General features: G+C 54.0%; 6 protein-coding genes across 9 annotated transcripts; 2 read left to right on the top strand and 4 right to left on the bottom strand.

Annotated features, from left to right (window-relative positions):
• Positions 1-10,339: 10,339 nt before the first annotated feature.
• On the bottom strand, positions 10,340-37,392 carry CNGB1 (cyclic nucleotide gated channel subunit beta 1). Its single transcript, XM_050311644.1, has 34 exons — positions 37,108-37,392; positions 36,753-36,838; positions 36,589-36,646; positions 36,332-36,473; positions 36,074-36,113; positions 35,826-35,895; positions 35,657-35,738; positions 35,214-35,253; positions 34,706-34,856; positions 34,526-34,601; positions 33,950-33,986; positions 30,618-30,795; positions 30,024-30,081; positions 29,269-29,450; positions 27,551-27,674; positions 27,062-27,199; positions 25,909-26,143; positions 24,457-24,583; positions 22,132-22,227; positions 20,864-21,021; positions 20,523-20,702; positions 19,597-19,805; positions 18,703-18,753; positions 18,497-18,583; positions 18,072-18,136; positions 17,546-17,668; positions 16,881-17,022; positions 16,499-16,658; positions 15,905-16,002; positions 15,734-15,817; positions 15,280-15,398; positions 14,521-14,667; positions 13,875-14,070; positions 10,340-12,597 (listed from the first exon to the last, which is right to left on the bottom strand). Exons 1-34 carry the CDS (start codon positions 37,203-37,205, stop codon positions 12,391-12,393), a joined length of 4,044 nt encoding a protein of 1,347 aa, XP_050167601.1. The 5' UTR covers positions 37,206-37,392; the 3' UTR covers positions 10,340-12,390.
• A 2,732-nt stretch (positions 37,393-40,124) lies between these two features.
• Positions 40,125-49,078, bottom strand: ZNF319 (zinc finger protein 319). 2 transcript variants are annotated; one of them, XM_050311316.1, is made up of 2 exons: positions 48,857-49,078; positions 40,125-47,400 (listed from the first exon to the last, which is right to left on the bottom strand). In XM_050311316.1, the coding sequence occupies exon 2, from the start codon at positions 47,031-47,033 to the stop codon at positions 45,375-45,377; it is 1,659 nt and encodes a 552-aa protein (XP_050167273.1). In that variant the 5' UTR covers positions 47,034-47,400; positions 48,857-49,078; the 3' UTR covers positions 40,125-45,374. The 2 variants fall into 2 exon arrangements, with proteins under 2 accessions (XP_050167273.1, XP_050167274.1); XM_050311317.1 differs by having other exon boundaries at positions 48,867-49,078.
• Positions 49,079-49,557: 479 nt separating this feature from the next.
• Positions 49,558-53,788, top strand: USB1 (U6 snRNA biogenesis phosphodiesterase 1). Its single transcript, XM_050311336.1, has 7 exons — positions 49,558-49,679; positions 49,791-49,942; positions 50,032-50,215; positions 50,731-50,784; positions 51,973-52,078; positions 52,354-52,437; positions 52,734-53,788. Exons 1-7 carry the CDS (start codon positions 49,582-49,584, stop codon positions 52,836-52,838), a joined length of 783 nt encoding a protein of 260 aa, XP_050167293.1. The 5' UTR covers positions 49,558-49,581; the 3' UTR covers positions 52,839-53,788.
• A 1,048-nt stretch (positions 53,789-54,836) lies between these two features.
• Positions 54,837-60,038, top strand: MMP15 (matrix metallopeptidase 15). Its single transcript, XM_050311315.1, has 10 exons — positions 54,837-54,991; positions 56,124-56,272; positions 56,528-56,650; positions 56,777-57,084; positions 57,322-57,483; positions 57,596-57,819; positions 57,962-58,100; positions 58,348-58,498; positions 58,607-58,722; positions 58,950-60,038. The coding sequence occupies exons 2-10, from the start codon at positions 56,169-56,171 to the stop codon at positions 59,396-59,398; spliced, it is 1,776 nt and encodes a 591-aa protein (XP_050167272.1). The 5' UTR covers positions 54,837-54,991; positions 56,124-56,168; the 3' UTR covers positions 59,399-60,038.
• Positions 60,039-66,490: 6,452 nt separating this feature from the next.
• Positions 66,491-76,115, bottom strand: CFAP20 (cilia and flagella associated protein 20). Of its 2 annotated transcripts, XM_050311338.1 has the most exons (6): positions 75,950-76,115; positions 70,579-70,658; positions 69,379-69,490; positions 68,846-69,034; positions 67,676-67,786; positions 66,491-66,792 (listed from the first exon to the last, which is right to left on the bottom strand). In XM_050311338.1, exons 1-6 carry the CDS (start codon positions 76,031-76,033, stop codon positions 66,787-66,789), a joined length of 582 nt encoding a protein of 193 aa, XP_050167295.1. In that variant the 5' UTR covers positions 76,034-76,115; the 3' UTR covers positions 66,491-66,786. The 2 variants fall into 2 exon arrangements, with proteins under 2 accessions (XP_050167295.1, XP_050167294.1); XM_050311337.1 differs by lacking the exon at positions 66,491-66,792 and having other exon boundaries at positions 67,667-67,786.
• A 4,255-nt stretch (positions 76,116-80,370) lies between these two features.
• Positions 80,371-107,461, bottom strand: CSNK2A2 (casein kinase 2 alpha 2). Of its 2 annotated transcripts, XM_050311330.1 has the most exons (12): positions 107,098-107,273; positions 106,753-106,864; positions 95,867-95,968; positions 95,076-95,126; positions 89,224-89,283; positions 87,022-87,105; positions 86,015-86,125; positions 85,704-85,805; positions 85,285-85,385; positions 84,520-84,668; positions 84,231-84,324; positions 80,371-80,816 (listed from the first exon to the last, which is right to left on the bottom strand). In XM_050311330.1, the coding sequence occupies exons 1-11, from the start codon at positions 107,199-107,201 to the stop codon at positions 84,248-84,250; spliced, it is 1,053 nt and encodes a 350-aa protein (XP_050167287.1). In that variant the 5' UTR covers positions 107,202-107,273; the 3' UTR covers positions 80,371-80,816; positions 84,231-84,247. The 2 variants fall into 2 exon arrangements, with proteins under 2 accessions (XP_050167287.1, XP_050167286.1); XM_050311329.1 differs by lacking the exon at positions 80,371-80,816 and having other exon boundaries at positions 82,808-84,324; positions 107,098-107,461.
• Between the last annotated feature and the right edge of the window lie 330 nt (positions 107,462-107,791).

Here is a 107,791-nt window from a genome sequence, read left to right as displayed (position 1 = left end):
AGCCCCGTGCCCGCCCTCCCGGGCACTTCGGTAACGGCGGCGCCGAGCTCCGCCCCGCTCTCGTTGCCGTGGAAACCCGTGAAACCCCCCGGCGGGCGGCGGGGCCGGGGCTGCACCACCCTGCACCCGGGGCTGCACCATCCCGCACCCGGGGCTCCGGAGCGGCGGCCCCGCCCGGGCTGCGGGAACTCCCGGGGCGCCCTCGGGATACCGCCCGTCCCTCTCGCCAGAGCCCGGGGAGCTCAGCGGAGCGCCGGTGTCCCCCCATGCCCTTCCCAGGGCAGCCCAGTTTCCCTCCCGGGATTCCCTGACTCTCCCTTGTCAGAGCCCTGGGGTGGCTCCCGCTGTGTCCCGGGTACTCGCGGTGCGTCCCTGCCTTTCCCGCCCTAATCCCGGTGCTCTTCGGGGAGTTTCAGTGTAACCACGTCCCACCTGTGCAGCAACCCTGGCACGGTTCATCAGGGTGAGCCTGGGGGACCGTGGGAACGGTGGTGGTGGTGACCTACACACCGAGGACCAGAGGTGACAAACCTCACCCTGTCATGTCCCCACTGCTCCCAAACACCAGTGCATTCGCTGGCAGTGATGCCAACCAGCACCCCAGGCTCACCGGGCCTGGGGCCACAAGATTTCAAATGAAAAATAACCTGTTTTTAGCCCACAGGCCTGGAGAAAACAGCCTGACATGCCAAGACCTCTCCAGAGGCCCTGGTGTCAGAAAGGCAACAGAAAATCCTGCTTTAAATATAATTTATACGCATTTTTAGGGTGTGAGTTGCATCTACGTGCCTGTAATGCACACACAACCCTCGTGGTAATGGCTGGTTCGGGTGACACAGGTCACTCATAACTTGTTCATGCTAATGGACTGGCAGTACCGGATGCTTCCCACAACAAAGCTGAACTTGGCATCCACAGTGATGGTGGCGGGTGCCCCGTGCATTGGCTCACATCTGCCTGATTCCCAGCATGAAGCCCTTGGCAGGGATGGATATAGGCATGTGTGCCTATCGACACATCCATATGTACATACATGCACCCAGAGAGGCCCTAAGCAGTTGCTGATTTGCATAAGCACCCCATTATTTGTGCAGCTCCTTCAGCTGGTTTGGGGATGATATTGACACACGTAAAGTTACTTTTCCCTTTCTGATAGCGACTGTAAAGGCATATCACCACTGACTTCACTTACGAGCTGTAAGGGTAAAATAAATGTCTATGTAAATGACTTTAACTGGTAAGTAATTTCCTGGCTTTTGAATGCTTCAGGTTTTTAATGGTATTGCAATTATGCAAAGCACGTAAGTTGTATCAATTACATCAAGTAAGTCTACATTAGGCAGGCACATGTGTGAATTCCTCAGTTTAGAAGAATAACTTAATGAATAAGCATGGAGCAAAATCTGAGATGCAAGGAAGGGTTCTGTGCCAACAGCCCTATTCAAACAGTCACCTGTGAGCATTACAAAACCCACTCCTCCCAGCTGCAGGGCTGTTTTTTTGGCAAGGACAGCGTGGCTCTGTGACAACCCCAGCACAACAGGAACAGGATCTCCAGGGATCCAGAAGTGGTGTTCCTCTGGATGCACGCTGGTGACCAGCTCCCTTTCCCTGTGTGCTGCAATGCTGTTCAGCTCCAGGGAGCACTGTGGATCCCAGGGGACACCCACTTGCTGCTGGATGTGCTGGGGGCCTGGCAGGCAGTGAGGATGCATGGGAGCCTGTGCAGGCAGCAGGTACCCTCCTCACACCCCCTTCTCTGCAGGGGTTCACCTACACTGGCTGGAATAATCTCAGCCTGGTCCCCCAGAGATGTTCCCGTCCTCCTTCTCTTGGCTGTCATGTCTCCGTGACCTGAGCGAGCACCGGCTGACGACATCGCTGGAGGTATTTTTAGAAATGCTGCTTTGCAGGCAGGCAGAGAAAAGGCAGTGAGCAGCAGCACTCACCCTCCTGGCAGCACCCAGCAGGTAGTGGAAAGGCTCGATATATCGATGACCATCAGTGCTAAAACAGCTGCCCCCCATGCACGGCACCAGCCGTGCCAGCCTGCCACGGGGCACGCTGCAGGGGGACAGTGACCCTGGTGTGGGTTTGGCTCTGCTTTTAGCCCAGCCTGTGCTGTATCTGAAAAGCATCGCTGCTGTGGTGGCTGTGAAGTCAGGCAGGTTAATTTGCCTTTTACTTGGGTGAGGGGAAGCGATCGAAACACATCACTGAGCGGGGCCCTTTGCATTGGACGTTTGTTCTGCCCTGAGCAAATATTTAACCTACATCTGTAAGACAGCTAAAAAATACCCCAAATGCCAGAAAAAAATGTGACTCTCCCTCCCCTCCCTTCGAGCAACATGATAACCTGGTCCAGGAATGCAGGTGGGAGCACACCTGATACCTGAAGTCTATTGTATACTGGGATGTTCCGTGTAGAAAATTCCCACCAGAAGCACCAGACATCGTGAGAATGTGTCCCCAGAGCACAATTAATTATAAACCATCTCATTATTCTAATTTTGCTCCTCCTTGAGGAGGGAGGTGAGGGGATTTCTCAGCATTGCTGAGGCATGGCTTGCCAAGCCAACATGAAACACTTCCCAAAGCAGGAACAAACCCCAGCATTCCTACATTCCTACATTGCCATTTCACACAATGACAGGAGTTTTAATTAAGTCTTAGCATGCTCCTGAGAAATTTAATACTCATTTTAAAGTTCACTAGCTGAATTAATGCAACCCTGAGGCTCTGATCCTCGAGATAGGGTTGTGTGGAACTGGGTGGAGAGCAGGAGCTGGGGAGGGGTGTTGTGAGGATTGCTGCCAGAATCCAACACATTGGGATGCTGCTTTGGGTGGTAGTGGGGGCTCTGCAGATCAGCCCCCCTCAGCCAAGTCCTGTGAGCTGGCTAGGCTGGGTTTTTGGACAGCCCAGGGCAGCAGAGAGGCAGTCCACAAACAAGGAGCCAGCAGCTCTGGCTGGGAGCTGCTGCACGCCATGGCTCAGCTCTCCCCATGTCCCCCCGTCCAAATCTCCTCTATACCAAGCAAATGACAAAAGCAACATCTTTTTCAACCTGCTGTGTTCAGGTAGAGAAAACCTCTGCTGTGCAGGCAGCCAGGGCAGTGCCATGTGAGATGAAGCAGCCATCAGGTGGGCGACTCTTTCACCCCTCCGAATTTCCTATCCCAGACTGCGATGCACAGCCATCCAACCAAACCTCAGCCTCTGCCTCCCTTTTACCTACCTTTTATCTTTGTCATGTTTTTCGGCTGGCCTCAGGTACAACTTGGGTTTGGCTTTAATGCCCGTGCCTCCCCTATGCAAAGCGCTGCTGGGCTCATCCTGTGCCTCTCCGGCTGCTGGGGAGCAGGGAGATGCTCTGGGGGAGGGCTGCAGCTCACCTCCTAAGTCATTAATGTTTCATGGCATTAATCAACACGGGCTCCTGCTTATAAAGCACTTCTTAGAAACAAGGCTAAGAATAAGCAGGAGGTGTCGTGGCCGAAGCTAAACCCTCTCTGCTGATGGGGAGATGCCCATGCTGGTTGGAGCAGACCCAGCAAGGGGACACTTGGATACCAAGTAAATGCCATCCAGGCCATTTTATCCAACAAACAAAAATTTGGGCTGCACTGGAAAGATGGCTGCATCCCAAGAGGAGATCCTGGAGCTCCTGGTCTGTCAGGAGCCCACCAGTGGTGCCCCAGCCAGTGGTTACAGGGTGTCCTTTGGACCCTCTCCATGGGACCTTGGGTGCTTTATGCAATTCTTTTTAAATAAAGAAATGTCTGAAGGTAGAAGCTGCAGGTGGGTAATTGGGATTTTTTCAGAATTTTACTACTTCACCAGTGTCAAGGTATGCAAAGACAGGCTTAGGTTTTCCTCTGCACAGGTAGAAGGGAAGGGAGCCCTCTCCTTTAAGAAATGGATTTAGTGCTCAGCAAACCCATTTATTTTTAGTGCCCTCTAAAGTGTGCTTGACTTTGGAGGAGAAAAGAAGCAAGAGCAGTAATTTTGAATAATTTAAGGAATAGAGTTTTAGGGCTGAAGTGGCTCTGCCTTTCTGGGGCAGGAGCTGGAAGAATTCTGGGCTTACTAACAACATCCAGCTGGTTTAGGCATGGGCAGAGGTAAATCAGGGAGAGCTTCTACAGGGGAAGAGGGAAATATCCCTGTGGTCATAAAGCAAATGCAGCCACGTGAGGGAAAATATTGTGATGGTGGATAGAGCATGCAATGGGCTCAGCTGCATCCTGACTGCAACCGGAGAGCTGCACCCGACAAAGACATGAATATGCAAACGAGGCAGGATATTCACCGATGGAATTAAACAGCTTTACCGCTAACTGGCTTTGACTGCTCGATATCAAGCTGTCTGCAAAGTCCTGCTGTGACTCCCTCCTGGCACACCAGGCTCGCTCCGTGCCGCCTTTGGATTTTAAGGTGCCCTAGGAATGCTCAGCAGGCACAGTCCAGCCACTCCACTTTGTGTCTCACCGCTGGAGTGTACAGGATGCCCTACCACCCCTGCCCTGCAGCTTTGGGCACCAGGAGTCCTCCAGCGGGCTGGGAACATTGTCTTCCGTGCTCAGGTGCCCATTTGCATCCAAGCCCCATTTCCCTGGCACCGTGGGGATGCTCCCACCACCTCCATGCCCTGCTGGGTGATCTCTTCCCCTCTATTATCTACACCGAGCATTCCAGCCCACCCCATCCTATCACAGCTTCCCACTCACCAAGGAAAAAGCCTGAGGTCTTTACAGCTTAACTGACAGGAGCATATTTCATGGTGACTTAGTTATTATGAACCTAACTGGGACCAAATTATCCTTTTTTTTTTTCCTTCTGAGGTGCAGTTGAGATGGTGGACAAAACTGCACTCTACTAAGAGTCATCAAAGAGATCCATGAATCTATCTGCCAGAATTTTACAGGAAAACCTGTTTTTTCTTGTTAACACAAAAATAGATGCACAGCTACCACAGAAATTCATCCTGTTTCAAAAAAAAAAAAAAAAAAAAGCCCAAAATTTCTTGTTCCTGTGTTGGTGCTTCAAAGATTCCCTTGTAGCAGACTACAGGCTTACAAACTGCAAATAGGATGGCAGGATCTGTCCTCAGAGCATGTTTTACACCCAAACAAAGGGTCTCCAGCTTCCTGGCTGAGCCAGGGGAAGTTGTGGAGAAAGGCTGAATTCCAGCCTCCCGCTGAGGCTCAGGGAAAACGGAGCAGCACGGCGCTGAGCAAGGCTATTTTAGAACTGAAAAGTTTTCCATCTACACCCAATGAATATTAAACAGCCCCACGCTTCAGCTCTGCTGCCTGCACCCGGCGCCGCGTGAGCAGATTTAATTTCTCTTTATGAAGAGGAGCAGACCCACACCCGTATTTTCATGCATGTGCCTTAGAGGTGAAAGGGATGTGAAGGGTGAACCCGAGTCCTCTCTGCCAGGAGATCCCTTCAGCAATCACTCACAACTGGAAAAACAAGGAGACATTAAGGAAAAGCTGGCAGCACAGGCAGGAGGAACAGTCATAAGGGTTTGCGCAGAATAAACTGCCAGCTTGCTGGGAACTTCATGTAAACCTTCATGGGCTTTACTTTCACATCTATTTGCAGAGCCAAGAGAGGTGTCAGGTGCAACAATAAAGATGAGATGGAGAAGGAAATGGTACCCAAGGTGGGACCAAGGTATGGCTGGGGTGCTCAACATCCCAGGCAAGATGGAACTGAGGCATGGCCAGCGTGCTCAGTGTCCCAGGTGAGGTGGGACTGGGGCTCAAACATCTGTTCAGTTATCTTCACCTTCAGCCCACCAGACAAAAAGTGCTGCTGAATTAACCCCTTGGGAAACAACAGCAAAATAACTACAGAGCCCGTGTGCAAAATTTTGCTGGTTTTCATCCCCAGCCTTTGCTGCTGGAACAGATCATGCCCTGCTCACTCCCAGCCCCTGCCACTGCTCTCACCTGCGGGCCCATCCAGGCCACCCCTGGTCCTGGGTGTGTTTTTCGGAAGCCTCCTCCTGCACAGGCCAGTCTCCACACCATGCCCACGGGTCGGCAGAAACACCCCTGGAGGCTGCGTCGCTTGCCGTCCTCACCGCGGGCAGGGATGCTCTCCACGAGCCTGCACCCCGCTCCTCTTGCTGCTCCCCTTGCTCCAGCCCTGCACTGACAGCCCTGCCAGCACCCACAGCGTGTGCATGGCTCGGGGAAGGGATGCTGAGCTCCAGAGAGGGTCTGTGGGAGCTCCCCCCTCAAGCCTCCTTAGGGCGCTGGGAGCCGGCCGGGGTGGTGCAGCTGTGCTGGCAGCAGCAGCTCCCTGGGGTGGGAGGCTTCACCACACTTTTCCACTCTTGGTGCCACACTCCTGGCACGCTGGCACTGGAAAACCATTGCCTTTTCGTCAAGGGGCTTTGTGACTCTGTCCCAGCCTCAGGGGTCCCTGAGTGAAGGCCCTGCAGTTCTCCTCTTCCCTTATTAAGGGCCAGTAAATGCTGTTGTAAAGGTGATGTCTGTGATGGTGCCTGGTACCAGAAGGGTCTCAGTGGTAAAGCAGAGCCAGAGTCACAGGACCCCCCAGGGATGCTTCCCTCACTGCCAGCCTTCCCAGCGAGCAAACAGAGGGGCTCCCTGTGCCCAGCGTCTCCTTCACTGCCGAATTTCTCAGTCCATGTAAACCTCTCGTGGTTCTGTCCCATCCGTGACCAGAGAGAGAGAAAGCACCGTCCCCTCCACTCCCATCTGCCAGTGCATTAGGAAAATGAGAGCTGATTAACGTCCATCCCCTCCTGAGCACCATTGGTCCCCAGCAAATTGCTGACACCACCGATTTAGGGGCAGTGGCAGACAGGTGGACTTCCCTCTCTCTGCAGACATCCAGGCTTAGATGGGTTGCTCGGGTTCTGAGCATTTGCTATAGTCAAAAGAAGTGCTTTAATTGCACAGGATGAGCCTGTTAATCAGATATTTTATTCTATCACCTGTTAAAAGGTTGGTTCAGGCAGTGCCTTTGCTTGCAGACCTGCTCCTCCACGGCAACACCAGGCGAGATGGGATGGGAAGGAGCTCATGTGCCCACACCAACCCACAGAGGCTGGAAGGGCCCTGTAGCACCAAAAACTCTTCTGTTTCTCAAGGCAGGCCAGCTGGAAAGCCCCATTTCCCTCCCATTAATCTCCACCTGCCAGCACTTTCTAGAAGGCAGTTAAGAGCAGTGAAACTGGGGAGATTTGCAAAATAAACAGCGATCAAACGCAAAGCCCTGGGTTCCTGCTCCGAGGGTGTCTGCCAAGACACACAGATCGTATCGGGCTAATTTACAAAAGGAAAACCGCTCTAATTAGTGTTCAGGAAAGCACTTTAATGAGAAAAGCATTAGTGCAAAAAAGCGAGAGTGCCAAGAGGTCAAGCTGTTCCTAAATGCCAGAAAACCAGGAAACAGGGCAGAGCCCACCCAGGATGCTGCACCGTTTTCTCACTTTTTAAATAATACCTCAGGTTATTAGTGAGGAATTCATAAAACCCAGAGCCAAATGCCCAGTGGCAGGGCAGAGCCTGTATGCAACAAGCTCTGAGCATCGCGATGCCGGGGGTAGGCAGGGCTGGGAAGCCCCTGCAGCCGTCTCCCCTCCTTCTTGGGGCAGAGTGTGGGTTTTATGGCTGGAGTTCTCCGCTGTGAAGGGGAGATCAGAAGCCCTGCCAATGCTTGGAGTCCCGTCTCGCTGGCGGCTCTGACGGCGGCCAGTAACCATGGCAGCGCAGGGGTTTTTCACGTGATGTTGGTATTTCTGCAGCACAAAAGAGCCTCTTATCTAGAATGAGTAACTAGTCTGGCTGGTCCTCATTCCTTCGGTTCTTGCTAAGACAGAGCGGCACGGGGCGGCTCATGTGATGCCCACCCTGGGGCCAATTCGGAGCATCCACGTGATGCTCGTCCTGGGGTGAATCCGGACCATCCACGAGGAGGAGGGATGGGAGGCTCCAGAAGGCCCGCAGATGCTCCCAGGGCAGCAGTCCCGCTGTGAGGAGGCAGAGCCCTCCTCCCCACCTCTTCTGACAGACAGAGCTGGGAAGGGAGCAGTGGCTGCCCCGGCAAGCTCAAGTTTTCAAAGTGAGCACCTGCAAACCCCGTGAAGCTCTTTAGGGCAATGCTGGTCATCCCCAGGGTGTGACAGCCCAGAGCTGGCAGGAGTGTTCCCTGGCCACCCCATAACATCACTCCCCACGACCTGATTTATCTCACTTCTCCAGTTGTTGACGTTTCTTCTCAAATTCCTTCCGATTTGTCCAAGAAAGAAGTTTTGAGACTTTAACCGTTTGACTTCCAGCTCTTCTCATGTATCAAGTGGCTTCTAAAGGCAAGAAAAACTACACGAAATAAGGTAGCTTTCTAGGCTTCTCTTCTTCAGATGAACTCACACCCAACTCACTGATACTGTGCAGGTCTCCCTAAGAACATTCACCCTTTGGCATGAACCAAAGTGGGTGAGTTTCATCCCAAAATAAGAATGGGTAAATGAGGAAAGAATGAGAAAAGGAAAAAGGTCATCAAGCCTGAGCTCAGCCTAAACTGCTGTTAATAAACGCTGGCATGGGCATCTGTGGGCTTGTGAACCTCTGTGTGGCCCCTTCCCAAATGGTGGTCTGGCTGTTTTTCAGGGTGTTGGCTCCAGTGGGACCATTTCTGCACTTAAAAGGAGCTGCTTGCTCGGGACAATAAAAAACAGAGTTGTGTTAGCTCCATTTTAGAGGCAGGTAAAAGGGATTTGGGGAGAGTTATATGCAACCACGACTCAAAGCAGAGCTACACAAAGGAAAAAAAGTATATATAGGCAGAAAAGGTGGGTTACAGACTGTTCCCTGAACTAGGACTGTGTCCTGCTGGTTAAGGTCTGCAGGCTTCAAGGTTAAAGTGCTTAATTTTATTTCAGGCTTTCTAATTGAACACCATTTAACTGGGCTTTCCATTTATCCTGAAATTTCTTTCTGGACCTGAGTCTAATCCTCAAACCTGCTTATTTGCTTTTACTTTCATTACAACCTTATCAGTGATTAAGCTGCAGTTGCACTTAATCTTTTTAAAAGATTGCTCTGGCTATAAATACAGAGAAGCTACCTGCCCTGTTTCTATCGAGAGGAAAGCAACCTCCTCCACCATCACATGCCTGTGTGGGTTATACTATTCCTTCTGTAAGCTGGTTTTTTTAATGGGAGACATTTGTCTTCTTTAACTTCATACAGAGCATCAGATCAGTGTTCTCTGAAGGACATAACAGCACAGGTCATAGGGAACATGAATATAAAAAGTATATATGTATTTATATTGATACTTTCATATATGTAAACAGTATATATAAAGCCTCCAGTAAAGATGCTATTTGTGATAGTGAGGCAAAACCCATCACATTCCTTCAGCTCCAACAGCAAGCTCTGCTTCCTCCTCCAGCAGCCCTCTATTCCACTTATTTCACTAAAAAGCAGCAACAGCTAAAATATCACTGCAAGAAAACCTGGTTTCTATGGCAATAAGCAGCTGCCTGGCAAGATCCCTCAAGTACTGCATTCATATTCTTAGAGGATCTCATATCAGATAGACCCAAGACTTGAGGACATCAAGTGGAAGGAGCAAAAGCTAATAAGAAATGCAGTAAAGGTACATGGAGCGTTACCAAATCCATCAGGAGCGTTCCAAGGGCAGTTGTAGGGAACAGGAAGTGATAAGTGCCCACTGCAAGATACTTATTGGAACAAATGCAGAGAATCCCGTTGCAAATACAGCAAAACTGGTAAATGAATGGAGTTACAAAATTCAGCAGAAAGCCAGCTCGTGGCAACCCCCAAACCAAGGGGCACTGAAGTCTCCTCAGCCTCCCTGTCACCTCTAAATAGTCCTGCACAGCAAACAGACCTGAGCTCAACTCCCCAGCCCAGCCCATAAGCCCAGCCCTACCTTGACCTTAATTATTACCTGGAGAATAATCCCTCCAAAGAACTAAAGCCGTAAACAGACCGCAGAGCAGGATAATTTCAGATGTCCCCATGGTTCCAGAATTACCAGTTGTGTATCCATCGCCATCTCATGCTGCATTTTGAAAACTAAGGTCTTCAAGCAATATTTGCCATTTAAGAAGGATTTTTCCCCTCCTACTGGTGATTAAAATAAAAAGTACAATTCTCCTACCAGTATTGTGTGACCTGTAAATTATTTATGGGAAAATCTGTGAACTGCATGTTCAGGACTTTCTGGCTCTGTTGGTGCATCAGTGAGCAAAAAGTGGGAAAACAACTGGAGTGTTGAAATAAATCCACAGCAAATGAACGGTAATCTACATGGTGTTTATTGTAGATACAGTGAATTATGAAAGCCATTACACTCCACTATTTATTTAAATGCTTCTTCTAAACTGTATCAAACCACAGCAGCAAATCAGAGCCCCAGTTTGACTTTTGCATGTTTCCTGGTTTGATTATATAAATGTTTATGGAGTGAGAAGAAAATACTTTGCACTCTGCACGGAAACCTTCTACCCAGCAGGAAACCACTTGCAAATGACTGAGGACGAGAAATATTCAGGGAGGTTTGGGTGAGTGCAGCCTCTCCCCTGCAATGTGAAGGGTAGTGGTGGCTTCAGATCCTCCTGCAGTACAGTGGGGCTCATTAAATTTGTTTTAAAGAAAGCAAGGCATTGTTAATTAATGCTAACGTCTATTCTGGCTTTTTCTGCCACAGAAACCCATCTATTTTGCAAGAGAGGGGGGTAAAAAAGAATGAAAGAAGATCCTAAAGGAGGTGAAGATCAGCCCCAGGCTGCTGATGGGAAGAGGGATCACCCAGGGGGGTGATGCCAGAGCTGACACCCTTCACAAACAGCCCGGCTGTCTCACAGCCAGACCTGTGGAACCTGCAGCACTGCTCACAGGATTTGCTGAACACCTGAGAAGCCCCTTGGCTGTGGAGATGGGGCTGCTCCCTGCAGCAAAACCTGCCCCAGCTTTTCCTCCAGAGGATGGAAACTGGCTGCTCTCGGTGGGGCCAGCTGTGCTGGGGGGATGTGGTGAGCAAGAACCTTGGGGAGGATCTGCAGAGCCTCATGTGGTACCATCCCACCCACCGCCTCTCACCACCTCTCAGCTCACCAGCAGCTGGCTCTGGGTGGTGCTGGGCATGAGGAAGATGAGGACCTGGTGGTGCTGGGAGAAGATCAGACACCTTGGGCCATCAGCTGGGTGTGCTGGCTGCTAATCAGATGTTCACCTTCCCTTCCAGTGCCCAGTCACAGCATGGGGAGAGTGCCTTCACAAGTGCCCTGTTGCAGTGATGAGCAATACCAGAGTGGCTTCTGCATGGGAAATGTGGCCAAGAGCGAGTCAAGTGACTGAAGGGCTGGAAATCAGCTGCTGGAAAAGTGGATGCCACCGAGGCCCAGCAATTACTGCAGGGGAGCACCTGCACGCTTGTGCAGAGTTGCTTGTGTGACTCTGAGCTGACTCTGAAACACTGTCCGGGAGAGGAGAGCACTCACTGCACTTCTCTTTCCCCTCCCAGCTGGGAACCAGCTCAGCTTCTCCCTTCCTGCTCTCTGTTTATCTCTCCCAGCACCAGCACCCATGGAAACCCAGGGTTAGAAAGGAACTGCAGGAACATCCAGGATTGTGCTTCTCCATCCCTGAAAGATGCTCATCAAACCTCTCCACAAGAGCCTGCAGCGATGGAGACCCCACCACCTTCCCAGGATTGGTGGATTGCTGGCAGGAACTCTTCCCAGTGGCAAACCCAAGGTGGCCTTGGCACCACGCAGGGGCCCTCAAGTACCTTGCAGACTATGCACTCGGGGACAGACCTTGGCATTCTTGTGACAGTGTGATTTGCTCCATGCTCGGCTTGTGAGCATAGTCCACATCCTTTTTGGATGAATCACCCTCCACTGCTGCTGTCAACCTTGAGCCCAGCAGAGAAACCTTGTTATTTTTTCCCCCCTGGTTGTTTCTGGCCAGGCGGTGACTCAGCTGTCAGAGGTGAATAACTCTTCACGCTTTATCCCAACACTCATTAACCATCCAGAGCCATAAAAAGCAATTTCTTCCAGAGCTCTCCCTCCGTAAAGCTGGATTTCAAAGCAAGAGGGTTGGCTGGCCCGAGATTTAGTGGGAAATTCATAAAGGTGCTCAATAAAAATTGATCTGCAGAGCGTGGAAGCTTTGTATGGTTCTGGGTCAAATGGCAGAGGGTTTTATCAGCAGTGAGTGAGGGTCTGGACAGAAGAGGGAGGCAGATCCTACCCGCAGCACATTGCAAAGCCTACAGCCACTGCAGGGAAATCATTAACGACAAAAATCTGCTACCCCAGGCATTTGCCTGACTCCTACGCCTGCCCCAGGACGTGCTGCTGTTTCATTTCTCTCCTTCTTCTTTGTCTTCTTTCTCTGAAATCTCAGCAGCCAAGATTTCCTCATCTTCCTGTGCCGTGGGAATCACACGAACGGTGACTAAATGATCAGAGGATTCTGAGGATATTTCTTCCAGGCGGGTTTTTTCTTTGCGGGAGGTGACAGGCGATCTCTGGTGCACGGGTGATTTTGGACAGAAACTGGAACCCTGCTATAAAAACAAATAAAAAAGGCAAAATCAACCTTAGCAGACGCTTGCCCAGCACCCCCAACACTGTGTCTGCACTGTGCAAAGCCAGGCAGCTGTTCTGGGGTTCCACCACAAGCATTGGGATGTCAGTTTGTTGCCAGAGTTGCCCCCTGCGAGAGGGGCAGCTGGATTATATCCTGCATGTCTTGAAAACACAGAGAGGACTTCAACAGAGCTTTCTCACACCTCCTGCTCTAGCTCTTGTTTTGCTCCTGAAGCATCTGGAGGGGCTGATCTGGGCTAAACATGGCAGAAGTGGTGCTGTGAGGGAGCAGCCCTAAACTGCCCTGTCCTCCTTTAGAGAGGAGCCTTGGAAACTCGTCCTCAGGATGTGCTACAGCGAGGGATGTCTTCCCAGCAGTGGGGTCCTGCTAACCCATTAGTGGGGTTAGTTCCCAAAACGTGCACCCTTCAGTGACGGGTCTTGCTGCCACTACCCCATGGAGCCCTCAGTGCCTCTGTTCACCACTGCCATGAACTGGTTATGAATCAGTGTTCAGCACCACTGATGTGTGTGAAGCCTCCTCTGTTGTGCTTCTGTGAGGGCCTGCAGAAATGCAGCTACGCCTGGCATCTCCCTGGGTGTTTACCCAGCCTCAAGGCCACCCCTCCCTATCAGCTACTCTTCCACCTCCCTCTACGTGTGCAGATGTGATAGCCCTGCATGGTTCCGTGCTGGGAAGAGCAACAACGAGACGAAACTTTGTTTTCAAGTTTAGCTGAGACAGCTGGAAGAAAAAAAAAAAAAAAAAAGCAGGGGGTTTCATGCAGATCTAGCAGGACAGCAGTGCCTGCTGTGGGGGCCTCTGTCCCAGCTGCACCACAAAGCTTTGATATATTGACTGGGCTGTGGGTGCTCGGTGCCAGCACTGCCCTCTGTCCTGCCAGCACAGCGATCAATTACGAGAAGCTCTGTCTTTGCAGGATGGAAGAGACATTTGTCTCATCCGTGGCTATAGCCCAGCTAGAAATTACACTCAGGCTTAGCAGAGCTAGGCAAAAAGTCAGTGTACTACCCTTTTGTGTTGCAAAACAAACCCCTGTGGGACACTGGCGTTCTCCCAAGGCCCCGTTGGAGATGTTGGGTCACCCCTTTCCCATCTGCCCATGCTATGTCAGACCCTGATGGCCTGAGCTCAATTCTTCAAGGCACCTTAACGAGTCTGAAGCCCGTGGAGGGAAGCAGAGACTCAGCATCTAACGAAGCAAAGCTAAACTTCCATCCTTCCCACGCTGACCTGGGCTGCCTGCATCGCCTTCAGCTCCTTCAGCCTCCAGCGCAGCTGTGCCAGTGGCCCTTTGCCCCCCGTCCTCCCCGTGGCAGCCAGGGCAGCCTTGAAGAGCTTTGGGGTCTCAGGTTTTGGGGGAATGATCAGCGAATCTCCAGGGCCTCCTCTCTCCTCTTTGGGCTTGTTGTTGTTCTTCAGCATCTTCCTGCAGCAAGGAAGAGGAGAGATGATGTCAGTCCGGGGACGTGTTCTATTAGCTGGATTTTATAGCGAGGAAAAAAACGGGCTTTAGAAGGGCAGGGATTTGTTATGCCTTAGGAAGGACGGAATAACAATTCTAAGTAATGCTGAAAACTAAATACTTCAGTAGATTTTGAAGCGAAGGCACCCTGGCCACGTTCGTTCCCCAGCTCCACCCACTTTTTAGAGGCGAAGGTTGACGGCAGGGCTGGGGCAGCCCCATCCTCCCCAACCCAGCGACGAGGGACGGGTGCCCTCTGCCGAGGCACAGCAGATCCAGCCCGGAGCAGGAGCCGCCTCTGGGAGTGAGAACCCAGCATCTGCAGCATGAGCTTTCCCGGGGCTTCGCACAGAGGGAAATCTCCCCTGAGATTCTGATGCCCCGGCTCTGCTATTTTTAAAAAAACCCACGCACTTGGCCTTCTTACGCAGCAGCTTCTGGGACTCCGGATAGTGCACCAAAATCTCGTTCAAGTCCTTCTTCTCCAAAATGAAAAGGTTGGCGAATCCGTGAGCTATGACGTTCGCTGTTCGGCGATTTCCCCCTCCTGCCGCCAGCAAGCTGAGAGAGACACAGCAAGACATCAGTGCTTCTGTTCACAGGCTCAGCACAACTTCAGGTCTCCTATTTTACATGTCTCCATCTCTCTCTCTCAGAGGACTCGGAGCTTAATTTTCACCCCCCATGGAATTTTCCATATCTAATTTTTGAAGAAAATTTGCATGCAGCACTATACATAATAAATTATTTGGGGGTTTGAAGGGTTAAATATTGCAGTTTACACCAGTCTAGTGGCTGCTGGGCTGTAGGGAGGCAGCAGTATCCCTGTGTTACAGACTGGTCCAGGACATTACATGCCCATGAAATGGGCGGATTAATGGTTGTGGGGCTGTTTTTGTGAAACATCTTCTCTTATTCATATTTTCACCCCTCCATCCATACACCTCTGCTTACCATCACCAGCTCCCCAGGCTGAAAACAACATGATGGCAAAACCAGCAGAAAAGCTCCAAGAAAAAAAACCCCTGTAATCTGTGTCTCAGCCGCTGCCCAGAGTTCACGGCTCTCACTCACAAAGAAAATTGGGTTGCTGCTGATCCTTCCACTTCCTACCTTCCTCTCCCAGAGCCCACAAACTGTATTTCCCTGGTCCCCTGAAAATGCTTCACTCACCTTATTTCTCCAAACACGGATCCAGCTTTCAGAGTCACCAGCACGGATTTGCCGTCGGGTCCCCCCAGCACCTGCACTTGTCCCGCCTGGATGATGTACATCTCGCGGCCTATTTCTCCCTGCAGGGAAGAGGGACCCTCCCATGACCTTACTGCCCCTCTCCAAGCTCCCAAAGTTCTTTGTCTGGATGGTGTTTAGTCCTAAGCACCACCTAAGCACCCCAAGATCTCCTGCAGCTCGACAGGCTCTTCCCTGGTCTCCTGCTGTTCGTGGCTGCGGCAGAAGAGGTCGGTCTTTGTACGAGACCAGCTGCAACCAAGGATGTTTTTGCTCCAGATTCCCTCCCTGTGAAGTGGCTGGTGATGGGCCAGGCCTGGCTTTCCCCTAGTGGCCTGCACAGCCTGGCCATAACACCGGGGATGGGAGGGCACCCAGGCATCACATCTCACATTACCTTCTTGCACACGTAGTCATTAGGCAGGTAGACCACCGATCTGAGCCGCTTCAGCATGTCAAAGATCATCTGTCTGTCACAACCCTGAGCCAAAATAGAGCCAGCAGTGGTGTAAGTGTGTGTCAGGCAGTGGCAGGCTCTGCCAGACAGCACCTGTGCTGCAGAGGATACCTGGAAAAGGGCCACTTTGCTCACGATGTTGTAGTTCACATCGATGGCGATGTCCAGCCTCATCTTGTCTGGCAGCTGCACCAGCAGCTCTGACTCATCTGTGAGACAAAGCAGAAAACTGGCTGTTTCCAGCTCTTGATATGAGAGCGTGTCCTTGACGTGGCAGTAGGGAAGCAACTCACATGCCGGTGGCAGAGGGCAGGAGCCAGCTCTCCCAGAAGGGTCTCCTCCAGCCTCTGCCCACCCAGCAGCCTGCAGGTCTAAATCCAAGGGGTGACAGAGAACCACCCTTCAAGTTATCACTGCCCTGATGGCTCTCAGAGACACACCACTGAGCCCAAGCCATCATCTTGCTTGCTCAGGAGGGTGATCACAGAGGTCCTGGTCCTGCCTGGTACAGTGAGCTGCTGGCTTTGCTGCTGGACACACTCTGGCCAGCGATTGCCAGGTCACCAAAGTGCTGTGACCCAATAGTGAAGAGTAAAATAAGTCACCCTACACCCCAAAACTTCAGTGCTGTTTTGACACTAACATTTCAATCTCTGCAAAACAACCACAAGCTAAAACAGAGCCCTTGGAATGGCTGGATCTCACCTAGCATGCCCTGCGAGTGCCACGTGTACTCATACCACATTTTCACCCGGTTCTGAACAGTTTTGGGGATTTTGTAGAAGTTCATGTATTTAATGGTACTGTCCATGCAGCTCCGGTAGTAGGTTTGCCCTGCAGTAGCGGCGCCAACCACGTCTCTCATCTGAACAGAAGAGGTGGAAGAAAAGGTTTAGTTGCTGCCACTTATCCATCACTCAAGCAGTCTAGAGCGTGTAAACCGAGCCCTAACAGCATCTGGCAAGTACTTTTTGTCTTGCACTAGTGCCAAGCGGGGAAAACAAACCTGAGGATGCAAATCTGTGGATCAACCACTCTGCAACCATCCCCGCCTGAGGCTGGGAACACCCCCACGACTCCCACTCACCTGCCCTATCATGACAGAGAAAGCAAAGACGCCTGTGAAGTAGTTCAGCAGCTGGAAGACAATCTCAAACAGTGTCTTGGGGTCTGGCAGGCCCCCGATGGTGATGAGGGTCTTGACTGCCCAGTAGTAGCAGCGGATGTAGCTGGGAGGAAAAGAGGAGGCAGCTCTGAAGGTGTTTCTGGCATGAAGGCCTTGTTTCACCACTCTGCACTGAGCTCACATCCTCTGGCCATGCCAAGCCAGAGCCTGCTGAGAGTAATTATGGGTGACCAAGGAAAAACTGAAGAGCTCCAGACTCCCCCCACACCTGCAGGTGCTTCTGGAGGTGCTGCAGGAGCAGTGGGACCAATGGATCCTCCAAAAACCTCCATGTGGGAGGCTCAGCTGCTCTGGCTGCTCCCATTTTCTGCTCCTTACAGCTCCACTGCCATAAACCATAAACCAGCAATGTGTTTTCAGCAACATTTACACTTTCAGGAATCATCAGGGGATAACAAGGGTTTGTGAACTGAATAGTTAGCCAAGGATGCTCTGCATCCTCTCCTGGCACTCCCAACCCTTTGCTTTAGGGTTTTCATGAATCCAACTGCACCCCAACACCTCCCTTATTACTTCAGCTCTTCACAGCAGGCTGTGCTATGTAAGATCCAAGCCCTGGCTTGTACCTGTTTCCTTCCCCATCATAGACCCAGGTGGTAGAGCCCAGTCCTTCGTAGGCTGAGGCCCAGTAATAGAGGCAGGAGTTCACATGCAAGCTGTACAGTAAGTAGGCAGTGGTCCGAATCACTCTGCAAAAAGAACCAGGAGAGAGCAGGAAGGAAGATGATACAGTGTCTCCTGGGAGAAATATGTCCCTACCACCCCCCAGCATCACAAGGAGCCTCAAAACGATGAGCAAGAGGCTCCTGCCGTTGCAGGAATCACAGAGCACCCAAACATGCACCCTACTGCTCCCTCCTGCAGCCCTGCAGCTCCAGAAGTGCCAGAAAAAGCCATGGGAGAGGTGATCCTACCCACATGGGCTCTGGGAGCTCAACATCCTGCTGCATCAGCCAACATTCACGTCAGCCAGCCCGGGGACAGTGAAAAATAAACCAGGAGCCCGGAACGGGTGCCCACCAAAGTGAACCTTCCTCCCCAGTGGCAAACAGCAACTCCACATTCACTCCTTCCCTCAATCCCCCCCCTCACCTGTAGATGTATGCCTTGGTCAGGATGGCCTCCAGGCGGTTGTTGAACTCGAAGAAGGCCATGTACTGGGAGGAGAAGGAAAGCAGCTCCAGCTTCCTGCGGCCCCCACCGCGACAGTCACCTCCCCATGAAGCCCCACTGCCCCTCTGTTTCCCTCCTGCAGCCCCCCTGCAGCATGGGCTGCCACAGACAGGTTTGGGGCCATCTATAAGTGCCCTTCTATTCAAATGTGAGCGGGGCTTAGACTGAAATGAAGATTTGACAAACAGCACTGCGAAGCCTTTGGGATAAGACTTCCCTTACGTTTTACAATCCTCTTGTCATCATTAACAAGTTTAGCAGGCCATAGTTCATCCCAGCAGCACAGAACTCCTCCAAATCCACTGCAGCTGCTGTTCTGCCTGATTTCGTAAACTCCAACTCACCTTTAGGCAGCGAGGAAAGCGCAGGAGTGGGTTGACACCAATTTTGAAGTAGAAGAAATCCAGGGGCAGAAGGCACAGCACATCCATCTGAAATCCACACAAAGAGAGAAAGAAGCCTCTGTGGGGACCTGCAGGTACACTGGGAAGGGGCTGCAAACCACGGGGCAGATTACAGATTCAGATAAATAAATAAAATTATGGCAAACCTTAAAACGTTGCGATCGCAGGTAGTTCTCTTTCATGGCCTTTTTATCAGTCTGGATGGGAACAGGAAGGAGAGAGAGAGGGAAAGAGAGAGAGGAAGATTGATCATTGCTTACAGACAGCAAAATCACAGCCAACATGCTCATGCCTGGTTTTACTTTTCTGCACCATTAAATGGAAGATTTTCCCTTCATTTCCAGGAATGGGAGCAGAGCAAGACAAGCAGAAGACCTGGCCACATGCCATCTTCCCATCCTAGCTTGGGACATCCTGTGCTTGCTTTGCATCCCAGAGAAAGCACATCACAGTGCCAACCTCACAAGAATCAGAGTTTACAGGAGAAACCTGCCTGTCTGAGCATCTGCATGGCCATGGGAAGGCTGTACCCTCAAGGTTTGATTTTTCACAGCTTATTTAATTGAACATAGAAACAAAAATCAAAGGGCTTTCACTTTTCTCAGGCGCCTGATCTGTGTGTTCAGATTGCAGTTGCCCATGCATTCTGCCCAGCCTGCTCCTGAAAATCAAACTCAGGAGTTTTTCACACCCATGCCCATGGTCAGCAGGGCACAACTACACCAGGGCTGGTCAGTGAGCACCTCACACCATGGGCAGAACAACCCCACAGAGCAGCACCCTTCCCAGGAATGGGGCTGCCGTGGACCCAGGGTGGGTTGGTATTGACTTTAGGGGATGAACAGTGTATTTGGCAGACAAAAAGACTGCCAGGAGAGATGCCTGCAGTCTCCAAGAGTGGACACAGCCCTGATGTCCATGGCCGTGGTGGGAGAGCTGGGAGAGCTCAGCTCAGAGGTCTGGGGCCAGCACCACCCCTGTTGTTTGGGGTGATGGGGATGGGTCCCCGCAGTGGTGGGATGCAGCGTGCTGCCACTCACTATGATGTCTCCGCCCTGGACGAACTGCAGCCGGGTCTGGAACACCAGGATGTCCAGCAGGTAGATGAGGTCGCAGAGGTAGTCCACCAGCAGCCAGCAGTGGATGTTTGCCGGCGTCTGGTAAGGGAAAGCCCAGCGTACGGGGATCAACCAGCAGTTCCAGTTCCAGGCCATGACAACGAAGAACAGCCACAGCACGTACATCAGATCTGCACACAGGGAACAGCACCACGGTCAGCTGGGCAGGCATCCCACGGTTTTCATGCCCTGACCTGCCCTGAGCACAACGTGGAACCCTGCAGGAGGTCTCTTGGTGACAGCATTTAGTTGCAGGTGAGCTGGGCCCCAGCGCAGAGCGAACAGCACCAGTCACAGAGCACACCGTGTTTTATTGGGAAGCTTCCAACTTTGCTCATTCAACTTGTTTTGCTTTGCCCCCACAACACAGATTTTCCCTGTTTTGCTTTTCCCCCTGCAGCCATGCTGAAATGATGGCCTGAGCCCAGGGGCTTCCAAAGGGATGGGAAATAGCAGAGACTAAGGAAAGAGCTGGGCTCCTGTGGAGTGACCACCAGGCAGTGGATATTTCTTTTGTGACTTTTATTTTTATTTGGAGTATCCACACCACAGGGACAGCGTTTTCTTACTAAAAAGCCTGAGGGCAGCTGTCCCTTCCCTGTCCAGCTGTGCTCCTGACATACACAGCTATCGGGAAATATTTAGGAAAGTTTATGCCTTGCAGGGAAATTTAAAACTCTAGGCTTTAGTGAAAGCTAAGTCGCTTCTTTCTTAGTTCTCCTCTCCTCTCTATGAGGTCTCCTCTCTATAAGGTCTCCTCTCCTGCACCTCCTCCCTTGCTCGCCCCCTTTCCCCGGTCCCACCAGCTTGCCCCCAGCCCAGGCATGAGGCCGTGCTCCATCACTCACTGGTGAGTGGGTCGATGCTTCTGGGGAACTGGTAGCTTTTCAGGCGGTGCGTCCAGGGCCGGTACTTGAAGGTGCAGCACAGCATCTCACAGTAGTGGTCGTCCCCTGAGGGCTTGTCCCCTTCCACCTCCCCTCCCGGGGGAGGCACCGGTGCTGCCGCAGGTGCCGGCTTAGCGGGCGCTGGGAGAGGCCACACAGTTAGTTTTAAAGTGCACAAAAATCTTCTTACTGCAATTTGTTCTAAGGTCTTTAAACTGCAAATGAAACATCTGTCTCCCACAAAACATGGTGGGTGTGTGGGGACCCACCAGCGAAACGCCCCCAGCCCCGCTGGAACTCACATGCCACGGGGCTCTCATCATCCGAGGTGACATCGGGGTCAATCAGCTTCTCTTTCACCTTCTCCGTCCTCTCTTTGAAGAGCTTCACCAGCTCCTGGAGCCGGGTGTTGATGATGGCACTGCTCAGGCTCGTGGCCGAGCCGATGCGCTCGGGCAGGCTGTGGGCAAACCAGCGGGCATTTCATGCAGGTAGGAAAGCACCAGGGCAGGGCTCACAGAATCACGGAATCCTGGAATGGTTTGGCTTGGAAGTGACCTTAAAGCTCATCTCATTCCAACCCCTCTGCCACGGGCAGGGACACCTTCCACTAGACCAGGTTTCTCCAAGCCCTGTTCGTCCTGGCCTTGAACCATAATCATGACCCATTCTTTAACCCCCAGAATCTGAATTAGGATTTACCCGTATTTGTTTGGGTGTTGTGTAATGAGAAGGACACAAGCCAAGGTGGTTTCAGTCAAAGATCATCAAGCTTTGAGCCTCATCTGCTCCCTGGGATGTGAGATGCTGTCAGAAGGCTTGGGAAGCACCAAGATCCCAGGCTGGATTGCATGTGCTTGGGATACTATGATTTTGGAAGAACTATGGGGTGAAAATGTGCATCAAGCCCCAGAACTTACGAACTATATCTTCTCTTTTCAGCCTCTTGATTATAACCAGGTTGGATTTAGACCAGGATGCTTCACTTAGCATGACTGAGAAGCATCAGTAGGAGGGAGGACAGAAACAACCTCGTTTGCTGTAGCCCTGGCTGTTTTGTTGTGATGATTGGAAGAAGGCAAACCTGTGCTCCATGTGGAGTTGCAGACCCTCCCTGTGAGTGTTTCTCCCAGGGAGGGCAGCTCCCTCCAAGGCTGTGGGAAAGCCAGGGCCTGGGGTGTGTGTGATGCACAGCTTGTGCTCACTTCCTACATGGAAAAAAAAGGTCATTTCTCCACAACCAGTAAAAACAAGGTGTCCTCACAGTGCTATGGCATATGTAGATCAAAGGTGCATTTTCTTTGCAGTTACACCCAGTCTTAAAAAGAATATTTCTACATGTACACAGGAAAAACAAGAAAGCAGTTTCTTCTCCAGTGAGCGTCCTGATCATTATTTTTGGAGAGGGGTTGCTTTCCTTGTTAAGCACCACCAGACCCACTGTGGGCACGGTTCCCTCTCCCTTTGGCATCCCAGCACTTGTAGGATCTTTGTTATTTTCCCCCAAGTCCCAGGATCCAAACCCCTGGGAGCTTGGCTGATCCGGAGCCCCCCGGGTCCCACCACACACCTTTCCCTCTGCTCCTCGTCCCAGCCCAGCGCTCGGGTGGGGGAGTGGCTCAGCAGTCCCTCCTCCAGACCATCCTCTGGGACCAGTCGCTTCCTCCTGCAGGCACAAACACAGCGACCGAGGGTCGGCTTGTCTCCCATCCTCAGCCAGCTCTTCTCCCTCCTCCTCCTCCTCCTCCTCCCAGGGCTCATCTGCTTTCCACTTCCCCTCCTCCTACGAGGGTCAGTTTTCCCCTAACTTTTGGCATCGCCTGGAGCAAACCACCCTGTTCCTTTGCTGCTAAAGCCCTGTTTCTTCCTGGGCTCCACAGGTACTGCAGCCACCCAGCCCACTTTGTAACCACTTTTGGACACAAGATGCATGGAGGGCAGGCACTACTCTGTGCTTGTCCCCAGTGCTGCGCTGTCACATCACTGCACTCCGAGAGGCAGGCAAGGAAAGTGCAGTACCAGGAACACCTGGAAGATGTGTCCTAACACAGCTGGCGGCTCCCCTTGGCACAGATGGGTTTCTGAGACAACTTCCTTACACGTGGGCAAGCAGAGTGGCAGAAGGAGAGCTGAATACAAAGATGGCAATCACAACAAAATCTGGACTGGTTTGCAAACCTTCACCAAGCCCAGAATTTCAGCTGCAACAAATAAGTGGTCTCCTGCCCCCACAGCTGCTGATCCCACTGGCCCTGGTAGAACATGGCTCAGTGCTGCATGGGGAGCAGGAGCAAGCAGGACACTTGCAGGGAGGTTGTCTTGCCATCACAAGTCTCTTGAAGAATGCCAGATGCTGTGAACCCACCACCTCCAGCCTCACTGGCTCTCAGGTGTGTCCAGCTGGGAGGGGGAGAAAGTAAACAAGCCAGCTGGGACAGAATGCCCCGTCACAGCCTCAGCATCACTGTTTCTGTGGCCCTTGGAATGCTGCAGCCAGAGGCCACCAGCATCCAGCTGTCCTGAGCCTGCCTGGACATGTGGGACATGCGGGGTCCCTGCCCATATGGGACTGGAATATCCTGGTATTTTTTGCCTGATAGAGCCTGTTTTGAGGCTCCAGTTACACAACGTGTGGCCCGTTAGCAGTGAGTCTTTTATGACCACATTCACTCTAATCCTTCACAGAGCCCTGCAGGAAATAACTCGAGACTGTGGCCAATAGAATGGACTTAGGGATAACGTGGTGACTGCTCAATGAAGAACTGATGTCCTCTTACTCTGGAAACACCAGCAGGAGAGGAGCATTTTCTTCAGGTTCAGAACGATTCAATTTTTTTTTTTTTTTGTGTAGGAGAACAGGAGTTGCTTGCCTTTAAGAATCTCCAGCTCTATCAAGGGACCTCCAGTGTTGTTTTGAGACAGTCCCTGGAGGCACAGCAGAAAGGTTTATATGCTCACATGTGTAACTGCAAATATTCTCAATGCTGTCAGTATTTGCACTGCAGGGATTTTACATGAAGCCATGGGCTCCTCTTTCTCAGTTTTAAAAGCTGTTCAGCAGGTTGGATTATGGACATTTTCACCATTTTATTTGGTTCTCCAGGACCTTGTTTCTTAAAAGATCCAAACTATTAAGTGAGAATGACTATAGCACCTGGTTTTCAGCACAGAAAAAAACACTTTGGTTTTGATTTTTAATCCTCTGCAAGAATGGACTTCAAAAAAACCCCACCTCAACAACAGACAAAAAAATGAGCTCCCTCCAGCCTAAATTTTAAAGCTCAGTTTTAATCCCTCTGGGCACAGAATCACCAAATGGTTTGGGTTGGAAGGGACCTTAAAAGTCCAACCCCTTGCAACAGGCAGGGACACCTTCCACTAGACCAGGTTGTTCAGAGCCCTATCCAACCTGGCCTTGAACACTTCAAGGAACGGGGCATCTACTATCCATCTGGAAGCACAAACCCGGGGGGAGATGCTGCAAACCCTTTCAGCAAAAATACAAGAAAATTGTTGGGTTTATGATGAATGCCCAGATCCAGTACACAGGCTCCCCACGCTCTGAATTTGGGAGCACAGACAAGTGGGACAAGAGATAAATGGAATCCAACCACGGCCTGGGGATCGAGCCCATCTCCAGGAGGACACACAGACAGGGCTGTCCCTGGCCCCCAAAAGCTTTAAACAAAATTCAACCATTTAATTAAAAAACGCAAACAACAGGCAAAAAGCCTTTGCCATCTCCTCTGCCGTGCACAGGGGTGGCTCCCACCCCACGCACATCACCCTGCCTCACTGTCCAAACCTGCTGAAAATGGGCTGCTCCATATGGTTACAGAACTTTTCCTGTGCTGGCACCATCAAGGGGTTTCCCCTGGGGAAAGCAGAGCCGTACCTGGGGGATGCTGCGCCGGGCACCGCCAGCCTGTTGGGAGCGCCGGCAGCGGGCACCGGTAAGTGGGTACCATCGTTCTCTGCAGCATCGCTGTCCACATCCTTGATCTCCACGGTGGGGTAATTACCTGCTCCGTGGGGAAGGACAATAATTGCAGGTGAGGGGGGTGCAGGGCCCCGCCTGGAGCCAGGATGGCTCCCCAAGCCCCATCGCTGCCACAATGTTGCTCCCAGACCTTGCAGCGTGCTGGGAGGACTCTCCTTCTCCCTCCATTCTCTTCTCGCCTGGCACTCCTTTCTCCTAACTCTTTGAGGCATTTCTTTCTCTTTTTTTTCCCCCACCAGTTTTTAACACCAAGAGCAGCCACCTGCTTCCCTTCTGCATGCCCAGATTGCAGTGATTTCATTTACTCCATCTGATTGTTGGGTTCCCGTGGTTCAGAAAACAATAGAGATTAGGATTCCCAGCTGCAGGCGTTATGCAGGGACCCAGGATTTCCAGGTGCAAACTTCCCTCCCAGGGTCTAGAAATTCTCTTGGGTCTTCTGAACATAAACATATGGATCATGACAGCTCCAAATCGCACAGCACTTGCTTTTCATGCAGAATAAGGCACTATTTAAATAAACATTTATGGCTTCTCTCTTTTGCAGAGGTAATAACTGCTTCCTGCCACAGGCAGGAGGGTTGGATGTTTATAGTGGGTAAAGAAAGATGCCAGCTGTCTAAAGGAGAAATGGTGCTAGGGTTGCCTTGGCCATGCCCCACAGCTGGCTTGGTTGTGAAGTGTCATCTCTTTTCTTAGCTATTTAACAAAATACAATCAGTTCCTGGTGGCTTTCTTCCTTGGGAGGTTTTCACACATCTGAGAGACCCTATGCACCCCCTCCTGTTTCCTGCAGGTGTGGAACTAGTGGATCAGAGCGTGGCTTGATTAAATCCCCAAGAAAAGGCCTGTTGGGGCTGCAAAGTTAAAATCCTGTTGCACGTAGGGAAAAGCAGCAAAATTTGGCTCGCTGGCTAAAAACAAAGCAAAGCAAAGCTGCAGAAAAGGCAGAAAACCATGAACAGCAAGCCTCCACCTTCCTGTCCTCGTAGTATGAGCGGGTTGCATGAATGCTAGAGAGAAAACTGTGTGTGTGGTGATATTGCACCCTCTGCCTGCAGGTCCTTCGGGAGAGCTTTTGACTGAGCTGGTCAAAACACACAGCATTTGCAAACGCTCCATAGAATTAGCTAATAAGGCACATAGTGATGAAGCAGAAGCAGAAAACACGTGGATTTTGCTCCCCAGCCTCTGTGCTGCAACATGAAGCGTGCTTTTATTTTTATTTAATTTTTTTTTTCCCCTCTGAAAGCGACAACAAAAAGCGCGACTACTCCAGGAGTCACCCCCCCATCCCCTGCCCGCCTCTACGCAAGCCCAGCCATCAAAGCCAACATTCTCTAATACCTAGAGGGGATTGCTCCTCATTGCAAAAACTGGGGTTGACAACTCCAGCCTTTGTCCTGCTGGCGGCGGGGACGGGGGCGCGGGGGGCAGCGGTGGCTCGGTAGCTGGGGACATTGGGCAGCTGCTCTAGGGCCCCGCGGCTGGCAGGGCAGGGCTCCCCGCCACCGAGCGGCCTGTCATGCACCAGCCGGTCTAGCTCGACGTCCCGGGCCCGCCTGGCCATGCTGCTGCGAGCCTAGGTGCTTCAAGCAAAGGACAAGGCATCTGAAGCTGCAACAGAACACAGAGTGGTTTGAGCGGTTTGTGCGTCACGGCAGAAACGCGGGGCTGCCGCGGGTGTCGGCAGCACAGGACTGCAGTGGTGGCCGTTCTACGACGCCCTTTTCGCAGAATCACAGAAGGTTAAGGGTTGGAAGGGACCTTGAAGGTCATCTAGTCCCACCCTCCCATGCTATGGGCAGCGACACCTCCCGCTAGACCAGGCTGCTCAAAGCCTTACCCAACCTGGCCTTGAACGCTGCCATCCATGACCTCTGTGTTCCATTATCTCATCGCCCTCACAGTAAAGAATTTCTTCCTTTGATCTAACCTAAATTTCCCCTCCTTCAATTTTTACCCTTCACTCCTTGTCCTATCACTGTAGTTCCTGATGAACTTGCATTTTCTAGCATTGCTGCAAAATCGAGGTACCCTGCATGGGCTGCATCAGCCTGCACCAAGACTCAGGGCAAGCCATTCCTTGTGCAACCCCCAACATCAGTGCAGTTATGCCAGGACTTGCCTTTGCTCACTCAGGCTGTGATGGGAGTTCACCACCTGATTTTCATTAGCAACCCACTGCTTCCTAAAAGGCTCCATTAAAACGCGCTTTATGCCACCTGTTATTTTCCAAATCGAGCAAAGTGGCAGAGAAAATCCTTTTTATCCCTGTTATGTTCTTCAGCTGAAGGAGAAACTCTTAATTTCACATCAGGGATTGCTTAATCTACAGGACTCAGCATTGCACAAGCACCAGCCGTTCAGAGCTGGCTCCAGCCGATGCCAGTGTTGCCACCATGGGATGCTGTGCCCACGGGATGCTTTACCCCAGTGAAAAGCCCCAGCTGCCCATGCAGGCCCATGCTGCAGAGCTCTCAGCTGCCTGCTCCCCAACAGTGGAGAAGGAGAAGTTGGATTCTCCTCCCATCAGGCACCACATCGCCTGCTTTGATTCATCCCCATTTGTTGTTGTACTGCTACATGTTATACCTTCAGCATTGGTTTCAGCAGCTTCAGCTGTCTTCTCTTCCACCTTCAAAATGAAAAAAGCCGTTTTAAGTAGAAAAAGCCCTACTCTGCGAGTAAAAGAGCAGATTTTGCAGCTTGACTGGATTCCCCGTATCGCCCCGCTTTGCCAGACTCTCAGCTCCTTGTTCAGCGCCAACTTTGTAGGGTGAAAGAGCCCTCCCTCCATCCACAGCTACTGCTGCTGGCTCAGCTTCGAGGGTGGGGACATCTCGGTGGGAAACACGTCCAGTGCCCCCCCCAGTTCCTGCTCCTCCCAGGGCACTGCATATCTCTGGACCAGCTCCGAGCCCCTGGTACTCACTGGGCAGCAAGAGCTCATTGCAGACCTGAGCCCAAGCAGGGAGCGATGCCATACCTGTACAAGAGCACCTTCGAGATTACTTATCTCAGCTACTTCGTGCTGCTCAAACCTGAGGGCCTCCTCGCCAAAGTGGGCTTCATCCCCAGCCTTGTCCACTGTGAGAGAAGAGAGCAGGGATCTGGGAGGGAGAGAGAAAATACTGTGTAGGAGAACCAGGTGAGAGGTGCATAAATAAAGCAGGGCACTGCATAATTGCAGAGGCAGAAAGATACAAGCAGCATGTTTCTCCTCCTGTGCATAATCGTTTCTCATATAATTAAAATTTGCTAAATAAAAAGCCCAGAGCCTAATTTCCAGGCAGGGCTTTCCCAAAAGCACCATCCAAATCCCACGTTTGCCTGCGCAAGGCACTACCAGGACACATAATTCTCATTTTCTTTCAGCAGCAAGTGCAGACCTCAGCTCCACCATTCTGAAAAAAAGGGGCTTGCAGGATTGAATTTACTGTTCTAATATAACTTTAAAACTGAAAATAAGCACTTCACATGTTGCTCTTTGCACGTATCTCCTGATTTGCTCTTTCCTGGAAAGAAATGCAAAGCAGGGATTGGTGATAATGAGAAAAATTTTAAGACAGCTAAATGCATGAAAATCAAGAGACCATCTTTCTGTATCCTTGGCAGGTGCAACGTCAGAAGAGGTATGGCACAAACAGTGCTTGCTCTTTTTCTTTTACCTTCATGCCTTCAAACCCTGTTATTTTTCCAAGGTATTTTTAAAAATATTTTTAATAATTCCCCCTTTTTTTTTATTTTAGTTATGCTCCCTTCAAACATGATTGTAAGTCCTTCCATCCTAATCTAGAAAACCTGTTGGTCTCTCTCTCGTTTCCCAGTAAACAAACACACTGAAAGATGAAGCATCATCTCATTCACCCCACCACTGAAGCTCAAGTTTCTGTAGTGAAGCTCCAGGAACAGATTTTGATGCAATACAAACATATGGGTTTGATAGTTAATAATCGTGCATTTTCAGCTTCTTCCTGAAAATCTAGCTATTTTAGAGGAATTAACAGAGAATAATATTGTAGAACCAGCTGATAAATCCCTAAATGTTTTATCTCATGTGAAATCCAAGCAAACTACTGAACTAAGCAGAAAGATGTCTCTCAACACCATCTAGACCAAAGTCACTGCCTGGCACAGCTGACAAGAACTCGGATATTTTCTACAACAGGAAAAAAAAAATGCAAAATTGTACCTACTTGTATTAAGCGGTATTTCCAGGCAGAACACATAATCCTCTCTTTACATTCAGCTCTGTAGCACTCATAATAATTCCGACTGCCCTGAATTAATGGATGTGCTTTTAAATAGCAGGGACCGTCTCCCGGAGCTGGGCGCTCCCGCTCAGCCGAGCCGCCGGACCCGCGGGGGGATGGCCGGGGGCCGCGGTTGCTACGGGCGGCCGCGGTGGAGATGGAGCCCATGTCACCAGGAGACTCTCGCCCGTCACCAGGTGCCGCGTCAGCAGCGAGCCCTGGGATGAACCGGTTTGCAAAAGCATCCCTCCCTCCTAACCATCCCTCCCTCCTAACCATCCCTCCCCAGCACGCCACAGCTGCCTGCCAGGCTGGGAGCTCCGCTCTGCCAGGAGGAGCTCGCTCGTCCATGGGTGTTTTCAGCCTCTCTGGCTTTGTGAACGCAGTTGTAACAACAGCTGCGTTCACGTTCGTTTCCGACAAAGCCACAAAGGCAACGGGAGACACTCACTCTGCACTCTCCTCCTCCGTCGTCGTCTTCTCCTCCTCTTTCCTCTTTTCCTCTTTCCTCTTCTCCTCTTTCCTGTTCTCCCCCTCTTTCTTTTTTTTCTTCTCCTTCTTCTTCTTCTTGTCCTCCTTCTTCCCCTCCTTCTTCTTTTCCTCCTCCTTCTTCTCCTCCTCCACTTTCTCCTCCTCCTTCTCTTCCTCCACCTTCTTCTCCTCCTTCTCCACCTTCTTCTCCTCCTCCACCTTCTCTTCCTCCACCTTCTTCTCCTCCTTCTCCACCTTCTTCTCCTCCTCCACCTTCTCTTCCTCCTTCTTCTCTTCCTCCACCTTCTTCTCCTCCTTCTTCTCTTCCTCCTCATTCTTCTCTTCCTCCTCATTCTTTTCTTCTTCCACCTTCTTCTCCTCCTCCACCTTCTTCTCCTCCTCCACCTTGTTCTTCCCTTTGTCCTCCTTCTTTTCTTCCTCCTTATTCTCTTCCTCCACTTTCTTCTCCTCCTCCTCCACCTTCTTCTCCTCCTCCTTCTTCTGGTCCTCTTCCTCCACCTTCTTCTCCTCTTCCTCCCTCTTCTCTTCCTCCACTTTCTCCTCCCTCTTCTCTTCATCCTCCTCCTTCTTCCCTTCCTCCTGCTCCTTCTCTTCCTTCTCCCATTTCTTCTTTTCTTCCTCCTCCTTTTCTTCCTCCACCTTCTTCTCCTCCTCCCTCTTCTCTTCCTCTTGCTCCTTCTCTTCCTCCTCCCATTTCTTCTTCTCTTCCTCCTCCTCCTTCTTTTCCTCCCCCTCTTCCTCCTTGGCAGTGCTTAGGGAGCTCAAACACGGTCTGGGAAGGAGAAACTCATTAAGTAAAATCCACAAAGTATGTCTGAACCTCACACGGGGAGCCCTGCCAGTCTCCCCAACCCTCTTGGCCAGATCCCGGGGCTGGGGCATGCTGGGGATACGCTGTTTCACATCCCATTAGTGTCTACAGCTCCAAGGAGGTGGGAGGGAGAGTGGGAAAAAGTTTGGAAACCCAAAACCAGAGTCCTTGAGCTTTCAGATTCCCCTTGCTGTGTGGGAAGAGGATGTGCTCAGCTGTCCTTTGCAGGGCACTGTGAGCATTGCACTGATGGCTCTGCCACCGCCTGCCCCAACGCAAATCTCAACACCAGAAGCAAAGGGCATTTGCTGAAATACCTTTTGGGTTCCTCTGGTGGATGCCCCGCTCTTTGGAAACAGGCACCTCAGTTGCCAGCTCCATCACCAGTGCTGGCAAGGAGGGATGCCCGGGGACATGCTTGTCCCCTCCCATGGCCACCACACTGGTGACTGGAGAACGTGTAGAGCTGCCCACCAACAGCATCTTCCTTCCCCTACCTGTTTTCTTCCTCTTCATAAGGTTCCTCCTGTATGGGGGGAAGGGAGCGAACATCTGCCTCTGGCTCAGCCTCGTGACTCCAGGCCATCACCTCACACATTTCTTCATTAATCTGCTCATCAGTGATCTCTTCCAGGATGAGATGGGTCTCCTCGGGTTCCCTGGTGGGTGTGTGAACTGAAATTGGAATGGGGAAAGGGAGGTGATGAAATGAGAGTGTGAGAGCACGTTCTTGGGGTTCAGATGTCAGGCCAGGGCAGATCCTATGTTTTATCTGCTTGGTACTGCAACGCTGAAGCAGCTCTCAGCCTGCACAGATTTGGGCAGCTCTGGTGACCCCAAGCTGTGCTGGACAGATGCCTTGGGCCCTTTGCCAGGAGGAAAAAGAAAATTCACCATTTTGTGCCAAGCACAGCCAAAGCCCTGTGAAGCCCCTGAGCAACCTGGTCTCGTGGAAAGTGACCCTGCCCGTAGCAGGGGGGTTAACACTGGATGAGTTTAAGGTCCCTTCCAACCCCAACCATCCTGTGGTTCTGTGAAAGCTATAACCCTCTGCACACAGATGACTGCTGTGTAGCCACCTCCACCAGCAGCGATCTGTCCCATTTCCAGGCCACATTTTGCCTCTCCTTGCAGTCAGGAGCAGCCAAGGGAAGAGCCCAAAGCCTCTCCCTTTGTGAAGTCCCAGCAAAGCGCTGCCCTGGCACAGCCCAAGGGCCCCGGATCTGCAGAGCAAAACCCAACCCAAGCACCACACAGTGTCTGCTCCAAACACTCCCCTGGCCACGGTGTAGGGAGCATCCCATTCCCACTGCCACTGCCCAGCATCACTGGGGAAAAAAACAACCCTGGTGGGTTAGTGGGGGAGCTGTGGAGCAGCTGCAGGGTGAGGAGTGCACGCCTGACCCACGATGAGCCCCCTCTGTGTCCCAGGGGTACCCATCCTGCCACGCCAGGCACACGCCAGAGAAACAGGAGGAGGAAGCACATCCGCTTACTGTAAAATCAGTTTATTTTTGATGCCTGCCTGACAACAAAACTTACATGTCCACAGTGAAGCCGATGGGAAACGTGCAAATTCAACTACGGAAAGGCAGGAAACCCAGGCACGGTTGTACTCGTGGTGTAATCACCCACCCTAATTAATCACCCACCCTGTTAATTAAAACAAGGGACAGCAGGCAGGGAGATGGCTTTTTAAAGCACACCATGGCTTTTGGATACATTATATGAAAATGGGGCAAATGCTAAAAACTGTGGCCTGGTACAAGCAGGGGGTGGATCTCAGGGCGGTCTCTTGGCTCACGACTCATCATTTTAGTTGCCTAGATGGGCCTAAAGAGTTGCAACGAGATGGTGGGAGATCTTAACCCAGCCTGTCATCAGGGGGCTTACACAGGAGATGGAGGAAGACTTTTTACCAAAGTCAGTGACAGGAAAAGGGGCAACAGTTTCAAACTGAAGAAGGGATGTTCATAAGGGAGAAATGCCCAGTGAGGGCAGTGAGGCCCTGGCACAGCTTGCCCAGAGAAGCTGTGGATGCCCCACCCCTGGAAGTGTTTAAGAGCAGATTGGATTGGGCTCTGAGAACCTGGTCTAGTGGAAGGTCTGGGCAAAGGTTTTTAACCATTAAGTCCTACCTATTCACCTAGAGATTAACCTCACCCATCTGATTTGCTGCTGCAAACCAGAGCCCTTTCCACTTGCTAGGAGAAAACAGTTAGTGGAAGAAAAGCAATGAGGAGCTGACAAGAGCTTCAAGAGCTTTATAACGTTACACCTCGGAGGCAGAAGTTGACTCAAAGAAACCTGTGGGTTTCAGCTGGAGGTCTCAGGCTGAATATTCAGATTTTAGGGGGGCATTGAGAGGGCCAGGAGTGCTGGGAGACTGCAGCAAGAGGCTTTCTGCCACCGAGGTGTCCTGAGTGATGTTTTTCTACCATCCTATCAATTGTAGCTCCCATCTCATAGACACTGTCCTGAAAAACTAACAGCTCCAATTCCCAGAGAAAAGAGGGAGCCAAGTGGGACAGCCCTGGGACTGGGGACATGCAGCTGGCATCTCCATGCCAGGCTTGGGTCCCCACTGCCCCAGCTGGGAAGGAGCTAGAGACTATTTGCAAATTCCCCTTTGCTTTTCCTCCCCAAGCTGCGCTTTCTCCTCGGGCTGGTCTCATTTGGGTGTGGGAAGGGCTGGTTTGCCATGGTCTTCGTTTTCCGTTTGTTTCAGAGGCGCTAAGCCCCTTTGCCCCCTGAAACAAAAGGAGAAGGAAAACATTAATGAGCGTGCTGGCAGTTTGGGGCCAGGCCAGATCTCTTGTTCAACCCAATTTAGTGACCTGGAGGTGCCCCAAGGCACCAAAGCCAGCTGTGCACCAAGGCTGTGCCTGCCCAGCACATCCCTGGCTTTGCCTCTTTCAGAGGTCCATGGCAGTGCACAGGTCTCCAGTTGGTACAAACACATGAGAAATGCTTTTCCCCAGGATTTCACTCTCTGAGGTTCTGCCAAGCCGCTGTTGGCTCAGCAGGAGCAGCCTCCTGGCGTGTTCCTGGAGGATGTGCAGCTTCCCTGTGCCTCAGAGGGTCCCTGCTCCCATCAGTAGCTCCCACAGCCTAACCAGCCACTCCTTCCCAGAGACAGCACTTGCAAGGGGCTGTGTCACCCTGCTCAGTCCATCCAGAGAGGCATCCAGAGTGGCTCTGCCATTTTATCCAGTATCCCCCAACGTGGCTGGTGGGGAAAGCCAAGCCTGACTGCCTGCAGAGCCGGTGCTTGATCCCCTCCACAGGCAGGCAAGAAGCAGTGTGAACCCCACAAGTTTCCCCACGACCATGCAGACTCATGTCTAACACACCTAATCCCAGGATTTTGTTTTCCTGAGGTACCTTCCTAGACAACTCACACCAGGCTTGGCAAACACCTTCCAGCTTAGCAGCAAGCATGCCAAAGGGGGAGGGAGGGGGGAAAGAAGGCGGCAGGTTTGAATTCCCTTTGATCAAATCCCACCAGCTCAGCAAACATCCTCCAGCACAGCTCGAGGACAGATCTTGAGAGCAGCACTAACCTCAAAACCTGGGACCCAAGGATAGTGGGATGCTGCACTTAAAAATTCCCATAAACCCTGAGTTTTACCAAATCACTGCCACAACTCCACAACCGCTCCTGCATCTCAAGTGTCAACAGCCTCCCATGGCTTTCCCAGGGGATTCCAAGGGCTCCCAGGCTGGCACCCAGGGCAGGTCAGGGGATAAAAGATGACCCCTCTTCCCAATAACCTTTCTGACAAGCTCAGCAATCAAACTGTCACGGCGAGATGGAGACACCACTTACTTTGTTCCGCAGGATTCGAGGTTGCTGCGGCCACTCCCTGCCAGGAGGAAAAGGGAAACATGAGATACTGTCCATTCTCAGTAACCCTACATTTCTACCCTAAATACCCCATTTTCAGGAAAAGTGGCCCTATTACCCTAAATACCCCCCGTGATTTCTCATGCCAAGTTGGATGGCTTGGCTGTGGACACACTTGATAATACGGGGCAGGAGCTCATCAGTGAGCTCGCCTGGGAGCAAGGGCAGGAAAGGAGAGCATGCAAAGCTGCTGCTGCTGCTGCTTATCCTTAGAACTGGGACTGCACTTGGGTGAGATGCCAGGGCCTGGACACCACCCAGAAAGGCAAGGAAATGGTAAAGAAAACATGCTGCAGGCTCTCATGCTGCTTAGAAGCCAAATTCTGGTTTTCATCAGCTGAGCAGGTCGTGGGGATTTGCTTTCTTGAAGGAGCTGGGTCACAGCCCAAACCACACCAGGTCCCAGCACTGATCTAGTAGCTTCTGCATTGCAGGGGACACCCTCCCACCAGGGACATGGTGTTCCTGTGCCCTTTGCCTATCCAGCAGACAGCACACCTGTGTGTCCTGCTTCCCCGTGGTCACCGGCTGTGGCAGCACCTTCTCCAGCTTCTGGACAAACCAGATGAACATCCTGGTGACAAGAAACCAATGTTAGAACTGGCAGCCAGAGCCTTTGCTTCCACATCAGCCAACCCTCTGGCCAGTGGACCCAGGCAGAAATTGCCCTGTGGTTACCTGAGGCCATCCAGAGCCATGGACTGAGTTGTGAGGGTGGTCACTGGCTCTGGCTGCCCCGTGTCATCTGCTGGTGTCTCTGCCACTGAGGTGCTCAGGGCAGCTGAAAGGCTGGGTTTTGGCTTTGCCTTCCTTTGAGTCCTTTTTGTGCCTGCTCAGGTTTTTCGGAAGAAGAAGGGGGATAGGCAATGCAGCAGTCATAAATTTTTGGGAAGCAGAGCAAGCAAGGAAGGGTCACCTCCCACAGAGACACAGGCCTGGGGTACCTCCCTGGCAGCCTCTCCCCTGGGGACCCAGCCTGGGTTGAGGACATGGGCAGTTTGGGGACAGCAGTGATGTAGGGGCAGAGCTGCGATGCCAGGACCCCTCTGCCCACCCCTCTCAGCACAGTGGGAGCCCTGGGCACGGAGATGAAGGGCAGCCCCTGTGCCTGCTCACAGCTGGGCTCTCAGAGGCACAGGGTCTCCTCTGAAAGGGCCACCCAGGGAAGGGGGATTAGATCACTCACCTTCCACTGTGGCTTCGCAGTTCTGATCCTTCTGCTCTGTCTGCAGGGAGACAGAGGGACACATGGATGTGGCAAAGCACTGCCTGCAGCCTCACACCACCCCACGTAGACCTATACCCATGTTTCCTCACCCCAAGGAATCCCACACTCTCACAGCCCCACACATCCTCTGCTGCAGTGTCAGCCCCATTTCCCTGACAAGGATTAAACCCAGTGGTTTTGCCACCAGCAGGTCCCAGTCGGAAGGTCCCCCCTGCATGCAGCCAGGTTGGGAACACCAGGACAGCACCCCAAGGTCTCTCTTTTGCTCTACTGAATTCCCTTGGAGTTTTCCTCCCCGAGGTCCCAGCTGGGGTGTGCAGGAGGATGAAGGCAGGGAGCCCACCCTGCTGTCAACCTCTGCCCCTTGGTCCCCGAGTCTCCCCGAGCCGGGCCGTGCTCACCTCCAGACTTTTCATCCCCTCCGGCTGCGGCACAATCCTCTCAAAGCCCTGTGACAGCCAGCTGAGCACCCGCTTTCCTACCCTGTGAGGAGAGTGCCATGCTCAGGGAGCTCATCCCATGCCCTCCTGTCCTCCCCCAGCACCCCCAACAGCCTCGCTGGGGACCCACCACTCCTCTGTGGGGGCATCCTCGAAGTCGTCCTCCAAGTCGTCCTCCTCTGGATCGAAGGGGATTATTTCTGCAAGGAGAGCGTTGCTGTGGGCATGGGGGACCTGCACTGCTGGGAGCTTCAGGTGCCCCCCTCAGCCAGCTCGAGGGGACAACTGTGCCAGCATCACTAGTCAGGGTGGTGGGGTGTGGGAGTCCCAGAGAGACCCCCGGGATGTTGCAAACTACAAGCTGCCAGCTCTCCTTACCGAGACCGTCATCCTCATCTGGAAGGGTCTGGACCTCCGTCTGAAAAGCCAAACAGACTGTCACCCACCCGACAGCTAAGGTGGGGCTCACCCTCTTGGGTGGGGAGGGAAATCTGCCCTTTCCCCAGGGATGGATGAAGGCAGAAAACCATGCAGGGCACATTTGCTGCTCCCAGTTAGCACTGGGAGAGCGATAGGAAGGAAAAAAACATGTAGAAGCCCCAGTACACCAGACCGTCGCCCAGATCTGTCTCCTACCTCATTAGGAACATCAATGCTTGTATCGAAGCTCTTCGTGAGCACCTGCACTGTCGCTTGGGCTGGGACCGGGACTGGGACTGGCTGGGGAATCACCCTCCTTAGCCCATAGGAGAGCCAGAAGCGCACATTGCTCCCCATGCTGCCAGGGAAGGGAGAGAGTCAGGCTGGGAACACCATTCCAGGCAGCCAGCCCCAACTAAAAAGCAAAATCCCAAGCAAACCGTGTTGCACACTGGAGGGTGCAGGAGCCATACCTCTCAAGCATAGAACCTGTGTCCTCAGGGACCACAAATTCTACTTTCTTCACTAGTTCTTCAGTGGCAGCAGGGAAAAAGAAACAAAGGCAAGCTCCTATCACCATTCTGGCAGCCCCTAGTACACTGGGCAGGAGGGGGATCAGTCGGTAAAGGAACGTGACCTGTGGCCTGAGCCCGTGTGGGGCTTACCCTCAGTGCGTGCCCGGTCAGCAGCATCCGTGGGGCCACCAGCTTTTCCTGTTGGTGCCTTCAGGGTAAAGGGCAAAAGGTGTCAGAGAGTGAGGCACAGTGGACAGTGTCCCCACTCAAAGGTGGCTGCAAACCCCAGGGACTCCCCATCCTTCCTGCTGCTTCCCAGCAGCTCAGAGCAGGGAAGCGTCCTGGCCCCCATCCCTCTTGGGGATGCTGCGGAGCATCCCTGGGTGCCAGAGTGCTAGGAATGGATGCAGAGGCACAGGCATTTCTCCATATAGGTCACAGCATCCCCATTACCTCCCAGACTGGCTCCCTGCTCACCTTAACTGGTTCCAGCTCCTGCCCAGGTGCCTGGGGGTCTCATCCGTCACCGGGGGCACCGGGGGCTGGGGAACCACCCGGTTGATCCAGCCCATCATCCCGGTGCCTGCGGGCAGTGAGGAGGGGTCTCCAGCCTACAAGAGGCCAGCAGCAGGGGTGCACACCCCCCAGGGAATGCCAGGTGCACCAGCTGTTCGCGCTGTCTCCAGAGCAGCCCGAGAAGGTCCTTGGTGTCCTCCCGTTTCGGTGTCCTGCTTGGGAAATGTGGCACTGCTCAACCTGGGAGTGTCTTCTGATGATGCCCTTCCAAAGAGCCACACTCTGCCCAAAATGCCCCTCCAAGGACACCCCACACTGCTCAGTGAGGGGCCCAGGAGCACCTTGGGCAGTCCCTATGCTGCTGCTCGCAGATGATGCCTGCAAAGGGCAAAAGAAAGCAGATCCCTGAGCTCCTTCCAGCCCAGCTGGGACACAGCATGGGGGTTTCAATCCCAGGTAGGCACATGACCCCAGTCCCACACGCAGCAGGTACAGGCTGGCAGTGGCTCAGCACTGGGCTCTTTGCATTAATGCAGCCTTTAGTGGTGCAGGACGCCTTCAGTTCCCTCAACATGGCTCATGGGGGGCTGTCCAAAGCCTGGCTCCTTGAATCTAAACAGGCCAAGGGTGGTTGATTTGTGTCCTCAGCCCTTTGCTCGTCCACACCTTGGGAAGCTGAGGAGCCAGGTTTGGATGCAGCTGAAGCAGCACTTCCAGCCCCCAGTGCACCACAGACAGGGTCAGCTCTCCCAGCAAACCCCACACCCCCAAAACTGGACAGCGTGGCTGTAAAACACCTCCCAAGAGTCCAGACAACCAGAAACCAACTAAATTGCCTTTTACCACCTGCTGGTTATAAAGGATTAAGGAGCTGCGAATGCCCCAGGAGCAGGAAGGAAAACCCGGCAGCCCCACACGGCAGAGGCATTTCTACCCATGCTTTGGCACAGTGCAGGGTCAATGTACAGTACTGAGCCCAAACAATTCCAAAGAAAGCCCCCCAGGGCTGCAGAGAGCCCCCCTGACAATCAAGGTTTCCTCCTCCCTCGACATAAGCTTGTGAAGCTGTAAAAGCCTAGAGCATTAGCCTGTCCTTGGTCTGGGAAGGAAAGTGGAGGGCAGAGGCCATTCCTCTGGCACATCTGAACAAGAAAGGGGCAGAAACATCTGTGAGCCCCCAAAAAACTAGCTGCTGGAAGAAACAGGGAATAAGTAGCCAAGATTTGCCCACAATGGCACGGAAGAGCTGGCACTCTTATGCATCCCCCTGCTCTGAGGGTACCTACCGGTGCCACCACCTGTTGTGGCAGCTCCATGGGGCTTGTGCCAGCGAGCAAAGGGCCTTAGTCTTATCTCCAGCAGCAGATGGGGTGCAGGCCCAGTGTTCCCATTTGGAGCAGGGAGCACTGTGGCCTTTCCCTCCCCTCCAGCAGCCCATCAAACCCTCCATATTACCCAGCTCCACTGCCCTTGCAACATCACTCCCCATGGAACTGCTCCCTCCCCTGACACAGCTCATCCTCCAGCTCTGTTTTCAGAGTGCCAAACCCCCCTGTGATGTGCAGAGGTGGTCCTGCAAAAACCCCAGCCCCATCCCTCGCCTCAGTTGCTGCCACTTACCCCTGAAAACTCACCACCACCTCCCTGGGAAGCCACCTCGGGATGCGTGGGCTCCCTTGGCCACTGCAGTTCACGACTGACCCCCCAAACCCGCCTCAATCCGCTCAGGGCTCTGCAGGGGATTAGCCCTGCGCTGCCTGCAAATGGGATTACAGGCACCCAGCTGTCCCGAGCGCCCCGGCTCCCAGCAGCCAGCCTGGTTTTGGTGCAGGGCACTGCAAAGAAAAACCCCAAAATGAAGCAGGTTCGAGCATCCTCAAAATCCCTGGAGCCTCCAAAGCTATCCCAGGCACTCACCGGCAGTGCTGCAGGGCAGGAGGTCGCCTCGCCTGGGTGCAGGGGGTGCAGGAACGTGCAGATGAGCAGCAGTGGAGCTGCTGAGACCCCGAGGGGTGACACAAGGCGGTGTGATGAGGGCGATGTGCTGAGGGTGCTCCACCCACAGCTCTGCCCCAGCCCCAGAGGAACCAAAGCAGGAGGCAGCAAATCTGCTGGGTTGAGCTAAGCCTCCCCTTGCTGAGCCTGCCAATTGCTGCTTGATCCGTTTACCTCCAGCCCTGCTCAACTGCCAGCCTTTCCCACTGCCCCTAATCTCAGTCACGCCCTGGAAGGCAGGTACCAGCAAGGCTTCTCTGCTCGACATCCAGCCCCAGCTCCTGTCTTTGGGCAGAGCTCCCTGGAGCAGTGCTGGAGCCCCTTGACCAAATTCCTCCTTCCCCAGCTCCGTGGCTGTCTCCAGCCTGGTGGGCAACAAGTACCCATCCTGCTGCAGCTTTGATTCACAGCCAAGGAAACAGTGGCATAGAAGCATTTTTTTCAGTTACCCGGGGACAAACACCCATCTCACCTGGCCAGGGTGTGGGATGGAGCAAGTTATGCTGTCTGCAGGTAGCAGGCTCCTCTCATGCGATCACAGGATTGGGGGGTGCAAAACAAACCTCTGGGAAAGCTCAAACAGTTTTGTGTAGGGCTGGGGAGCTCAGAGCACAACAGTCATCAGCTTCTGGCTCTCGAGCAGTTGTTCCTTTCTGGCAGACCGAGACTCCTGCCTGTTTCTGTCCAGAGGCTCCTGGGGAGGAGTTCTACCCTGGGGAGGGAGCACTCCACCTCTACCAAGGGGCAACTGCAGACTCTGCTTGCCTGGGGAGCCTGCCCATATCCTGCATCTTGACTTTTGGTTACCAGGAAGACGAACTATCATTTCTCCCTCAAAAAAGTTCAGGGAAAAGAGAGAAAACATGAAAAAAAAATAAAATAAAAAAAAATCAAGCAGAGCCAGACAGAGCACAAAGACAGACGGGGAGGAGGTACCTGGCACATGGCCTCCACTCCAGAAATCTTACAGAGCCACAGGAAGGTATAAATAACTATAAATTTATTAGTAAAGCAAAACCATTTGACACTCACACAGAAGAGCGGGATGTGTTAATACAATATATATACACACATACATGGAGTATCATCTCAGAAACACACGGAGAGCAGTGTTAAAGGCACTGCAAGCCACACAAACCTCATCAACCTTGGCTGCAGCTTCCCACAGCCCTGGGAACTCTGCCGGAGTCACGAGTAAAGATTAGGAGGAGCCTGAGAACCTCGCTGGCCATGAAGTCCCTCAGATCCACGGCTCGGAGGCATTCAGAGACAAGCCCACGGTCCAGCTCCCACCTGTGGTCCTGCTCCCCTCAGTGAGCATCCCAGGCACGCTGTGAGAGCAGCATCTTCATGTCCAGAAAGCAGCAGGGCAGTGGAGGAGGCCTGGCAGCTGGGGAGAAGCCGTGCTCACCTGGCCCGGGGGGAGCTGCCAGCCCCAAACCTTGGCCTGCCCTTATTGCATGTTGGCATTTCACCTGCCTGCACAGGAACCTTCCTGCAGGTTCTTCTCACCACCCAACAGAGAGAGTCAGACTCTGAAGAATAACAAGGGGTTTTGCCTACTATTAATAGCCAGGCTTCGGCTGCAGCCTGGACTTAATGGCAAATACCCAAAGGAAGTGCAGAAAGTGCTCTCCACCCTGCTCTCCTCCCTGCAAGGGCTGGCTTGAGCACCCAGAGATGGTCCCAAAAGTCTGTCAGAGGACACCTTCCCCTTCGTCCCCAACTCCAGCAGGTGGGCCCCAAGATCAGAGTGTGCACATCTTCCCACCCAGACCACAGGGATGGCATCTGCTTGCTGGAGCGCTGGCAGGGCCACCTGGGCATGCCCATGGTCCCAGGGGTGTCCACGCCACAGCTAACTCAGCTCAGCCACCTGCCTGATGCACACAGATGCTCCACAAGCACTCCCAAGGGAACTAACTGAGCAGTCTGAGCCCACCCCAGACTTCTCCCCTGGAACATCTGACAGTCCTTCAATGACTTAATCCCCAGCCTTGAGGAGCTGGCAAAGGGACCCACCATGGAAATGGCTGCTCTCACCCCCAAGTGCCCATTTCCTACAACTCTGTTCTGGCTCCTGGTCCTGGCTTAGAATTGCCAGCTGTACCATGGACAAGATCTGAGTGAGCCAAACTGCCAGGCCACAGGCACTGCCCATACCCAGCCAGAGGGATGGCCTCGTGTGGGGAAGGACCAGAAGCACCCACTGGATTCCAGCAAGATTCAGGTCCCAAACACCTCACCATCACCTGGATCCAGCCTCAGCCTTGGAGAGGAATTTGGGGCTGAGTGGGGGATGGGAACGAAGGAAGAGACCTCACAATCAAAATGGAAAAAGGGATGAAAACCAAAACACTGTTTACAATTAAAGAACTGAACCAAGGGAAAAGGAGCTGAGTAGGTCTTTTAAAAGTATAAGCAAAATAGCTGTGGAGCGGATGGGGCTGAGACACACCTAAAGGCATCCTGTATTTAGGGTAAGGGGAAATGAAGACCAGAAAAAAAAAGCCCAAGTCACAGATTACCTTTTTCCTGGACCCAGGAAGCCACGAGAACAGCAGCCCTAGAGAGCAGGATTTATTTCCATGGACAACGTCCACATCACCTCTGCCCAGCCTAACCCTCCCTGCTGCCTCCTCAGCAGCACCCTACGCTCAGGCTGCCTGAAGAGAACCACCCTTCAGGAGGGACCATCCACTACCCAGCCCTACAGAGCATCCTCAGGGGGTCTGGCAACCAGGTCTTGAAGCCAAGCACGAGCGCTTGCCACACAGGGCTGATGCAACACCAGCTCCAGCACAGCAACCCTCTTGGGTGTGAGGGATGCGAGAGGCCAAGCAGAGGCAGCGTGAAGAAGCCTAAAAGTCGCTTGAAAGAAAGGTCAGAAACGAAGTGCAGCACAGGCACAGAGTAGAAAACACATTTTACTCCCGAGAGGCTTTGGCCACAACTGCTCTTTGGTTTGAAAAGGAAACACCAGCTGTTAGCAAAGAGCCCTTTGCAGTGTAATGCCCCAGGGACATCAGCTCCCAGGCCAGCCCCTGCCTCCCCACAAAGCACTGCACTCCTGACACTCACGTGCCTCCTGCTCATTCCATCACCTCTCACCTCACGCTACAGGACATGACCTAAAGGCACAGCAACGGAGATCAACCCGCTCCCCCAGCCCACCTGCACACAACTCTGCTGCTTCCAACTAGAACATGCTCCTACAAAAACACACCCGAGGCTCCTGGTGGCCGCTCAGCCGCCTGCTCCACAGAGATCCTCCAGCCCCCAGCACTGAGGTCTAGCAGCTCAAGCCTCCATGGGATTCTCCTTGATTTGGGCTGTTGTAGGGCGGCAAACAGGACAGAGAGACTGAGTCACCGTGGGCTCACAGCCAGACCTAATAATGATGTTTTAATGTGGCACTAAGATGTTTTTGAACTGGGAGGCACCTACTCACAGGCACCAGCTGAAGAGCTGGACCCGGGCTTGTTCCTGCCAAGCTCTCCACAGCATCCCTTTTCCCAGCCACAGGGCCCTAGGCACGTAGCCCTGATCAGTCTCTCTGGCCAGGACGCTGCTTGGCTGTTGCCATGTCCCAAGCAGAGCCAGAGCTCCTCTCTGGGACATCCAAGGCTTTCCCAAATGCTCACCACAGAGGGAAACACTCCGGAGCAGTCCCTATGCCCAGCTGACACCAAGGGGACAGGATCTGGCAGCTCCATGGCCAGCACATGGCATGGAGCTGTGTCTGGGGCCCACCACCATCCTCCTCTGTCCAAGAAGCAGGTTCAGGTGGATGCCACACTCCCCATCTGGTCCCACTCTCACAACCTCCCTCACCACCAAGCCCTTCTGCAAAGACAGGATTAGCCTTCCTTGGTTTGGACTTCATTTTACTCCTACAGTAAAGCATACACTGAACTTAATAAGTATTAAACAGCAAAAAACAGCTACCTAGAACCAAAGAGCTCTTTAAAAATCCAAGTTATCACATCTTTTTTTTTTTTTTTAAAGATCCAGTATGACGTAGAGTTAAACTACACAGTATTTTTAATGAATTTTAACAAACTGCTTTAAAAAAAAAAAGGCAAAACAAAACAAAAAAGAGGAAAAAGAAACACAGACGGAAAACTTGGTAGAAGTTCTACATCTTTGAGGCAGCATGAAGTAAAATAACCACCATCAGTCCTTCTTCCTTGGGCAGCAGAGAGCAAAGTCTGCTTTAACCTCCTTAAAGCTGCACATGAAGACGACTCAGCCCCAGGGTCTGACCTGCCACTGCACTGTTCCAGCCCCTGAAAACACACCCCATTCACCATCACCATGCTGGAAATGGAAACTAAAGCCTTTCCCCACCTTTCAGATGAGTGTCCCCCACCACTGATGAAGGCCCAGTCCAACCCTCTGCAAGGTTAACCTGTCCATGCTTGCTTGCCATGGATATTTATTTAACTCATCTCTCCCACATGGGCAACTTCCTGGCTGCTGTTCACAACTTGCAGCTCGCCACAACCTCACACAAGCACCAGCCAAGATCACAGAAGAACTGAGGCTGGCAGGGACCTCTGAAGATCATCAGGCCCAACTCCCTGCTTGCACAGCAGGTTGCTCAGGACCACATCCAGGCAGGGCTTGGGTGTCTCCATGAATGGATACTTAACATCCTGGTATCTCCAAAGATGGAGAGGGAAGGCTGGTGGGCAACCTAGTAAGCACATCTTCAACCTTCAAAGCATCTAGCTGGCATGTAATGGATCTCTTGGTCACAAGAAGCCAGTAGATTCCTGCAGAGGAAAACACCTGAGGCTGCATCAACCTTGCTAGGGGAGATTTATTTTTAAGTGATGTTTACAAGAAGTGTGCAAAACCTGAAAAATACAGAAGAGGTAAAGAAAGAGTAAAGGGGTAAAACAGGACTCCTGCAAGAGGGGAAAAAATACACTCCTCCTTTACCCACTGGTAACCTTGCCCTCCCTGTGGAGCTGAGCCTGCAGGCCAGGAAGGATTCTCCTGCCTTGATCTGGTTTCCCCAGCAAATCAGACACCAAGGCCCCAGCACACGCCGTGGGTCACTGTCAGTGATGGCAACACCTCTGCAGCTGTAGGTTATTAGTAGTGTTCATCTCACCCATTAGTGTTGGAGCTGCTGGGACAGCCCTTACCTGACCCCCTGGAGGTGCCACTAACAGCCCAAGGGGTGCTCAAGGGGCCCTGGGGGCAAGTTTGGGCAGGAGAGCTAGATCCCTCAGGAAGCAGCTCTCTAACGCCAGGCTCTTGGCTGGGAGCAGGGCATGGATGCTCTCACAGAATTACAGAATTTTTAGGGTTGGAAGGGACCTCTGGAGGTCATCTAGTCCAACCCACCTGCCAAGGCAGGGTCGCCTAAACCAGGTTACTCAGGAATGTCTCCAGAGAGGGAGAATCCATCACCTCCCTGGGCAGCCTGTTCCAGTGCTCCCTGCCATGCTCTCTGGTAGCAGTGCAGCACTTGCTACAGTTTCCCACACAGCTGATGGGGACAGGGGATGGGCAGGCTCCCTCAGAACCCTTGCAGAGTGTGACAGCCAGCGACTGCAAAAGCAGCAATGCCAAAGTGCTTTTTGGAGCTGGGCAGCCCCATGGCTTTTCCCTTTCAACACTCTAGGAGGAGGGAGAGCAGGGGAGGTCGGGGCAGTCAATCAACACTAATGATCTGAAATGGTGCCCTCAACTGAGCTTGGACCAAGGAAGGTGGGAGATCCCCGCAGCTGAAACCTGCTACTTCCGTGCAGAGCAGCACACCTCAGGAGAGGGGAGGGCTGGCTCTGCCTTGCTCCTAAGCCCTCTCCAGGAGGAGAGTCACCCAGCCCTCCCCACCAACCCTGCCAGGCAGGGCAGGGGAGAAAGGCCGCACACAAGGGGCTGGTGCCTGTAGCAGGCAGCTGAGCTCCCGGCACTGGAACTGCAGGTACAGGGTGAACTACAGTCCAGGGAACTGCCAGGCACCTACAGGCAGAGTTTCCTCTCTCCACCTCCCTCCTCTCCTTTCCACCCCTTCAAGATGTTCGCGTCGTCTGTCGCCACTTCGATACGGCACATCAACCACAGAGGCCAGAGGAAAGTTTACCCGCCCGCACCCCGCACCTCCCCTTTCCCCCACGCTCCCTGGAGGAGGTTGTCTACAACCGAGGAGAGGGAAGGGGAGGCCGAGGGCCCGGGAGCGTCCCATGCAAGCTGAAAGCTGCCACGGGGTGGGAGGCTCATGGCAAGCAAGCAGCCACCTGGTAGGCGCCCTCGGCCGTGTGCTGGACGCTGTGCTCCTGCAGCAGGCCCAAGTCCAGGAACCGCTCCCCGCACCACATGCACTTGTACTGCTGCTCCCGGGCGTGCACGCTGTGGTGCTTGTTGAGGTGCTCGCGCTGCTTGAAGGCCTTCTCGCAGGAGGAGCACTTGTAGGGCTTCTCGCCCGTGTGCACGCGCCGGTGGCGCTGCAGGTCCGAGGCGTACTTGAACCGCTTTTCACAGTCGGGGCACTTGAGGGGCTTCTCGCGGGCCGGGTCGCAGCGGTGCTGCACGAACTCCGAGGAGGAGAAGAAACGTCTCTCGCAGAGCGTGCACTTGAGCGGCTTCTCGGCGCAGTGGGCCAGCTGGTGCTTCTGCAGAGCCGAGGCCCGCTTGTAGGACTTGTTGCACACCGCGCACTTGAAGGGCCGCTCCGCGTTCTGCACGCACTTGTGCCGCAGCAGTTCTGAGGACTGGTTGAAGCCTTTCTGGCACACGTTGCACTTGAAGAGGTTCTCTATGCCGTGCACGTGCTGGTGGTACACCAAGTGCGAGGGCTGCACGAAGCCCTTCTCGCACAGGTTGCACTTGAAGGGCTCCTCGGCCTTGTGCGTGCGGCGGTGGCGCATGAGCGCGTACTGCTGCTTGAAGCTCATCTGGCAGAGGTCGCACTTGAAGGGCCTCTCCTCGCTGTGCGTGCGCTCGTGCTGCCGCAGGTCCGAGGGGCGCTTGAAGGCCTTCTGGCACTCCCCGCAGCGGAAGGGCCGCTCCCCGCTGGGCGTGCAGGGGTGCTGCAGCAGCTCCGAGGACTCCTTGAAGTGCAGCTCGCAGACGTTGCACTTGAAGAGGTGCTCGCCCGAGTGCGCGTACATGTGGCGCACCAGGTGGGAGCGGTGCTTGAAGGTCTTCTCGCACACCGTGCACTTGTAGGGCCGCTCCGAGCTGTGCGTCCGCTTGTGGTGCACCAGGTGGGACGACTGGCTGAAGCTCTTGTCGCACAGCGTGCACTTGTACGGCTTCTCGCCCGTGTGGATGCGCTCGTGCCGGGACAGCTCCGAGAGGTGCTTGAAGGTCTTCTGGCAGATGGAGCAGCTGTAGGGCTTCTCCGAGGGGTCGAGAGGCTGCGGATGCTCTACCTCGGGAGGCTTGTAGGTCTTCTCACAGATAGAGCACTTCATGGCGTTGCCGTTGTGGACGTTGTGGTGCTGCGCCAGCGAGGTGAGGAGGGAGAAGCCCATCTTGCAGACCCCACACACAAAAGGCTTCTGCTCCACCTGAATGCACTGATGTTCGAGGAGGTCGGTGGCCTGGTGGAAGATCTTCAGGCACTGGGTACACTGGAAAGAGCGGTCATGGCCTGGCAAGCACTGGTGCTCATGGGGGTTGGAGAGGTGAGTGAGGTCATGGCCACACACACCGCATTTGTGGGACGGGTCTCCAGCCTGGATGGGGGCGTGCTGGTGGTGCTGCAGTCCGGGGTCTGGCTGGAGCAGGATGCCGTAGACGGCGCAGCCCAAGGGGTTGTCAGCAGTGCTGGGTGGGATGGAGTGCTCTGGGAGGGCGGCTGCCCCAGCGTGGTGCTGCTGCGGTGGCGGCGGCTGCTGTGGTTGCTGCTGCTGCTGCCAGCTTTCTGACATGCTTGGGAAAAAAAAATGGGATTTTAGCAGTGATAGCTTCAGCTTCCCGGTTGAAAGGGTTCAAGTAAAACCAAAATCAAAAGATTCCAAGATCCTGATTCCCCGTAGCTGATACCCTGAAGCTGAAGGCAGAAACTCCAGCACACAGCAAGGATCTTGGGAAGAAAAGAAGTGACTCCAGAGCCTCCTCCTTAGATCAGCACAAGTTCTTTGTGGACTGATTTGGTTTGGCTTTTTCTTTTTTTGGACAAAAGAACAGGAGGCAGAGGTAAGTGCCTTGAAAACAAAAGAAGGCCCTTCTCCGTGCTGGCTGTGATGTGCTCACATTTGGGAAGGGCACAGGAAGCAGCCCAGGGAGCAGCTCTCTCTGCAAGAAAGAACACAGCTCATGTCAGGTCTTGGAGGAAAGATGGGCAATTCTCTATCGACCTCCCCCATGGCTCTCTTCGAAAAAACCCTCCTGTGTCCCTGCAAAGCTACCAAGAAGGCAGTGTGGGGAGCTAACTAGAACCAGAGCCCCCTTTGCTGCTGTGCAAAGGGCCTGGGACAAGGTGTGCTCAGCCTGGAAAGGGCTGGGCTCTGCTTGGCTGCAGCCACGGTATTGTGCTCTCAGGAGAGGCAGCACAACCGTCCAGGGCCTGGTCAGCTCAGCCTTACCCTCTAGGCTGTGGGTCACTGGATCTCCCAGCGCTGCTGGGGCACTGCCTGAGAACATGGGTGTCTCTGCACAGGTTGTGCACCAAACACCGTGCAATTAAGAGGCTACTGAGTTAGTTTTTACAGGTGCCAAGGCAAATCCCAACCTGATCCCACCCCAGCTGAAACCGCCTTGTGAAGCAGTTCTGCTCCTCCTGCACCTTGGATATCAGGCCCATCACCCAAGGGATGTATGCAAGACATTTCCCCCTCTCTGGGCAGCGCTTGTAGACTGGGAAGAGCCAGAGAGCTCAGGAGACGGTTTGCCCTCAATGTTATCTTAGCCACAGACAGAACACAGAACCCACAGGGATCACTCTGTGAAGATAAAAGAAGAGTTAAAGCAATGGCTCGGCTGAACCTCCTACAAAACCACGGAATAAAAGCACCCTGAAGCCAAACAACCTACGCCAGAGCTGCTGCCTGGCCTTGCTACACAGCATCACGGGGATTGTGCGCACTGAAAAGTTCCAGTCTTTCTAGAGATGTCCAGTAAAACTTGGCATCAACTTAGAGAAGAGTAAAACCCACCGGCGAGCAACAGACAGCAGCAGTGTCAACACAGCTCTCGAGAGAAGAAAGGTGCAGGCCCTGGCAAGCAGGTAACACGCCTGGGCCTCGAGCCCCCAACCCCACAAGAGCACACCCATGTCTGTGTCAAACCACGTGCCCTCAGGGTAGGGAAATCCTCGGTCTTCCCGGTTATGTTTAAAACTAAGCAATAAAGAGCACGAGAGAACCTCAGTTCCCAGCACCCCCACCTCCTCCTCCGGCGCTCAGCTGAGAGCTGGACCATGCCCCACGGCTTGGGCAGTGCTGGACCCACCTCTGCCTAAGGGGACACTGCGCTACTTCGTCCTCCGGCCCAGTTACGCCAGTAAAATGCCCAAAGGCCCCACCGCAGCCCTGCTGGCCCGCAGGATCCCCTCCTTCTCCTAGAGAGCTCACCTTGACCGCCGGCACGAAGGGAGGGCTCGCCGGGTCCCGAGCTCGGCGGGGCACCAAACTTCAGCACAGCCCAGACCGCCCCTTCCCCCGAGACCGCGGCAGGATGAACCCACCGGCGCCGCACCCCGGCCTGCCGGGGGGATAAGCGCGTGTCCCCCGCGGGGCAGAGCGATACCAACCTTGGCTTACCGAGGGCTCTGCGCGGGGACCCGCGTCGGCGCCAGCTCCAGCCTAACTCATCCCCCCCGTGGGAGGTGGGAAGCGACAACCATTTAGGGAGCGCGGTCGGGAGCGCAGAGGTACTTTCAAACTGGCGAGGCGGCCTTGCTCGGCATGGCCCGGCCCGCTCCCGCCGGGCCCGGGGCCGCCTCAGGGCCGCGGGGCGCGGGGCCGGCCGGGGAGCTCGCAGGCCCGCAGCCACCGCCGCCGCCGCAGCCCGCGGCCAGGCCCGGCCCGCCGCCCGCCGCTCCCCATCGGGCGGCCCCGCCGGCAGCGCGGGGACAGCGCCCCGAGGCCTCCGCCGCCGCCGCGCCGGGAGGCCCCGCGGTCGGGTCCGGGGTAGGGGTCCCTGCCCGCCCGGGGCCGCCCCCCGCCCGGGCGAGGCGCGCACACAAAGGGCGGCGGCGGCCGGGCCGCTCACCTGCGGCGGGAGGGAGGCCTCGCCGGCGGCGGGGCCGCGGCCTGCGCGCTGCGCCCTGAGCCCCGCGCTGGCGTGGGGGCGGGAGCCGGGAGGAGGGAGGAGAGGGAGGGAAGGGAGCGGCGGGCGGGAGCGGAGCGGGCCGGGCCAGGGCGGCCGCGGCGGCGGCGGAGGAGGCGGGGCGGCCGCGGCGGGTGCTGCCCCCTGCCGGGCCGCGCCGGCAACTGCGCCCCCGCCGCAGCGGGAGCGGGGGGTGTCCCGGCGGCCATGAGCGCCGGGCTGGTGGGGTACAGCAGCTCCGAGGAGGACGAGGAGGAGAAAGGGGGAAGCCCGAGCGGCGGCGCGCAGGGTCCCCCCGTGGCCAGGTAGGTGCGGGGGGCAGGGGGGGTGTACGGCGGGAGCGCGCAGGAGAGGCGGGAGCGCACGGCCTTCCTACTCCTCCTCCTCGTTCTCACCGCCCCGCTCCGGTCCCGCAGCTCCGGCCGCCCCCGCCTGCCCGCCCCCGTCGGCCTGCCCGGAGACCCGGACCCGGAGGAGGCCGTGAGCGACGACAGCGCCCGGCACGGCGGCCGCGTCCGCGGGTTCCCCCACGAGCGGGGCAACTGGGCCACGCACGTCTACCTGCCCTGTAGGTACCGGCACCGGGATGGGACCGGGACCGGAGGGGGTGGCGAGATGGAGCCCGTCCGGGGCTCCTCTGACGGCGCTGCCCCGCAGACGTTGCCCAGGAGGAATTCCTGGAGCTGCTGGAGCTGCTGGTGTCCCGCGCCCGCACCTACGTGCCCTCGGTGGCTGCCATGGAGGAGTTCCACCTCAGCCTCTCGCAGTGCGTGGTGCTGCGCTACCACTGGATAGACCCCTTCGTCCGCTCCCTCAGGGAGCGCCTGGCCGGCTTCCACAGGTGGGTTTGGCGGAGCCCCGGGAGAGCGCTCCTCACACCCCTCCTCACACCCCTCCTCTGCCCTCGAGGGTCCGTGTTTCGCCAGTATCCACACCCTAAGGCATTCCTTGTAGATGCTGCTGGCATACCGAGTAGAGCCCTGGGCAGTTTTCCTCCCTGCCTCGGGATCTGGCACCAGACAAGTCAGGTTTTGGCTTTCAAGGACTAGGCCAGAGCTATGCCATCCCCTAAATCACGTATGGTTTCATTGCTTATATCTGACTTAGGTGCCTGCAGAGCATCAGCTGCTTCAGGGCTTCTGTCGCTGTCGAGGCTTCAGAAGGCTGGAAACAGGAGGGAAATGAATTAATTTGAGCCCAGAAAGGTTCTGGTTGCACCAATTCAGTCCAATTGCAGCATACATTTGCCTGTATCTTTCCATAGCTCGCTAGAAATCCTGCCCTCTCCTCATCCTCTGTTCTTTTTGGTGGTTTTTCTTCCCCCCACCAGCTGAACTAGGATCTTTCTTATTTCAGGTTTTTCTGCGTGGCTGACCAAGTGAAGGTTTACACCAACCAGAACAAAACCAGGTGAGGGCACAGGGGGGCAGCCTGCCTGCCTTCCCTGGGAGGAGGCTGGGCAAGGTGCTGGCTGGATGGGAAGTGTCACCCTGCCAGGCCCATGGTGACCCAGCCATGTGACAGTGCAGTGTGTGCTCACCTCATCTCCAGAGGTTTCACACAGATTTCTAGCTCTGGCTCTGACTCTCTGCAAGCCTCCAGTCTCATTAGCAGTGGGTGAACCTCAAGCTGCAGGGTTTCAGCCTTCTGAAGAGAGGAGTTGCTCACCCCATGACCCGAGGCAGCCCTTTCTGCTGTGGTTAGCCTCGTGCCATGGTTTCCCAGCAGCTGAGGGAGGCAACTGCGTTCGCTGCCGTCTCCCCTCTGGTTGGTTCAGCAGCTTTGCAAGCCCTCGTGCCGGCGTGCGCAGCCTGGGGCGAGCGAGGCTGGGACCACCTCTTTTGGCAGCAGTGCCAGTCGTGAAATCGTAGTGCAGGTCTTGCAAGAGCTGGAGAGAAATAGCTGAGATGGTGTTAATTCTCCTGGGTGTCAGCTCAGAAGCCTGATTCCAGTTGAATGCAATTAAGTGGTTTCAATGCCAAAGCAAAGGTGATTAAAATTGGGAAAAGTTGCTGAATATAGTGGGAAAGGCAGCCCATGATGGACATTGGTGGGACAAAGTGGGTATGGAACCTGGGTGAGACTTGAATTTTCCAGTTCCATCCTGGAGGGGAAGAAATGATGACTGGATGACTCTAGAAAGTGTCATCCAGACACCTCAGTCCTTGAGGAAGTGCCTCTGTCACATCTCTCCAGCTTGGTACTTCCCATTCCCTGCTTCCTCTCCCACCATAAAACCTCTTCAGCAACTTCCACCTTTTGAATGCAGCTCCTGCACAGGCACAGCACTCTGCTGAAATTCCCATCCAGTGCATCCTTTGCCTGGAAAATGAGTGTTCTTGTCCCAGAAGGTGCGGGGTAATCTAGTAAATCTACATGGTTTATCATCCAGTCCTGCTTTTCCTTGCTAGCACATCTTTATTTCTGTTTTTCTTCAGAATACAGTCAGCATCCCGGGATGCTTAAACCTGGCATTCCTCAAATTTTCTTCTAGGGAGTAGGGAATTTGCCTGGTAGGAATGCAGGGCTAAGCATGCTTATGGCTGTGCTTCCTGCAGTATGAAAGGGTGCTTGCTGTCTTTCCTTGTCTTTCTCTAGGACCTTTATTGGCTTGGAGGTCTCTGCTGGGCATTTCCAGCTGCTGGAGCTGGTCTCAGAGGTGGACAGAGTTTTAGAGGAATTTGACCTTCCCACATTCTACAAGGTAAGGCGTTTCCTGCTTACCTGCCTGCCAGTCTGGACACGCCAACTGGTTCTCTGCAAGATGTTCACTCAAATAAACAGGAGCCAGAGCACAAGTCACAGTTGCTGTCCCACTGTGCTTGGAAGCAGGGTTGTCCTAGGATAGAATGGGCACTGGGGGACTGAGGATGGTGTTTGTGCCTTTGCCTTGGGCAGCTTTCATGGGTGTCAGTCCAGCCTTTTTGTCAAACAAAACCTCCTCTGGCCCTCACATTCTGATCCTTGTTTTGTCTTTAGGATCCGTCGTTCCACATCAGCTTGGCCTGGTGTGTCGGAGACCTGTCTGGAAAGCTGGAGGGGCAGTGTCTGCGGGAGCTCCAGGTACGTCCCCACACCCCAGGTGTGGAGAGCAGGGAAAGGGCAGAGCTGGAGTCCAGCCATGTCTCCCAGCTGAGGGTGGAAGTGGGAAATTCTCTTCACCAGGCAAGACAAACTTCACTGGGTTGAAAGAAGAAAAGCTTTTGGGGGGAACATGAGTTAAATCACTGTCCAGGGGGAAGTCAGAGGCTTCCAGCTGCAAATAGACTTGTCTCTGGCTTGGTTCAGAGAGGGAGCTGCTGTCTCCATCCTCTGACAGATCCTCCCTCCTGGTACTGACTCCTGCATCTATTTTCCAGGACATCGTGGATGAGTTTGAGGACTCGGCGCTCCTGCTGCGTGTCCAATGGGAGCAAATCCGCTGCAAATCAGGGAACAAATACTTCTCCTTCCCCTTGAGGTAGGGTCTGGTGGGGCTGTGCATTTCGGAGCCTCAAAGAGCCTGATGCTCAGCCAAGGACTGTTCTCCAACACAGCTCTGAGTAGCATGGGCTGTCACGCACCTCCCACGGTCTTCTTGCCTGCTCAGCATCTCTGGGTTGTTTGTGGCCTCAAGTCAGGCCACTTCCAAGTTTGAGTTGCTGGCTGAAGAGATGTGTGTTCGTAGCAGGTTTCATCCTCGCTGCTGTATGTGCTGCAGTCAGCACTGGCGGTTCCAGACATCCCACGGTCACTAATTTTGCTGATTTTTTTCTTTTGAAAAGAAAAAAAAAATAAATCTCTGTAACAGCCATAGATGCCTTATGGGAAAGAGGAAGAAGGTAGCGTGGGAAGCTGTTGCTAAAGGGAGAGTGTCTCACACGGTGGGAAGTAGCACTACCAGATTGTCAGGACGCTCTGAGCAAGCTTTTAGTAGCAAGAGGCAAGGACACAGAGCTGGATTCTCTCACCAGAGCATCTCCCTACTGAAAGGCAGCTTGGACAAGCTCCTGAGTCATGCTGTGTCCCTCTCACACTGCTACTGCCTCTGTAGAGACATTTCATTGTCTGATCCTTTTGCCAAACAGCAAGAGCTTGCTGCCAGGTGTGGGTGAGCCCTAGAGAGGGCAGTGTCAGCGTTTGCCTGAGCTGGGAGGGCAATGCCCACAGGTGACTCAAGGGGGTGGTGGCTCCTGCTCAGGCTCCACATTTTTTCCCATGGGATCAGCACCCCAGGTGCCACGACGACCCAGGGGACTGCAGGCTGGGCACTGTTCCTTGGGAGAATCTCCTTTTTAATCCTGTTGTTCCTGCGGGGAGGTCGGCTGCAACCTCAGGTATTCACAGCAGGATTGTTGATGTACTGCCCTGAACCTTTTATCCAGTGTCTGTCCGGGACTTCTGAGCAATAAAAATCTGTCTCCTTGTGTCATAAGATTGTCTGTGGTGTACTTCAGCCATTCCCTTCGAGAGATCCCCACCTCCTGCAGGCTGCCCATGAGACGATGCCTGCACTCTGTGAACTCGGTGCAGCCCGTCCTGGCACTCACGCAGAGTGGCTTTGTGTCCATGGGAACATCTCAGCACAGCCACAGTTCGTGCCCGTGGGAGAGCCTGCCTCTCAAAACCCTTAACAAAAAGCTGTCAATTCTGTAGCCAGTTAGTTTCCGGGATGGGGAATCTGCATGATAAGACGTGTGATTACACCCCAGGTTTTCTTTTGGGGAAGGAAAAACAAACAGAGAGATAAATTTAGCCCCTGGGGACTTCCAGTGAAACCGGCTCTGGCATGACCGGTTTCTCCCGGGTTAATGCTCAACCCGCCCTCCCCCCTGCCGCAGGGCCCGGCCTGGCACAGCACCCAGTTGTGTAACACCGGTGGGTGTCAGGGACCCCCGGCACAGGGGACAAGGGCAGCGGGGGCAAAGTCCGGGGATGGGGCGGCTGCCGGTGGGGCCCGAAAGGGCGGGGCTGGGCGGCAGGGCCTGTGCTGGCCGCCTGCGTGGGCCTCGTACACGGGTGGGAGCGGCCGTGGGGACAGGGGGGTCGGGGCGCGGTTCCCCCGCACACGCGGGACCGGGGGTCGCGGGAGGGGGAGGGTGAGGCCGCCGTGGCCCCGCCCCGCCACAGACCCCGCCCACTCCCCAGCTCCGCCCCCGGCGCGGCCCCGCCCCGCCCGCTCCCGCGCCGCTGCCGCCGCGCCCGCCTTTCGCCACCCGCTCCGGTGCTCCCGGCCGCGGGCAGGGGACCCGAGGCGAGCCAAGCCGAGCTCGGCTGAGCCGAGCCCCGCCGCGCCGCGCCGGCCGCCCATGTGCCGTGCGCCGCCGTCCTGACCTCACGCACAAAGGCGGGCCGGGAGGCGACAGGCCGCGCCTGGCAGCGCCGCCCATGCACCGCGCGCAGCCCCCCGCGGCGGCCCGGCCCCGGCGGGCCATGAGGGCGGCGTAGCTCGGACACCGCCGCGCTCGGCGCGGCCCAGCCCGGCCCGGCCCGGCCCGTCCGGGGGCAGCCGCGAACCGGCGGCGGCGCGGAATGGCAGGAGGCGGCGGCGCCCTGGCGGGCGGGCGGGCGCCTCCCGCCGCTCGTGGTGCTGCTGGTGCTGCTGGTGGGGGCGGCGGGCGAGGAGATCAACGCCGAGGTGAGCGGGGGCTCCGCGGGCACCCCGCACCGCTCCCCGGTACCCCTGCACCTGCGGAGGGTGGGGCGGCGCCGGCGGGCGCAGGTGCAGGCGGGGCGGGGAAGGGCGCGGGTCCGGGCGGCCCCAGCCGGGCGCAGGGCTTGGGGAGGGGGGCGGGGGGGAAGGAAGCGCTTTGTGCCCGGCGCGGGAGGGGGTGAAAGGGCTTTTGATAAAGTCTCTGCTCTCCGCCACCCTTGTCCGGGGGAGAGGGGGTGCGGGGGTGAAAGGGATTAATGGATTGAACGTGTGTTTGGTTTGTTTGTTTTTTTTTTCTTTAAATGAAAGTTAAAGCGTTAAACCGGTTTTGGAAAGGAAAAAAAAAAAAAAAGATAGGGGGGCTAGGAAAAGGATCGGAATAGGAAACGGATTGGAGAACCTTGAAAAGAGGGCTTGGAAAAGGAAAAAGGCTTGGAAAAGGAAAAAGGCTTGGAAAAGGAAAAAGGCTTGGAAAAGGAAAAAGGCTTGGAAGGAATTTAGGAAAAAAAAAAAAAAGTTTTAAAAATTAAAAGGAAACCCCCCCAAAACGTAGGAAGTGAAAATAAAAAAAGGGAAAAGGGAAAAAGAAGTTACAAAAGACTAATAATAAAGATAAAAATAAAATGCAATTAGGGCAGACAAGAGGAGGCGGAGGCTGGGGCAGGAAGGAAGAGCCCCGGCGCGCCCCAGCCCCTGCACCCCCCTGCCCCCGCCCAGGGGCTGCGGCCCCGCAGGACAGAAGCCCCTTTGTGGGTGCAGGCCAGGGTGGGGGTCTCGGGCTGCAGGGAGGGCCCTGACCCCACATCCGTCTGCAGCTCCCGGGGGACACGGAGGGGATGGGCAGCCTGCAGGACGACTGGCCCCCTGCCAGTCCTGCTTTCTCCCTGGGGTCAAGGCATCCGGCAGCAGCCCCCCGGGAGCACCGGCTCCCCTTGCTGGGCAGGGCTGTATGCCCCACTGCCCACCGCTGCCTGCCAGGCCTGGGGTGGAATCAGGCAGGGGGAGGGGGTAGAATCAGGCAGGGGATGGATCTTTCCCCACTGGGGCCTCGGGGAGCTCCAGGTGCCCTGTGGGGCTGTTCCGTGCCGCGGGCTCACGCTGGGCTCTCCCGGCACAGGCATGGCTGCGGCTCTATGGGTACCTGCCACAGCCCAGCCGGCGGATGTCCACCATGCGCTCGGCTCAGACCTTCTCCTCGGCCCTCGCCGAGATGCAGAAGTTTTACGGCATCACCGTCACCGGCGTCCTGGACGAGGAGACCATAGCGTGAGTTTGTCCGTGTCCTCTTGCTCTCGCAGACAGCAGCTCTGCTCCCGGGCCCTTTGGCTTTTCTTGCCAGCCCTGCAGGCTCTGCCTGCATCTGGAAATGTGGGTGCTCTGTCTCCTGTGGGATTTGCATCTCTCCTCTTGGAGGCTGCACCCCTGCAGCCAGGACACCTTCCTTGCTGCCTGCGGTTGCTGTAACCCCTCAGGGACCTTGGCTGCGGTGGGCTGAGCCCTGACTCGGTGTCCTCCTTGCAGGTGGATGAAACGTCCCCGCTGTGGGGTCCCGGACCAGTTTGGGGCACGGACGAAGTCCAACATGCGGCGGAAGCGGTACGCGCTGACAGGGCGGCGCTGGAGCCAGAGCCACCTCACCTTCAGGTACCCAACACTGCCAGGGCTTCCCATCCCCCAGCCCACGGAGAGCCGTGGACCCCCCCTGCCGTGGACCCCCCCTGCGTACCGAGCGCTGCCCCGGGCCGTCCCTAATCAGCTCTGTATCCCCAGCATCCAAAACTACACGGAGAAGCTGGGTCGATACAACTCGTACGAGGCTGTCCGGCGAGCTTTCCGGGTGTGGGAGCAAGCCACGCCGCTGGTTTTCCGGGAGGTGGCCTACGAGGACATCCGGCAGAAGCGGAAGAAGGAGGCTGACATCATGGTGCTCTTTGCCTCTGGCTTCCACGGAGACAGCTCCCCCTTTGATGGCCTCGGGGGATTTTTGGCTCACGCCTACTTCCCCGGCCCTGGCATGGGGGGGGACACGCATTTCGACTTGGATGAGCCTTGGACACTGGAGAATGCGGATGTGTCTGGTGAGTTGAGGGTCAAGGAGGTGTGAAGGTGACCAGAGGAGCCTGGTGGCCTCCTGTGCTTGAGGGAAGGGGGCTGCACTGCTGTGGGCAGGAGTGGCAGGGAGAGCGACTCCACCACGGGTGATGCAGGCAGCTCCCTCTGGAGCACCCTTGTTGCAACAAGGGTGCTGGGTCCAAGGAACCACCCCATGCATGATGTCCCATACTCCCTCCTGCTGATGGTGCCTCTCCATGCAGGGAACAACCTTTTCCTGGTGGCTGTGCACGAGCTGGGGCACTCGTTGGGTTTGGAGCACTCCAGCAACCCCAGCGCTATCATGGCCCCCTTCTACCAGTGGATGGACACAGAGAACTTCCAGCTGCCCGAGGATGACCTCAAGGGCATCCAGCAGCTCTACGGTGAGATGAGTGGGGGATCAGCCCAGAGCTGGGATCCTGGGCATGTGCGTGGGGAAACTGAGGTACTGCTGGTCTGCCTCACCACATCCCTTCTCTTGCCTGTCCGATCCAGGTACCGCGGATGGGCACCCTCAGCCCACCAAGCCTTTGCCAACCGTGACACCCCGGAGACCTGGCAGGCCAGACCAGAGACCCCCTAAACCTCCCCCTCCAGGGAAACCAGAGCGACCCCCCAAACCTGGCAGCCCGGACCGACCGGACCAGTATGGCCCCGACATTTGCGACGGGGACTTCGACACGGTGGCGGTGCTACGTGGGGAGATGTTTGTGTTCAAGGTGCCTGCCAGGACCCCCTCTTACCCTTTCCCTGGGGAAGTGGTTGGTGCGTGGGTGGGAGGACCCCCAGGCAAGGAGCCTGGCACTGGGACCGTGTCCCTGTGTCCTCCCCATCCTCTGCCAACACCCTGTTTCTCACCAGGGCCGGTGGTTCTGGAGGGTCCGGCACAACCGGGTGCTGGACAACTACCCCATGCCCATCGGACACTTCTGGCGGGGCCTCCCTGGGGACATCGATGCCGCCTACGAGAGGCATGACGGGAAGTTCGTCTTCTTTAAAGGTGAGCAGGGAAGCTGGGTGGGAGGGCTGAGGTGGAGGGGAGGCCCCAGTGCCCTCTTCCCTCAAAGCTACTGAATCTTGATTGACTTCATCCCAATCCTGATCACCTCCTGAGCCAGAGCTGCTGCCTGATCCCAAGGGTCCAGGGTGGCTGCAGGTGTTAACCCTTGTCCCTGTCCAGGTGTGCACCTGCCACAGCTGCTGGGCAGTACTGTCTCATCCGTCTTCTCCATCTCCTCCCCCTCCAGGTGACCGCTACTGGATCTTCCGAGAAGCCAACCTGGAGCCCGGGTACCCACAGCCCCTGGTCACCTACGGGCAGGGCATCCCCTACGACAGCATCGACACGGCCGTCTGGTGGGAACCCACAGGGCACACCTTCTTCTTCCGTGGGGACAGGTGAGTGTGGATCCCTGCCCTGCTGCCTCCTGCTCCCTGGCAGGGGAGGCAATGTTGGGCAGCAGGGACCCCCCTGCTCCTCACCTGCTCCCCTCCTCCCTCCCCCAGATACTGGCGCTTTAACGAGGACACGCGCTCGGTGGACCCCGGGTACCCGAAGCCGATCTCTGTCTGGGTGGGCATCCCTCCCTCGCCCAAGGGGGCTTTCCTCAGCCCAGATGCCTGTAAGTAGAGGATGAGAAGAGGGGTGGGTGGCAGGGGGGGCCAGGGTATGGGGTCACCCCTCTGATGGCCTGGCCGCAGGGGATGGAGCTCGGGAGGGTGTCAGAGTGTCAGTGGTGAAGCCCTTTTCAAAGAGTTTCACCAGTCCTGGAGCAAAACCTGCTGTCTTGGGCATCTGCAGGGTGCCCTGTGCCTGCCTACTTACCCCTCGACTCCATCTCTCCCCCAGCATCCACCTACTTCTACAGAGGCACAAAGTACTGGAAATTCGACAACGAGCGGCTCAAGACAGAGCCAGGTTATCCCAAATCCATCCTACGGGACTTCATGGGCTGTCACACAGAGCTGGTCCCAGATCCCAATCCCCGGTGGCCCGATGTGGACCGACCCCCCTTCAACCCCGATGGGGACGGGCGGACTGAAGGTGAGGAGGAGGAGGAAGATGAGGAAGAGGAAGATGAGGATTACAACGAGGAAGAGGGCCAGCCAGGCAGGGATGTGGACGTGGTGGTGCAGATCGACGAGTACACGCGCACCATGAGCGTGGTCATGGTGCTGGTGCTGCTGGTGCTGCTGCTCTGCATCCTTGGCCTCATCTACGTCATCGTGCAGATGCAGAGGAAGGGCGCGCCCCGAATGCTCTTGTACTGCAAGCGCTCCTTGCAGGAGTGGGTCTGACCCTGGCTCCCTCCCCAAACCGCCCCTGCCACCATGGTGCTAAGATGGACCTGACACCCCCCTCCCCTTGTCCCCCACCACGGCCTCGGCTCCTCTACCCCATTGTTGCTTGATGGCTCCAGCCTCAGAAAAGGGGGATGCCCGACCCCCCCAGCCCCTCCAGAGCACCTGGGCTGGGACCGGGGATGGTCATGGGGGGGCTGGAGGGCATCCAGGTCCTGCCTGCTCCCCAGTGCCTGCACCTCCCCCCAGCCGTGACCCTCAGGCTGCCACCCATCACGTGCCTGCCTCTGCCACGGGGTCCCTGCAGGGTCCCTTCCTTCCGTGTGAGCCCGCTGGGGCTGGGCTGGTGAGCGGGCTGGGGGCTGCTCTCAAGTGCTGCGAGCTGGCAGGTCTCAGCCGCTGGCACCTGCAGTGGTGGGGAAGGGAGGGCTGAGCTCATGGCTGTGTTTCCTGTTGAACCGTGGGGATGCAGGGATGTGGTGCCTAAAGACAGCGTGAGCTGGGATACACTACCTTTGCAACCCCTCCGGGGCTCAGCTTAGCCTGGGCCCTGCTGCTGCCATGGGGCAAAGCCCTGGGGCACAGGGCAGTGGGCACGGCCGCCTTGTATGTCTATTAAACAGGTCGGGTGTGTGGAGAGCCGTGGTGCCATCCTTCCTGCCGCGGGGGTGTCGGGGAGGGGGGGGTCCTGTGCAAGATTTGGCAGAATTTTGTGGTAACAGGGGGGGCTTCTCTGGGGGCCACCCTGCCTGGCACCCCCAGAGAACTGAGTTCTGGGACAGGGGATTTGAGGAAGGGGCCAGCGTGGCCAGTGCTGTCCCTGCAGCAGCCCCTGCCCTGGGGCTGCCATTCTGGGGGGGGTCAGCTAAAGCAGCCCCCCACCCCCACCAGTGGACAGAGCGGCCTTTCAGCAGCTCCCACCACAGTGACAACGGCCTTGCTGGGAACACAGGGTGCCTTGTTCTCCCCCAGCCAGCACCATGCTTCGGCCCTGGGCGGCCGCCTCCTTCCCCGGGCAGGGCCGGCAGCAGCTGGGGGACCCTCCTGCAGCCACTTCAGCGGGTCCTTCAACTCCCTGTCCCCACTTAGCTCCGGCAAGTTTCCTGGGGGGAAGGGGTGGCCATATCCTGTCTCACCGCTGCTGTCGTGGCAGAGGAAAGCAGGAGGAGTCAGGACCGTTGCAGAGATCGGGGAAATAATCATGGGAGTGGGAAAGATTAGACCTGAGGGGTAGGAAACTGGCTGTATCTGGGGGAAAATGTTGCTCAGCCTTTGATGGGAAGAAAAGCCAAACTGCAGAGGCCACGGTGCAGATAGCAGTGTCCCTGCCTCTGCTGGTGAGGTGATGCTCCTGGGGTGGCAGCTGGAGTCAGGTTTGCTGTGGAGCTGCAGGTGCAGCCTTTGGGTGGGCAGCAGAGGCCTGGTGCAGTTGCTGCACTGGTGGGGAGGTGGCTGTGCCATGCTGGGTAAGGGGCTGGTGTGAGTCTGACCCGTCCCTGTAGGGATGACCTATGGATTTGGGGGGGCTATCACTGTGGGACTGGACTGCTTCCAGCATCCCCTCTAGCAGGACAGGGCCAGCACCTGTGCCCTGGATCTTTCCCCAGGGACTGGCACCTCTGTCTTGGTGCAGGGAGCAATAACCCATCCCTGACCTGCTCCCCTCACCCTGGTGCTCCAGCTGCTCCTCTGCCCCCATCCCCACCCTGCCAGCCCCCACTTCATGGAGGGGGATGGAGCCTTTGTGCTCCCCTCTTGCTTCCCCAGGGCCCAGAGCTCTTGGCTCAGTGCCCGAGACTGCTACAGCCACTTCCCGGCACTGAATTACCCTGATCCGCCCGGCCACTCTAATTACTGTAAAAGGGAAGGACTGATACTGGCTCTCACCCTGCCTTCCCGGTGCTGGTGGGGGAACCCTGTGGTCTGGGTCACCCATCCCCTGCCCTGGCCTCCTGGGCAGCGATTCCCAGCTATTAGCTGATTCCCTGGAAAACACGCTTGGCTCAGACTCAGCGCATCGCTGCAGCCAAGCGAGAAGTCAAAATCAGGGACAGAAAAACCCTGAGGAATCAGGGGGTGGGTGGAAAAAGGTCTCCAAATGGCTCTGGGCTGTTGTATTCCATCAGCCAGGCTGTGCTGGGTCACATTCCTTGGCTTTTAACTTCTTTCAGTTCGGTTTTGACCGTTTCGCCCACATTTGTGCTTGTGAGGGTCTTCCCCAGAGCTGAGGGAGGACCCACAGCTCTGCTGGGCCGGGAGCCATGGGGCAGCCTGGCACTCCGGCCTACCCTGAACCAGGGCCAGACTGGTACCAGGAGCTGCCAAAAGCCGTGAACCCGGCCAAAAGGCGAGGCAGGAGGGATTTGCGGCTCCCCACCCCCGCAAACGCTGCTCCAGAGGCAGGCGCAGATGCATTTCCCACGGCAGATGCATTTCCCACACTGGATGCACTTCCTATGGCAGATGCATTTCCAATAACAGATGTATTTCCCACGGCAGCTGTGTTTCCCCTCTCTCCTGGGGGTGCTGAGGGCTCGGCAGGGTGCAGGGCTGGGGACCCCAAAGCCTGGTGCCTGGAAAGATGCCTTGGCTCACAGGGAAAGCCAGGGCTAGCCAAGGATACCCAGGGCCAGATGCTCAAGGCCTACCTTCCCTGCCATGGCAGGGGAGGGGGCTCCTTGCTGATTCAGGGTGGGGACAGGAGCCAGGAGCAATTCCCCAGGGGAAATCAGAGATGCTGGGAGCAGAGGCCCAGGCTGTCACGGTTGGTGAGCTGGGACATCACTTCCCACCCCGCTCCTGCTTTTCCCCGGATGCTGCAGCGGAGCTGGTGCCAGGAGCCCAGGGCCATCTGGAAACAGTCATGGACAGCAGTGAAGGGACCCCGCTGGAGACAAAGCGCCACATTTCGGCAGCGCCCAGGCTCTCTGCTGGACCCTCCCACGCTGCCCTGCACGCCCACAGCGGGGTCAGCTCACCTCTGGCTGCCCACGGACACGAGACCCCAGGGAGGGCACCTGCTCTAAGAGACAGGGCTTTTGGTAGTGTGGGGGACTGCGAGTCCGGCTGAGCTTGGCCCTGGCGGGCACTGGACAGCCCTGCCAGGATCCACTCCCACCAGGCAGCTCCCAGCGTCCCAGAAATAGGATGGAGAAGCCTGACTTGGAAATGACCCTGGGAGCTCAGTGTCCTCCAGGCCCTGCCATGCTGGGCTGGCTGCTGGGGTGTGGGTGAGGGGGTGATCAGGGTGGCAGGGGCTCTCTCTGCCTTGTTGGCACGATCTCAGGAGAATCCTGCTCTTCCTCTGCAAGCCAGGGCAGGATCCCCTGTGCGCTGCTGAGGAGAAGACCCGGAAAGCAGAGAGGAAACCAAGCTCGGTGCAGAGGAAGAACTGGGGCTGGGATACAGTGAGGAGCTCAAGGTCGGAGGAAACAATGCTTGGGATGGAGGGAAGAGTCGCGGGGCCCTGGGAGGGGCTGAACCTGCTGCCTGTGCACACTACAGGCAGCACTGAGGCTCTGGGTGCTGTGTGGGGAGGGGTCATTGCCAGCACAGCCCCGCTCTGCGTGGGATGTGCCCACCAGCTGCACTGAGCTCGGCACAAGTGTGCACTGCTCGTGTCCATCACCTCCCCTCACACCCACCGGGCAGCCCCCAACCTGCTCCCCGGGGTGCTGGACCCTTCCACCTCAAGGAAAGGCATTTCTGGCGCTGCAAGGGCAACACATCAGGTGTGTTGAAGCAGACAGGCTGCAGGTCTGCGTCAGCACAACTCGGTGTCCATCATCTTCTCACCGCTAGTGGCTCTGAGGCTTTCCCCACTGCATCCCAGAGCAGTTACTGGGGTGCACAACTGCTCCAGCATACAAACAAAATCCTGCTTGGGTGGTCCTATTTTGCAGCCTGCCAGGGGAAGCTCTTACCCCTCTCCCACAGGCGCCAGCAGGGCAGGATTATCAGCTCACCCTGCATGCAGAAGTGGCCAAAGTCCCCAGCCCCGTCACTCAGTTTTCCTGGGTGGTGGCCAGTGGTAAAACTCAAAATAAATATTTCCCTTGCCTCCAGCAGTGCCCGCCCCATGCTAGACAGCAGCTGCAGAGGATTAATGTTGCCCTGGAGGGGTAATCCCGCTATAAAGATGACAACATTTGGCCCAAGATATCCAGGGAGTTGCAGAATGGACAAGGAGCAGATTTTGGCCCAGGTAATTTTTTGGCTCCTGCATATCACCTCCCTGGTCACAGCTCTGTGCTTCTGTGTTGGAACCCACTTGGTAGGAAGGAGACAAAGCATAAGGGGACAAGCACAGGCAGGGACAGAAGCCTGTACCAGTGTCCTGCCTCTCTGCTGGGCCAGACTCTCACCCAGGATGCTTCTGCCCCAGCAGCTGAGCAAATGGACAGAAAGCTTTCCAGGAAAACCCTTTCAATGGCTTCCCCTGCCAGTGGCTGCCACCTGCCCAGGCAGAGCCACTGGAGCTGTGGGATGTCCTGGCCTTGGCGTGCACCACCCAGTGACTGCCAGCTGCTCCTGCTCACTCTGAGCCTGCTGCTCCTGGCCCAACCCAGGGGAGGGTCACTCTCCCGTCCCTTGCTCCGAGGTGCTGCAGCTCCTGCACTCTGGTATTTCAGCACCCAAGCTTTCAAAGGGAAGCTTTGCCTTTGATGTAGAAAGCAGCTCCCAGCACTGAGGTCCTGATCAAAGAGCCCAAGTGCAGGACCTTGCCCCAGCCAATGGGAAAGTGAAAATCCAGTGCAGACAAGGAAAAACTCATCTCGGGGTGGGCCCTGCTCTGCCCAGGGTTGAAAACAGGGCTCTCTGCAAAGAAAGATTCCTTTCTCTCCCACTAGACAGGAACTGCAGCAAGGACTTAAGCAGGAAGGACCAGGCCACCCACAGAAAGGTGAATGAGGAGCTATTTAAGATCTTTTTCTGGGGGCTGCCTGCACTGAAGCAGGACTCCCCTCTGCTCACCCCCCACACCCAGCTGGGGCTGCCCCGGGAGCATGCAGGCAGCAGCAATCCATGAGGCAGATTCTGCACCCACATCCTTCATTCCTCCACTCTTTCCACGTAGGAGGATGTTGTGTCCCAGCCAGGTCAAGAGCCACGACCAAAGCAGTAAGGAGCTGGGCTCTCCACCACAGGAGTGTAGCTCATGCTACGTGTTACTGTAGGAAATGGCTGCTGACAGGATGTCTCTGACATTCTGACCCATTTGCCAGCAGCATCCTCTTCTCCTGCAGGGAGACTGACTGACTTCACCCACCTTCAGCGAGATGGTTAAAGTCTTGATGGGAGAGAGGGATCAGAAGAGGAAGATTGTTAAAGAATTCTGTGGAAGTCAACCGACCATCTGGCCCTCAAGGAAAGAGTCAGTATCTGATGATGCTCCAATTTGTGCAGCAAGTAAACAGGAAGATTCAGTATTTTGTTTTGCATTAAAAAATACACAGAGGGTCCATATGGATGTAAGGGTTTGTGGCTGGGAGTTTATTCCAGCAAATCCGCTGGCACAGCTCCTAGAGTTTGGGCAGCAGGGCCCATCTAATCTCTGCAGAGGCAGCCAGCTCAGGGCTCAGGGGAGCCCAGCCCCTCTTAACACATTAAGGTTGGTCACTCAGAGCGAGCCCAGCTCCTCAAGGACAAGGGGCAACTCCAGCACAGGCCCCAGCGGGGCAGGGGAAGGCAGCAGCAGCTGCTGGTGAGTGTTTGGCTGCCAAAGACAGCCAAAACCACACAGTGTGGGACAAGGGCTTGGGGAAAAGGATGCACACTTTACCCTGCCAAGGTCTGATGGATCCCCTCAGCAGCTCCCCCAGCTCTGGCACATTTTGAAAAACGTGGCAGGAAAGCCTGGCCATGGACTTCATTAAGGACAATCCTTGGCACGTGATACAGTGTGATTCCACTTAACAAATCTCAAGTGCAGCCAAGCCTTGACAAACGTCAACGCAAGATGGATGGTGCTTTCCCATGTGAGCTTCCTTGGCTGGGCTCCTTAGAGCTACCAAACTATCCAGCTGCTATAAAAATTGCAAGGGTCTTCTCCAGAAAGCCTTCTGAAGGTGCAGTCCAGCCCCACATGGCAGCACAGGGTCAGCACCTCCTTCCAGTTCCAGGCCTGTGAGCTCTGAGGGTGCAGGTGAGGCAGTGGGGGTTACAGGTGTCCAGTGGGGTCTGCACAGAGGATGCACAGGCATTCCAATCCTGTAAACCTACCTAAAGGTAGGGACTAGTGCTCAGGATTAAACCCAGACTAAAGCAAATGTCTCACAGCGAGTTCTCCTCCTCCTCCTGAGACAGAGCAGCTTTGTTCTATGGAGCAATAATGAAAGTGAAGTCTTCCCCATTCACTGCACAGCCCAGGGAAGGATCAGTCCCAGCCTTCAGTACCTACCTCTGGAGTATCCGTGGGGGGCTTGGCCCCAGGCAGGAAAGGCATCAGCTACTCCCAGACTCACCCCATTTCTGCTGGAGGTCTGCAGCCTCCCCTTTGCAAGCCTTTCCATAACAAAGGCAGATTGGTTTGAGGCAGGGAAGGGCAGCTTCAGCACAGGAAAAGACTTCCGCTCCTGTTAATGCTGCTTTGCTAAACCTCCCCTTTGATCCCCGGGGAAAGGGACAATTTGGCAGCTGGAAGACTATTGTGTGCCTCTTGCTGTAAGCAGCAACTAAAGGCTTGTTTGAGAGCTGGAATGAGTTGGTAACTGCACAGCCAACAGAGCTGTGCCCTAACAGGCAGGTAAGACTAATTTGTCACCACCGGGGAAAATGGCTTCCAGTAATGAGAGAAGGAAAAACCCATTTCCATGTACTAAGAGTGAACAGCGTCATAGGTGGAGTACCACAAACTTCATGGACTGGGGGCAGGTTCTGTCTTCTCTGTGGAAACCTCACTATTTTTCCTCTCTCCAGATTGCTGCTGTTCATGTGTGTGCTATCCCTTACACAGTGAGGCTGCTGATCAAAGTCACATTGAGAGGCAAATTCTAACATCTGGGTTCTTCAATTCCTCGGCACTTTCTGAAGGCATTAACGTGTGCAAGTTAAAGGATCCATCAAAGGAGGAAGAAGCCAGAAGCAGACTTACAGAGTCAAATGTTTAATAATGTTTCAAGAACAAGTATTACATCCATATTTAGAGCATATATAAGAGACAGAAAACAAGGAAATAGAAAATAAAATTGGTAACTTTAAGAGGGTACACTTAACTCCGTAATTCCTGCTGAATCCCCTCTTTGGAGGCACAGTGGCCACCTTGAGCAAGACAAGACTGGGTACCAGGCCACCTGCAGTGTTTAGGCTCAGCACTTTAGGAACAGCCAGGAAAACTCTGACTCTGTACAACTCCCACGCCAACAACATCTCTTCCCAACATGGTGTTATTGCTGGACAGAGCAGGGAGAAGAAAGAAGACACTTACTAGACTTGGCAGCACCAAGACAAGGGTACTGGGAGAGCTCCAAGCACTCCCCAGACACCTCTGGGAGGTTGCTACAGCCCAGAAGGCAGTGACAGGTTCCCCAGAGGTGTTACCTACAGTTAACACTGCCTTCTACCTCCCACTAAGATCAGCCCCAAACATCCCCCCTCAGCAGCTTGAAATTTTGCCCAGGAAACTTCCCTGCTGAAAGAAGGGCCTGCACTGGGACAGGCTGGCCCTGGCAAAGAAGGTGCATCCTCACAAGCCTCAGTATTACTGCCAATATGCCAGCATGTTCACTCCTCTCCCACCACTGCAGGAGCAGAGCTTGGCACCTCCTCCTGATGGGCAGCCATGGCCTTGTCTGTCCCCTTCCCACCTCATGGCACCACCGTCTGCACTGGGCAGGGGAAAGACCAGAGGGGGCTCAGTTTGGGATAGAGGGACACAAACACCATCTCTCCTGGAAGACAACTGTGGAGCTGCAGCTGCTCTGAAGAGCAAAGCTGCTGAGCTGAGTCACGGGTGAAAGCTCTGGAGAGATGCCGGGAAGCTGCAACCCTGCCCAGAGTCCTTCAACGGGAACGGGGAGGACATGGGGAGCAGTTGAACAGCTCACCCTGCTCCTAGATGGGAATGACAATTTCCATGTGTTTGGCAGGAAAGCTACCCAGCAAGGCACCCCTGACAGACTGCTCACCCTGGCAACAGAGAGGGTGCTCCCCGGCTGGCGGCCAAAGCTCTGCTGCTAGAAGAAACTCTGGATTGCGAAGGCAGCAGGAGGAGGAAGAGGAATGCTAGTCGGGCCCAGCTGCTGCTCCCACCCTCCTTGCCCACAGCTAGCTCACCTTGGCCTTGTTCTGGACAGGCAGATACAGCTTGAACTCAGCTGGGAGCTCATCCTCTGAGTACAGCCGGTCAGAGAAATACACCCGTCGGATGCGACAGTTGGCATGGATCTGAGAGTCAAAACAAAGAGTGCATTTTCCATATGCTCTTTTCACATCCAGCTTTGCTGTCGTGCAGCAACACAGATTCCTTGGCTCAGCAGCTGGAGATCTACCTCACTGCCTCTCTCTGAATCTGACAGGGCAGCAGAGAAATGCTGGCCTGTACCCTCTGCTTTGCGTTAGATGCCCTTTCCAGTGATGCACAACTGGCTTAAGAGCTTTGGCAAAGCTGGCAGATCTCTGCCAACTGAGATCTGCCTCAGTTGCTAAAGGGATTCTTTGCTGTGAACCCACCTCTGCTTCACTGTTATCAGCACTTGCCAAAACACCCACAGCCTCATCCTGCTGCATTTTTAACACTCCCACTTCAGGGCCTGCCTAAGGTCAGGAACGAGCCTGTCCAGTCTGCGCTGCTTCCACTATCAGCTGGCAGTGAAGGAGTCTCTCTGGCCCCCACCATGAGCATGTGAGAAGGCAGACAAATCCCACCTGACTGCCTGTACACTTCTGGGCAGTCCTGCAAAGAACTGCAGCAATCCCCTCGTACTAAGGAACAGCCATGCTCTGCACATGGGCATTCCTCAAAATAACACCGGACAGAGCAAACGTGAATCCCTAGCATATGGAACAAGTTCTACATCCTCAGCAGGAACAAACACTGCATTAGCTCTGGTACAAGGTGAAGGCAGGGCCACTCCACTACCACCAGAAAATAAGCTTGACCAGGGATATGTACGGTCTGTACACTCTGGGTCTTTCCCATCCAGGCTCCCATTTGGCCAGTCACTGTCTGGCCTATCTGGACAGTAAGGCAGCACACAACTAATTCCCAGCAGACCTCCACCTTCACGGCATGTCACAGGGAACTGCAACTCTTACCCTAACCAACAGCCAGCCAGAGAAACAAGAAGGAAATGGGGTCCTTCATCCCAGTCTAGTCCAGTGAAGTGATGCCGCAGTTGGGCCAAGAGCAGAGCTGGCAAAGGAACCACTGAAGGGCTAAACCTGGATTCCCAAACTGCTGTCCCAGCCGCTGGATTCTGCGGGCAGGACGTGCCCGCGTCTCACCTGAACTCGGAGGGTCTCGATGTAATTCGTGCCGTAAGCGCGGCGCGTGAAGTCCGACAGGTTGAACTGGATTTGGTTCCAGCCGTCGTCCAGCCGCATGGGCATGGTGCAGATGAAGGGCTTCACCCGCGTCGTGCTCTGGTAGTTGCTCGCCCGGAAGCGCCGGCGAACGTTCTTATCATCCAGCACCTGGGGCAAGCAAGGCAAGGCTGAGCCAGGCATCGGGGTCCCCGACTCCCCACGGCAGCTCTACCCCGTCTTTCCAGAGGGGCTCTCCTACTCCCACACCCTCCACTTCACAGCAGAAGTAATTTTAACACAGGAAACAGACCCGCTTTCAGGAACAGCAACAATGTGCTTGTGAGCTGACTGATGCCCCCACAGCAGAAGACCTGACACATCACATGGCCAAGAAAGCAAAACTGTTTTGGGGATCACTCACTGCCTGGGACAAGTTCCAACACAAGACTGCAGGCTCTCTGGCGCCTTCCTCACTGGTCCCTGGAGGGGCCTCCCCACTGCACACTCCTCACCTGCACTTCAAAAGTGAAGTATTTTTTCAGGTTCTTGATGATCATCACTAGGAAAGGTAGTTTGATGCCCAGGGTCTTCTTTGGGTCAGCAGGGCACGTGATGTACGTGGTACTGAGAGGAGAGAGAAAAACCACTTTAGGATTTCACACAGCACAGAGTGCACAGCCTCAGGCAACCCAAGTCTCTCCCTTGGCCCAGTGGAGCCTTGGAGAACAGGCAGAAATGGATAACTGTGATCATAAGATCTCAGCAGCAACCAGGGCTTCCCGTAACAGGAGGGAGAGATTCAGAGGTAGCTGCAGGAGAACAAAATGAAAGGTGCAAAGAACGCATTTCAAATCCCACTTTTCTCACCCAGGGCATGAAACACCTTCCTCGAGAGCTTCACCTCCTCAGTTTCAAGGCCATGTCAGCACTGTTTCTTAACACAGCCTCCTCCTACCCTTGACTTAACAGGTAGAGCCCTCCAGAGCACAGCAGAGGCCCTGTGTGCTCTATATGGCTGGTAAAACAGAGGTCACGAGCCCCAGAAGTACACGTCACGCCTGGCAAGTTCTCTATCAACACTTCTTGGAGGAAGAGAAGTGTTGGCTCAGCCTGTCTGCAGGAGAGGAGTCTCCACTGCCCTTATAAGGAGCGCCCTGCTCTGAATCACCCCTGGAGAAGCCTTGGAGATTCTGAGCCCGCTCACGGAGCTGGCGTCTGTCTCCCGGGTCGCTGGAGACGAGGTTGCTAAGTGAAGCACCATAAGCAACTCCCCTCATAAATCTCCCTTTGATCTTCCTGCCGTAGGGAGAGCAGCCATCACGTGGGGAGAGCAGCAGAGCAGGCCCAAGACAAGAGAAGATGCAGCAGACAGTGCTGCTTTCTGAGTAACTGGCAGCTCTGACTAGGACTGGGTATCAAACATAGCTTTTATTCCCTTCAAGTGAGGGAAAAATAATGGGAGTTTATTTTTTATCCCTTAGGCCCATTGGGGATGAGAGAGAGCTCTACAAACACATCTAGGAAAATGTATGGTACAGGGCCACAGAGGAGCGTCAGTGATCTAACCCCAGTCCTTCAATTTATTGACAAAGAGATTGCAGTAGAGTTTGAAAGTGATGTCTGGTGGGCACTGACAACTTTCACTCTGCCCAAGGGCAGAGTGTATCCCCCACCCAGGGCACACCAGGGCAGAGGAAGATGCCTTCTCCTACCTGACATTTGTTCCTTCAATCTCCAGCACCAGTGACTGAATGTCATTGTCTGTGATTCGCTTGATGTGGCCATTCCGCACCTGGAACAAAAGCGGGGCAGACAGCACAGACGTTACGTGAGGGGGAAACAAGAGGCACACACAGCTCCACTGAGAGGAGGAAAAAGATCCCAGGAGGACTCATATACATTCACTTGGCTCCTATTCTCCTGGACTTTGCTGCTTCCAAGGCTTTGATCACCGCCCCAGAGAGCCAGGACTCCAAGCACGAGTTTATGGCCCAGCACGTACACTGAGTGCAAGACTTTCATCTATCCAAATATGCTACAGCGAACACAAGGGACTCAAGCCTTGTGCTAGAGGCCCAAATAAACAAACATAAAAGTGTCAGAGCAAGATCAAACTTGAGTGGAACAAAGGGTAAAAACAAGTAAGAGCAGCAGAGGGGCAAGCAAAGGGAGCCACCAGCCAGCCACTGGTCACCAAGGGGACTTAGTCTCTACTGCTGGGCATGGCCAACTAACTGCCTTGGGGAAGAGTTGGACCACATTGGAGCTTGGTCACAATCCTTCATAATTACAGCACACACAAGCACAGAGCCATCACTGCTCTCCTGAGGGGCACAGGGATTTGGCTACTCAGAGGCAGCCAGCTCCCCACAGAGCTCAGGGAGGCCAGGGCTGGAACCAGGAGCCAACACAAATTCATTTTTCTCCACAAGCAATATGGCTGAATCCCAGGGTCTGAGGATTTATTTTTTTTAATGAAGCTGCTCACTTCCCATCAAATTTATCTCCATTTAAAAGGCACTTCTGCTAATTAAGCCCTCTGCTCTCGCCCAATGCTGGATCAGCGAATTGCAATGCTCCTTCCGGCTCCATGAATTAATTTCTTTAGAACCCATCACCGCTGCTGATATAAAGGATACATTAAGCTTCTAATGGGATGGTTCCAGTCACGAGCCACAAAATGATTTACAGGTTCAGCAATTCATCTTCAAAATTCATTTCTTCAGAGAGACCTGCCTGTCTCTACATTAAGCACTTTCAAGAACATCAGCCAGGATCACCCGCCTGCTGCTGCTAGGCACGAGAGCGCAGCTCACCCTGTCAGGCTGCTCTTAACTCTGCTCAGATACTTCCAGAAAACACTAAGCTTGCAGAGAGGATCCTGACAGGATAACCCTATTTCTCTACCACACTCCTATGGGTTTATAGGTCTGTCAGGAAAAACTCACTGAATGGAGGTCTGGACAAGCTGCCTTTAGAAATGTTTGTTTGGGTTTTTTTTTAAAATCACCAGAAGCAGAAGCCCCACGTGCATCTATCTGAAGCAGCGATTGGCATATGGGAAATTAAATCCTGGAAGCCACAGGGATACAGCATGCAGAATGAACACTGGGAAATAACCTTGCCTAAGGAGGTGAGAGTAGTGTGCAACAAAGCCTCCCTCTGCATCACATAAGAGCTGTCACCAAAGCTGTGCAGAGCTTATGGATCCACAGAGGGGAGAGGGTTCAGGCTTGGGTTTCTCTGGAGAGGACAGTAATAGAGAAAACAGCTACACATGCTTTAAAACAATCAGTCAGCAGTGCTTCTATCTGCATCCAGGTCCCTTTCCTTAGCCTGTGAAGGCTTTCCTTCCCCAGATCACAGGGACAATGAAAAGGGACAACTCTTCCTCAGTGTCACCAGGAATGGGATGAAAGACAGCAGAAAAGAGAGGAGATAAGTACAAAACAGGCCCAGGCTTGCCCCTACCTCACAAGAGCTCAGAAATATAAGATTTCAGAAAATGTTAGAAATCTAAACAAAACACTTGACATTTCTACTTGGCCAATATTTTCTAAACATCTTAAGTCTAAGAGGGTGGATTTTTCAAGCTGAGAAAAAGGGTAACAGCCCTGTTAGAAAACAAAAGTTCTTCAAACGCTTACTATCCCCTGAATCAGGATGACTGGAAAGGTACTTGCTGTCTAAAGATAAACAGGAAAAAGATTTTCAGATGCCAACCTCAAAACTCACAGGGTTTGGAGGGAGTAGCAGCTTCACTGACAGTTGTGTCTGAACATATATAATTCTTAATGCTGCTGTTGCTGCCAGCAACACTGTTCAAATGTAACAAAGGCAAAAGGAAAAGCAGCAAGGAGCAATCCTCCCCAGGCCCAGACACGACCCCACGGTCCAGTCCGAGGCTGCTCCCGCATCGTTGCCAGTCACCCTGTTGTCAGGTGATGGGCTTGTGGTGGCAACAGCAAGCTGGCCATCATCCAGCCTGCCACAGGCACACCCTCACCTGGGACAGGCCAGTGCTTCTCAAAGCCAGTGGTGGGTCCAGAACAGGCATGAGGCCCTTGTGCCACCTCTCTCCCCAAGAGGCAAATGGGGGAGTGCCCTGACCTGGCTCTGGGTGCACAGCAGGTTTGGGGAGGAGCTAACAGCACCTGCTGAGATCTGGGGCAGCCCAGATAGAAACTAATGAGTCAGAGAAGTGCAGCAGGAGAGGACCCCACGATGCTCACAGGGACTTGATCCTGCCAATCTCCTCAGGGAACTGCTGCCTGCATCCTGGTGACACATGTTTGACCTTCAGATGGACATCGAATGCTGACCCTGTGATGTCCCAGCAACACCTGGAATTGCTAATGATGCTCTGTGTCAATGTGCCAGCAGAAGGAATATGGAGAAATTAGCAAGAGGGTCAATGGGTTTGACAAGATTCAAACCATTCCCATCTGCCCTGCAGAAAGGTTCCAGCAAGTCATGTGGAGACTGGTCAGTGTGTCTCCACACAGCAGAGGGGTCGTGGCGGCAGGACACTGAAGGAATAACCAAAGGACTCTGAACAGTGAAGTGCTGGAATGCAAACAGGAAACACCTTGGAAACACGTCTCCAAACCAGGCACATGCAGCACTGGAAGGCAGAGCACAGCACTGGAAGGCAGGAGAGCACAGCCCAGCAGGTATCGGCTCTCTGTGGATGAAGCTGAAATAGGAACTTCTGCCTGCAGGGACAGTGGGGCAGTCACTGCGCTCTTTCCAAGGCCTGGACACTTCTGTCCTGCCAGAGTCCCCTGAGACAGGTGGCCAAAACTGGTTGGGCTTGGCAGAGTTTGCAGCCAAGGCATGCCTAGGGCTTACCCACAGCCCCTGAGGGAGAAGGGAGAGAAGGCAAGGACTGCATCCTACTACTTACAGGGAATTTACAAGTGCTTACAACAAGGAGAGGCTTCCAATGCCCCATTCCTACACCTGTGTCAAATGAAGAAGCCTCTACTTCACACCATCAGCACAAGCAGGGCACATTCTGCTAGGGATGAAAAATAAATGGTTTTACCCATGTCACAAAAGCCTGAAATTCCTTGAGACCCCCCCAAAAAAACAGAAATCACAGTCTGCTGGTATTTTTTGACTAATCCAGTAATCTAGGGCATTCACCTAGGACACAGGAGAACATCAAACCCCCTGTTTCTGATTCTCACCAAAATGACAGGGGTATTTCATGCACTGCTGAACAGAGCAGGGTAATCCTCACAACAGGCACAGCCAAGCTGGCCGTGCTTCCTCAGGACAGGAGGAGCACCTGCACACAGCCCTGCTGTTCCTGAGGCTGCAGGGCTGCCACAGGGCAGTGCCAGGTGAGCCCAGCCACACACAAGCCCTACAGCCAGCAATGCACATCCAGCTGCTGTTCTCTGGAACAGCAGTGCTAATTTTTCATCAGCGTTTTCAGGCCAATCCAGTGACTACTGCAGCTGAAGGGATCACTGCTGACATCCACCCTGCAAGCAGAGCTCCCACCAGCTACTCACAATCCTCACAATCTCAAGGGTGTCACCCTGCACAGGACAATTCACATGGGAAGGTGCCTCAGGACATCTCTAGTCCAACCTCCACCTCCAAGCAGGGTCAGCACAGACTGATCATGGCTTATCCAGTCTGGAGGCCATGCCACATCCCTTTGTCTAAGAGTCTTTAATGTGTCCTGTCCTCACGTCAGCCAAACAAGCTGCTGATCCTTTTCCAAAGTCACGAATATTTGTGCAAAACACATGCACACAGCCAGGCTGTGTGAGGCACCCCAGTTCTTCAGAAACCTGTGGGGGTACCCACTGATGGGAAACAGGATGGGTCCGTGCTGCCTGTCCCCCCATCCCATGACTTCTAAATGCTCACAGGAGCCCACTCAGGTCCACCACCACTGCTGTCTGAGCTGCCTTGGGGGCTTTTGTCCCTGCCGAACCCACAGGAAACTCAGCTTAGACTCAAGCACAAGTAACCAAATATAGGTTGTAGCCTTGAAAGAATGTAACAAGCGTTTTGCAGAAACACTCTAAGGCAGCAACACAACCAGGGGTGGTTTGTGAAGAAGGGAAGCAACAAGTCTCAACACCTGATGAGGGCTCCTTGATGCAAGATAGCCCGGAGAAAGCAGGGGACCCTCAGCAGAACCACTCTAGAAACTGACAGGAGGGAGAAACAAACAGATGAGACGTTCACTTCTCCTACACCCTAAAAGCTGCCACGCAGCCCACCTCTGCATGCCTTTGGCAAGCCTGTTTGGAAGACGGGTCACGCAGCAGGGCAGACCCCCACCTTGGCCCCAGCAGCTGCCATGGAGGAGCTGCCACTCGCAGCCAAGGGGCCTTGGCATCCCGCTGCCTGTGGCCAGCGCTGGACACTTTTGTAGCCTCTTACAGTTTGCTGCAGCTCCTGGTAAGGTGCTGGCCCTTCTGCCCAGCATGGAACCAGAGAATCAATCAGGTGTGAAAGGACTTTGAGATCATCGAGTCCAACCCATGACTGAAGGCCACCATGCCATCCACTAGACCCTGGCACCAAGTGCCACGTTCCTTGGACACCTCCAGGGACCGCGATCCACCACCTCCCTGGGCATCCCATTCCAATGCCTAATCGGCCTCTCTGTGACGAAATTCCTCCTGAAGTCCATCCTAAACCTCCCCTGGCGCAGCTTGAGGCCATGCTCTCTCATCCCGTGGCTGGCTGACGGGGAGAAGAGACTGACCCCCCACCTGGCTACGAACTCCTTTCAGGCAGTTGTAGAGAGCCATAACGTCACTCCTGAGCTTCTTATACTCTTATTTTAGAAAATACTCTTCTAATAACACATCCCCTCCAAAACACCTCGGGGACCCCCGGGCCTGGGGGGTCCCGGTAACCCGTTCCTGGGGGTCCCGGTCACCCGGCCGCTGCAAGCTCAGCCTGGGTGGGCTCCCTAGAGCGGCCCCACGGTTTGCCCGGAGCCCCCTCGGTCGTTCCCGGTGGCCCTGGGCCTGCACCGGGAGGCTGAGGCGAGCGGCCTCGCCGCTCCCCGGGCAGGGCCGCGCCGCTCCCCGGGCGCCGGCGGCTCACCTTCTTGTCCCAGATCTGCAGGGGTTTGCTGCCGATGCTGTAGAGCACCGAGAGGAACCCGCTCTGGAAGGTGTTCTTGAACATGCCGGGGCCGGGCGGGCCGGGCCGGGCCGCGGCCGCCGCTGTGCCAGGACACGGCCGATCCCTGCGCGCCGCCGCGGCGTCACCGAGGAACTGCTCCGGGCCGCCCCGGATCCACTTCCCGGGTGGCGCTGTTGTGGAGGCGCTGCCATGGCAACAGGGCCTGTCCTCCCTTCGCCCGGCAGGCCTGCTGGAGCCGTGCCCGGCCCCTGAGCACATGGGCCTTATGGGGGGGGGGCGCTGCTAAAACATCCCAGCTCCCCACCCTGCAGTTCACCACCCTCAGTCCAAGGGCAACGCTGTGGTTTGCTGTTCCCAAGGATGCTCTGTGCCCCTTTAAGCGTCCCTCGGCCTGCGCCCTGCGCTTTCATCCGGGGGGGTTCTGTTCCTCCCCGTGCTGGTTTTTACAAGGCTGGAGCGCGGGGATGGTGTTTGTTCCACTTCGTCGCTTCCTTTAGCCCCACTAATTCCCAGATGCCCAACCTTCCCTTGTCCCAGCAGGTGACACATCCTGCCCTCCCTCCCAGTCCTGGTGCTGCCAGGAGCAGCCCGTGAGCAGCAGCAGGTACACACACCTGCTGGAATTCCCGTGTGATGCCAGCAGCTCCACTAAAACAGGAGTGGCCAAAGCTCATGGAATAGCCCTGCCCCTCTGGACCTGAATTTTTGGGGAGCACTACCGTGAAGTGAGAGTTCCGGAAAGCAGCTCCTCTCCCTCCCAAGCTGTTTCCTGGCTCGTGTCTTCCAAGGCACGACCAGGCCCTTTCCGGTACCCTCTGTGGCCAAGGGAAAGGCAAACAGCGTTGATGGAATGGAAGGGAAGGATGTTTCGGTCACACAGTGGTGGTGGGCACATCCCACCCTCTGTCAAGCCATTTCCCAGTCCTCTGGTGCCACACAGGCTGGATCTGGCTGCAGCCAAGGGCTCAGAGCTCTCTGTGCCACGCACCAATGCTGCACTCCCAGGGATGTGCTGGTGCTGGAGTCTACTGCCTTGCTAGGTCAGAAACCACTGGGATGTCTGGAATCCCCTGCCTTCCCGAGGAGCCTCCTGAGCATCAGCCGGTGCAGGAGGTTTGTCCCTGTACAGCATCGTGCTTGCTGTCATGGTGGAATCCCTCAAACAGCATTTCAGGCCAGAACTGCTCCATTCCATGTGGAAAGGGGCCAGATTCTGCACTAGCTGACACCAGAGATACCAATCACCAGGCAGACTGGACACAGCAGGAGGAAAGAGCAGCAAAGCTCTCAAACACATCAGCACCACCCGTGCAGAGACTCCCATGTCCACTTGCTGCTCTAAGTCAGGCAGGGATAAGACACAGAACCCTGGCAATATTGGGGTGGGGGCTGATTTACTGATGTGAGAATGTCTTTGAGTAGAGGTTGGGCCTTGCACAGCTGAAGAGGCTTAAGAGGAACAGCTGGGGCTAGAAATTACATTTTTAAATTGACACATATTACATTTCTTCCTGCTGTAATAACACCTGTCCCATCTATTTTCAATGTACAGACACTAAACAGCACAGAAATTACCATCTTGGATCAGCTTTATGGTTCTTCAGGTGAACTCCAGGCTCCTCCTGTGTAGCCCTTGCTGCTAACTAATGCCCTATCCAAATCTCAGTGACAACAACATTGTCTGCTCTCGTCTCTTCCTTGGGCTGCAAACGCTCTGATTGTCCCAAGGGCTCAGTCCCTCCCAGTACCCAGGTTAACAACTTTCTCCTTCCTTTACAATTCCTCTCACAAACAAGGCATCAGTTAGAAATGACCAGCTATATTTAGTCAGTGGGTTAGAGTACACTTTATATGGCACGATGAAATTACTTGTTCCCCTAATCAGATGGTAAGAGACAACTGGGACAAATATCCAGCTGCCATTCCTGAACAGCCGGCTCATTCACACGCTCTCCACTTACCACTTCAATGTCATGTTTTGCTGCACACAGAAGTATGTTGTGGCCTCAAATTTTCCCTATTTCCCAATCAGTTTTTACAAAATGTAGTACCCATTGCCTCTCCTCCTTCCCTGGTGTGGGCTAAAGGAGAGGGCAGAGACAGAGAGGCCTGTCAATCCTTAGCCTGTATCAATGGTTGGGGCTGGCATTTGGGAAAAGGCCTCCCTGCGATGAATTTCAGAGAGACACACACACTGATGTTATCCACCTGGAAGATCAGGAGGAAGATGTTGGCATGCTACATCATCCCAATTCCCAGAATGTAGGGGGATTGGATTTTGGGGAGCAGATGGAGGAAAAGGCCCATCCTAACGGAATAATATGGTCCAACAAGTGAGCAGAGGTTGCCAGCTCCAGAAATAACTGCCCACTAAAATATTTCCTGCCCTTCAGACTTCCCAGCAATCCGATGCCTTCAGAGGAATGGGATCTTCAGGAAGCTTCTGAAATGTTGCTCCTCTGAAGTATCCCACTGCTGGGTGCAGAGCAGAACGTAGCAGGTCTCTCCAGTATCACCAAGTCTGTGCTTGCCCTGGAGCACACAGTCCAGGTTCACTGGGAAATCCTAACCCAGGCCAACATTCTCTTGGCTGAGGCCAGCGCTGGAGAGCAGATGCCTGGGGCTGGGCCACATCCAAGGACAGTGCCTGGATCAGTAAAACCAGCACGGAATTCAGTCAGTTCCTTTGTGAGCCAAAAGCCTTCAGTGCATAGCAAAACCAAGAACAAAGCAGTGACTCCTGCAAGGAGTCTGAGGACCTGTGATTTGTCCAGGATTGACAAATCCAGCCTGGATTTTCCTACAGGAGCAGCACTGGATGAAGGGCAGCTGTAATGAGGAAACTAAAAAGAAAATTGGGCAGGAGATCCAAAGCCACCACATGCAAGGGGAGGCAAGGCCCAAAAGTGACTTTGGGTGCTGAAGGAACCCAGAGAAAGGCTGTGAGTCTCACACTGGCTGAACTCTGAGCAGCACAGGAGGAAGAGGAGGAAGCTGAGCTGCTGCTGAGCAAGGGATCAGAAGAGAACAAGAGTGTAACCATCAGTGGGTGCAGAAGGAGGCAGTGCCAACATGTGCTGGAGCAATTTGGGAGAGAAAATCAGGGAAGGAGACTACATTGCCATGGTGGGACAACCGTGCAACGAATGGAGCAAGGGGTGAGAATGAGCAAAACCTTTCCGACGTCAGACAAAGTGGAGACAAACGGGTAGGTAAAGAAGAATTTATTTCTGACAAACAACAGTTAAAAGAGTCACTGAGAGCTGATGACTTGGAGAAGACGTGGGCTGCAGCAGGCAGCAGGTGGGCATGGGGGACATGACCCAACAGTGTCAGGAGATGGATGGATGGATGAAGCAGCAACAGCGCTTGGATGTGCCACCACGCTGCAGGGACCTCAGTTCAGCTTAAGCTCATGGCACTGCTGCCCAGCCTTGCAGCACCAATAGGTTGAACTTACCTGATGCCCATGTCCACATCTGGCCCCACATTTGCACATTTCCAGGTGTGACAGACCACAACAGATTTCCACCTGTACCCCTCACAGGCTTTGTGCAAGGACTCACTCCCGGGTTTCCACTTTGGCCAGTGCCCAGGGCTGGGTGAGAGCAGCACCATGTGGTTCTGTGCTGGCAGGAGCTCATGGCTCACCTTACCTGAACTCCCCTCCCTGGGAACCAGCAACAGGTCTCTCTTTCCCAGGCAAAAGCCCTGCCTCAGAGGTACCCTTAGCCTGGGCAGCTTCAGTATAAGGAAAACTGTGTAGGAAAAGACATGTAAGCAGTGAAGGAATGGGACAACAGGAGAGAAATGACCTTGTACAGTCATGCAGATTCCAGCTGGAGGCTTTTAGACCAGAGTTTCAAGCAGTCCATTAACACTGAAGACCAGAACCCAGCCTAGCCAAACCACCAGCATTGCAGCCAGACTCTCCCAAGAGCTGCCCGTGAAGCACCACACCTGAGGGGAACTCCTGCAATGCAGAAGCCCAGGAGAAAAAGCCCAAAGAAGGGCTTTGCAGTGATGGTGCTGGGAAGGAGGGGAGCCTCAGACCGAGAAAGAAATGGGAGTTCCAGTGGTACAGAGACAGAGCCATGCTCAAGCCCTCCCGGGACAGGAAAAGCAGGTCTCAACGTTAGCACTGAGGCCACCACCCAGGCAGGCACCTCCATAAGAGTGTGGGGCCTAAGGAGAGACATCTCCAAAGGAGGAACACCCCCAAAGGCGGCAAGTGGCTCCTCTGCCTCTGCTCACAGTGATTTTGTACAACTAGTTCCTCCTGCTCTCCTTGCCCAGCCTGTCCCAGCAGGGCACGGGGAACAGCTCACACTGCCAGCACTCTGCTGCTCCCTCCCCACTGAATACTCCTCCTTGCACGCTTCTTTCAAAACTTTTATTCAACAATATAGAATTCTTTCAGTTATAGTATAGAACTGTCCATCATGATACTACACCCCCTGCAGCCCCCGTGTCCTGGCAGAGACAGGCACAAGCTGGCTAACCGTGGTCCATCAGAGGCTGGCGGGGGCAACAGCCACAACAGAGGAAGGAAACAACTAACCAACAACTGCTTTGCACACCCTTCACATTTCCATGCTTTCTGGGTCAGGAAGAGCTCAACAAGGAACCAGAGGCAGGAGAACCTTTAACGCTTGGAGGGAAGGGCTGCGGTCACGGCGAGGCGAGTGCCGCAGTGTCCGGCCAGGCCCGCTCCGAGCCCTGCCCGCGCCGCGCAGTCCGCCCGCCGTCGCTCTACACACGCCGATGGGACGTTTGATTTGGTTCTCACTCTGCTTATGGAAAATTGGGAGCAACAGCATCGGACCTGGGGAGAGACGGGAGGAGGGAAGTGAGCGTCACGGGGCGCTGCCAGCTCCTCGCAGAGCTCCTCCAGCACCAGGTGACGAGGAGACGGCTGGGGATGCTGCCCCATGTCCTGCCACCCTGCTCCCAGCCAGGCGTGGTCGTACCCTCCGTGGCCCTCTGGATGTGGGCACAGCAGGGGAACCTGAGCCTGCTTTGGAAGGGGCAAGAGGGGAAGACAGAACCAAGGAAGGCAATGGGGAGATGTAGACCAGCAAAGCAGAACTTTCACAGACAACCAGACACAAGTTTGGACTTTTTTTCTCCCCAAGATCCTGTGTTACGTTTCCCTCCACTGCTGCAAACACCTCCTGTAGTCCCATTCAAGACCCCCATCATGCCACAGCCCACCTGAAACAGGCACGGGCAAGGTGGGGAAGTTACTTACTGTATCCATCTCCTACTGCATCCTGCAGTGGCTGCTGGGGCTCTGGTTTGGAGCCTTTCCTCTTACAAGCCATTCAGCCCAACCCATGCTCTACCTCTGCTAGCAAGCTGGGGCCAGGCCAGCTGAAAGGCCAGGAATGAAGATGCATGTCTCTCAGTCCTCTTACTTCCTAAGGACAAGACACTCTTCCCCAGTTCCCAGCTGTCCCTACATGCAGGAGGACACTTTGCTAAGGCCCAGAGGAGAGAAGGGTTTCCTGTTCTGAGTGCTGGGAGGGCTGCAGAGACAACTGGTGTGAGCTGCAGTCAAGCATCCACACTGCCCTAGGATCAGATCCCTGGGATCCACACCCTCTTGCTCCCAGGCTACTCCTGCTCAGTTGCTGTTTCCCTCTGGGATGAATCTGTCACTGCTCATCCTACCCTAGAGCTGGGGTAGGGATGTGGGGAGATAAGGGGCAGGTTGTTCCAGCCTCTCTGCTTACTGCAACCAGGGAAAGCCATTTAACTTGCTGGAAGAGCAACTCTCTTCCTCTGCTTGAGGGTACCAGGAAAAAATTTCTGACTCAGGTTTATAGAAATGATACTTCCCAAAAGCACCACCTTGAAACTCCACCATCAGGTTCAGACACTACCAAGCAGTCATACAGTGACCAACATTTTCCACCTATCAAAATTCCCACACTCAACCCATTGTTCTTCTCCACACCTCTTCTGCCTTGTCCCTCCAGAAGCTGGGAATGCCAACACACAAGAGTTGGAAAACAGACAAGCTTCTCCCATGGTAACTTGGACAGGCCATGAGAAACATCCACTCCTACCACTTCTCCAACGGAGCAATTCAATGCATGTTTAAAAATCAGTCCAAAACTCAATGTTAAAACCCCAAACCAGCCCTGCTGGTATTAGCACAGCTTAAGAGCAGGAGAGATCCCCCTGCCCCTCAGGCCAGGCAGCCCAGAGGTTGGGCAGATGGAAGAGAGGCTGGGAACACTCACCAATGCCTTCAGCAGCCTCTGCAGGAGAGCAAACGTCAGCAAGGCTGTGTGGCACAGCAGCACATCACAGGCTGCTGCTCAGCCTGGACACACATAACTCTTCTCGTGCACCACTCAGCTCCCAGGGTGGGAGGAAAGAAAAACTACTCCCTGCTCAGCACATCTTTAGAAAAAGCCATCCACCCAGGCTGAGAGCAGACGAGCAGGGGGTACACACATGGAGACCCCCCCCAACTTCCAGCCACGCATCAGTGACCTGGTCTGACCTGCCAGGTAACAGACAGCCTGAGGCTGGGCCCTCAGGCACCGGCTGTCTGAGTCCAATGTACCTTTAAGAGCCCACTCCCAAAATCTCTCACCTCCTCTGTGGCCCCGTGGCAGTGCAGAGAATCTGCCACAGTGAAACAATCAGGGCTGACAGCACGAAGAACTGCAACCAAAGACTGAGTGAGACATCCCAAAAAACTCAGACAAGAGGGGCTGGAAGAGCCAACCTGCCCTTCTGGAGGAGACAAGGCCTTCAGCTCTCAGGCCCTCTGGCTATCCCATAGATTTGAGACGGTAGACGTTCAGACGTATAGATATTTATTGGTTTCAGTGAATTATACAAATGGATTGACCTGCTGTCGATGCCAATAGAACTTTATTGGAATATGGAATGTAAACAGATGTTTCAAATAGAAACATTGCAACCTTATAAAAAAATTAACTATTTCAACAATGCCGCAGAAGGAAATTCTGTGTTTAGGTGCTGGTGGGAAAACACTATCTCCAGCGTCTAGGTTTGAGTGTCACCAGAACCACTTGATGAAGTTACACACAGAACAAGTAGAGGAGGCAACTGTGAACTGTGGGGCTATAAAGCCATCGAGGGATCTGATGAAAGAACCCACAAGACGAACCCCCCACCCCCCAACAGGATCGGCACCCCAGAATTCAACAAATGGCTGACTTTGTTAAAACACTGTGGGATCCCAAGTCCTGGATCAGTAGCTGCACAGCCCCCGCCCCGACGCTGTCTGTTGATCCTCCCCCCTCCCTGTGCTCTCCTCCCTGGCCTCCTCTCCACTCCTCCATCCTGCGGTGCTGGATTGAACCGCTCCAGAGCTGTGCTCTGGCACAAGTCTGCGTCTGGCACGAATTCTCATGGGAGCCACGTCATGAGGTACGTGGTTGCACACCTATCACAAGAAATCTTGCAACACTGACTTTCCTGAGCTCAGTGGGAAAGTCTGGATAGTCCCTCCCCTCTCCTGCTACAAGAGCAGCCCTCACATTCACAAGTTTCCAAAGCAGGTCTATTGAGTTTCTTCTCAGAGCGAGCCTTTGTCAAACACACTGGAGGGGGGGATCTCCTCTCCCCAGCAACTCGGATCAGTGCCTTCGTTTTAATGCTCCAAACTAATCCTGAGATGCTGCTGGGTTTGTGGGTTGTTTTTTGTCAAACTCCCCCCCACTGCCCTCCCCCCAACCACCCCGGCATTCACAATTGAAACTGGAATTCAAGGGCCAAATTCAAGCCCAGAGTGAGCAGTAAGGACTTAGACCTCAAAACAGAGTTGCACCTGCTGACCCCCAGCCTGAATTTGGTTCATTCAGAGACTACAAGTCAGAAAGGCAAGTTTAGAAAGAGGCATGCTAAGGGCTGATGGTGGAACGACCAATTTGTCCCCACCAGCGTGGTGGGGAAGGCTGGACTGAGAAGGAAGAGAAGGATCCATAGAGATGTGAACCAGAATCAGTTGTGTGGAGCCCTGGGGATATCACTACATGTTTAGCTCTTGCAAGACCATTTGCCCAGGGCTTTGGTACCACAGGGTTAGAGTTACATTAACCACAACCACCAGAGAGGAACTGAGGTTTATGACCCCCCCCAAGGTTAGATTTCTGCCGAGTATAAAGGGGAGGGGAAGAAGGGGGGGGTCCTTGGTTCTTTTCCCTTCACTGTGTGACCGAAGGTTTTGCTTTTATTTGTAAACATCTTGAATTACCCGTCGTTTTCCAGTCCTCATCGCGCTGTTGTCATGCCACTGGAGAGCACAGCGTTTTCTGAGCTGGGCTGGGACTGCTCCTTCACCACTGGATCTGCAGGAGACAGAGCAGGCAGGAAGAGGAAACAGTATTTAATAAAGCGGAAGCTCCACCCGGGCAAATCCTTCCAAGAGAAGCTGCCCTCAAAACTCACGGAGCTGCTAAGCCTTTCGCAGAGCAGGGAGCCGAAATTCACCTCCACAACCCACAGCTCCATCCCAGCTGGCCCCAGCTACTCCACAGACTCACAGAAATAGGGGTGCTCCATTGCCTCCTTGGCAGTCAGCCTCTGTTGATGGTCGTATCGCAGGAGCTTGTCCAGGAGGTCGAGGACTTCAGGACTGACCAGGTGTCTGTTCTCACTGTGGATGAAGTTCTCCCAGCGCTTCCGGGAATGCCTGCAAAGGGAATCACCTGCCACCATCCTCTTCTGAGAAGAGAGGCTGTGATGAACACTGCCTACAGCTCTTCCTTGCACGAGCGACTGCTCAGCAAACACCTGCCAAAAGGGAGAAACCCTCTTCTGTACATACACAATTGTATGGATGTCCTGTGCCTGGGAAAGGCATGGTCCTTTCTGTCTACAGGGACTAGGCAATGGCATGTGGCAGCAGGCTGGGTGACACCCTCGGGACCAGAACTTCTCTGACTGGCCAGCCAGCCTCATGTAAGTTGTCCTCACTATTCCATCCACCTCTTGTCCTTTTCAGGAATCTCAGCTGGGAGACTCTGAGCAACTCAGCCCACGCTCAACTCCAGTGTGTACACCTCCACTTGGAGGATGTGAATGAGCAGGAGGGAGAAGAAGTAAGAGGATGGAGCATGGGAGAGGCAAAAGGAAAGAGCCTGCATTTCAGTGATGACACGAGCAGCCAGATGTGAGGCCTGCAAGCAGCACTGTTACCCAGAAGATCGAGCAGGCCTTTGCTGAGAGTGCTTCCAGGGCACAGACATCAGTTCATCTCCCTCTCTGTGTCACAAGGAAAAAGAGCAGCATTTAACTTCTCCACTTACTGGCCCAGGATGTCATTGAAGTGCGGGTCCAGCTCTATGTGGTACTTCTTGAGATACCCATACAGCTCATCTGTGCCCAGGACCTTCGCGATGCGAACCAGCTGCAACAAAAGGCGTATTCAGAGAGCAGAAGGGCAGCCCACCACTCTTTTGCAGAGGCAGAGCTGCCCAAATCTAAGAGCAGTCCTTCTGGAAACATCCCAGACGGAAGGAATATCTCCCTTGAAACTCATTTTTGCAACGTGTGCAGAAAAAAAATTCCTACACAAGGCAGAGAAGCAAAGAGAAGATGGCTTAACCAGCATGCAACAACATCCTCCCAGCATGGTGATCTGATCCTCAGAACCTCCCCACCACACACCCAGAGATGAGCTGGGGACAAACTTTTCACACAATAAGCCAGGTAACAATGTCTTTACTTGGTCATAATTGTCCTGGCCGTGGAAGAAGGGCTCCTTTCGGAAGATCATGCTTGCCAGCATACAGCCTAAACTCCACATGTCTAAGCTGTAGTCATACATCTGAGGGAAAAAGGAGAAGCTGTCAGAAGAGGCACACTCACCACAGCCCGGTTCCCCAACTGCACAGGCAGCCTCAGCCTTTGCACTTCACAGCCAGCCTCTCTCCAACCCAGGCAATGCCCTGACAGGCAAAACCAGACAACCCAAAGGTGGCTAAAGCGCAGCCACAAGTGACATCACTGGGTAGCAAAGAGGAGACAGACTCTTACTTGGTAGTCCACAAGGAGCTCTGGTCCTTTGAAGTACCTAGAGGCCACACGGACATTGTATTCCTGAGCTGGATGGTAGAATTCGGCCAGACCCCAGTCTATGAGTCGCAGCTGGACACACAATAAAGAGACACAGAGTCAGGAGCCACTTAGGTGAGGCCACGCTGGCCAAACCTCTCAATCCCTTGGTGCAAGTGTGGAGGGAGGGCCTGTGATGACAGGAGATGCTCTCAGCAGTGCTCTGTTCAGGCCCTCCTCTTTCCCTTAACACCAGCCAGTGGGGCAAAGCCAGACTTAGAGAGCTGCTCTGCCTCCTGAGTCCAAGCACACTGTTACTGCTGGGCAGCTGGCTCCTGACCAGCACCACCAGCCACAGCAGACAGGTCGTTGCATACTAGGCAACAGGCAAAAGTCTTATCCCACTGTTTAGAGAGGCTGGGCTGAAGGCAGTGTTGATTTTGCCTGGGGGTTGAGAGCAGAAAATGGGGTAGGAGAGGGTTTGACCACATGCTGCAAGGCAGACCATCTTCTCTGCAGCCCCAGGGATGGATGACCTGCCGTATTACTGAAGGACAGTGGGTCCAGTAAGAGATTCCCCTCCTTATAAACCTTGCCTTGCCTGTTCAGCCTCTGCTGACTGGCAGAAAGGACCTGTGGAACAGCAACTGCTACAGAGCCAGGTCCCTGGGGCAGGTACACACAGCACCCAATGGGGTATGAGTACCAGGATGGGGGAAGTCCCTGTGCTGCCCATTTCCACAGTAGTGAGCTGGGTACAAGCATTTCCTGTGACCTAACTAGCACGTCCCAGTGGATGTGCCATGGATTCCCACTGTGGTGTTCCCCAGAGGGACTCTGACCATCTCCTGCTGCTGTCACAGCTGGAGGGGAGCCACTAAAGAAAGGTTAAAGGGGTCTGTGCAGCTGCCCAGGCTATGGGTATGGAGGCAGCAGAGTTTCAAGTTTCCCTGGAAAAACCTTGCTTATAAGCCCTGGTGTCACAGTACCTTTTTCTGTTGGTGGTCTATCATGACGTTGTGGGGTTTGACATCCCTGTGCATGATTCCCATGCTGTGACAGTAATCCAGGGCCTGGCAGACACACACACACATTAGACATGGCTGTAACCACAGGCACAGCATTAGCAATCTAACAGACAGTTCTCAGCCAGGAGCAAGAGCTCACAAGGAAGTGCCGTAACCCTGGCACAAGAAACTGGCATTTTCAGCTCTTATGCTACACGTGGATGAACTGGCAAGCTGGCAACAAGCCTGTATGGATCTGTGTTCCCTGCACAGTCATTGAAGAACACGATCCAGAGACGTGTCCCGCCCCGTGACAAGCCCAATGCTCCAAGCTGGGTAGCCCTGTGCTTCCTAGGTCATGCTGCCTTCCCCAGAAGGGGATGATTCTTACATGCATACAGTTTTATGGCCCTCCAGTGCAGCTTTTCACCTGTGCCCCAAAACACACTTAAGCCAGAAAGTCACCTCTGTCCTGCTGATTTAAGCCAAACCTGCAGTTAAAAAAGGCAGGTGACAGCACACGAGGGAGAGCAAAGCTGCTTCAAGCTTGAAGGCAGGAGCACACATAAGCTCTCCAGCTCCATGACCTTGCACCACTTGCCCCCCCCATCGCAGCTGTTCCCTTGAGCAGGGGGGTGAGCATGTTGTTTTCTCATCTCCAAGGGGAGGGAGATCCATCCATCAACATCTATCAGATGCTATGAGATCTCCAGCAGCATGGAAAGAGGGTACAGCCTGCAGTCATTCAATATCCAAGACAGCAGTGCCAGGGAAGTAACGCTGTCCTTGGGCCCCTGCCACAGCAGGAAGCAAGGAGGCAACAGCTTCCATCACAGCAAGGCCAAAGAGAATATCCCTGCAATGACACGTGGCCTCACAACCCACAGGACTCACAGCACTGTGGTCCTGGGATCTCCAGGAGAGGAGATCTGTAAGAGGTTACACGAAGTGCTTCCAGTGATGAAGCTGTTCTAGTGTCTTGTGTTGCCAAGGTTGGATCATCTAAACTGCATCGTCCCTCCCACCCTAATCCTGGGCTGCCTTAGGCTCCCTCCAGCCTCCAGTAGGAAGGTCCTTCCCTTGCAGACAGATGAACAAGCTTGGAGATGCAGAGAAGAAAGCCTCCCTCAGGCCTGCTAGACCTCTTTCAGGAAGTCTCCTGCAGTCACCAAGTCCTGGAGCATAAAGGACTTTCCCTCACCTGTTCCACTCATTTCCAGAGGCAGGGGAACTGGAAAGTGCCAGCCCAGAAACCCCAAGGCCCTGCTAAGACCAGACACAGCCAAGCTGCTGCTCCAGCAGGTCAGCACAGAACTGCCTGGGATGGGCTGAACCTGAAAGATCTCCCATGGCCTGCAGCTGGAGACCCCTGAGCTGTGCAGCACATCTCACAGACCTGCCACATGGCTCCGAGAGCAGTTCCATGGGGAAGTGCAAGCTAGGCTAGTTAAGAGGAGGTGTTTAGGATGCTCCTCAGCTTTCATCAGGAGGGCAGGGAAAGATTTGGCTGGGAGGTCTCAAAGGAAAATACCAGTGCTATATCAACATGTAACAGCTGGCATAATCAGAACTTTGTTCCCCAAGACCACATTCCCAGGGTTCTGTGACCACAGGGCACTGAGCTGGCTAGTTTATTCTTGATGGGCCATAGATCCCCCACCCAGAGAAATGGGGGTCTAAGGTCAAGTGGGCAGAAGTCGCCTTCTGGGTCTGCATTTGAACAGTGCAGAAGAAAAAAACCCAGAGCTGGTAATCCCTCTCTTCCAGTCTCCCTAGAACCCCAGCTCTCCAGCCCTGCAAATGCCTCTCAGTGCTTGCCCTGGGTCTGGCTGGAGGGAGTTGATTTTCCTCACAGCAGCTCAGTGGTGCTGGAGACACAGGGAGACCAAGCACAGCCCTACCTGGTGACTAAGAGTCACAAATGCTTCCCAGGGAAATGACAGACCCCAGAGAATCAGAGGCTCTTTGGAGGTGACCTAAGGTCCCCAGTTTGGCTGCAATACCTCACAGCAACAAGCCAGGTAACCAGATCTCCTCCCAAGCCTTCCCAGGTGATGAGACATGGATTCTGCACTGAACAACACAGGAGAAGTAACCACTCAGTGGCACTGCCCCACGAGCCCCACTACCACCACTCTCATTCCAGGTCTCCCCATCCAGACTGCCATATGCAGTGCCACTCACCTTCAGCAGCTCATACATATAAAACCGAATATCAAAGTCTGTCAGGATCTGGTACAGTTGCTGAAACAGATTTGGGGAGGGAGGAAGAAAAACAAAAGAGAATAAAAAATAAATACTCCACATTTGGATTAGTTTCGTTTCCTGCACCCCACTTTTCTCCAGCCATTGACCCCATTCCAGATTCCCTGTGAATGCTACCATTCCCGAGGGCTGTCCTGGTCTCAGACCTGCCAGGGCTACACACTAGGAAATCCAAAAAGGATGCAAGAGCTCCCGTGAAATGCTACTGGGATCATTCAGACTTATCACAGCTTCTTTCCAGCAGGAGATAGGCAGGCTGTCTGTCCAAGGAGAACAAGGCAAAAGCCCTTCAGAGCACACTGGAGTTGGCACAGACAATTGTGACTCTCTGTTGTCAAGTCACTGTGATGACTTTGCATGCCAGCATCGATGACAGCATTCAGAGCAGGTTGGGAACAAACGAGCAAGGTGTCCAGGTGCTCAGGGTGTGGCAGGGAGACAAAAAATTTAACCTAAATGAGCACAGAGCGGGGAAGTACAAAGGGGAGAGACAGCCTTAGAGCCACAGAGGCTCCCCTCTATCCCAGGATAAAGGCTATTGCAACTCAAGAGCACAGAAATGCTTGTGGGGCCAAGCAGAGCACAGCTCAGAGTTGCAGGGAAGTGCTTGTTACCAGCACGTGTTCACCACCCTCCTCTCTCCTGCGTCCTTCTGTGCCTACTCACGCAGAAGTGACGGAGATCAAGGGCGCACTTTAACCTGCACTGTGCCACCAGCACCAGCACTGGAGAACTCATCATCCTGCTGTTCCCATGCCAGGTCACAGCTGGCCCCAAATCTGCCTGCTGCTCTGTATCTGTCACTGGCAGTGGTGTCAGCCCAGCCCTGTTGGGCCGTGCTCTCATCCAGGGAAAGCAAGGCGGGATGCCAGGGCAGGGCATGGAAGGACACTTGCAGGGCAGCAGTGGGACCAGACCTCTCTGCCCTTTCTTACAAACAAGGATCATCTCACAGCTCAGACAAATCACCGATTGCATCAGCACTGGAGGCAGCTGCCCATCATGGGCACCACTTGGCAGCTTCAGGAAAAAATCCAAGAGCAAAGGATTGAAATTCACATTCCAAGAGAGCAACTCTAGCCCTGGATCCCCTCCAGGCCCATGTTGAGATCCTCAGGTTCCTGCCTTACTCAGGGCCATCTCCAAACAGACACCCCTCCCCACCCCCCAGTACTGCTCTTGGAAATCATTTGACAACATACAAGTGTCACTTACACAAACAGAGCTTTAACAGCCTCCAGGGCACAACTGCATTGAATTCTCGTGAGCTGGGATGATCCTAACGCTTTGGAGCAGCCCACTGAAGCAGACAAGTGAGCAGGGAGCAAAAAAGGCATAGCCACAAGCTATAGAGCTACAGCAGGGATAGATTTCCTGACTTGTGCACAACTCTGATGCAGGATGCAGGGCCAGCAGAGGACAGCTGAGTCCTTCCAGAAGTCTGTTTAAATGGCTTGCTAGGTAATAAACACTATGAGAAATGTGTGTAAAACATGTCTTTCTGGCATTCACTCGCCTGTTCAACTTCATCTGGCAACATCATGCCTAGGGAAGGAGAAGGGCAGGAGAGGCAGTGGCAGAACAAGGCTAGACCTCATTTTCCCTATTCCCTGGCTCCTCTGCCTCTTGCTGCCTGTAAGGAGGGAGGGAATGGAAGGCAGTCACCACAGTCTTTCTTTGCAGACCTGCAATGCTGTCAGTTCTCTAATTCATGGCCTTCAGCATTGGACCAGGATATGCCCACACACCGTTGGGCAAACAGCTTCGAAAAGATTTCCCTGGAAGAGCAGCCTGTGAAACCCAGCCCCCCCGACCCTCCTGCCGTGCCAAGGCCAATAGTGTGGCTATCAGAGCCCAGGCTCTGCTTGCCACAGGGACCATCCCTGCAGGAGCGTGCTCAGCCCCTGCAGGCAGCCTGTGAATGCCAAAGGCTTTGAAGGACAGAGCCATGGTTTCCACTGCAAGCGGGTCCTGCACAGCAGCCGCCTCAAGCAGGCTTTGACAGTGGAGCTCCAAAACCCCTTTGCTCAGCCTAGCAGAGGAGAGCAGACACCTCCTTTGCAGACGTGCCCCATGCTCTGCTCTGTCCCTTTGGAGTAGAACTACCAGAACATCAATCACTGTGGGGATTACTCGGACCCAGCCCAGATCTGCTCAGCCAGCTGCCAGCACTCTGGATCCCATGAGGCCTCAGAGACCTGGGCCGCTCTCCTTTCTTCCACACAGAGCACAAGGAAAGGCTGAACCCACCCACAGGCAGCCCCTACCCCTTTCCATCTTTTTGGTGATATTTTGGCACACATCACGTAACCAATCATAAACTAATCCTGTTAGTGCCCGAGGAGACAGAGACGTGCTTCCCCTGCCATGGGGCTGACAGGAGCTAAATGCTTATTCCTCTCCCTTGAGTGAGCAGCACAGCTGGCTACGTGCAGGAAGCAGCATCTGCAAAGCAACAGGGTGGCTGTGAGGAGAGACACTGCTTTGGGGTGCAGGGCAGGCAGCAGGAAAAGAAAACAGTTCCCAAAGCATTCCGGCCTTGGCAGCCACGCCAAGGCAGGGGAATCTTTTACAATTCTGCATTGCTTACGCAGGGCAACAATCCTTTTTTAAACAAACCTTGGATGCACAAGGATAAAACACACACGCTTATTTCCCTCACAGCAATTTGGCCTGAAAATTCACCGAGGTGCAGGTGAAGTGGAAGAGCTGACTCAAAAGCCCACTGAACCCACAACTCCAACAGGCTGAGCATCCTGAAGCAACCTTCCTTCGCTCACCTGTCTTGCCCATCTCCTCTTCTCGAGCTGCAAACCTGCTAATGTGTTTTAAGAATGAAACAGCCAACCCAACACGTAACTGCTCCTCGAGACCTGGCTCTGCCCCCTTCTTTCCTGAGGGATTTGCCTTTTTGGGGCAATGAAAAGCACAGTACCAGGTACGTTCCCAAAATACGTGACAGATGACAGTGGCTGAATTACAGGCGTGTCATTCCTAGTTTGAAACCAATTAGCAAAAGACATTTAATTTCACTGATGATCCCCCAGTTGACCGCGTGGCTCTGCAGTGCAGTTTTCATTTAAGGCAGATGACTGTGGGGAGCCTGAGTGCTCACAGATGACAAGTAACGCAGCAGGTCTGAAGGGAAACACTAGCCCTGTAACACAAGCTGCAGAACACGCACTTAGTCTGGTTCCAACTCATCCTCCCTGCAAGTACAGTGCCATCCCTTCCAGCAGGGACCCAGACAGGTAATTTAAGAAAATGTACTCAGCTCTGGGGAGGTATCACCTAATTCTCCTGTGTATACCATCATTTAAAAATGCAGTCCTGTGAAGTGGTCATCAACCCCCTGCTGCACACGAGCTGCCCTGGGAAGCCCCTCACACATCCTGAAGGTGATTTGCCAGCAAGATGCTGGTTCTCATCAGTACTGCTGAACCCAGAGGTGGACGCAGAGATGGGCAGATCAAAACGAAGAGAAGAGGTTTTTGTCACCTGGATTAGCTCACGTGGCATTTAACTCCAGCAGAATTTGGCTGCCCTGGGAGATCAGGACTGTGGAGCAGAGAGGAAAATGACTGGGTACTTTCCAGCTGCTTCATGTGTAGAGGTACAGGGCAAGCAGAGACCTCCAACAGAGGTGGTCTCATCTACTTTGTGCATTTTCTGCTTGGCATTTCAGAGCAAGGGAAGAGACAGCTTGGGAGCATCTGTACGGAAGAAGGCACCCACAGGCACCCTTAAGTAGCAGCAGCTCTATCATCTGCCAGTGAGCTGCAGGCCCAAGAACCTCCCCAAACAGGCAGAGAGCTCATGGGAGTGTAGCTCAACCAACCCACACACCCCAGACACAGCTGGGGAAATTCAGGTTACAAATAAGCTCTGAACAGGAGCAGCCGTACCGCATGCCCTGGGGACACGCTTGTGTTCCCCAGACAAGTTATTCCTGCCTTCTACCAATCAGCATCGGAAGCATCAATACTTTCTGTCTTAGACTTGCCCAGCTGTGAATTTGGAGTTCCTTGAGGAGCCAGGCTTTCTCCCAGGAGCCTAGAAAAGGTCTGCTGCAAGCTCTTATAGTTGTTTCTAACGCAACAGCCAGCACTGTTACTTCTGCTGTGGCCAGCCCACTGCTCCTTACTGGCTGCAGCAGTGCCTGCCCCAGCTCTCCATGTGGCTGGGATGGCTGGTGGATTAACATTCCACTTTGTGAACATATTTCAGTTACTGGGTGATAAACTGGATGATAATTTTTTCCTCTAAGGACGCAACAGAGTGGTGTAATCACATTTTAACAGGAGAAACATAAAGCAGTCCTTAGCAAGGTGCGAGCAACCTGTTTTATCTCAAGCCATATATTAAAAATTAAAATTAATTAATTGATAAAAAGAAATCTCTAAATAGAAAGTTAAAAACTTCCAGGATTGGCCTTACAGAGAGGCTGTGGGTCACCAGGAGAAGTACAGGGGTACATTCCCAACATGCATGTGGCACTGGAACAGCATAGCTGATGTCTACGAAGCCCAGTCAAACCAAACTTGCTTTAATTAGCCCTGAAAGGTCACCACACAGCACTCCTCTCACGGCTGTTTACTTGATGGAGGCAACGCTCATCTCCCCGCCCAGAGCTGTCAGGGCAGGCACTGCTGCAAGTTACTATTACTCTGGTTCCTGCAGTAAGTCTCTGCAGAGATTAAACAGCACTAAGACCCCACTGCAGCATGGCTGCAGCTCTGGCTATGCACACACACCCCATCCCACAGCATCCAGCTCGCCAGACCCACCCCAGAGAGACAGAAACAACGTGTGTTGCCCTGCACACAGATGGGCTGTGAGCCAACTCCTCCTCTGCACCAACATCAGCCCAGGGTTCTTCTCTGGGTGTTTGGGGCATCTGCTTCCTACAAGGCCTGTACCTACATCATGCTCCAGCACAGACAGGAAGAAAAAAACCCCATCCCATAACATGGAATGAGAGAGATCCCTGAACAGTGCAGGAGGGATGATTGATGGCTTTCTAATGGCTCCATTAATTCTCCACCACTGACTTTAGTGACTTAGGGTAAAGACTCACATGGGGGAAGCAAAGATGCCATTAACATAGGTGTGGCTGTTAATTATAGATCCCTTTTATCCCTATCAGTCTGTTGCTCCCAGCCAGAAACATCTGAGTAGCAGAGGTGGTTGTAGCTGCGCTCAAGAGGACCCTCCTTTCAGGAATAGGTAATACCCCTTGGAGTTCCCCAGAAATCAGAAGAGCCAGGGAATATCCTGCAGCCTCAGGCAACCCAAAAGAGCTCTTAAGATGTATTCAAGAATGCTCAGTACCCTGCTGTGAGGCCCCTTAGCAGTGGGAATGTGTTTTCCAGTCTCTGCCACCCCAAAGTGCCCAGGTCTGAAGGATTCCAGAAAAAAATGGTGTCACCTGTTCCATCAAGTGCACTGCTGTAAGCAGAGCACCACAGCACAGGGATTAACTTGGGCTGAATATATAGCACAGCAGTGATTACTAAATTGGGAGGGGAGTAAGAATATCTAACCTGCTGAACTTACTCCTCAGAGCTGGGAGAAGATCCAGCACACAAACTTTTTATTCCTTTTAATCTAGAGCCCAGTAACAGGTTTCTGATTTACATGAAGAAAGCAAAGTGAAGCTGACATAGGTGAAAACACCAAACTCCCCCCAGAACTCTTCAGGATTATCTGACAATCACAGCACTCTTAACAGAAATGGCAAACCTCCCTCCTCCACACTCAAGCAAACTCACCTTAAAATCTGTGTTATTGATGTACTCAAACACCAGAGCAGGGGTCTTTGACTGCAAGGGAAAGAGAGTCATGATTTAAAACACCCACTTGACCTTTCTTTGCTCCAAGAGACCTTAAAAAGCCTTTGCTTCCTGCCCAACCCTCACTAGGGAGAGCAAGGCAGCAGCAAGACGGGGAGAGCAGCACAGCCCTGCTCGTGCAAAAAGTGGAGGCAGCTCTGCTTATACCCCACCTGCCAAGCACCACCTCGGCACTGTGGCCAGTGCTGCTCCTCCCCACGCCAAGGGGCAGGGACAGCACCAGGCAAGGCGAAATGTGTCACCAGGAGCTAAGCCCTCACAGCCTTCCTTGCAGGAGGAAGGTCAGCCAGGACTGCCAGTGCTACAGCAGCATCACTTCCTCTCAGGGCTGCCAGCAGGATGGGAGTCACAGACCTCAGCCAGCTGCTCGTCAGAGGAAACTTCCCGGGAATGGAGCAATTGTGGCAACGCAGACCAGTGACACGATCGCTGGTCACTGGGTAGGACAGCAACCAGAAGGATCAAAGTGCTTAATTTCCAGTTGCCCTGATGGGCATTTAGGCTCCAGATGCCAGACAAAAGCTAGAAGGCTACAGGCTCTACTTTCTTACAGGCCTTCAAAAGTTTTCCCCCCATCAGCCATGAGAACTCACAGAAGACACAGAAAGAGTCTTAAAGAGCCTGGGGAACATGGAAAGGAACAGGAGCCCATCCAAACCTGCCCCATGCCTGCAGTCCCACCACACACACCACAACACATGGGCACCTACCACTGGATCCTTGACAGTGTCAATCAGATTAATGATGTTGGTGCCACCACGTAGATTCTCCAGAATCTTAACCTCGCGTTTTATCTTCTTTTTCTTCACTGGCTTAAATAGACAAAAGAAATTAGAAGTGAGAGTCCTTTCAGAAACGAACACTGATTTCTGCTGCCGATTTGGACTGGAACGCATCACACCCCCTCCTCTCTCTGCTCCCACCCTCACAAAAGAAAATTTTTAGCTCCAAAAAGGAGACAGACATCTTGCATGAACTAGGATTTCTCTCTCATGAATGAAACCTTTCCACTCACCAGGGGAAAATCAAACTACTCCAGACCAACATAACTGTGACTCCAGTGGTTAAAAGCTCCTTGGACTGCTATGTGGTAACCTCAGCACACTGACTGTGTTGTGCATTCAGAGCCACAGGATGAGCATGGTAGACCTACCTCTGCTTTTGCTCACCAGCACAAACCGGTTTTTTACTCCTTAATCCCGACCTGTTTTCCCAACAAGTACTTTAATCCCACAAAACAATGACCTGAGAGTCTCCAACACCGAGATTTCTAGTAAGCTCAAACACTGCTATGCCTGTGTGCACGTGTTGTTCACTATCACCTCGAGTGCACAGACCCAACCACACTGCATGCCACTGCAGCCATACACCATGACTGGTTTTGAAGACTACAGACATTTTAAGCAGTGTTGACTCCTCCTCGAATCTGTGCAGTCTCAGGAGCTCTCTTTGCAAAGTAAGCTTTTCTCTGGACATCACCCTGCCGAGAGTGACAAAGAACAGCTGCTCCCAAGGCAGGGACTCGGAGCTTGGGTTGGATTTTACACTCTGCTGATCCAGCCGTTCACTTTAATGCAAATAATTGTTTCTGTAACTCATCCACTCCCAGGACAACTCTAGCTCTGTGCCTGCTGGAAAAGAAAGGCAGCTCAGAGGAGATAAGAGGTGAGACTTTCTTAATGACCCTTGGCTAGTGCCCAGTGTGAGCAGCACTGGCTGCCAGTCACCAAGTCTAGTAGTCCTTCCTTGCAGAGCTGGAACATCCCCTCCTGCCCCACAGCAGCACTGCAGAGACATCCTGCAGGGACTGGTAAAGCCCTGTCTCTGAGGTTTGCTGATGAAAACACTCCTCCAGACATTTAGCTTTTTAAAACATTCACCATCCAGCACAGAGTCTGGTGTGTGAGGAGGGGTGTAATGCAGAACAGCAAAAGGTATGAGGCACCTTACCAAAGTGATACACATTAGCAGATGTCTGTGTGAAGGACAAAGAGCCAAAGGAGCTCAACAGCTCAAACTCACCACCCCACCTCTGCTGTAGCCTCCCACTTCAGGGTGCTGGTGGGGCAACTCATACTCCCCATATAGGCAAACCCAAGGCAATCCCTGGTTTCAGACCCCTCACAGGAATGCATGAGCAGACAGGAGAAGGAACAGAAGGTTTTATATAGTGGGAAAATATGGCATTTATGTAAGTGATAAAATATGCTGTCTTTCAAGGCTCTTCAGGTGGCTGGAAACCTTCAGATTTGAATCCTGTCCTTCTCCACTTGCAAGTTAAAAGACAGCAGCTAGACTTTCAAGCCAAAAGATGAGAATCTCAGCCTGAAGCAAAGTGCCAAAAATAACACCGGTGCCGGCACAGGGAGCATCAGCACCTCATAAAGCCACAGTGGAAAATGGCAGCAAGGCCACCGCAGCTGTCAGCCAGGGCTGCAGTGACGTGGGGGAGAGGGCAACCAACAGCCCCGGGGCAGTACCCAGACACAGCTGGAGCTGCTGGGAGCTTGGAAAGACAGGAGAACCAGCCAGAGCAGGGGGATGTAAACCAGCCGAAGTGAGGGCTGTATTTTTAAACCCCAGAGGAAGATGCTTCATCAGGGACTGATTTCATTTATGTCAGCGTGGGGATGGACACACCACCCTTGCGTCACCCATATGCACAGATCTTACCAGAAGGCCAAGATGGAATTAGAGGATGTAATTTGGTTACTCCGCTTGTCCAGTGAGGCAAATGCACATACTAGCTGTTTTCCAAGGAATTCAAAGAGGAAGCTGAGGTACTGACATCCTAAAGGCACTCACTGAATGGCCTGGCTACTGACAGATATGCATCACAGCCTCTCTGCTGCAACACTTGTACCTCATCAGGAGCTGAAACAGTGCCTGAACACAGCCAAGAGGACCCAAAGCCCACGCTGAAACACCCTTTCCTTTGTATTATTGTCATTTCAAGGGCCTTTTGCATCAGTTAGGTAGGGAAGGATATCCCTCTGAGATTTCCCCTTCTCCTTCCATAGTAACCACTGTTCCCACAGGGGCAGAAACTGTTGCCTTCCAGTTGCTTCCAAATGTTTCCACCTTTTTCAGGATGGGAAAAGGGTGCTCTATATTATCTCTATCAGAAATCTGGCCCTACCCACCACACACTTATTAAAAGACAAGAGCAGACAGAATCAGTGACTTTTGGAAAAAAGGAGAGAAGAAAGTTGGGGTTTTTTTAAATGAAATGCCTGCAGACAATTGCCAACAGCATCATCTCTGACATCACTGATGGAAGATACTCCAGCAAACACTGTCTCAGCACGAGGGGGAGTTCAAAGCCGCTCACTGTTTGCACTTTTTCTTGCTAAGCTGCAGCAGTGCAGAGATCAGGCCAGGTTGTCCACAGATGGCCACACCACCTCCACATCAGCTGTGAGCCAGGACAGGGCCCCACAAGCCTCAGGGCTGTAATCAGTACATCATCAGAGCACTCTCCCCACGTGCAGCCAGTGCTCAGAACGGGGTTTTCCACCACTACGTAAACGAGGATGAGGCAAGGAGAAACGGGCTGGAGTAATGTCATTTCAGAGGAAAAGTTACTGCCTAGGAGTGTGCTCCGAGGGAGATGAAGGGGAACAGAGTGTTTTCCCCATTTCAGATTTGCAGGAGAAAACAGATGGAAAAACCGCTGGCCTCCTCCTCACTCCACAGAGCTTTCACTGTGCCTCACACCACCTCCCACCCACATGTCCCACACCATTGCTCCAGCCACAACTGCAAATGCCATCGGCCAGCCAAGGGCACATCACTGGGGCCCAGTTTCTGCCAAGTAACCAGTTGCAACTCCAAGGAACTGATTCCAAGCCCAAGGTCTTGTGTCTGGCAAGTCAAGTACCTCGGTGCAAACCACTCCAGCACACGGCCAGTGCTGCACTGGAGGGAACCATTCAGATCAGAGAAGCTCTGTTGACTTTGCTCCTGTCCCAGACCCCAACACTGTTGAAACCACAGGCAAACAGCAGAATATCAGCCATGCACTGGGATTAAGTCTGAGTTGCTACAACTGTCTCTCACAGTCACCCGATCTGTCTCTCCAAGGATGTTGACTCCAAACACACATGGATTAAATGTGAACTGAAGCTATTATGGCCTCCAACCATCTGCCTCTCCCAGCAGGGATAGCTTCTAAAACACCAGCCCTTGCAGCCAGAGTATTTTTAACCGTACTCATTTAAGGCTGTTTTATTAAACCAGGCTATGGACAGCAGCATTTCAGGTTGTTTCCTACACAGGCCAATCCTCCTGCCCTGGGAGGGGGATTTCCAGCAGAGGAAGGGAGCAGCCACCTCAACAAAATGAACTACCCTTAAGTTTGATCCATGTTTGCAAGGCAATGTTTTATACAGGTGCAGACTCCAACTCCATCTGTTCCTACCCCAGAGGCATTTCAAAGCATTCCTCCATGTTGGGATTCTCCAGTGACCAGTATGAGTCAAAGCCTTTCCCTCTGAAATGGGCTCCAACACAGTCTCTCTGCTCTGTGCAAACACCTATTTCCATGTAATCTGTAGAAACTTGACAGCTTGGAGACTTCTGTCGCATTTGGTTGAAATTGGCCAACCAGTGCAAAAACTACTGGGGGGAGGAGGGGGAGAAAGGCTGACAGACAGCGGGATTGCATAAGGCTCGTTTCCATAGGAAACCAGGCTAAAAGACATGTCTCAGTTTAACCGTGTCTACACTGGGAGGGGTTTAATTACTTCTACTGCAGCAGTACCCTTAGAACAACATTACTGTCTAGCACAAGCCAGTTTTCCAGATTCCCAGGAAATTGCTCCTTCCTCAGGCAAACTGGAAGTGAGGTCGCTGTAGATGGCGGAGACAAAACACGCAGTTCACGGCTGTCCACTACACTGAGTGCCCAGAGAAGAGGAACCAGGTGACCTCCAGCCACAAGAGGATGGTCTCTGCTGGGCCCAGCAGCTCTCACTCGACTGTCCCCAGCCACCTACCCTTTGCTGCAGGTTTCCCACCCTATCAGCCAAATGGATCCCATAAGGTTGCTTCAATCCACTTGAAAGTCAGGCAGAAGAGGCAGTGAGAGCAGTGCAATGCCATCCCTCTGCAGAGGTGAGAAATGGCACGGGGTAAGCTTTGCAGTCAGGAAGATGCAGAAGAAAACACCTCTGTGACCAAGAGAAGAGATCCTGGGTCATTTTCCATGAGATCACGTAAGCTTGTAAGCAGGGAAGGCGTCCAGCTGCAGCAAACACCAGCTGGGAGAATTAACATTGTTTGCTAAAATAAACCTTTAAATACAAGGCTGCAACCATCACTTCCTGTCTTGAACAAATAAATGGCTGCCTGGTTAATCATCTTTTTCTGCCTGGTTTCTAAAGCAAAGGGAGCACACACTCTTCTTTCAGGTGCTTCAGTTCCAGCCTTCCCCAACAACCTGGGGGCCCATTGCTTGAATTCAAGCAAAGAGAGAAATTAGATTTGTTATCCAAAGTTCTCTGTGCGTTTTCACACTGCGAAAGGAAAGCAGTGACCAGGAAGGCGTATGAAACACAAGTTAAGTCCGAAGCATGAAAATCATTTTCCATTAGCCCAAAGCAGGCAGGCCTGCAGCGCACACACAATGCCAGCTGAGGAGCACACGTGCTGCTCTGAGGAAGTCCCAGAAGGTGCTGGGTTTTGCCCAGCAGGTGCTCTGAAATGGAACTGGGGTTAGCGCAGCAGGGAAGAAGGTTTAGCAGTCAAAAGATACAAATCCATGAGAAACTAAAGTGATGTATTCCATCAGCCCATAAAGATCACCAAACCTGAACAGCCTGGAAATACCATGAAGCTTCCAGTCAACAAGCAGGGAAATCTGAACACATAATGTCCAGGACCAGCAAAAGGCTTAAGCAGCATCCCTATGACAGGCTTTAAACATTTAAAAGCTGGCACCAGAAGCTCATTTGTCTCTAGCATTATCAAAAGAATCACAATAATCGGCCTATAAAGCCCAATGCCAATTGCTCAATAGGAAAATTGGCTTCAGAGCAGCTCTGCTTATTTTGCCAGACATCAGCTGGGAAACCAACTAATAGTATTTAATAGAGCTACAAAATCAAGGAGCCCACTTGTGTTAATATTCTGTTGGTTGTTTGCATCTTACCACTTCCACTATGGGAATTCAAACTTCTGCGAGCTGCTCTTGAATTTTAGAAAAGAGGGGGAAAAACGTACCCTGAAACTCCTGAAGTACTTTCACTTTTTTAGTTACATAAAATAGACTAAAGATTGGTAGAATATCCCAGCACATGTTCCGAGGGCAGCTTCATTCTTTCCTTCAGAATGCCTTTCCTTCCAACACGGCACACCCCGAAACTGCCCTCCTGGGGCTTCAGGGCTGCCCACGATACATCAAGACTTCTGCAGTCAACTGAAAGGGAGGTGTGTGAGGACCAAGCCCTGATCCCCACCACCACCATTACGTGGGATGGGAATCATTCCTTCAGCCTCTGCCCCGGGCCCCTGTGAACAGACACAGTGCTGTATCTCACCCTTCTCCACACAGGAGCTGCAGCTTTGCAGCTCATCAGTTCCTTGGTGCTGCACCACCACCACGAGAGTTACCAGCTGCACCTCCGGGCTTCTGCGAGACACCCAGTACTGTCCCAGTTGGTCTCAGCTCAAACAAGGCTGGACTCCAGCAGCCAACTGTGCCAAGCTCCGTGTGGGCAACTGGTGTTTAAAAGAGAAGAGCTGTGTACCCAGTTCTCTTGCAAAAGGGCTCATTTCAAGACTGCCAGAGGAGGAAGTGGGCCAGGGGGAGCTGATACAGCGCATGCAAACACAGGAGGAGCAAGAGACACAGAGTTACCAGGAGCGGGCATTGAACGGCTTTGGTGGAAGGTCACCGATCCAGTCAAAAGCTCCAGCCTGAGGGACCAACACCATCCAATTCTATTTCCCTGTGCAATCCCTTCTGCACACCAGCACAGGAGTCATTTCAGCACCCATCTAGAACATACTGATGTATGTGGGTTCTGAGCTTTTAGAGACAGAAGAAAATTTACCAGAGCCACAGGTCTACCTGCCCCAAATGGTTCTCCAGCTACTGGAGTGATAGTCTGAGTTCAACACTGGAAGGACCTTCCAGCAGCAGCTGGTATGAGCAGCAGCTCTGGAGGGTTCACACAGCCCAAATGGGGGAACAGGGGAAAAACAAAGCCAAACAAACAAGAATGCACTTGTGAAACCACGTACATGGTTGAAAGTTCCAGTGCATGGACTCAGCACAGAGGGACAAAAACCACCAAAGGAGAAAGGGGCTATTTCATCACTGTGGCAGAACCTCCATTTCACTGGTCCCTCTCCTTGTAGCAGCATTCTTCCCCTACCTCCACCCACATGTTGTGCCTGTGCAGAGAGGAACCACACAAGGAGACAAAACAGCCTCTTTCTGATGGGTTTAATGCTTTGCAGGCAAGAAGAGTGTACATGGACACACGGGCACATCAGGAAAGCAGGAGGACTCCTGCCTCCTGTACAGACCTGCCAACAGGGATGCTGTAATCTCCATCCTGAGTGGACACCAGGATGGAACAGGAGACTGGGCTGTGAAGGATACGGTGGTACAGCCAACACTCACCAACAGCCCTAACTGCAGGTAACTCTAACAGCACCATTCTCACTACAAAATATCACCCCTAACAGTTACAAGAAATTTGGGAAGTTAACCTTTGGCTTTTAGAGTAGCAGCAGTTCCCTCAGGAACACTGTTACCCCAGACCAGAGGATTCACTTTCAAGGCACAGTGGGACACACTCTGGAGCTGCATTAGCAGAAAACCGAAATGAGAAGCTCATCAAAGGGCCAGCACAGACTAACCTCAGCAGTCCACCAAAAATCTGAATCCATGTGGTTAGATATGGAAGAGCAGAGCTGTGCTTTAGATACCTGCATTGGACGCAGATCACACATGACTCACTGGAAACAAGCATGTCTTAAAACTTCCTTCGTACGTGCTGAGGAATGTCAGACCTCATCCTGGGAGTCAAACCTTAGCATCGAATTCAAGCAAGACACGACGGCACGTACAGGACATGTTCACACAGTCCCCCTTCCTGGCATGTCCCGCCCTGAAGCAGGCAGGAAGCATGTCCACAGCTGCACTGATGCCAGCCTGATCAAAAAGCCCACAGGAGCCTCCAACACCAGCGAGGGACTGCGGGAGCAGAGCTGCTGGCTAACTCCTACCTGTGAGGGGTAGGAAGGTCAGTACAGTGCAGAGTACCCCCATGTCAGCCCCGTGATTTGTTTCCTGAATCTTTGCTCCCTGAACAGGTTGAAAAGGTGGGGAGCTGCCCTCCACCTCACTTCTCAAGATAAAAGCTTTTTGGCAGGAGGTGCCTCTGTGGCAAACCAGGCTTCTGCCCCACTGTTCCACCTACACCATCCTACCTAGTCCATCCTGATGTGCTCCTGCAGCAGAGTGAGAAGCAACCTGCTTGCTTTGCCTTTCTTAAAAAAGAGCTGCAGAATTTTCCCAGGAAAAGTAACATTAAGAGTATCATATCTGTAAGGAAAAGCACTTGACTCAGGATATGGTAATGTCATTGTTATCTGCATGTTCTTAATTCTGCTCCTTTGCTGACACACATTATGACCACAACTAGTAACCATTTCCCTGTAGGATTATCCCTGGGCCTGCACTTGGGGTAGCAGAACTGAAAAGACACGCTGGGTACTGGCCAGCAAAATGAGGCACCTTGCTTTATGAAAGCCCAAAAGGCCTGGGGCACTGTGGCACCAATCAGAGCCATCAGCTCCCCGGCCTTGTCCAGTGCTAAAGTCTTCATGGGGCACTCGCAAACAAACAAGGCGCGTGGCTGCTGGAAAAGGAAGATCAGTTATCTACCCCTTCACGCAGCACTACACCAGGACCTATGCTCGAGCCTCAGCTTTGTTTAGGCTAAGGGACTTGCCCAAAGTCACACAGGAAATCTCTGTGGCTCAGTTCTGCATCAGACAAAGGGTGATAAAATTTCCTGACCTCTGTGGAGGAGGGTACAAGATGTTCAGGTAGCGCAACACCAAAGCAGGGGAAGAAAAGGCAGAGGCAGAAGAAGTACTCGCTCCGTGCTAGCTTGAGCTCGGTAAGTACAAGATGCTTCAAAGAGCAAGGCTGGGAAGAGACATCAGTCACTTCCCATGAGGCAGAGATATTAAAACAGTGACTCTTGCTGAAATTCACTCTAACACATAACATAAATTGTCCTCTCAAAAAAGCTTGAAGAAGCTAGCATGCTAAACAGCCGCATCCATTGCCCAGCAGCAGTATTACCCTTTGTCCCATCCCTGCAGCCACACAAAATCCTGAAGACTTCTGGTTGCATTTGCTACCTCACAGGATCCGAATTCCTCCTGAATTTGGAGGAACAGAGACACTCAATCTCTTTGCTAAGGTTCTACTGTAGGTACATGCAATCACATTTGCAATTAAGTTTGAGTCTGGTTACAGGAAACCAGAGGCACTTTCCACAGATCAGAGTGATGTTATTGCCACACTTCACAGGTTTTCATAACATACACAACGTGGTATTCCGAAACTCACTTTTCACTGACCCACTTTCCACTGGGAAGAAAGTTCATCTTTATTTATCTGGACCTTCTGCTTTTCCTTGCTCGCTCACAGGAATGCTGTCTGCATGTTAATGCAAGTGGGGAGAGCCAGGGGAACCAGTGGCAACACCATCCGCTTCAAATCTGGGACAAACCAGTCTCCTGCTCGCAGGGCATTAAGGCAACACATTCAAGCCCCAAGGAGAAGGAGCACCCAGCTGCCCTCAGATGACTCTTGCCAGCTGACTCACCGTCCAGAGCTGACAGGCTCCCCAGACATGACAGAGTTCGGCTGCCACAGGGAGAGGAGCATCGCTCCAGGGGAGGCTCTCTGGGCTGGGAAGAGGCAAAGGAGCAAGATTTCTGACGACTTTCCCTGCAGTCCCTTCTCAGCCTCCTGGTGCCTTTCTATGTGGGACAAGACCTGGGATCTCAATAAACCACAGCAGTCCTGAAGAGGCCATCAAGGGCTCCAGAGCAGCGTGCACAAATGCACAGTTTCTCCAGTCCAGCCACAAGCCATCTAGCCATGAACGCCAGCTCTGCACTGGCTACCTGTGACTGGTGTCTCACAGCAGAAACTCCCGCCTGCACCTACCAAAAAAAGACAAAAGCCCAAACCACATAAAGCATCCAAAGGAGGGGGAGGCCCAAACAGCATGCCAGAGGAACTTGGCTTGGTGAGGACACGTGAGCCTCCCCATTCTGCCCTGACGTCAGGCTCAGCCACACAGGCTCTCCCAAACAGCTCACCTGGCCACCACCTTGCCCACAGCCAAAGTCGGGGTGTGTGTGCCTCCTCCCAGAGACAGATGGGAGATCACACCTTTCCCAGGAGCGCTGGCTGGACAAACCGTGACAAGTTCCCCAGGAAGCTAGGGCAGATCCCAAGGAAGCAGGCACAGTGAGTGAGTGGGGATGTCAGCAGAGACTGCCAGACACACTATCCAAGCGGATCTAGCAAATGCCTTAAGGCTACAGCCCTGCAGAGACACATGTCCTAGGGAGCTGCTTTTCTTAGAGGCTGCAAGGGCACGCTGAGCTCAGAGCCCCCTGCATGCTGTGGATGAACGGGTGCCCAAATTCTTAGAACACCCAGGGTCAGACACTGGTTCCCACGTGCTCCTGGGGAACAAGTGACAAGTGTGGCTGGTCCAACAAGTGACAGCCACAAGTGTCAGCCAAGCCAGAACCAAACGTACTTCAACTCTAACCTTTCATTTCTCTCCCCTGCCTACTCCCAAATCATCAGCACAGGGTGCTGCTCGGTTACCACAGCTTGCTGCGAGCCTGTTGCTTCGGTGTCAGACACAGTAAGGCGTGCTCTGCACTCAGCCATCCCACACTACAACCAACCACTGCTGCACGAAGGTCCCCATGGCCTGATCCTGCCAGGGCTAAGACCCAGCACATGGGTCACTGACGTTGACACATTCTGGATGGGCTCCTGGACACTCCTCAAGCTTCCACAGCAATTATGGTCTGACTGTGATGAAGTTCTTTCCTATGGTAGATCCTCTAAATGACTGAATATAAAATTTTGCTTTTCTGACTGCTGAGCATCCCGCAGCCTGGCTCTGGAAAGGCCACATGCCAGCTGTCTGGAGGTTAACAGAAGGATTGCCCCCTCCGGGCTTCGCATTCCTGTTGACATTGCAGTCCCTGGGCTGTTTTAGACAGGCATTGCCAGATCCGATTTGCCAAACACAGGCAGCCCATGCAAGGCTGTTCAAATGTCAGGGCTCGCAGCTCTCCCCCTCCAGAGGAGCTCCCAGCCCAGAGCCATGCTGGACAAGGAGGGGTGGAGACATCCAGGAGCAGCACACAGGACACCAAATCCATTTCCAAACCCACCGTCCCAATGCCCTTAACAAGCAAACACAAGTTTTGGGACGAGAGAGAAGATCCAACAGCCCTTCGGCCCTGCCAACCCAGCCCTCTCCCCCTCGCTCCCAACCACCACGAGCCCGCACGCCATCAACGGGACACTCACCTTGAGGATCTTCACGACGACCCTCTCGTTGTTGGTGATGTTGATGGCCTCAAAGACCTCGCTGTACTTCCCTCGGCCGAGCTTTCGGACCAGCTGGTAGTCGTCCTGATTGCTGCGGGCACCAAGAGGAGAGGGGCGGTGGGGGCGTGTGGGTACAACCAGCAGGGCAGGGGCCGGGGGAAAGGGGGGGGTCCTCCTCTCCCAGCCTGCCCCTCCGCCGCCCGCAGCCCCCTGGGGACCCGGGGGGTCAGGGAACCCTCCCCGCGGGCCGAGGCCCTTCCCCAGGAGGGCGCGGGTGGGCCGGGGGAGAGAGGGAGGGAGGGCGGGGGTCCCCGCGGCGCTTACCCCCAGCTCGGGACGTGCGACTCGTAGTCCCAGTACTCGCGGCTCCTCAGGCTGTTCACCTCCGCGTACACCCGCGCCCGGCTGCCGGCGGCCGGGCCGGGCATGGCGGCGCCGGGCGGCGGCTGCGGGAGGAGGAGGAGGAGGAGGGCGCGGGGCCGGCGCGGGAGGCCGGCGAGGCGGGGCGCGGCGCGCAGGAGGGTGGCGGCGGCGGGCGGCGGCAGGGCCAGGCCGGAGCGGGGCCGCGGCGGGGCGGGGCCGGCCCGGGGGCGGCGGGCACGGGGCCCGCGGAGGTGCCGAGGCCCGGGCCCGGTGCCGGCGGCGGCTGCAGGCGGGGCCGCCCCGAGCGCCGCGCAGCCAACCCGGAAACGGCGCCGCCGCCACCGCGCCCGCAACAGCGCCGCGCGGCGCCCCCCGGCGGCGCGGAGGACCGACCACCCTCACAGCGTCCTCCTCCGCTCCTCCTGCCACACGAACGCCCCTCGTGCCCTGTCACTTGTCGCCCGTCACGGCCCTGCCACGCCCTGGGGCCCCGCCTCAGCCTTCTCCTGTCCCCGCCGCGGCAGCCTGCCACACCCCCCGCCACACCCTGACACGCTCGTCACCCCCTCGGACCGTGTCACCTCCGCCGCCCTCGTCACTCAGCTCAGCCCCGCTGTCACCCCCATCGCCACCTGCCGCAGCCTCTCTCGCATCC

The sequence above is a fragment of the Myiozetetes cayanensis genome, unplaced genomic scaffold, assembly GCF_022539395.1.
Source record: "Myiozetetes cayanensis isolate MyiCay16 unplaced genomic scaffold, myiCay2020 scf16, whole genome shotgun sequence".
NCBI classification, from domain to species: Eukaryota; Metazoa; Chordata; class Aves; order Passeriformes; family Tyrannidae; genus Myiozetetes; species Myiozetetes cayanensis.
The sequence above is the reverse complement of the archived record's forward strand: the minus strand, read 5'-3'. Positions and strand labels throughout refer to the sequence as shown.

Coding starts and splice junctions, on each gene's coding strand:
- CFAP20 (XM_050311337.1), bottom strand. CDS start 76,033: ATGTTCAAGAACACCTTCCAGAGCGGGTTCCTCTCGGTGCTCTACAGC. Junction 70,659..75,949: donor TGCAGATCTGGGACAAGAAG/GTGAGCCGCCGG, acceptor CTTTTGTTCCAG/GTGCGGAATGGCCACATCAA. Junction 69,035..69,378: donor ACTTCACTTTTGAAGTGCAG/GTGAGGAGTGTG, acceptor TGCTTGCCCCAG/GTGCTGGATGATAAGAACGT.
- CNGB1 (XM_050311644.1), bottom strand. CDS start 37,205: ATGATGGGCTGGATCAACCGGGTGGTTCCCCAGCCCCCGGTGCCCCCG. Junction 36,647..36,752: donor CACACGGGCTCAGGCCACAG/GTCACGTTCCTT, acceptor CTGCCACTGAAG/AACTAGTGAAGAAAGTAGAA. Junction 15,399..15,733: donor ATGACTACGTGTGCAAGAAG/GTAATGTGAGAT, acceptor TCTTCCCTGCAG/GGAGAAATAGGCCGCGAGAT.
- ZNF319 (XM_050311316.1), bottom strand. CDS start 47,033: ATGTCAGAAAGCTGGCAGCAGCAGCAGCAACCACAGCAGCCGCCGCCA.
- MMP15 (XM_050311315.1), top strand. CDS start 56,169: ATGTCCACCATGCGCTCGGCTCAGACCTTCTCCTCGGCCCTCGCCGAG. Junction 56,651..56,776: donor CAGAGCCACCTCACCTTCAG/GTACCCAACACT, acceptor CTGTATCCCCAG/CATCCAAAACTACACGGAGA. Junction 57,820..57,961: donor GGGAGATGTTTGTGTTCAAG/GTGCCTGCCAGG, acceptor GTTTCTCACCAG/GGCCGGTGGTTCTGGAGGGT.
- USB1 (XM_050311336.1), top strand. CDS start 49,582: ATGAGCGCCGGGCTGGTGGGGTACAGCAGCTCCGAGGAGGACGAGGAG. Junction 50,785..51,972: donor ACCAACCAGAACAAAACCAG/GTGAGGGCACAG, acceptor GTCTTTCTCTAG/GACCTTTATTGGCTTGGAGG. Junction 52,079..52,353: donor ACCTTCCCACATTCTACAAG/GTAAGGCGTTTC, acceptor TTTTGTCTTTAG/GATCCGTCGTTCCACATCAG.
- CSNK2A2 (XM_050311329.1), bottom strand. CDS start 107,201: ATGCCCGGCCCGGCCGCCGGCAGCCGGGCGCGGGTGTACGCGGAGGTG. Junction 87,106..89,223: donor ATATGTATGAGCTGCTGAAG/GTGAGTGGCACT, acceptor TGTGTCTGCCAG/GCCCTGGATTACTGTCACAG. Junction 85,806..86,014: donor AGCTCCTTGTGGACTACCAA/GTAAGAGTCTGT, acceptor TTTTTCCCTCAG/ATGTATGACTACAGCTTAGA.